The sequence below is a fragment of the Phodopus roborovskii genome, unplaced genomic scaffold, assembly GCF_943737965.1.
Source record: "Phodopus roborovskii unplaced genomic scaffold, PHOROB, whole genome shotgun sequence".
Classification (NCBI taxonomy): Eukaryota; Metazoa; Chordata; class Mammalia; order Rodentia; family Cricetidae; genus Phodopus; species Phodopus roborovskii.
Window position 1 is genome coordinate 11836653 of NW_026126636.1, and position 130848 is coordinate 11967500.

A 130848-nucleotide genomic window follows, 5' to 3' on the forward strand; every position below is an offset into this window, starting at 1 on the left:
GTGTCGTGCAAAGGATTCTGAGCTCCGGATCTGCGCGCCCGCCAGGCATGGAGCAGGTTCTCTAGCAGGACTGACCATGGTCTCTGCGCCATAGCAGCTCAAGATCGCCAGGTTGGAAAGACTTGATACGCCACGCCTGGAGTCCTGGTCACTCCCAACGTTCCCAGCCCCGGCACTCTCTGAATCCGACGCGGAGCAGCATCACTGTCTCGCATCCTCCTGAAGCCTCGACCACTCTATCTCTGAACGTCCTCTGAGGTGCCTTGGGGCGCCCCATCCCGCAGAAGCCACCATCTTGGGCCAGGGAGCACGACATTTCTTCCCTAGCCGGACCTTGTGCGGCGATGTGGGCGCGCACGAACGAACCCTTCAGCTCCTCTTGCACCACCACCAACTTCAATCCCAGCTCCAGGTTCCCGAACCACTGCATGGGAGCCGGGCAGGCACTCTGGCAGCCCCGCCGTGCCGGGAGGAGGGGGCGGTGCCGCCACTCTGCTCCCGCCCACAAAGTGTGCACCGTTTTATTGGCTGCCAGACCTGCCGCTCTAACTCTCCTCACCACGATTGGTTATCTGCTACACTACAGGAGGAGTCTCGTAGTGCTCCTCCTCCGAGCAGGGCGGAGGGGAGGAAGAGGAGGAGGAGGGAGAGGAGGGGGGGCGGGACACAAAAAAACCAGCAAGATTTTTTTTTTTTTTGCATTTAATTAAAAAAAAATTTTTTTTTTTGCATACCCGAGGGGCGCTCCCCGGAGCGGGGCGCGGGGCCGGGCCGCGCGGGGCCGCTTCGTTGCAAGGGCGGCGGCGGGCCCGGGCGCAGCGGAGCCGGGCCCCGCCATGCGATCAGGCACTGCGCTGACCGGCCCGGCCGGCCGGCCCCTTCTGGGTCCTCCCTGTGCAGCCCGTGCGGGGCCGTCCCGGAGACCCCGCGCCGACGGCTGCTCAAACATCAGGGTGAGTTTCTCACAATGTAGCAATTTCTCTTTAAATCTCTTAACTCTCTCTACCTGCGAGTCGGGGCTGTGACAGGGCGCAAAAGCGAGGGGGGGAGTGGGGCTCGGCGGCGAGGGTGTGTGTGTTGGGGGGGGAGAGCCGGAGCTGGGGCCGAACCCACTCCCCCCCGACACTCCACACTCAGCCCCCCAACCGGGGCGCAGCGCCCGCTGCCGCTGCTCAGACTGGATTTCTTTGCTTTTTTTTTTTCTTTTTCTTTTTTGGTGATCGGCGCCCACCACTACCCGCGCACCCCCATCCCAGGTCTCTCCCGCCACCGCCGCCGCCCCGATCTTGCAGGGATCTCCCCCTTGATTGCGCCCCGATCTCAAACCTTGCGCCCCGCTTTCCTCTCCGGGATACAATGCAACGGAGGAGAGGGGCGAGCGCGAACATCTCATGGGGGGGAGGGGCGGGGACCCCCACCCGCCTTGGGGACCCCCTCCCCTCCTCGTGCTCCCCGCCTTTTCTGGGGAGAGGCGAAGGCCATAGAGAGACAGCTGGATCCATCTCCTCCCCCTCCTGTCGCGCGTCCCATGCGCCCCCCTCCCCAAGTCCCTCTTGGGGGTGCCTGGGAGAAGCGGGGGTCCTCTGCAGGCTTGTAGGGAGCGATGAACTGGGATGCGGGCCACAGGGTCTCCCCCTCTCCATCGCCCCTAAACAATGAGAGTTGACTTGATCCCCTACCCCAGTCAGGGAGCTAGGGGACCCCCGCCCCCTCAGCTGTCTGGTCTCGCAGGAGGCCTGTTTCTGGGGATCAAAGGAAGAGGAAAGGGGAGCCTCCATGCCTGTCACCTCCTGGGATTTGGGGTTGCCCCTGAGCTCCAACTCCGTGGGCCTGGGAATGGGACGCACCAGGCCCAACCCGGGCACCGCGCTCCGGGTGGTGACCTTTAGACAAAGGCTGTCCTTTCCCCGGGGTGATCCTGGCCAGGTCCCTGAGGAGGGCGGCCAGGCCGTGGGCTCGGAGGGAGAGGAATGGGATGGATGGATGGATGGATGGGTGGATGGATGGGTGGATGTGTGGATGGATGGATGGGTGGGTGGGTGGATGGGTAGGTGGAAGAAGAGGAGGGAGGAGGAGGCTTGGGACCATCTGGTTTTCTCATCGCCTTTAGCTACCCCTCGGTTGCTTCCCCGGCTCCTGTCACCGGCAGCCGCGGGGAGACAAGGGACCAAGGAGCTGCCCAGCCAGGCCTTGGGCCTCCGCCAGCCGGAGGACCCGGTGACGAACCGCGGGAGGGCGCGGGCTCCGGCGCCCGCGGTGATTGGAAGGCATAGTGGCTCCTTCCTCTCCGCGCCCCTTTGTTTTGCTTTGTGGTTCGGAGCAGCTGAACGTCCCTGGAGGTGGGGTCAGAGGCTGCCGGGTCAGCTCTCCAGAGGAAGTCTTGGTGACAAGAGTCCTCCGAGGTCCCTGCCTGTGTGCTTGCATTTGGTACCCCACCCCAAGTCTTAAACCTTCATCCCCTTTTGTTGCTCCTCTACCAACATAGTGTAAGAACAATCTGGGGGAGTGTGTGGAGAACACCAAAGACTCCGTCCCGGCTGGAAGTCAAGAGATCTCTGGCACACAGCCTCTCCCCACACCTGCGTGCTAGGTCAGCTCTGACCCCAACCCCCAAGATGAGGAAACAAGGGAAACCACGCTTTGAGACTACCCCTTTCCTTGGCCCCATGGGACTTATCGGTTGTTTACCTCCGGTACCCTGCCTTCCTCTGTAGCTCCCCCACCTCTCAGAAGCCGGAAATAACCACTCTTTACCCCGGATTGGCTACTGCTAAATGCAGTCTACTCTGGCTACAGTCTGAGGAATGAGTGAGTACGGTTGAGTGTTTCCATTTTCCAGGCAGACTCACTGAGGCCCAGGGTGGTTGCGAGACTAGGTTAAGGTCACACGGTGCAGGTCACTCCGAGCACCAGCTCACAGCACCCTAGAGTTACCCAGCCCTCGTTCAGACCCAATTGGCTCTCTCTTAGCACTTTGTCCTTCTAATTTAAGTGGACCTGGGTTTACAGAAGGATCTGCCAGATGTTTTACCCGGAAAGCTGGTTTGGCAGAAAAGGGTGAGGGTCCAGCTTAATGGATCATTTCACCTCTGTCTAGTGTGTGTGGGTACAGGGGTAACCCCAGTCTAGCTGGATAATGGCTGGCTGGCTTGGCATCAGTTGGGACCTACCTCCCCTGTTACCTACCACTTCATCCGATCGATCGGGACTTGGTTTGATTGCTGTCACTGATTGTTTGACTGGGGCTGCTGTAGTGATGTCTGCTTCTCTGGCCTGGGGACCCTTGTGGTGTTTTGATGCAGCTGAGCGAGAACTTGCATCTCAGGCTATCCCTAACCTTAGGCAGGCAGGTGTGTAACCTGCCCCTCAGTCATCTCCTCCCGGTACACTGAAAAATGAAAGTTCTTTGAGCTGACCTGGAGGGAGGGGAAGGTGTAGCTAAAAGTGTGATTTCTACTTAACCTCAGTTTAGGATAGGGTGGCCTGGGGGTGTGGTGGAGGCTTGAGTAGAGAGTGTGAATAGAATTAAGCCCAGTGCTCTCATTCCAGCGCTGGGGTGTGCTCACTAGAGTAGAGTGCCGCCGAGCCCCAGCTTCCCCAGTGGCCGAGGTGATAGAGGTGATGGCCTTTGTACTGGAAGGTAAACTGAGGCCAGGGTTTGTGCTCCATGGCCAAGTTGTGTTGGCAGGCCTCGAGGGCCAGTGATGAGAAGGTTCTTCATGCAGCGTAAGGATCGGTTTTAGGGGTGTTGACAGGCCCACACTCCCCGTTGATCTCTTCCCTTAAGGATGACAGAACTTTAGGATGTGAGGATATGGGGTGGGCACACTAGGAGGAGAGGGGCTTTTGGGAACACTGACTTCTGAGAATCAGTGTGTCCTGAAAAGAGGTGCCCACTTGGGGAAGATGGGAGGAACTTTGGTAACCTTCCTGGGGATGTGGAGTGGGGCTCTGCCTTTGCCTACAGAAGGATCAGGAGTCAGTATCAAGCCTTTGGCTCACCTGGGAAGATAGGAGGAAGGAGGTTCTATGTGGGGTTCTCTAGCCCTAAGGCCAGATACCAGCCAGCCTTCCAGGAGGATCTCCCCCCTCCTCATTCCCCCCAGGCTTCCTTGACTCCTAGTCTCAAGAATGCAGAGCACTGCTTGGGGGGGGGTGTTAATTGGAAACAGGAAAACATGGCATTCCTTCGAAAGAGCCTGGAGCCTGCGCTGGAAGCAGCCAGGCCTGCCATTTCCCTTCTCCCACCCTGCAGGGCAGGAGCTCCGGTCCTGGTCTCCTCCCCTGTCTCTTAGCGATGCAGCCCCAGGCATGGCCTTGTACTTGTACCTGTCCCTCTCCCCAGCAGGGTCAACCCCCGCTTCACCCTCTCTTGGCTGGGTTTTTGTCCCTGGCTTTGAAGGATACGCCATACCATAGCTTCAAGAAGGTCGGGAAGTGCTGAGTTGAGTGGTCCCCACGGATTCCCCATCCACCCCAGCTTCTTCTCTGCCTGTGGCAGTCCCTGTTGACTGGCCCCAATTGACTAAAGCCTTTGTGTGTCCAGGACAGGCAGAGCCCCCCCCCCCCAGGAGACAGCCTGAGCTTTCTGAAGGCATTTCTAGTTTTGGGACTATGAGTTGTGTGTATTCCTGGGGTCTGGCTGGTGGCTGGGGAGGCAGAGAGTGCCTTTATTTCTTCTATTGTTTTTAGTTAAACTTGCTTGAGGGGTTTGCTGTTAGGGGTTAGGCCCTACCTTCAGTGCTGATGCTGGAACCCAGGTCAGCAGGAGATTGGCGGGGCTCCCTGCTGCAGGGTTTGATTAGTTCTGTCTGGGTGGCCTAAGAAACTCCAAGGGGGAAGTTTTAAGCTGGTTTATTCTCTCTTTTCTCCCTACCTCTGATTTTTGTGTGTTTGTTTTGGTTTTGGTTTTACTTTTGTTTATTTATATGCGAGCAAGGGCGTGCACTTGTTGAGGTTTTAGGGACAACTTATAGGACTCTGGTCTCTCCTTTTCCCTTGTTGTGCCCAGAGATTGAACTCTGTCTACTCTGGGCATGGTGGCAGTCACCTTTACCCTCTGAGACACCGCATTAGCACCCCTCTCCCCTTTAAGACACAGGTTACACTTAGCCCAGGCTAGCTCTGAGAGTGCCCCTGAACTCCTCACCCTCCGACCTCTACCTCCAAGTGACTGAAAGTCTTATCACATTACATTCATTTTCTTCTCCTGCCTTCCATCTTTCCCCTAGCCTCCTCCCCAGGGGCAACTCCTCGGCTCAAAGGCTGTGTGTGCGTTTGCCCCCTGAGAAACTAATTTTGTACAGCTGGCCCCACATTCTCCCATGGTCCTGCCCTTTGCCTATTTCTACCTTGTTTAACACCTTCCGTGTGGCTGTTCAGGGTTTTTTTTTTAAGCTCTGTGGTATTCTACTGGCTAGACAAACTTCATTCCCTGTGATGTTGTGGATATATTACCGTGTATTGCGAGCCTGCAGGATCATGGCCTGGTAGCTCCCAGAGGCTTCCAGGATGCTGTACATAAGGAAATCATTCTCCAGTCTGGATTTTTTTTTCCCCGAGACAGGCTTTCTCTGTGTAACAGCCCTAGCTGTCCTAGAACTTGCTCTGTAGATCAGGCTGGCCTCAAATTCACAGAGATTCTCCTGCCTCTGCCTCCCAAATGCTGGGATTAAAAGCGTGTGCCACCACCGACCAGCCCATCCTGGATGTTCTTAACCAACCTATCTGCTGAGCTGCCTTTACAGGCATCATGTTATTTGCATGCCATGATATCCTTGCTTCATTCCTCTGCTCATGGCCTACATCACATGGGTAATTGTGCAGGGCAGGACCTTGGGTCTGAATTTCATTTGGCAACTTGCTGGCCAAATGGGCCTTGTTGGCTCTGTGCCTGTCTTTTCCCCTCCATGAAACGCAGGGCCAGCCTTAACCGGTAGTTGTGAGGGAATGCACCTCTGGTGAAGTTCATGAGTCACTGTGTCTGGGGTCTGTTCATGTCAGCCAATTCTTTTTCCAAGCAGCCTTTTCAACCCTGCTGGGCTGAGAATTCCTAATGGACAGGCACAGAACAGGATGCTAGATTTCTCTACCCAGTGTCTCATTGCATGCTAGTAAGCCACACCTCTAGCCCCTCACTGGGGGATTCTAGGCAGGTAGATGCTCTACCACTGAGCCACATCTTTTATTTTAGATTTTGTTGCCTACATAGTCCGAACATGTTTTTAAAAAAAAACATTTACTTGAATGTATGTGTCTGTCTATGGTTATATGTATATGGAGTTCAGAGGGCAGCTTCACCTTCTACCTTGTTGCAAGTCAAGTCTCTCTTACTTACTGTTTGCCCTTGCCCTGGTACTCCAGACTAGGAAGCCCAAAAGCTTAGGGGAAGGTTCCTGTATCTGTGTCTGACTCAGAGAGGGAATGCTGGCATTGCAGATGCTCGCCACTTTGCAATGAGTTCAGGTTGTCAGGCTTGCACGGCCATCTCCTAGGTCCCATGGCTTTTTATTTTTGCTTTACTTTGTATGTGCATGTAGGAGCACTATGTGGTGTGTGTGTGTGTGTGTGTGTGTGTGTGTGTCTGTCTGTCTGTCTGTCTGTCTGCATGTGCAGGTACAGAAGCCAGAGGGAGATACCAGGTGTCTTGCTCTATCACTCTCCTCCCTTAATTCTTTTGAGCCAAGGACCCTCAGCTTGGAAGAAGTTGGCAGCCAGCAGCCGCTTTGCTTTGTCTCCATCCCCTGCCTTCAGTGCTGGGGCTATAGTCTTTCATTGCCCGTATCTGGCTTTTTAACCCAGTTCTGGGGCTTTGCACTCAGGTCCTCACGCTTGCACAGAGAGCATCCTGACTCGATGAGTCGCCTCCGCAGTTGCAGTTTTGCGTATTTGTTTGTTTATTTATTTATTTGTTTGTATTGTGTGGGGGGGGGTGCAGGAGTGTATGGAGGCCAGAGGACCACTTGAGGGGGTCAGGTCTCTCCTACCGTGTGGGACCTGGTGATCAGATTCAGGTCATCACAGGTTTGGCAGCATGTGTTTTTGTGGTTGTTATTTTGGTTTGGTTTTTGTTTTTTTCACACAGGGGTTCTCTGTGTCGCCTTGGCTGTCCTGGAACTCGCTCTGTAGACCAGGCTGGCCTTGACTTCACAGAGATCCGCCTGCCTGGGATTAAAGGTGTGTGCCACCACCTCCCGGCAGGATTTTTTAATTTTCTGCACAGGGTGTCACTATGTAGCTTTGGCTGGCCTGGAACTCGCTCTGTAGACCAGGCTGATCTCAAACTCACAGAAGTCTGCCTCCTGAGTACTATGATTAAAGGCATGCGCGCTGACTGGAGGAAAAATGTTTTGCCAGGCTGACAGTGGGTTTATTAGTGGTGCTTGCTTCTTTAAAATGTTTTAAAATTACATTTATTTATGTAAAGGTCAGAAATATTGCAAGGAGTCAGTTCTTCCCTCCTACCGTGTGGGTTCTGGGGATAGAACTCAGGCCATCATGGTGGCATGTGCTCTTACCCACTGAGCCATCTCAACAGGCCCGGTATTAGCACCAAGCATGATGGTCACGTATCATCCAGCCTCAGTTGCCTTTGGGTATCAGAATTGCCCCTTCCTTGGATGGCTGTGGAGCTTGAATGGCTGAATTGCAGGAGGCCTCCAGCGTAAGCCTCAACTCTGAAGGAGACTCCCTGGCTCACTTTGTTATAATTGTTTTCACACTTTGATTTTTTTTTTAAATTTATTTTTAAATTACATATACGTGGGAGGTAGTAGGAGTCGTGCACCCGAGTGCAGTGCCCAGGAGGTCAGAGGTAGCAGATCCTCTGGAGCTGCAGCCAATCGTGAGCCAGCTGACGATGAGAATGGTGAACTTGAGTCTTCTGGTATTTTTCTTTTGGTTTTTCAAGACAGGGTTTCTCTGTGTAGCCCTGACTGATCTGGAACTCATTCTATAAAATCCAGACTGGCTTCGAACTCAGATCTACCTGCCTCTGCCTCCCAAGTGCTGGGATTAAAAGCGTGTGCCGCCGCCACCACCTGGCTCATACAGTACACCTTCACCCTCTGAGCCATCTCTCCAGTCTGAATTTTTACTTTCGGTTAGGGACTTCAGAGCAGCATGCCTGCCCTGAAGTTCCCGGGACACCCCTCTTCTGACCCCGCTTGGTCTGTTAACCCTCCTTTTCACTGGGGTGTTTCTATTGACATACCAGTGATATCATATCCAAGCACGCGTTGTTATTCGTTGTATTGTTTCTGGGGTCCAGACCCCGCTTCGCCTTCTCCAGGGGATGCCCTGTGCTTTGAGGGCAAGGCATTGAGCCCATTTCTCAGGTGGGGGAATCAGATCCACAAGGCCATGTGGGTTTTGGCTTGCTTATCCATTCTGAGTTCTCCATTTTTGCGACGTAGGTGATTTCTCTGTCTTGATCATATCGTACCTCGCCCCTTGGTACTCTGATTGCCTGGAATTTGGGGGACTCACATTGAATGCATGGGGTATGGGGTACAGGTTCTGATGTTGTAGGAGGAAACTGTTCCCATTTGCTGGTGATCTGGGCCCGAAATATCAGCTATTTGGGAGATTGAGGCAAGAGAATCCTGAGTTTAAGTCCTGCCAAGGGATACAGAGGAAGTTCAAGGTCAGCCTGAGACATTTCATGGGACTGTTAAAAATAAGAGAGCTGGGTGGTGGTGGCACACACCTTTAATCCCAGGACTCTGGAGGCAGAGGCAGGCGGATCTCTGAGTTCAAAGCCAGCCTGGTCTACAGAGCTAGTTCCAGGACAGTTAGGGTTGTTACACAGAGAAACCCTGTCTCATAAAACCAATAAATACAAAATAATATTAAAAATATAAAGAGGGCCCTGGGTTAGACTATTAATAATAGAGTTTCTAGAATGCCCCATTGAGAGGCTGGAGCTGTGACCCAGAAGCATGGTAAAGCCCTGGTTTTAATCTATTGTACCATATACACTCCAAAATATATACATTAAAAAAAGAGATGCCTTTTAAAGGCGGAGATGCCTTTAATCCCAGGCAGAGGCAGGCAGGCTGATCTCTGAGTTGAAAGCCAGCCTGGTCTACAGAGCTAGTTCTAGAACATCTAGGACTATTACACAGACAAACCCTGTCTCAAAAAAAAAAAAAAAAAAGAGAGAGAGAGAGAGAGAGAGAGAGAGATTGTTCTCATGGAGGGGGAGGGGGAGAAATGGGCTATAGCCTCTGTGTAATGAATATGTCCCTGGTGTGGCCAGGCCAAGTGCCTGGGATTTAGACTGGCTCTGCCCCTTCTGACGCTCTGGCTGGGTGGCAGGGCTGGGTAGGGAACCAGAAGTGTGGGAATAAGACTCGCTTCCCTTGAGGACCCCATTGGTAGCCGCAGTCCTGTGTGGCAAGTGTTCTGCATGTGCCAGGCTCCGCGTCAGCATTGAGAGTGAAGTGTGTTGGTCACAGCTGGTGGAAGTACTCTGGAGATGGGGTGGGGGGCAGAGCTGCTCTTTCTGTGGTTTGATTGGACCAGAGAAATAAAAGGTTGATGAGTCTGGGCACACGCACGGACACACAGGGACACGGGAACACACTCCGGCCTGACTCAGCTGCTTTCCCCTTCCTGTTGGTGGTATTGTCTGTCTCTCTGCTTGGAGGGGAGTCATGGTTCTTGGGTGACCCTTCCCTGGTCTCCTTTGTCCTGAGCAGGCTCTGGGGCCCACTGAGCTGAGAGACTTGTCTAAGGCTGTGGGACCATTGCTAATGACCCTAGGGACTTTGACGCAGCTCATGGGGAGGGTACCCTTCCAGGGTACCTGAAGGTGAGGGTCTCCTAGTGTGGGAACTTCTGCAGCTTGTCTGTCCATATGCCTTCCACAAATTGGGTCTAACCAAACCAATACACTGGACCTGGGGTACGCGTGGTGTCTCGAATGCCTGGCGTAGGGGAGAGAGGTCCCTTCAGGGGGCTTGGTAGGACCTAAGGTGCCTCATAATGGCCCCTCTGCTTCATGGGTTCAGTTAGTCAAGTTGAGCAAGAGAGGCGTGTACAGTGTAGTAAGATGCGTTGAAGCCGAGCATGATGGGTTGGTACATATCTGTCATCCATCGCTTGGGAGGCTGAAGTAGGAGGATCCCACAGAGCAAGACTGCCTCAGAACAAACACACACCCTTAAAAAAATCCCAGTGTAGTGACCCATGAGTGAATTTGTGCCCTTGGTAGGTGGAGGCAGGAAGACCAAGAGTTCAAGGCCATCCGCTGCCACGTAGCAAATGTGAAGCCAGCTTGGGGTACCGAAGACACTGCCTTACAAAATAAAACAAATGTGAACAAGCACGACTGGGTGAAAGGTACCTACCTCCAGGGTTTGGAGAGATGGTCCCGTGTTTCCTGTTATAGTGGTTCTACACAAGCAGGTGGATCTGTGTTGGAATCCCAGCATCCAACACCCACATCAAAGGCTAGGCTTGGCCCTCATGTGTCAGTTACCTTAGCACAGGGCAGAGGGAGGGAGGGCCTTACTGGCTGCCAGCTTAGCTCCAGGTTCAATGAGAGACCCTGCCTCAAAAGAATAAGGCGGAGGGTCATAAATAAGGCACTTCACATTCTTCTCTGGCCTCTGGGTACCCACCCCCAACACGTACACCAACATGCGTATCCACACGTACCAGGGAAGGATGTGGTTCAGTTGGTAGAATGCTTGCCTAGTGTGCACAGAACTCCCTAACATCTGAAACAGAGTGTGGCCACGAATGCTTGTCATCCCGATGCTTGGGAGATGGAGGAGGCAGGAGGATCAGAAGTTCAAGATTATTGTGAACTGTGTAGAAAAAGTTTGTGTCCAGCCTGGACCCTTCCCCATCTTTAGAGAAATAACATTCTCGTAATCTCTGGTAGATTGTTTAAATTGCTCCATCTTACAGTTTTATTATTATTATTATTATTATTAGTGTGTGTGTGTGTGTGTATATATACACCACAGCAGACATGACATATATATACACACACACACACACACACACACACACACACACACACACACATACATATATATATCCATCCATCCATCAGTATCAGTAGTGTCTGAACATCCTCCAGAGGTATCTTGGACTTTTTTCCCTCAGGTAATGAAGGAGTGCTATGAATCATTTCTCACCCAGGTGTAATTTACATACAATAAACTACACAGAGTCCACCCTGTCTTTTGACAAGTCTTGGCCAGCACATGCCCCAGTGTAAGTCACACCTCATCAAGACAGCACATTCCTGACCCCACCCAGCTAGCACCCTCCCAGCATCTGTCGCTGGTGTCTGGAATCCCGGCTCCTGGGCCACGGCGGCCACCAGCATTTCACACTTGTGGGTTGCCACCTGTTGAGTGCTATCCTTGAGTGTGTGTAGAGACAGGGTCTCATGTATGTAGCACAGGATAGCTTCTAGTTAGCAACCGAGCGAAGGCTGACCCTGAAGTCCTATTCCTCCTGCTTCTTCCATGATTACGGGCAGGCATCACCACACGGGGCTGTCCTTCAGGTCGAATGCCTTCATTGTGTGTATGACATGAGTTAGTATGTGTATGGGCGTGCACTTTCCAAGGCACATGTGTTTATGGGATTCAGGACAACCTGGGGTGCCCATCCTTGCCTTCCACCTGGTTTGAGGCAGGGTTTCTTGTTTTGCCAAGCTATCGGGCTCATGAGCACTCAGGGATTGTTGTGTTTCAGCCTCCCATCTCACCATAGGATCAGACATGTGTTGCTGTGCCCAGCCTTTGCTTGGCACCTGGGGCTTTGAACTTAGATCCTCATACTTGCTCAGCAAGCACGTTAGTTCCTAGGCCATTTACTCAAGTCCCCAGGGTGAGCATCTTTCACTCAGTCTCAGTCTTTGTAGATCCGCTGTGCACAGGTCAGGGCTGTGTAGTTTGTAGTTAGTGCACTGCTCATGCCTCTGTGTGGAGGCCAGAAGTCAACAGCAGATGGCTTCTCAAGAACGCTACCGTTTTTTCCCTTTACATTTTACACAATTTAGTGTGTGTGTATTTAAATATATATAAGTGTGTATTTATGTATGTACATATATACATACATGTATGTATGTATGTATGTATGTGTATGTATGTGGATGGATGATAATACATCCCCTCAGCCTTCCCTGTCACTCTCAGCTGCTCTAGCCACATCAGCGTGCGTTCGTCTCTCGCTGTCCCTGCAGATGGCTTTTGCATGGAGATTTTGCTGGGTCTGAAGGCTGTGTCCCTGTGTTCTCCTCCTCCAGTGTTGCCTTTCACGTGTCACACATGTGCTGTTTGTCGTCTGTTGCTTTTCTCTGTCCCATGTTCTATGAGCCACAGACATGGCTTGGCCTAGTGGTAGAGCATTTTTCTCTCCATTTTTTTTTTTTTTTTAAAAAGAAAAAAAATCTTTTGCTGCCTGGCACCAGGGGCACACGCCTTTAATCCCAGCACTCGGGAGGCAGAGGCAGGAGGATCTCTGTGAGTTCGAGACCAGCCTGGTCTACAAGAGCGAGTCCCAGGACAGCTTCCAAAGCTACGGAGAAACCCTGTCTTGAAAAACAAAAACAAAAACATTTTGTTACATTTATTTATCGGTTTGTGTATATGAGGAGGGAGTACATGCCATGACATATGAGTGAGGTCAGAGGACAACTCGAGCTCGTTTCTTTCTTGCTGTGTGGTCTTGGGGTTTGAACTCAGGTCCTTGTGCTTAGCTGCAAGCACCTTTCACTTGCCTAGCCATCTTGCCTTCTAGTAGAGCATAGTTTTAGATGGAAGATGTCCCGAGTACATCCCCAACACTGAGGTGGTGGTTAGGTTATGGGTGGGAGTGAGGAAAGGTAGTTGAAAAAAATGTACAGGCTAGACTCCCAAGTTACTCCTGGCTAGCTGTCTGTTCCAGAGGCAGAGAGCTGACTTCTCCAAATTGCTGCCTGAGTTAAGATTTGCTGCTACTTTTTTTTTTTTTTTTTTTTTTTTTTTAAAGACAGGGTTTCTCTGTGCAACAGCCCTAGCTGTCCTGGAACTCACTCTGTAGACCAGGCTGGTTTCGAACTCAGAGATCACAGTTCCTCTGCCTCCAGGATGCTGGGATTCAAGGTGTGCTTGCCACCTCCCAGCTGATTTGCTATTGCTTAATTCTGGCCCATTCTGAGGCATCTGTCTTCCTGGCCTGTGGAGTGTGGTCCCCTAGAGTGCTGTGAGCCAGAACTTTGCCTCCCAGTCAGGAGAGGGAGGTCTGGGATCCATGTTCCCACACCGGGTTGGGCAGAGGTTTCCATCTGGGGTGTGCATCCTGGCAAGCTTCTTGAAGTAGAGTGTTCTCTGTAGGCACTGGACACAGTGGCTAACAGTAAGAAGTTGCTCTGAGCCTAAGGTGTTTGGTCAAAGCCACCTGCAGTTTCCCAGGGGTGTGTGGGCCTAAGATGATAGGACTGGATGTGAGTGTTGTGGTTTTGCGGATGGAAAGGGTGTCAGAGAGAATGTCTAGCATGAGCCGAGGTCGCAGGTCTGAGCAGGTGGTAGGTGGAGATGTGGAATGAGGGGCAGCCATTTCACGAGAAAGCTCAGACACCCCTGGGTTGGCAGAGGGAGGTCCCAAAGAATGAACTCACAGGACTGAGAACCAAGCCATCTACCCTGTGCTGTGTGCTTGTAGGGAGGAGAGTCTCGCCCAGGTGTGAAGGTCAGTGTCTCCTCCTGAAGAAAGTCGGGGTTTCCAGCCATGTCTTAGCTTAGAGGCACTAAGGTCAGGTTCCCTGGGTTAGGGAGGGAACCCAGCCTGAACCACCTGTTAGGCGCCTAGAGGGGTGGAAGGGTAGACCTGTGGGGAGGATAGGGAGTTCAAGGCCATCCCCAATATTCATAGCAAGCTCCCCCTGGGTCCTGTGAACCCATCTCAAAAAAAAAGTCGTGGAGTGGGTAACGAGATGGTTCTATAAAAGATGCTAAGCTGGGGCTCTGGTGGTGCACACCTTCCATCCAATCACTCCCGGAGGCAAGGGCACGCAGATCTCTGAGTTCAAGGCCAGCCTGATCTACAGACCGAGTTCCAAAATAGGCACCAAAGCTACACAAACAGCTGGGCATTGGAGGCAGAGGCAGGTGGATCTCTGTGAGTTAAAGGCCAGCCTGGTCTACAGAGCAAGTGCCAGGCAGGGTTCAAAGCCACAGAGAAACAAACAAACACAAAGATGCTTGCTGCCAACCCTGACTACATAAGTTCGGCTCATGGGATCTACATGTTAGGAGAGAACGAGCCCGCCACTCCACTGGTTGTCCTCCGACCTCCACATACACACCACTTTGTACATGCACTCACATATACAAACAAATGTAAAAGGGGGGGGGGGAGAAGGAATGGATGATGGATGCCTGTGTGGAGAAAGGGCGAGTGAAGGCAGCTATAAAACTGGAAAAATCAAAGCATTTTTGCCATTTTGCCTGGAACATTTATGGTTCCAGGATCTCTGAGGTGGAAAGTCCTGTCCTTCCTTCCAAAGTCCTTGTGACCTGGCTCCTTGCCATGACCTTATCTCCCACCCTTTTTATCTGCTTTCCCCATACTCAGGCTTCCGGATCCTTCTCTCATCTGTCTTTTCTGGGCTGTGCCTGGAGTCCTTTCTCCACGCTCCACCACTGGCTCCCAAGCAGGTGTCTACCCAGAGCCCCCATCCCTGTTGGCGAAGGAGTCAGGACCTAACGCGTAATCAATCTGAAGTCCATATTTGCTTGTTAGAAGAGGCTCCACCCAACTTTCACGCGGGTAATGGGGTGTAGAGGACACCCGGTTTCTAAGAATGTGATGGTGGAATGTTCTGGAAGAGGCCTGGAGTGTGTGTGGCTGAGCTTAGCTTCCTCCCAGGTTGGGAGGGCTGATGTTTATGTGGCTGCTGAGGCCCCTAGGGACTAAGAATGAGGGGACTGAGGCTATCCTAGTGGTAGAAAACACTTAGGAAGTCTTCCTGCCTGGCCTGAGCCAGGGACCTTTGCTTCTTCTATAATATAAGCACATGCTGATGATTCTTGGGTCTTCATATTCCCCTTAGGGGTCCCCTAGAGGCCACAGACCTTTCCCTAGAAAAACACACCGATAACTGTGTACCCTCCAGTGTTTTTCTTCTGAGACAGGCTCTCACTGTGTAGCCCGGGCTGGTCTGGCACTCGCTAGGCTGACCTCTGCCTCCCGCCTGCTGGGGATAAAGGCATGCACTACCATCCCTGGCCCAATTTGGAGAAAGGATTAGGGGTTCCTTTCAGTGGATTTCAGGGCTTATTTTTGAGACGGGCTCATGCAGCCTAGCTCTCGAACTCACAATACAGCCAAAGATGACCTTGAATTCCTGAACCTCCCACTCCCAGATATACCAACCACCATGCCCAGTTTATGCTGTGCTGGGATTTGAACCCAGGTCTTTGTGCATGCTAGACAAGCATCCTACCAACTGAGTGCCAGCCCTATCTAAGGGCTTTATCTGAACTCTAGTTTCTAGATTGTGATGATCTGTGTTGCCTCACATGGCCTGCCTGTGCTCTGGGATAGACTTTTTTTTTTAATTGTGCTGAGTTTAGGAGTTTGGCTCAGGAGTAGCCTATTTCATGATTTCACAGAGGAAGAAACTGAGGCATGGAGATACTCACTGCCTTGCATAGCTTCATCATCGTCGTCATCATCATCATCAACACACACACACACACACACTTTTTGCCGGGTCTTTTATTCACAAGCCGTGAGGCCTCTTGGTTCTAGAGTCCAAGACCAGAAAGCCCAAAGCCTCTTTGGAAAATAGCTGACTCCCTCCCTTATCCCCTGCTTGCCCCTGAGCCATGACTGATGCATCTCAGAGTTTCCTTTCCCTTTCCCTTAATGACTTTGTTAACAACCCTGGTCACCAGCTTCCTGGAGTCTCTAGGTGTATGTGAGAGCACCTCCTTGTACTCAGGGCTGGTAATAAACTGATGTGTACAGAGCAAGAGCCCTCTCCTCCCAGCCTCAGCTTCCCCACCAGCTGGAGAGACCTACTGCCTTCTTCCGGCTGGTCAGAGAGATGACATCCTAGGTCACCAAAGGTCTATGCTCTCAGTAACTGGTGTTGTAGATATTTCTAAATTCAGCCCCTGGCCTCCCTGTATAGTGGCTGTTGACATTAAGGACAGCCAAGGCGATTCAGGAGCATCTGCCCAGTGAGCTGGGGTAGGGATGAAGAAGAGTTTTTGAATGAGTGCGGATCCACGTCGCCGGGGTGGGTGGAGGGGTGGCCTGTGGAATTCAGTTCCAATGACATAAGGCCCCCACTCTTTCCCCCAGCTGTTCTCGCTTTACTGTCGGTGAGGGTTTGTGACTTGAGGTTGTACCTCCCGTGGAACAGATGAGGTTGGGCTGTAGCCTGGTGGCCTGAAACTGTCAAGGGCTCACAAACGCCTTGAAGATCCTGGTAGCATATACATGGGCTCTGATCCACTGCGGGCAGGTCTCGGACAGACAGACTTCCTTTCTTTCTCTCCTCCTCCTTTATGGGAAGGTTTATTAGCAAAGGTTTGTTAGCTTACAGTTCACCACCAGGGTGGAGGGAGTATAGTGGTGGCCAGTCACGTTGTATGCAGAGTGAGGAAGCAGATGAGCGAAGGTGGGTGCTTGTCTCTTCTCCACATTCGGTTCAGGACTCCCAGCCTGTGGCACACGGTGCCCCCCCCCCCCACGTTAAAGGTGGATCTTCCCACCTCATTTAACCCAGTCTGGGAACTCTCACAGTCTCGCCCTGAGGCTTGTAATTCTAGATGCTGTCAAGCTGACAATCACTGTCAGTCACCACAAGTTTGCTCTTTGTCAACTCGACACCCAAAGATACCAATTAAAAAACAGATTTTTCTCTTACTCACTTGTATTGCTTTTCTTGAGGGGGTCGCTCATGCCGTAGCGCAGTGTGGAGGTCAGAGGAAAACTTGCAGGGGTCAATTTTCTTTCTCGTGTGTGTGTGTGTGTGTGTGTGTGTGTGTGTGTGTGTGTGTGTGTGTGTTTTGTTTTGAGACAGGATTTTTCTGCGTAGCTCTGGCTGTCCTGGAACTCCCTCTGTAGACCAGGCTGGCCTTAAACTAAGAGACCCACCTGCCTCCGCCTCCTGAGTGCTGGGATCAAGGGCGTGCGCCACCACTGCCGGGCTTGCTTTTAATTTTTTGAGATAAGGTGTTGTTTGCCCTGAAATCCCTGGCTGAAGTGATTCTCATGTGTCTACCTCCTGGGGCTACAGGCGTGAATACCATACCAGGCTGTGTTTACTATACTTTTTTTATGTGGTTGCATTTAACTCTTCTGTCTTGCTATTTCTCTTCTACATATCTCCTCTGTTCACCCCCCTACCCCGCCGCAAGTTCCATTCCCACACTTTTCTGCCTCCGATAGATTTGACTATTTTGTTTCTGCTAGGGATCAGACTTAGGGCTTCTAGCATATTAGGTAGCTCTAGCCCCTCACTGGGGGGGTTCTAGGCAGGGACTCTACCACTGAGCCACACCCTCACGCCCTGGGGGATTCTAGGCAGGGGCTCTACCACTGAGCAGACACCCCACCCTCACCCCCAGGGGATTCTAGGCAGGGGCTCTATTGCTGATTTACATCTCTATTCCCTGAATTAAGGCAAGAGCTTAGTGACAGGCCCTGCCTCTAGCCCTTTAGGTGTCCTGAGCTGATGAGCAGCTTTGTTGGTCTGGTTTCCATTCCGTGTTTTTGGCCAGGACATGGCTCTGAATCTGAGTGAGCTGGGATCCTGGGGGTGCGTGATGGTTAGAGCCTGGGAGTGACCTGACCTGACATCTCCTTTCCATCCCTGTACCTCATACCTCTTATGCAAGAATGTTTCCTGGGAGAGGCAGAGGCAGCGTGGCCTTATACACAGGGAGGCTTGCCAAGTTGCATTCCTCTGTGGGCTTCGCCATTCTTGTCCCTCGAACACATAACCAGAGCTATCGAGTGGCCAGTTGGTGCCAGGCCTGTGCTAGACTTTGGTGGACACTGGCCAATAGCAGCCTGGGGCTGGCGGGTTGGTTCTCGAGCCTCGACTGCGATGGTTGAAAAGAGGAAGAGCTGGGTGGGTGTTGCAAGAGAGGATTCTGGAATTGTAGCCAAATGCTGTAGGTTGTACCAGTGTTCCCAGCACTGAGGACACCGGGCCACTGGGACCTCCAGGGGTTCCAAGCCAGCCTTGGCTATAGTGTGTGTGTGTGGGGGGGGGGAGAAACAGATCCGTCTGTCCAACTCAGAACCCGTTGGCTAGCATACTGGGCGATGAACAAAAGACCCCCTTCTAGTAGCAGGGACCACAGCCCACATCTCAGCTCAAGCAGCCCAGGGAAGGTAGCGGCGAGCCCGAGCCGCTGAGGTGACTCACTGGGCCCCAGGGACCTGCCCTGGAGGCAGGATGTGTGTCCACTCTTTTCCTGAGCTCCGTGTGAATATTCATACGTCTGGCTGAAAGTATTAGAGTCTGACTGTTGGGTAACCCCAGAGCTGACCATGGGGATGCTGTCGGAGAACTTGAAAAGCTACCTTTTGAGAGACATGCGTTGCCAGGAAGGCTTTGATTGGCCCTTGTTCTGTTTGAAATTGCTTTCACCGTTTTATTTTACTCTGTGCAAGTGTGCCCGTGCATGCGTGTGTACATGTGGGCGTGTTCTAAGCCATGAGGAAGGCAGAGGACAACTTGCAGGAGTCAATGCCTTCCACCAGGCAGGTCACAGGGATCCATCTCCGGTTTCCAGGCTCAACTGTAAGCATCTTTACTCAATGAGCCCTCGAACTGGCTGGTTTTTTGTTTGTTTGTTTTCTGAGACAGGGACTCATGCAGTCCAGGCTGGCTTTTAATTTGCTGTGTAGCTGAGGAAGACCTTGAATTTCCGATAATCCTGACTGTTTCTACCAGCCTTTCCAAGTGCTGGGATTACAGCCATCTGCCACCACACCCAGTTTATATGATGCTGGAGACAGAACCCTGAACTCGGCAAGCCCTGTACCAACTGAGCCACAGCCACAGGACTTTGATTTCTTGTTTGTAGGTTTTTTTTTTTTTTTTTTTTTTTTTTTTTTTTTAAATTGGGGTGGATGGGGGGGGGGAAGTAAGGAGAACAAGATTCCTCTGTGTAACCCAGGCAGACCTGGAACTCTCTGTAACTGAGAAGGCTTGAACTTTTGACCTTCCTGCCTGCACTACCCCAGTGTTGGGACCACAGCTGTGGGCCGCCACCATGCTAGGCAACCTTGGGAGCTTTTAAAGGTTAACGTGCATGTTATTTATATGTGGCTGAATCTCGCTTATGTACCCGAGGTCGTGTGTGCTGCAAACCCCACTTGTGTCTTTAGGTCTTGACCGGTTACTTCTTGGTTCCCCGGATTCTGGCCAGATCCGGCATGAGCAGTGATAGGGTTTAGAAACTTGCCCTCTGAGGGCTCAGAGCTTGAGGCTAGCTTGTGAGCTCAGCCTCCCTGCTGCTTGGGGAGGAAAGGGAAGCTCCTGGTTGGGCTGGATCAGGGCCTGCCCTTCACATACCAAGTGCCATGGGCAAGTCACGTGAGCCACATAGTTTGGCGGGAAGCTAGGAGGCCAGGCCTGTAAAGGGATCCTGGAGGGACAGCCATGTTCTCCCTAGTGGACTAGTTCCACTTAGCTGACTCTTTGGTAGGTTGCTGATATTCTCACCGAACAGGCTCAGTTTGGACCTCATGTCCTTACTCCCAGAAGTCCACAAAACCCAAACTAAGGAAACGGGCCATTCCCCATGAGGTCATCCTGTCAGTTATCAGAGGCTCCGCCCTGGGCGTTACTGGTACGAGCCTGGCCTGGCTCAGTGCACTGGCCGGTCCCTGGCTTGTTCTCTATCCTGGTCAGTCCTCGCTCATTCCTTTCGAGCCCCTCAGGCCTCCTTCCTCTAAACAGACCAAGTCCTACCCCCAGAGCTTCTGTTCGTCCCCACCCTCCCCATCTTCCTCCCTCCTTCCTCAACCAAGACTGGAGGTAGTACCACTTCATTTATCTGCATCTTTCGTCTAGGCTGGAGTGCACTGTTCAGGCCGGCCTCAAGTTCACAGCTGTCCTCCTCCTGCCTCAGGCTCTGTCCCGGTTATCAACCTATTTAAAACTGTTGGTTTCTGACTTTTCCCTGGAGGCATTTCCTTCTTAACTCTGCTTGTTTGTTTGTTTTTTGGGACAGGGTTTCTCTGTGTAGCTCTGGTTGTCCTTGGAACTCACTCTGTAGACCAGGCTGGCCTTGAACTCACAGAGATCCGCCTGCCTCTGCCTCCGCCTCCTGGAGGGCTGGGATTATAGGCGTGTGCCACCACATCCTGGACTTTTTCCTTTTTAACTCTTAACAGTTTTTGGAATGCCATCTACTCTTATGTTTATATTGATTTTTACATAATTATGAGTAATAGAAATATTTGAATAATTTGGTGTAGCATGTCACATGTAGTTTTACACTTACAGATATAAATTAGTTGATAAAAATCAAATATAAGTATGTAATATAATATTTTATAGTGTTGCTTTCTGTCCTCTCTCAACCTGCCTTTAAAGAAAAATGTAAATCACGTATGGTGGGAACATGCATAGAATCCCAGCACTTGGGAGGTGGAGACATGAGACCCTGTTCCAAAAAGGAAATAGAAGGGAGCCTGAAGAGATGGCATAGTGGTTAGGAACACCCATGTTGGTGGCTTAAATGCCTGCACCTCCAGCTCCAGGGGACCCAGCCTCTCTAGCCTTTTCCAGGACCTACACTCACGTGCACATACCACCCCACAGCGGACTCATCAGTTAAAATAAAGCTTTCTGAAAACAAAGAGCCAGGTGTGGTGGCACACGCCTTTAATCCCAGCATCCTGGAGGCAAAGGCAGGCGGATCTCTGTGAGTTTAGGGCCAGCCAGTCTACTTGGTGAATTCTCCAACAAATATACAAACAAACAAAACAGATCAGCAGAGGGCTCAGTGGAAAAGGATGCTTGCTACCAAACCTGGCCCCCTGAGTTTGATCCGTGCACCCCACGCGGCAAAAAGAGAACTGGCTCTGGCAAACTGACCTTTGGCCTCCACAGATGCCCTACTCTGCGGCACAGGTACCCATGTGTGTACAGACACAGACTGACAAAATTAATGTAATTTTTAAAACTGACGTGAGTTTAAAAAATCCCGGATAGGCTAGGACTGGTGGTACACACTTTTAATCCCAGCTGTCAGGGACAGGCAGATCTCTTGCAAGTTCAAGGGCAGCCGAGGCTGTGTGGTGAGACCCTGTCTCAAATGTCAGCCTGGTGGATAGGTGTAAACTCTAAATGAACAGGGGTCTTTGTTGTATTCCAGGCTGTCCCCTCAGCTTCTAGACTGGGCCTAGGGTCTTAATTGACTCAGTGCTTAATTGACCAACATATGAATGTTGACTACAAAAATGTCTTTATAGACATTTATTTATTTGAATTATTTTGTGTGGGCGCGTGTATCAAGTGTAAGAGTCAGGGGTGGAACTCTGGTCGTCAGGCTTGGTAGCAAGCACCTTTGCCCAGGTGAGCCTGACTATTGATTGAGCAAAGAACTTGGGAGATGAAGGAAAGTGTGTGTGTTGGGAATACAGGGGAGAGTTAGAAACATCAGAGGAAAGGCCCAGAGCTCAAAACTGGCTAGCTCCAGGATCAACTGTCTAAATGTGTTGTGTGTGTGTGTGTGTGTGTGTCTGAAACCACTTCCCTTGTGCACATCCTGTGTGACCTGGAGTTACCAGCTTACCCTCTCTGGTCCTCACGACCTCAAATCTGTAAGAAGAAGCGTGGGAAAGAAGCGGTTGCGTGGCTAATTGACACGAGCTTGGTAAACTGCTATTGTTGTTTCCTGGGGTGAAGGTGAGGGTTCTTGTGAGCTATAGGCCCTCCTATAGCTGGAAAGGTACCCAGTTTAAGGGTGGCCTGAAAAGATCAGTTAAAAGCTGGGTGTGGTAGCTTAGACCTATGATCCCGGCACTCAGGAGACTCAGGCAGGTAGATCAGGAGTTCCAGGCCAGCCTGGGCTACATAGTGAGACCCTGTGCTAAAAACAAGACAAAAAAAAAAAAAAAAAAAGTGGTTGAAGTGTCTATCTTGGTACCTTGTTGGTGGCCATGGTGGTTGATAAACGGGATGGGACACACTAGCCTGGATTGTGGAATGGAATGGAGGCTGGAAATGTGAAACACTGGGTTAGGGTAGGGTGCTTGCCCAGCATACAGGAAGTCCTGGGTTTGATCCAGCATGACATAATGCTACACATGCCTGTTTGTTTGTTTGTTTTTGTTTTCCAAGATTGTGTGTGTTTGTGTGTTTGTGTAGCCTTGGCTGTCTTAGAACTAGCTCTGTAGACCAGGCTGGCTTTGAATTTAAAGATCTGCCTGCTTCTGACTCAGGACAGAGGGGTGTGTGCACTTGCATGCCTGTCTGTCTCTCTTTCTTTCTCTCTCTCTCTCTGTCTCGTTCTCTCTGTCTCCCCCCCCCCCATTCTTTTCATTTGTTTAGCTGATGGTCTGTGCTCACCGCCTTCATTTCAGGAGGTCTCGGAGGTTAGAGCCTGCAGCTTGGCAAACAGAGAAAGGAGCAGAAATAGGAGAACATTGGACAGTAGATAGAAGTAACTTGTTGATAATGCCATCTCAGTGCTCTGTGGTCGGGACTGCAGTGGAAGCTTGCAGAGGGTACTGGGGCAGCCCTGAAGGTCAAACACAGAACTCAGCCCACTGTTCCCAGGACAGGCTCTGCCTTCTCCCAGCCCACACTGCTGGGCTGACTTCATTCCCATTCTAACCCCTGCCACAGTGGAGCCCTTGAGACCATTTCTGCCTCAGGGTCTTTGCACTGTGACCCCTCAGCCTGGGGTACTTTCTCCCACTAGCTCCCGGGTCTCTGCTTCAAGGTCACCATCGCCAAGCTTGCTGTGACCACCATGTTTAAAACTCATTCACTCACACACACACACGCATGCACGCACGCACGCACGACCTGCAGAAATACAGTAATAAATAACAGGCTGGCCTGATGGTAGAACCTTTAATCCCAGCACTCAGGAAGCAGAGGTAGGTGGGTGTCTGTGAGTTCAAGGCCAGCCTGGTCTATACAGTGAGTTCCAGCCAGATGGGGCTCCATGTTGAGACTTGTAAAGAAATTGGGGGAGAAGAGAGGAATGGATGTCAAGGGATGCCTCCCGACCCCTCTGTTCCCCTCCCCACTCCTAGGTTGAACATGAGAGCCTTCTGTGTGCTACACATGTGTATTACCACCGAGCCACGCCCCAGCCCCTCACTGGGGGATTCTAGGCAGGGGCTCCACCACCGAGCCACACCCCAGCCCCTCACTGGGGGATTCTAGGCAGGGGCTCCACCACCGAGCCACACCCCAGCCCCTCACTGGGGGATTCTAGGCAGGGGCTCTACCACTGAGCCACGCCCCAGCCCCTCACTGGGGGATTCTAGGCAGGGGCTCCACCACTGAGCCACGCCCCAGCCCCTCATTGGGGGATTCTAGGCAGGGCTCCACCACCGAGCCACACCCCAGCCCCTCACTGGGGGATTCTAGGCAGGGGCTCTACCACTGAGATATACCTCAGTTCCCACTGGAGGACTCTAGACTGTACCTACCACTGAACTATATCATAATTACCACTGCTATAATTTTGAAAAATCTTTGTATTTTAAGGTAATGGCTCATTAAATTGTCCAGACTAGATTTGACTTATTCTGTAGTCCAGAGAGGCCTTGAACTCTAACCTTTTTAAAATTTAATTTAATTAAAATTTGTTAATTGTATTTTTATTTATTTTGTGTGTGTGTGTGTGTGTTCGTGTGGAGGACAGGGTGCTTCATTTGAGAGTTGGTTTCTGTTGTTGGGATGTATACCCCAGGCTTGCTCGCGGGAGTTTCAGGCTGATTCTGTCTCTGCATCTCATTTTAGGAGTCTCTGGGATTACAGATATGTGCCTATTAAATATATTTTATTTTTTGTGTATGAATGTTATGCCTGCATGGATATCTGTTTGCCACATGTGTGCCCGTGGAGGTCAGAAGAGGGCACTGGATTCTTTGTAACTGGAGTTAGAGGTGGTCGTGAGCTGCCCTATGGATGCTGGGAATTAAACTTTGATCCTCTCTGTGCAAGAGCAGCCCATGCTCTCAACTACTGAGCTGGTATCTCCAGCCTCCGTATGTGCCTTTTAAACGATGGGCTAGAACTTAGGTCGTTAAGTTTGCCTCCCCAACTACCTCCACATCCCATAGAATTTACTGTTTATTTGTTTGTTTCGTTTTTTGGGGGCAGCCCTAAGTGTCCTGGAACTAGCTCTTGTAGACCAGGCTGGCCTCAAACTCTGCCTCTGCCTCCCAAGTGCTGGGATTAAAGGCGTGGGCCACCAACACCCGAATTACTTTATTTTTTATTGACTTATCTTCTTTGGTGTGTTCTCTGAATTGTGCAGAGGCAGGTGTGTCCTCCCCCCTGCCCCACCCCCATCCCCTGCATCCTGTGGCTTCTGGTTGGTCCTGTTTTAGGTTTTGGGGGTGAGGTTGGGGCTGGGAGACCTGTGCCCATCAGTTGGCTCGCTTGTTCAGAAGGAAGACGGGTCCAAGAAGAAGGCTACTTCAGGGGTGCATCCAGGCCTGGAGATCATATGCCTCTGACTCCAGTGATGGGGTAGGGTGTGGCCTGTGGCCGGAGGATATGAGCCAAGGGTGTGTGTAGCCTAGAGACTTGGGATGAAACCAAAACAGACAAACAAACAAAGGAATCTAAAACAAAACCATAACATCAGAAAATGTGCCCTCTTTCCTGCTTCTCAAATACCTCTTCATTAGTCCTGGTGGCAAAGGAGACTTCAATGTGCAGTGTAGTAAACCTCTTTGACCCATCACTTTACTGGCAAATGCCAATTGCAGTGAATCATAGGTCTGGTTCAAGGCCTCTGGCTTCTGGTATGCCATTGTTGCTGGATCCTCACCAGAATTCCTTAGGGACTTCCTGTGTCTCCCATGGGTCTTGGACATCTTGTGGGTATCATTCATTCCATAGGACCGAGCTGGAGTGACCATGGCCATATTTCTCATTTCTTCTCCTGTAAAATTTTACTGTTTCTACAGCAGCATCTCATACAGCTGAGGCTGGCATTGAACTTAGATAGGCAAGGATGACTTTGAACTCAGCCCCCTGAGTGCTGGAATTATGGGCCTGGTCCTTCATGTCTAGTTGATGCCATGCCGTGGATGGATGGAACCTGTTGCTTTGTGAGTGTCAGGCAAGCTTTCTCCCAAATGAGCTACACCCCCAGCCCCCTCACTTAAAACGGTATTTAGTTTATGTTGTTTTTGAAGTAGGGTCTCATTCTGAATTTAGGTTTGCCCAAGATAACAATCATCTCTCCTAGCTTTAAGTTTGTATTTTTTTTTAAAAAAAATATTATTATTTGGGGCAGAGTTTCATTGTATAATAATTCTGGCTGCCCTGGACTCAATCTGTAGGCCAGGCTGGCCTCGAACTCACAGAGATCCACCTGCCTCTGCCTCCTGGGTGCTGGGATTAAGGGTGTGCGCCACCACTGCCCATCTTAATTTTTAAAAATTACTTTTATTTCATGCCTGTAATTCCACCAGCACTTAGGAGACAGAGGCAGGAAGATCACCCTAGCTAGGTTCAAGGCTAGCCTGCTCTATATAAAAATTTGCAGGCCAGCCAGGATAAAAACAAAACAAGAAAAAAGAAACCCTGGCCCAAAGTGTTACCGAGACACAGTTCACCTACTGTAAGATACCATGTGTGTGGAACACACAGTTATGTGGCTTCCTCTCCATTTGTGTCCACAAACATCCTGTTCTGTAGTTCTAGAGTCCTTTCATTACTCCAAAGGGAAACCCTAGACCCACCCAGTGCTTACTGTCTGCTCCTCCCACCCCCCATCCCTGGCAGCCATGCATCTCCATTCTGTCTTCTATCTCCGGTTTTGCCTCCTCTGAATACTTCAGATAAATAACGTGATGTGATAGGCAGTCATTCAGGCAATGTCATGTGGTCAGGGTCCAGCTGTGTTAAGTCACAAATCATTTGGTGGCCAAATAGCAGTCCTTCATGAGTTGGGTTATCTGGAGTTTTTGTCTCTCAGTGGAGGAGATTCTGGCTGCTTCTGTGTTGGTTTTTCAGGAATAGTGCTTCCGGGAACGTTTATGTGTTATTGCGCGCGCGCGTGTGTGTGTGTGTGTGTGTGTGTGTGTGTGTGTTTTCCGTGTCTCATGGGAGTGGAGACTGGGAAGATGACGTTAGAGCAAAGATGTTTGAGGAGATGAAGGAGCATGCCCCGTGTATTCAAACAGGAAGGCAGTCAGTCCTGCAGTAGGGAGGGTTGACAGGAGCTGCCCTGTGGATAATCAGAACTGACAGGGCTGGGATTCAAATTGGGCATTCCTGTCTTGGATCCTTGTGTATGAAGACCAAAGGGCAACCTTAGGTGTCTTACTCAATTGTTTTCTGCCTTATTTATTTAAAAAAAAAAAAAAAATTGGGTGGGATAGGAGTGGGGTTGTGGTGGTTCACACCTTTAATTTCAGAGCTTGGGAACCAGGGTCTCTCTATATTCCTGGCTGACCTGGAAATCTCTATGTAGACCAGGATGGCTTAGAACTCAGAGATTTGCCTGCCTCTAACTCCCCAATGCTGTGATAAAGGCATGAACTGTCGTGCCCAACAACTATATTTTATATATGTGTGAGTGTGTATATGTTTGTGGAATGTGTGATGTGGGGTAGTTGTGGTTTAATGTGTGTGGGTGTTTGTGATGTGTGTGTATGTGTGAGGGTGGTTGGGTGGTTTGATGTGATGTGCTGTGTGTATATGTGTGTGGTTTAATGTGTCACGTGTGAGTGTATATGCATGTGCCATGCCTGAGGATGAAGGTCAGAGGACATTTTATGGGAGTTGATTGATTCTCCCCTTCTACCAAATGGGTACGGAGCTAGAACTCAGGTCATCAATCATGCATGGCAGCAAGTACTTTTATCCACTGAACCATATCCCCAGTCCCTGGAGACTAAGTGTCCAGAACCTTCCTCAGAAGGTGTTTGTAGGATGGACCAAGGAACTGAGCACAGAGAAGGGAGGGCATTCACTCCAGGTTACACAGTCAGGAAACATAAGGCAAAGTTAAACCCAGGGCACGTGGCCCCACAAACCTATGCATGATTGTGTTTATCTAGAAAAGTAGGGAACGATTATCTCCATCTTCCCCGGCGAAGCTGTTGACTGTATCTCGTACTGAGTGAAAAACCAATCCTGTTGTCTATGTGTTAGTTCTCACCCAGCTTTTTTTTCTAGATTTTGGATGTGGTTTTGAGACAGGGTCTCATGTGGCCCAGACTGGCTTTGAGTTCCTCATCTTCCAAGTACAGGCGTGTGCCACCACACTGTGAATGCTGGTTGTCCTGGTTGTGTGTGTGTGTGTGTGTGCGTGTGCGTGCGCGAGCAGGCTTGCCTGCCCAAAGATTGCAGGGCTTGCATTGATGCCCCTGGAGCTGGAGTTACAGGCTTTTATGCGCTGCCATGTGGCTGTTGGAGCCAAACTTGGGTCCTTTGGGGGAATATCAGTGCATACGCTGAGCCATCTCCACCTCCCTACTTTCTTTTCTATTTTATTTTTTATGGTGAAAAGTAGATTCAGAGATAGGCTGGGCAGGTAAAGGTGTCTGCCACCAGGATTCACCAGAATTCATAGCCTGAGTTCCACTCTGTAAGATTCCACAGAGTGGAAAGAGGGAAGTGGTCCCACAAGTTGTTCGCTGACCTCCATACCCCAATTCCCCACAACACGAAATAAGTAAATGACTGTAATGGAGAACTTTTTACAGAAGTAAATTCAGGCAGAGTTAATTTGCCCTGGCAGTTACACAGTAACTCTGCATGGTTGCTTGTTGTGACAGCGTTTAATTGAGATGCAATTTGCATGCCTTCGGATACAGAGCCCTTTCAACAGAAAGAAACTCATGTCCCTTAGCTAGCCACCTCCCTATTCTCTATCCTGATGACCCCTGAAATAAAACCAGGGCCTTCTGCATGCTAGACAGGTGTTCTACCACTGAGCCACACCCCAGCTCCTCCCTGGGGGATTCTAGGCAAGGGCTCTACCATTGAGCTACACCCCCACCCCCTGACTGGGGGATTCTAGGCAGGGGCTCCACTACTGAGCCACGTTGTCACGTGCATCAGATGTTCCTTCCTATGTGTGGGAGAATAATGCTGCATTGTCTAGATCGACCGTGCATCATGTGACCCGCTCATCAGTTAGTTGATAGATGCTTGAGTGGGTTCTACCTTTGAGTTTCACAAATCTGGCTATGAGTGTGTCTTGAGTTCCTACATGAGCGTTTATGTAAATACCGACGGGACATCTGGTTCAGAGGCCAGCTCAACGTTACCTTACTCAACAACTAACTACCAGGTGACTCCCCAGTGGCCGACCAGCTTACATTCCCCCTGGCCATGAATGGAAACTCAACTCACTGGCCTTTTGATTATTCATGCCTTCTCCTGTTGGAGGGCATGTGGATCACATGCTGTTCAGAACATTCTGGGATGTACTGTAGGGTCCACATCATCCCTTCTATCGAAAGGGTGGTATTAACATCAGCAGTATCTACCTGCCTGGTCCTGTACAGCCTTCTCGAATCTTCTTCAGAGATGAACATGGTCTGCCACTCAGCTCCCAAGTAAACCACACACGGAAGCTTATTCTTAATTATGAGTGTCTGGCCTTAGCTTGGCTTGTTTCTAGCCAGCTTTTCTTATCTTAAATTAACCCATCTACCTTTCCCCGCTGGGCTTTTGTCTTTCTTATTTCTGTATACTTACTTTCCTTCGTATTCCAACGCTGGGTAGCTGGCCCCTAGTATTCTCCTCTCCTTGTTCTATCTTCTCATCTTGTTTCTCCTTCTATTTATTCTCTCTGCCCTCCAGCCCTGCCTATCCTTGCTCCTGTCTCACTATTGGCCATTCGGCTCTCTGTTAGGACTACCAGGTGTTTTAGACAGGCAACGAATCACAGCTTCACAGATGCAGCATAGACACAAACCACACACCTTAAAATGGTATTCTTCCACAGGTAGACATGGAGTCCCTGCTTGCTCAATGGTACTGCCCCCTACTTGGTATTTTTGTACACTTTTCACTTAACAAATGACTCTGTTTACTTGAGGTTAAGACTGGTAGGTATTCTGGGCTGACCTGAAGCTTGCTCTGTAGTGGCTGATGACCTTGAACTTCTGATCCTTCTGCTTCTACCTTCTAAGTGCTGGGATCTCCCCAGCCTGGTGATGGTACTTGGGAAGCTCTGCTGGAAATGTCTGTACGTCGGTCTCCTGAGATGGTGTCCAGGGCCAGGAAGAAGGGGCGGGCACGTAAGGAGCTGCCATCCCAGCAGGCTCCTACAGACACGCTCTGTTTTTGTGTTGACCTGGTTGCCCGTTGCTTGGGTCCCTCAATTGTTTTCCAGTGCCTGGTGGCCCTAGCTGGCTCTGCTGACCCACCTTCACCGTTGGTGACTTGATCTGAAGCCTGGTATCACTGTCTTCCCAGACGGTGTCTCTGACCCACCCTGTGACCTCTCACCTTCATCCTGCCAGTAGTTGACCAGCCCCTGTTGGGTCCCCTGGCAAGGTGTGGCGCTGACCGTCTCCCAGAGATGTCCCATGATCCAGTCCCGGTCATTTTGGGTCAGGCGCCTCTTACGTTCAGCACCATCTGTGGTCACACTGAGCATGCATAGCCTTCCCTCATCCAGCTAGTGTTTACACAAAATGCCCAAAGCAGGCATACTGTCTGGGAGTCCCTCCCAGGGGGAGCAGGAGCTCAGATAAATCATGTTTACGGCGTGTCCGCTGCTCTTGAAAGAAGGCAGATCGGGAGGAGGGAGGGCTGTCTGGTAAGAAGAAGGCTTGCCAGTCTAGATGCAGTTGATCTGAGCCACTACCCTGGTGACAATTGGGAAAGGGGAGGAAGGCCGAAGGAGGAGCAGTCACGTGCAAAGGTCCTGTGACAGCCAGGGAAACTGAACGAGCCAGTAAGGCTGGTGGGGGGTGGGGGACGGGAGAGAGGGGACCAGGCAGACTGTGCAGAACTGGTCGCTAAGTAAGAAGGTGAGGGTTTACGCTGAATTGAGGAAGGGTGCCGCTGGCTGACAGACCGGAGCCAGCCTGGGTGCCGCCTGTGCCTTGGGCGTAAGAATGAGGTGGCAGAGGAGTGTGCTCATCATGGCTGTGCTCCTTCGGGAGGACAGTGGCTTCGGTCCTGGGAGCTATGGGGGAGGGGGCACCTGAGCCCTTGGAGGGCAGCTCAATGCAGGGGGAAGCCGCCAGTCAGATCCTGTTAGTGCCAGAGTTCTACAGACTGAGGGGCAGCTTTTCTCTTTTTTCTGAGCTGGAGATGAAACCCAGGACCCTGGATATGTCAGACAAGTACTTTGTCACTGAGCCACGCCCCCAGCCCCTCACTGGGGGATTCTAGGCAGGGGCTCTACCACTGAGCCACAAACCCAGCCATTGGTTTTCTGAAAGAGGCTTTCCCTATGTAAACCAGGCTGGCCTTGAACTCCCCATCCTCCTCATTCTTCCAACTTCTAGGGTTACTGGGGTTACAGGCCCAAGCCACACCTGCCACCACACACACACACTTTTTCGTGGCAGGGTTTCTCTGGGTAGTCCTGGCTATCCTGGAACTCGATTTGCTGGGATTAAAGGCATTTTCCACTACTGCCTGGCTTGTGTATTTTTTCTTATTCCTGGAAACCATCCAGGACACCGCTTACGTTTATTTAGTCACCGTCCTTGACTCACCCAGCACCTGTATTTGATGACTCTGGCGACTTTGAGGAGCATCCCTTGGGGATTTGTAGAACGGGCCCTGTGGGAATATCTGGTGTTTATCTTCTCACTAGATGGGATGACCTATGGGGTTTGGAGAGGCAGACACACACAGGTCAAGGGCCCGTTCATTACATCATACCAAAGATATGTGGTCCAGGGCCTGGGGATGGGACTCAGCTGGAGTGATGAGCTCCTAGCATGCGTAATACCCTGAGTTCAATTTCTAGTGTTTACAAAGCAAAGAATCTATTTTCACTTGTGTATGTGTGTGCGTGTATACGTGCATGCATGTGTGTGCTTGTATGTGTTCATGTGTAACTCTGTGACGTCCACTGTTGCCTCCAAAACCTGGGTGAAAAACTCAGTTGATCAGACCTTTGTGGCAAGTGTTGTAATCCACAAAGCCATCTTGGCAGTCCTAATTCTTTGATTGTGTGTGTGTGTGTGTGTGTGTGTGTGTGTGTGCTGTTTTGGACCCTGTGTTATTTTTTAAAATGAAATTTTTACTTTAATTTTTAAAAATTTTGTGTGTGCTAGTGTTTTGCCTGCATATGTATCTATGTGAAGGTGTCTGATGGATTCTTTTAATTTTATTTAATTTTATATAACAAAGTCCAATTAAATGAAAACAAACATTTATACACAATATTTGGGAATTTGGGCGTCGTTCTTTCCAAGCTACTTCCTGCTGGTAAGGGGCGCTGTCTTGGGGGGATTTGAAGAAGATTCAGATAGCCTGGCTGTAGTCTGTAGGGCTGTTTTGTCCAGCTGTTTTGAATGTAGGATCAGCTTGTACTCTGTTTCAGGCGGTCTGGCGTGATCAAACCTCATTAGTCTGGAAGGAATCCACATCTTTTCATTTTCTGTGGAAACAAAAATAGAAATCCTTTTCCCCAGTAACTTGTCCTTCAACTTAAATTTTGGAGTCAAAGCATTTTTTTAATTTAATTTATTGTTTTACATGTCGATCCCAGTTCCCTCGTCTGATGGATTTTTAAAAAAGATTTGTTTTTATTTATTTTATGAGTGAGTGTTTTGCATATATATGTGTGTATACACACACACACACACACACACACACACACACACACGTGTGTATCTTGTTCGTGCCTGGCGCTCATGGAGGTTAGAATAGGGCATCATATTCCCTGCACCTGCTGGTGAGCCGAACCTATGGGTGCTCTGAAAGAGCAGCCGGTGCTCCTGACTGCTAACGTCCAGCCCCGTAATGACTTTTTAAATTAACTTCAGGAGTCCAACAATGACACCGAATACATGTCTTACACCTTCTCTTACCCCGCCCTTTCCATGCTCCCATCCTTCCCCTCCTGATCCCCCTGCTTCATTTCACAAGTAAATCCTTAAATGGAGGCTCTACCTATGAGAGACTACACGAAATGTTTTCTTTCTGCCCACATCGCTTCCCTTTCCCTTGCGTCTTCTCTTTAAACCAGTCCTCCCCCTCTGATGCCTTCTTGAGGCTTTAATTAACGTTGACAACTATGACATGGAAGTCGCCGGAACGGAAACACTCAAAACCAGCGCTCGGGAACTCGTGGAGGAGTTTCATCCCTGAGTCTTAAGATAATGGAATTAGGAGGATGGAGGCTTAATCCAGCTGTTGAGAGGTGATTAGATGAGATCGGGAGCCCAGGCACGAGCCCTCCTCTCCCTGCAGCTTGTGCTGCGGCTGCATAAGGAAGCAGAAACTGCGCTTGGGGACTGTAATCTCTGCACTGGGGAGAAGGCTGGAAGCTCAGAGTTCGAGACCAGCCGGAGCTGCATGAGCCCCGACTCTGGAAGGGGGGTAGGACAGGAATGTAGCTCAGTTGGTAGTTTGCCTAGTGTGCAGGACCCTCTCCAAAACCATGTTCTTCAGTGTTACAGCGCCAGCACTGCTCTGGGCTAAATCAGTCTACTTTTTTCCTCTACAGTAACCCGCCTGAGGTATTTCATTATGGTAACAAGAATCTGACTAATACAAGCCATCAGGTATAGCAGCGTCATTTTCTTAACGTCAGTACTGGTGCCTTTCCCAGTACAGGGAAGCAGTACCTTGTTTCCCTTTCTGCTGGCCACATTCCGCGGGGCATTAATTCATATGTTTATTATGTGCTAAAATGAATTCGTTTGACATTTGGGGTTTGGGGATGAAGAGAAACTGGAAGTCTTATTAATGGAAAGGAACACAGAGCCCAGGTCATGAGCCTGGTAGGTACGCCTGCTCACTGTGAGGTCTATGTGATTTCTTGGCGGTGAGAACTGGAGACTTGGATTAGATGGAGGTGAGGGTAGAAAATGAATAGGGCCTAGGACTATGGCTCAGTGGTAGAGCCCCTGCCCAGGATCCCCCAGTGAGGCGCTGGGGGGTGTGGCTTAGGTATAGAGACTCCGACTAGTACATCCAAGGCTCTGGCCATCTTCAGTACAAGCACTGATAAAAATCTTTGCTAGTATGCGCACAGGAGCACACGTTTTAAATAGTGCAATGTTGAGCAACCCCTCCAGCAGATCCAGCTGTTTCAGTGTTAACTAAAAATCAAAAAGATGTTTGAGTCTCTTTCCTTGCCCCTGGTCACTTCCCAGCTCCCGGGTAGCTAATCAGTGTGCGCAATGGCCTGCCCTTCCTTCCCACAGCTCTTTACACATACAAAGCGTTGAAAATGTGTATTCTTCTGCCTCCTCTACCCTATCCCCATTTTTTTTTTTTTGAGATTTATTTTTACTTTTAATTATATGTGCACATGTGTGTGTGGTGGGAGTGTGCCAGGGGTGGCCAGAAGGGTGTGTTTCTTCCCCTGGAGCTGTAATTATGGGAAGTTGTGAGCGCTGAATGTGTCTGCTGGGAAGTGAGCTGGGGTGTTCTGTAAGTGCAACAAGCGCTGTTAACTGTTGCCTCTTCGCAACTTAAACACAACAAGAAGGAAGTTTAGCGTCACATTTATTTGTTTGTTTATTGCGTGAGTGTAGCGGTGTGGGGTACCCATATTGGACGTCAGAGCTCAGCTGGCTGGAGTCCACCAGGGAGTGTGGGGCGGGGGGCGGGAGGCACTTGCCAGGAAGCCTGATCAGCTGAGCTTCATCCTGAGAGCTGCCTCCTGCATGCACATTGTCCCCTGACTTCCATGTGCTACACACACCCACCCTCTTCTTCCAAATAAATGTAATCAAATAGATAAAAGTTGCGGTCATGCATTCACAGAGGAGTGTAACTACAGCCACAGTTGCTTTGAGGACAGAAGGTCCTGTGGCTGTGAGCGCCCTACCCCCGTATCAACAGGGCTCCTGCTTCTGTGTCTGGACCCAGCTGACCTGGACACTTCATCCTCGTGCCGTGCCCAGCTGGCCTCTGGGTTTAGCTTCGGGTCTGCTTCCTGTTTTCTGGTCCCTGTATCAGGACCCATTTGCTTCTTATGGCTGCATGCCCCTTTATGTGGATCTCCTTTGGGCTTGAGCCGTCTGCTGATTGGTCCTGAGCTATTTGCACCTATGACTCCGATGAACCAGGTGCTGCAGACATGTGAACACATTTTTATGTGGACATAGCGCTCTCTCTCTCTCTCTCTCTCTCTCTCTCTCTCTCTCAGGGCTTCTCTGTATAACTTTGGAACTAACCCTGTAGACCAGGCTGGCCTTGAACTCACAGAGATCTGTCTGTCTCTGCCACTCCAGTGCTGGAGTTAAAGGCGTGCACCACCATCACCTGGCTATAGGGTTTCTAATTTGGAGACAGTGTCTTGCTATGTATGTAGTTCAGGCTGGCTTCAAACTCACTTCATAGATCAAGTTGGCCTTGAAATCTGTGATTCTTCTGCCTCAGCGTAAGTAGCTTTACTTAGATTACTACAGGCCTGTGTTACCACACCTGGCTTCACAAACTAGCCATGTTTGGTTCAATATTTGAGCGAAAAGATGCACAGCCTTTTATAGCATAGCTTGGTGGTTGTTGCCAATGTTATCCGTGTAAGCATCATGAAGGCTGGATTCAGAGCATCTGCATCAGTTTAGAAGGCTCCCCGAGGGCCCTTGATTGTCCATCTTCCCTCCTCTCCTGTGAGACTGGCATATCTCTGGTTCCCCCTCCCCCCCCAGTTCTAGAGATTGCCACAAATGGGCTTGGCACAGAGTGTCATGTCTGATAGTTCTTTCTTTGTGTCAGTTTACTTCAGGTCCATCCATCAGGGTTGCTTCCTGTGGCAAAATTGCATTCCCTCATTGACAGAGCAACATCCCATCCCATTCCTGAGCTTGGTGCTAGGATCAGAGATAGGCAATTTTCAGAGTTGTAGCTTTTTTGTTTACTGGCTAGGCAGGGGCTCTACCACTGACTCATGCCCCTAGCTCCTCACTGGGGGATTCTAGGCAGGGGCTCTACCACTGAGCCATGCCCCCAGCCCCTCACTGGGGGATTCTAGGCAGGGGCTCTACCACTGAGCAACACCCCCAGCCCCTCACAGGGGGATTCTAGGCAAGTCCTAATAGACTTCTTTTTTGTATGAATTAGGAAAAGAGACTACTTTTTTCTGGTGATTGTCATCATGTCTAAGCACAACTTTCTAAACTGTGTGCAACTGTACACAAGAGGACACACACCAGTAAAGATGAGGACTTTAATTAGCAAAAGGTAGCTGGGTTTGGAGGCTGTAATCCTATAATCCTAACCCCTGAGAAAGGGGAGCCAGGAGGCTCATGGGCTACAAAATGAAGCCCTGTCTCTACAGATAAATAATTACATAGATGTTTGGAGGAGGCAGCCCTTGAGGAATTATTCAACCCAGTGATCTTTTTGTTAATTACATTTTTAAAATGTACTATTTGTAGGGAGGGCTGGTGAATGCCATAGTACTTGTGGAACAGCGTAAGACAGCTCCTTTGGCCATGTATGTTCTGAGGATCAAAGTCAGGTCATCCGGCTTTCAGGCAAGCCCCTTCACATCCTGAGCTGTCTCGCCAGCCCTAAATCAGCCCAGCCTCTCTCCTTACAGCGCATCTTCTGGTGGGTTCTTCAGCCTTTGCGTTGTGCCATAGCTCCAGTCCATGTCAACTCAGTTCCAGGCAGAAACAGAATGAAAGCAAGTTCCTTTGTTTACTAGGAGAACTTGTTTGGTGACTTCCGCTGTCTTACAGACGCCAAGCCTGTACACTTGTTTATTGTGTGGTGCCATGGCTACCATGGCTTCAGGAGGGGAAGCTGGGAGTGATCATAAAGGACTGGGATGCCCCCAGCTTATTTATGCCTCAGTATGTGACCCAGAGCGCGCGCGCACACACGCACGCGCACACACACACACGCGCGCGCACGCACACAGACACACACACACACAGACACAGACAGACACACACGCGCGCACACACACGTGCGCGCACGCACGCGCACACGCACGCACACACACACGCGCACGCACACAGACACAGACAGACACACACACAGACACACGCACACACACGCGCACACGCACGCACACAGACACAGACAGACACACACACAGACACACGCACACACACGCGCACACGCACGCACACAGACACAGACAGACACGCACACACAGACACACACACGTGACCGAGTGTGCTCTCAAGTTTTCCATTCTGTTGTGAGCTCTGTACTGGTTTTATTATATTTTGTGGGGGTTTTTTCCCCCCTGAGGGAGAAGTTGTCTTTCTTCCCTTCTTTTTTTGAGGAGGAGTTGGAACAAGGTCTACTTACTGTAGCCCAGTCTGGCCTCCTCAAACCAGTCATTCTCCTGCCTCACCCCCCCCCCCCAGAGTGCTGGGATTACAGGTGTGCCACACCCGTTTATTCCGATTGTTTTAAACCAGTCCCTGGCCCAAGCCTGCTGCTCTGGTTTCCCAACCCTCAGAGGTGTGACTGTGGCTTCAGAAAGGTCTTTGTTTGTGGAGCTGGCGGGCGGGCCATCCGCAGAGCAGCAGCCAGGCTCGAGTCAGAGAAAGTGAGGAGTGATGGGTGCTGGTGATGGGAAGCAGCAGGTGGGCTCAGCACCCCGGACGCTGCCACACCTCCATTCTGTGGGCTCCTTTTCATGCCTTGCAGGGAATGTAAGGGTGGCTAACGTCATTCTGGGAAATGGACAGTAGTAGTCTCTTGAGTTTACTGGAGCCTTTGAATTCCAGATCCTGCTAGCTGGCTGGCTCCCCTGCGGCTCCCAATGACTTCGCAAAACTCTGGTTACATTCGGAGTGGAGGAGGGATCCTCAGGGAGTTTTGGAAGGACACCCTGTAACTGCTCTTCTCCGGGACTGCATGGAGTTGGCAGGCCTGGTGGGGAAGAATCAGGGATTCAGAGTCATCGGGTCTGAGTTCAAGTTCGGGCCCCACTGTGTGGCTGGGAGCTCAGTGTCTTCACTCTCTCTTTACTGGAAAGCATGACTCTGTTGTTCCTCTGCCACGGTCACTCAGTGGGGACAGGGTTAGTATTAGGCCTGATGCCCAGGATGTCCATGCTTGGGCAGTGGGAGCTCAATGGTGTATCCGTCAGCTTTGGTTGAAAGAGGTACAGTACCAGGTGAGACCCGTGGAGAGCCGCAGTGATCAGTGAGTCCCCCGGTGTCTGCAATTAGGGTGGCAAAGATTCAGCCGCTTGTGTGTATCCTCATCATGGGTTGGCTGTGGCTTTGTCCTATGTCCTGAGACCGAGGCAGAGCCATGGCAGTGTGGCTTCCATCTGGGTCACCCAACTCACACGCTATGCATGCAGGTGTGGCCCAGGTCTAGAGGCCTGTCTTCCAGACCAGGGCGTGCTGCCATTTGGGGTCAGCGCCTCCGCATGTGTGCGTTGTCGTATGGTTCCGTTACTTTTGTTTTGAGAGGTCTTGAGCGTGCGGACTGATCTGGAAAGGGCCGTCCCTGAGTGAGAACCGCTGGCCATGCCCCTCTCCCCGCCACAGCCACAGACCTCTGGGGCATCTTTATTTACCTCTCCCTACGTAAAGGAAGTACTTCATGCGTGCCCTTTTCTTTAGGCTGCCCCCGAACAATGGGCTTCTTTAACTCCTACTGTTCATTCACTATCCATTCTCTACACTCATCCAGCCTCCCTCTGCCACCACAGCCTCAGATTCAGGGGTCTCAGGCAGGGAGCAGGTGACATCCCCTGCCCTTGCAAGGCCCACTTATGACAGGGACACAGTGAATGGGAATCAGGTCATCAGACATGGGCTAATTGATACCAGTGTGTAAAGGCGGGTAGTAATGAATTAACCAGACCGGCTAGAATAATTGATGGTGTTTTATCGGGGAAAGAACTTACACAGAAAACAAGCGATTGACTATCACGACGATCCTGCTCCAAGGATGCAGGCCCTGCCTTCCAGATGCTCTCTGAGACCTGAAGGGGACCCTGACTTCCAGTCCTCTCCCTTCGGTCATGTCGGCACCTGGAACTACGCCCGCCCAAAGGGCGTGGCAACTGTTACAGGTGCTCAGGCAAATGTGGGTTTTATTTTGACCCAATGCCCCCCCAGGGGTTATTGCATTTTAAAAATTCATTTTAGTTTTACATTTTATGTGTATGAACTTTTTGCCTGAGTGCGTGTCGTGCTCTCGGAAGACGGCCTGGGATTCCAGACGCTGGTCAGCTGTGATGTGGGTGCTGGGAATTGAACCTTGGTCTTTTGGAAGAGCAGTCGATGCTCTTAACCACTGGGCCGTCTCTCCAGCCTCATTTTGATTTTCTGTATATGAGATGTACAGGCCCTCGTGCAGCCTAAGATGGCCTCCCTGTGTGTCTGAGGGTACGCTTGAGATTCTGGTCCCCTTGCCACCTGTGTGTTGGGCACTCCAGGCGTGCGCCACCATGCCCTGCTCCTGTACCCCTTCTCATCTTCCCAACCTCAAGGTCCGTCTCTGACAGTGGATCTCTGCCTGCCTAATGCTGCGACCCTTTAGTACAGTTCCTCGTGTGACCTTGGTGACCACCCCAAATCATAAATTACTTTTGTTACTACTTCGTAACTGTAATTTTGCTACTGTTACGGACCGTAATGTAAATATTTTTGGAGTCAATAAGGGTCTGCTAAAGGGGTCGTGACCCATATAAGGTTGAGAAACGCCGATCTGTGTGATCACTTTAGAGTTTCCTGGATGCCCCATTGTACAAATACACGGGACAGTTAATTTATCCATCCACGACCGCTCAGACATCTTCCAGTGAAATGCTGTGGGAAACGCTGTGGTGGTCTCTGGTGTGCAGATCCCTCTTTAAGACGTTTGATTCTTTTGCACACGTGCCCAGAAGTTAGAGTGCTTGGTGCTAGTGCTATTTTTAATGTTCTGCGGAACTGCCAAACCCTGCTCCACAGCAGCCAACGGGGTTGCACTCCTGCCAGCACTGAGCAAGGGCTCTGGTTTCTCACAGCCCTGCCAACACTAGCTACTTCCCAGTTTCGTCGCGGTAGCCAGCCGCTCTGAGGGGTGTGGGGCCTTGTCTCCTTGGGACTTGGAGTGCATTTCCCCTGATGATGAGTCATGCTGGGCATCCTTTTGTGTGTGATTGGCTGCTTGTATATTTTCTGTGGAGATCAAACTCAGGATCCTTGTGCATCCTAGGCAGGGGCTCTACCACTGAGCCACGCCCCCAGCCCCTCACTGGGGGATTCTAGGCAGGGGCTCTACCACTGAGCCACACCCCAGCCCCTCACTGGGGGATTCTAGGCAGGGGCTCTACCACTGAGCCACGCCCCCAGCCCCTCACTGGGGAACCATCTCTCTCCCTTTCTCTATAGCCCTCTCTTGTTCTCCCTGTCATTCATTCTGTGTGTTTGCAGGCTAGAGGACAACCTCTAGAGTCATCCTCCTTTGAGATAGTCTCTCACCGAACTTGTCTGTCACCAATATGTGAAGCCGCCTGGCCAGCAAGCCCCAGAGAAAAGCTCCGATGTGACATATGTGTGCCACCACACCCAGTTTTGCTTTGTTTTTTTTTTTTTTCCCCCAAGATAGTGTTTCCCTGTGTAACAGTCCTGGCTGTCTTAGAACTCGCTTTATAGACCAGGCTGGCCTCAGACTCACGGAGATCCGCCTGCCTCTGCTTCCCGAGTGTGCGCCTCCGCCGCCACCCCGTGGCTACGTGCAGATTTTTAAGTGAGGTAGGTGCTAGTGGCCAGATTCAGGGCCTCCGGTGTGCAGAGCCTCACTTTCCCAGAATGAGCCGTCTTCACAGCTTGCCTTCCTTCCTTCCTTCCTTCCTTCCTTCCTTCCTTCCTTCCTTCCTTCCTAAACATGACTATTGCAAAGACAGATGGCAGCTCACACCTTTAATCCCAGCACTCGGGAGGCAGAGGCAGGTGGATCTCCGTGAGTTTCAGGACATCCGGAGCTACATAGTGAGACCCTGTCTCGAATAAAACAAAAATAATCAAAGCAAAGCCAAACCAAAAGCATGACAACTGCAAAGGAAACCCAAGAATAGAGCATTCAACGTAGCTCTTGGGGTCATGATCGTCATTGGAACCTGATAAAGACAGGTCAGCCTGGGAAACATAGCAAGGTCATGCACAGTGGTACATTCTTACACTCACAGCACTTAGGAGGCAGAGGCGGAGGACTGCCAGTAGTTTGGGACCCCTATCTTTCACATAGAGATTCCACTTTACAAAGGCAGAACCAGGTTTGGAGGTGCATGCCTTGAATGCCAGCATTCAGGAGCCTGAACGAGGCAGGGGCAGGTGGGTGTCTGTGAGGTGGAGGGCCCCGTGGTCTATAGAGTGAGCTTGGGATACCGGGGATAACAAAATGAGATCATGTCTCAGTCCAACAATGACAACAACAACAAAAAGCCAGCCCGAGGTGGTGTACAACTTTAATCCCAGTACCCGGGAGGTGGAGGCAGGCAGATTTCTGGGTTCGAGGCCAGCCTGCTCTGCAGAGTGAGTTCCAGGACAGCCAGGGCTACACAGAGAAACCCTGTCTTGAAACACAACAAAGCAAAACAAAATAATTAGAAACAAACAGAAAGTAAGGGTGGCAAAACGACATAGCAGGTAAAGGTACCACCGAGACTGGCGACCCGGGTTTGATACCTGGTCCTGCAGGTTGTCCTGTTACCTCCACACGTGCTGTGAACACACACACACACACACACACACACACCAATCAAATAAGTGTAAAGACAACAAAACAAACTGTTCCCACATAGTACTCAGGACTCAATTCCTCCAGGGGTCCCCTTTGGAGACAGTTGTTTGAAGAGCTGGGGCCAATCAAAAGGCAGGGGCAGTGTCATAGGTCTTGGATGGGTGCTTGACAGGTTCTGTGTAAATCTTCCACACTTCATTTCTTAAGCAGGTGGGCATAGACTCAAAGGGAACTCGGCCAGAGATGTTGCCTTAACATTCTTGCCATGGTAGCTCCAGTCTCAGAAGTCACAGAGAGAAGACTCATGTCACACGACAGCTTGTGGGCATCGGTTTGCTCCTTCCGCCGTGTGGCTTCCCTGTGCCTGAATTCAGGTCATTAGGCTTGGCAGCAAGTGCCTTTACCAGCTCGGCCATCTCCACTATGGTTTTGCTTCTTGAGACAAAGTCTTGCTATGTTGCCCGGGCTGGCCTCAAACACAATCCTTCTGCCTCTGCATTCCAGGAGATGGGATCACAGGTGTGGACCACTGTGTCTGTCTGAGTATCTGGGCTTTTTGTTTTCTGATGATTTCCTGGTTTGAAGTGTCTCCTGGATACTAGTGCAGTTTGTCATTTGTAAGCTGAAGAGGCTACAGGGTGTCTTGTGAAGAGAGTGGATGTGTGAGGTGAGCTCCATTGGTGACTTCAGTGAGGGACTCCAGGACATCTGAGATAAAGAAAATATCTTTGCAAGGCTGTGCCAGGATGTGTTAACATATGCTTTTAAATTCCACTTGGGAGGCAGAGGCAGGAGGGTCTCTCTGTGAGTACATGGCCAGGGTTGTCTACAGAGTGAGTTCCAGAACAGCCAGGGCTACACAGAGAAACCATGTCTTGAAAAACAAAACAGCCAGGTGATGGTGGCACTCGCCTTTAATCCCAGCACTCGGGAGGAAGACAGGTGGATCTCTGGGAGTTCCAGGCAAGCATGGTCTACAGAGCTGGTTCCAGGACAGGCTCCAAAAAAAAAAAAAAAAGAAAAAGAAAAAGAAAAAAGAAAAAAGAAAGAAAGAAATCAAAGCTGTGTAACATGTGGGAAATAAGGTTCACTGGGACACAGTATAGGTTGAACAATGTTTATTCAGGGAGACATCACTTACACCAGAATCAGATGACCACCACGGGTTCCCGATCCAAGGATGCCACCCGGATGCTCTGCACATCCCGACCAGGAAGCAAGAGAGGGAGCTGGGGTCTGGGGCCCCAGACCTAGAGTCCGCACAGGTCACGTGTGCACGGCTGCCAATGGGCTGGGCGTGGTCAGTGCAAAAGGTGTGGGTGGGATGATATGTCACGACAGCCACGTGTTGAGTGGCCAATAGAGCAAGTTGTGATCACAGGCCTGCAGGAACCCTTTATCCTCCAGGACATGTAAGCCATGTTTCAATGAGTGTTGTGGCTGCTTAATACATTACACCTGTTTCAGATAATAAGATCTGGCCATAGGGCCATAGCGGGTAGTACACACCTTTAATCTCCATCCTTGGGAGATTAAATTCTAGGCCAGCTAGGGCTGCATAGTAAGAGCCTGTCTTTCTCCCCCCCCCCCAAAAAAAAAGAAGGTTGACTCTAGAAGGTAGGGGTGTAACATCTCAGCGATAGAGCCCCTGCCTAGACTCCCCCACTGAGGGGTTGGGGGTGTGGCTCGGTGGTAACCCTATCGCCTACTTCAAACATAATTATCTGGGTTCAGTTACCTGTACAAAAAAGTAAAGAGCCAGAATTGGCTATTGTATATTAAACTAAAATGTCAGTAAATGTTTTGGTATAGTGTTATGTAGTGGTGTGTATGTAGACATACTGTAGATCTTGTTTTTCTAATAGTGTGTGAGTTTGCTTTGTGTAACTAAATAGCGGATTCCCCCCTTCCTTCTCCTGTCTCTTTGCCCTGCTCCCCCACCCCATTTTTTTTCCCCGAGGCAGGGTTTCTCTGTGTAGCTTTGGAGCCTGTCCTGGAACTTGGGTTGACCTCAAACTCACAGAGGTCCGCCTGCCTCTGCCTGGGATTAAAGGCATGTGCCATCACCGCCCAGCCCCCAGCTCCCTTTTTAAAACTCAATAGCAGGTCTGTAAATCCTGGTACTTGAGGCTGAGGTGGAGGGATTCTCTAGTTCCCAGGTCCGCCTGGGCTGTATGTTCAGGCTGTGGGAAGTAAGTTAGTTGATCATGGTTCTTAGTTGTAATTCAAACACTTAGTAGCAGTGTTTTTCCTTCTTTAAATTTTTGAGACAGAATCTTCCTGTGTAGCCCAGGCTTACCCACAACTCTCCAACCTTGCCTCGGCCTCCCCAGTGCCAGGGTTATAAGTACCAGCTACCCATTGTCTTCCCAGCCTCCCTTTCTCTCAGGTCCAGATTCTTCCCTTCCTCCCACAGCCCGCCTCTGTCCCTCATCTTCTACCTGCTCATGACCGTCCTCACTCACAGCTTCTCTTTTCTTTCCACAGCTGGCCCCACAAAGGACGCTGTCGAAGTCCCCAGCCCGGGGCCCTGCATAGACCTGGAGTGGCCATCCCATCCTCCCCTTCATGATTCGTTCATAGCACAGGTAACCAGGGGAGACCCCCTCCCCCCCCCCCAGTTCACTCTTGAAGAAGCCGTTATTCTTTGGGGTACTTGAGGGGCCACTGTCATCTGACTTGTAGAACTTTGTTTAGTGACCTCAGTCCCTCCTCTCCAGCCTGCATCCCCATGTACAGCTGTAGGAAGGATGTTCCGCAAGCTTCACTTCTCCCTCATACTCTGTACCCAGACAATGTGAGTGTAACTTATGGTTGAGCCCCTATGTAGAATCCCCCAGTGAGGGGCTGGGGGCGTGGCTCAGTGGTAGAGCCCCTGCAGAGCACCCATGAGGCCCTGCAGTGACCACAAAAGAAGAGAAAGACCAGGAAGATACTTGAGTTAGTAAAGCAGTTTCCTTTGTCCTGAGCTGTAAGTTCCCACAGCTTGGGGGCTATGGTCCTCTCATTGTGTCTAGTCCATGTTACTGGACGGGAAGGACCAACATGGGGACAGTAGAAAAATGCACTAGGAGGAGGGAAGGCCGTGTGGGTGTGTTTGCCCAGATGTGTCTAAGGGTGAGTGCATGGGAGTTTAAACAGATAGTGGGTACAGACGATGCTCTGATCAGTGTACCTCTAATAAGAATCTGCATGGGTGTTTGGAAGGAAGGGGACAGACGCTTAGAAAGTCAGATGCAGACTGGAGAGGTAGCTCAGCTGGTAAAGAGCCAATGAGGACCTAAATTTGATTCCTAGAACCCATATGAAGAGCAGGGCATGGAATCCCAGCACGGGGGAGGCGGGCACCATGGGATACCCTGGGGTTTGCTAGCTGGCCAGCCTAGCCTAATTGGTGAGCTCCAGGCCAATGAGAGACCCTGTCTCAAAAAGATGAACAGCGTGGGATGAATAGCTGGGAGGAGGGCCCTTTGGAGGAATGTTGGTAATTAAGGGCAGAGGGAGGATGTTGGATGCTCTGAAGAAAGGGGTGGCTGATTGCAAGGCAGGAATGCTCTGTGGTGGGAGGCTGGTGGGAAAATGTAGACAGCATCCGGTCCTTTTGGGGTGCAGTGGGCAAAGCAGTCTCTCCCTCCTCCCCCCCGAGAGGCTGACCACGCTAAGCTTTGTCCTGGGCTCTGACAGTGCTAGCCAGCACTGGGTACCAGATGGTTCAAGACAAACCTTAGCCGTCCGCATCCTCATCATTCAGCCATGGGGCCAGCCCTACACTGCCACCGCTCTGGCTTAGCCCCATGTCCCCCCACTTCCTTTCTGATGCCTCAGTCTCCACCCTCCCCCATCACCTACCCTTTGCTTCAGATCCACACTGCATAGGTCTCCAGGCTTCACCCTGTCACCTCCATCCACCCTGGTCCTATCACCTCGTTCTGTTAGGACAGACCCCTGCCACACCATCTGGACCAGTGGGTGGGAAGTGCATAGGCTCAGGGGCGTGCAGAGGCCAGGCTGCAGAATTCAAGCTGGAGCCTGTCTGGTGTGAGCCACAGTCATCCTGTGATGGGGGCTTGGGGGGGGGGGGGTCCGAGAAGATCCTGAGAGAGAAGTTCAGGTTCCTTTGGTTTTGAGACAGGGTCGCACCCATACAGGCCCGGCTGCTCTAGGACTCAGACATCCTCCCAAGGGCTGGGGTCAAAGGCACGTGCCACTTTACACCCAGCGAGTTTGGGGTTTTGACTCTGTGAGACTTGAAGGTTATAAAGTAGAATGGCAGATTTGATCTGCGCCCTGGAGGTTGGCAGCAGGCCTGTTCCCTGTGGTTCACACATGTGTAGCATGCTTACAGGAAAGATGGAGAGTAGCCATTTAGGAGCCTCTAACTCCTCACCCCTAAAGTGGGGGTGCTGTGGTTTGTTTAGTTAAACCTATATGCAATGCTTAGTATAAGGCCTGTGAACCATCAGAGACCTCTTAGTCTCAACTGATGCCCTGTCAGGTGGGGGTGGGGGGTGGGGTTGGGGTGGATGTGAGGACCAGAGGGTTAAGAACCCTGCTCCATCCCTGGTCAGGATTTCTTTTTTTGGTTTGTTTTTGTTTTTTTGACACAGGGTTTCTCTGTGTATCATTGGCTATACTGGAACTCACTCTGTAGACCAGGCTGGCCTTGAACTCACAGAGACCCGTCTGCCTCTGCCTCCCAAGTGTGCCACCACACCCGGCTCCCTGGTCAGGATTTCTGTGTGGGAGGGGGCCTGGGAGGTGAGTCTTCTACCCCTCCATCTAGCTCTGTGCACTCCAGGAACAGCTGCTCTGGCCCTCCCCTCCAGGCGCACCTCCCCCCCCCACCCCACCCCAAGGGGCAGCTGGACAGACTGCCTCAATCTAATCATGTCTCCCTCACCCTCTTCCCACACCTGCCCCATCTAGTGGAAATGGATGATGAGGATGGGAGATGCTTACTAGACGTGATTTGGTGAGTAACGGGCTCCCCCCACCCACCCATGCCCGTCTCCCACACCCCTGCCCTCCCTCCACTCCTCAGCCTAGCTCCTTAAGGTCTCTTTTCCCTCTCTCTCTCTCGCAGTGACCCTCAGGCCCTCAATGACTTCTTGCATGGATCCGAAAAGGTAAGTGCCAGCGGCAGGGAGGGTCATTGGCTGGGCATGGGGGCTGGAGGACTGGGAGGAGAGCCAGGTCCCCTGAGACAGTTACGTCGGTCCAGCCCTGTCCTCTTGCTGATGCTGTCTTCATTTATCTTCCCAGTTAACTGAATAAGCCAGTCACCCAAAAAAAGCAAACTACCTCAACGTGCTTTTAACATGGAGACGATGCCATATTGGATACACTTATTTAATTAAAACATGTTATATTAAAAAAAAAAAAAAAAGTCTGGGTTCACGCCTTTAATCCCAGCATTCAGGAGGCAGACACAGGTACAGATCTCTGTGAGTTTGAGGCCAGCCTGGTCTACATAGTGAGCTCCAGGACAGCCAGGGGTACACAAAGAAACCCTGTCTCTAAATAAACAAATAGATAAGTAAATAAATACAAGTAAATAGAAGTTATTCGCTAGTAAAGGGTTTTTTTTTTAAATATATGCAGAAAATGACTAGAAAGAAATAAGAAGAGGTGTTGGAGAGATGGCTCTACTCTATGGATAAGATAGCGTATGGTTAAGTATGAGGACCGGAGTTCAAATCCCCGGTACCCATGTAAGAAGCCAGGCATGGCCATGTGCCCCTGTTACTCCATTTCTTTGGGGAGAAGGTAGAGACAGAATGGTCGCTGGGGGTTGTTGATCGCCAGCTTAGCTCCAGATTCAATGAGAGGCCCTGTCTGAGGGAAACAGAGCAGAGTAGTGAAGAGTAAGACATCCACCCATGTGTGTGCAGCACACACATATACAATATTAAAATCATTAAAGAAAAACAAAGTCTGGGATTGGAGGGATGGCTGTTAGGCAGGCAGTGGTAGCAGGGGCAGGAGTATCTCTGGGGGCCAGCCTGGTCTACAGAGTGAGTTCCAGGACAGCCAGGGCTACAGAGAAACCCTGTCTCCATCAAACAAAAAAAGAATGCTAGCTGCTCTTCCAGAGGATCCAAGTTCAATTCCTAGCACCCATAGTCAGCTCACAACCATCTGTAACTCCAGTTCCAGGGGACCCAACACACCCTGGGCCTCTGAAGGCACCAGGCATGCATGTGGTGTACAGACATGCATGCTGGCAAAACAGCCACGGGCATAAAATGATTTATGTTTTTAAATGAAAGAAAGCAAAGGCCATCTGTAACTGGTATAGTCAGACAGAGTCACTAAGGAAATGACATTAAAAGTGACCACAGTGCTCTAGCAGTAGTAAAATCGAGAGGTGGTAAATTTGTGGAACAGGCTCAGACTGAGGCAGAACTACTATGGGATGGCACTAAATTGGTTAGACTTAGGTGATTTTATTTTTGTTTTGTTTATTTTGAGGCAGGGTCTCTCTATGTAGTCCTGGCTGCCTAGAACTTGCTGATGTAGATCAGGTTGGCCTTGAACTCAGAGGGCGTTGGGATTAAAGTCATGTGCCACCCCACGATACTGATTATTTATTCTGAACCTGACAGCAGTTTTGGGGACTTGGATTTGATTTGTGTCCCAGAGACTAGTGCTATCTGGGAAAATGTGATAAATGGTGATTTAGTACGTATTTGTTAAGCTTTTGCAGTTTGTCATCTGGGTCAGGAGTCTGCTGGGTGGTCCTGGCTCAGGGATATCCCCCCCCCCCCAGGGTCACAGCAGTCTGTGTGGAGCAGGGGCTGTAGGCATGTAGGGCTTGTCTGGGTGCAGCACATATACCTATCCTGACTCTCTTCTGTGGCCACTGCCAAGGGGCCCTATGTCTCCCATGGGTGTCTCTCTCACGCTATTCAAATTTCCTCTGGCTGTGGCAGCTGGCTTCCCTTGTCACAAGCAACCTGTGATAGAGAGCCAGGAGGAAGCCACATACCTCTTATGACCTAAGTCTCCTAAGTCACACAGATAGGGAGGAGCTGATAAGGGCTGAGGGTGACTCGGTTGGTAGGGTGCCTGCCTAGCTTGTAAGGGGCTCTGAGTTCAGTTCCCTGCACCACACAAAGTGAGGCATGATGGCGTACACCTGTAATCCCAGCACCGGGGAGGTAGAGGCAAGAGGCCAGAAGTCGAAGGCTAGTTTTAACTACCAGCAGGTTTGAAGTCCATGAGGAAGGACAGAGAAAGGGGACAATAACTGCAGTGTTCATTCTGATGGGAGATGTAAACGCTGCCTCTTAAAGGAGGAACATCGTGCTGAGCCCTCGGGAGTACCGTGGGATAGTAGCTTGGACCTCAGCATATGCAGTAGAGGGAGCCCAGGCATGGTGGTGCATGCCTTGAACTACAGCACTCGGGAGGAGGGCAGACGGAGCTCTCTTACCTCTGGCAGGCTCAGTTCAGCTGCCAAGATGCCCCAGGACTCGGCAGGTCCAGTCCCCCAAGAGGCAGGTACACAACTATGTGTTAGTTAGATACTACGTTGGAGACGTGGGGGGGGGGGGGGGTTAGTGAAAAGCGTTGGGCAGGTGGCGTTGCCACAGCCCCCGGAAGATGTGTTACCAGGAGGACTGTGAGCTCTACTCGGGCACAGGTTGGGTGCAAACCAAGAGGCCAAAGTCCCAAGATCAAGGCAGGCACGCCAGAAGGGTGGAGTCTTAGCGGCCAGGCTGGGGTAGTGCCTCGGGTGTGAGTGTGAGTCTCGCCCCCACACACCCCTCTCCTGTCTCAAACCCAAATTGATTTCTGCTCTAGAGTCTGGTCCTGCCCTGTACACGTTTGACCGAGGGTTGTGTGTGTGGGGGGGGTCATCTCATTGCAGCTGGATAGCGATGACCTCCTGGACGCCCCAGTGGAGGCCCAAAGTGCCTTCTATGAAGGTCCTGGGGTAAGTGCTGGCCAGTGGTCTGCTCCCACGCTGCTGAGAAGGAGGGAGAGGCAGAGGCTGGGTATGCCCTGGGTGTGTGTGGGGGTGGGGTGGGGTGGGTGGTGTTCAGGAGCTAAGCTGTCTCACCACCCTGGCCGTAGAGAGGCGCAGAGGCCGGCTCTGGTGCTTTTGGTAGATACCATGTGACTCTGGGGGAAGTGCTTCTCCCCTACATAAGGCTGTATGTACTCTGAAAGTGAATATCGGAAGTGCAGAGAGCCTGTACTGTGAGCTTGACTATGCCAGCCCTTAATTGCCTCTGTGTGTGCAGAGTTCACATGTTCACACATGTGGAGGCCAGAGGTCAGCTGTGGGTACTGTCACTTGTCAGGAGCCATCAAGCTTGTTTTAGAAGGGTTTCTACTGCTCTGGAACTTGCCAAGGCTGGCTGGCTGGCTGGCTGAAGTCCGCCTGTCTCTACCTCCCCACCATGGAGTTTACTGACGCCTGTAATTTTTTTTATTATGTTTTATGATTTTTATGTGTGAACATTTTACCTGCATGATTGTACATCATGTACAGTGCCCGTGGAGTCCGGAAGACAGTGTTGGATCTCCAGGAACTGGAGTTATATACAGATGGCTGTAAGCCACCATGTGGGTGCTTGGGATGGAACCCTGGTCCTCTCCAAAAGCAGCCAGTGCTCTTAACTGCTTAGGTGTCTTTCCGTCCCCATCTGCTTTTTAGTTTTTCGAGACAGAGTTTCCCTGTAGCTCTGTAGTAGACCAGGCTGGCCTGGAACTCACAGAGATCCGCCTGCCTCTGCCTCCTGGGTGCTGGGATTAAAGGTGTGCTCCATCAGCTTTCTGTGTGTGTATGGCTTAGGGGAGTGGAGTTCTGGCTAGAGCGCCAGCTATGAGGCAAGCCCTTTCCAGGCTGAGCCATCTCCCTGGTGTTTTCCCCTTTCCCTATGCCACCGTTCAGCTCCTGCCCCTCCTCATATTTCCCTGGTCCCTGCCATTGTAACTGTCATTCTTTCAACATGTTACTTTATGACTAATCTTCCTTTAGTTTTACATCAACCATGACATCGTATTCTAAATAACCTTTCATAATAATTTGATCAAGTTTAGAAAAACAACTTGGGGTCCACAGACCCAGTTACAATGGTGGCCCCTCTGTCCTTACTAAGTCCTTTATTGAAATTTCGGTATTTTGGTTTTCTGAGACAAGGTCTCATGTAGTCCCGAACAGCCAGAAACTCACTGGGTAGCTGAGGATGGCCTTCAATTTCTAATGCTTCTGCCACTACCCTCGGGTGTTGGGATTATGGTCTTACACCACCACCTCTTCAAGTCTGTGCTGGGAACTGAACCCAGGTTCATTCTCTCTAGGCAGGTACTCTACCAACTGAGCCTTGTGCCCAGCCCCAACTCTGAATCTTTCTCTCATCTAGTCAAAATCTGAGGAGTTGACATGCCTCAAGCCTGTATATTTTCTGTGGTACTGGACTACACGCATACTGAGCAGTGTTAGCCACTGGTCACGGACCCAGGGAGCATGGCGCCAGCCCAGCCCCCCACCCCACCCCCCACCCCCAGGCAGCAGTAGCTGTGCTTGTGGTCAGTCTTCCCCCCAACCCTGCTGCCTCACAGTGAATTCTGGAGCCAGAGAAGTTTTGTATGTGTCATATATGACGTCACATGCTTGCCTTCTTATGACAAGCCCTGGGGGTGGCTGGATCATTATGCAATGTATTATCCAGAACTCCCAGCAAAGTTTGCTCTTACAAAAATTAAAAAACAAAACAAGAAAGAAAAACCAAAACAAAACCAGGCAGGTGTGAGGTGTGGTAGTACTTGCCTAGGGTGCCAGCGCTTGGGAGACAGAAACAAGAGGATGTGGAGTTCAAAGTCATCCGTGGAGTCTGAAAAGATGGCCCTGTGGTTAAGAGCATTGCAGAGAACCTGAGTTCAATTCCCAGCAGCCACATGGTGGCTTATAACTGTCGGTAACTCCAGTTCCAGGGAGTTCAACTTTCTTCTGACCTCTGTAGACACCAGGCACATATGTGTTGTACAAACAAACATATGCATAGGCACACACGTACACATACAATAATTATAGAAAAAGTCATCTTTAGCTCTGGAACAAACTCAAGGCCAGCCTAGGCAACATGATGAGTTCTTAATTTCATATATTTCTCCCTTTTATTTGGTGTGTGTGTGTGTGTGTGTGTGTGTGTGTAGGCTTGTGCATCAGTACACACATGTACACGTGAGTTTACCACAGCATGTGTGTGGAGGTCACAGGTCATCTGTCATCTTGTGGGATCCAGGGATGGATCTCAGGCTGTCGAGCCCACATGTAATTGCCTCTATCTCATCTGCCCAATTGACTGTTTAAGGGGGGAAAAAAAATGCAGGAAACTCTCTGAGTTCAAGGCTACCCTGGTGATCTGTATAGTGAGTTCCAGGTCAGCCAGGGTTACATAATCAGACTTTGTCTTTTGAAAAAAAGGGAACATATTTTCTGTATTAATATGGTATATGTGTGTGAGAGACACCTTCATGCATGCAAAGGACAGATTGAAAGGGTCACTTGCCCCTTTCCACACTGGGAACGGGGGGCCGGAACTCGGGTCATCGGGATTGTGAGGTGAACGCTTTTGCCCACTGAACAATCTGGCTTACGTCCATCCCCAATATTTTTCTTACCTTCTACTGCTGGGTGCAGAGGGGGAAATTGGGGTCAGATTAAGCAAACTGCAGGTTGCATAGTCAAGCCCACAGCCAAGCCAGGGTTTGATCTGCGTCCAGCCAGCCACTTTCAGATAGAAAAATCAATGGATTGTAGTGGCCTTTGACACCGGGTGTCCCTTTGGTGACCTTAGCTCTTGCCTTCTTCTCTTGACTGCCCTCCAGCTTCATGTGCAGGAAGCTTCCAGCAACCACCTAAACCCGGAGCCCAGCCAGCCTGCCCCAAGCGTGGACCTGGACTTCCTGGAAGATGATATCTTGGGCTCCCCTGCTGCGGGAGGAGGTGGAGGGGGCGGTGGGGGCCCAGAGCAGCCCTGTGACATTCTCCAGCAGAGTCTCCAGGAAGCCAACATCACAGAACAGACCCTGGAGGCTGAGGCTGAACTGGACCTGGGCCCCTTCCAGCTGCCCACCCTGCAGCCCGCTGACAATGGGGCTGGTGCTACAGGAGCCACGGGAGCCGCTACCGTGACCGCGGGACCCCAGGCTCTCTTCCCGGGCGGTGCAGACCTGCTGGGACTGCAAGCTCCACCTACTGTACTGACCCACCAGGCCCTGGTGCCACCCCAGGATGTGGTCAACAAGGCCCTGAGCGTTCAGCCCTTCCTGCAACCTGTGGGCCTGGGCAATGTGACCCTTCAGCCCATTCCGGGCCTCCAGAGCCTCCCCAATGGCAGCCCTGGGTCTGCCACAGCAGCCACCTTGGGTCTGGCACCTATTCAAGTGGTGGGCCAGCCCGTCATGGCCCTTAACCCACCCACCTCCCAGCTCTTGGCAAAGCAGGTGCCTGTCAGTGGCTACTTGGCCTCCGCAGCCGGGCCCTCAGAACCAGTAACGCTGGCATCTGCTGGTGTGTCCCCCCAGGGGGCCGGCCTGGTCATCCAGAAAAATCTGCCAGCTGCAGTGACCACCACTTTAAATGGGAACTCCGTATTTGCCGGGACAGGGGCCGCCACTGCAGCGGTCAGTGGGACAGCCTCGGGACAGCCGCTGGCGGTGGCCTCAGGCCTTGGCACGTCACCGCTGGTACAAGCACCCAATGTGATTTTACACAGAACCCCCACGCCCATCCAGCCCAAGCCTGCAGGGGTGCTACCCAAACTCTACCAGCTGACACCCAAGCCCTTCACCCCCACAGGGGCAACTCTCACCATCCAGGGCGAACCGGGGACCCTGCCGCAGCAGCCTAAGGGTCCCCAGAACCTGACTTTCATGGCCGCCGGCAAAGCTGGCCAGAATGTGGTGCTATCTGGCTTCCCCGCACCGGCCTTGCAGGCGAACGTATTCAAGCAGCCACCCGTCACCACCACGGGGACAGCGCCGCCGCAGCCCCCCGGGGCCCTCAGCAAGCCCATGAGCGTCCACCTCCTCAATCAAGGCAGCAGTATTGTGATCCCAGCCCAGCACATGCTTCCTGGCCAGAACCAGTTTCTGCTGCCCGGCACCCAGGCTGTTCAACTCCCCCAATCACTCTCTGCCCTGCCTGCCAACGTGGGTGGCCAGATCCTCACAGCCACAGCACCCCATACAGGTGGACAGCTCATTGCCAACCCGATCCTCACCAACCAGAACCTGACAGGTCCACTGAGTCTAGGCCCTGTGCTGGCACCCCACTCCGGGGCACACAGCGCCGCCGCGCACATCCTCTCTGCGGCCCCCATCCAGGTGGGCCAGCCTGCCCTCTTCCAGATGCCCGTTTCGTTGGCCACCGGCAGCCTGCCGACCCAGAGCCAGCCAGCCCCCACCGGCCCCACCGCCACCACCGTCCTCCAGGGTGTCACCCTGCCCCCCAGTGCTGTGGCCATGCTCAACGCCCCTGACGGGCTGGTGCAGCCCACCACCCCAGCTGCTACCACTGGGGAGGCCACGCCTGTCCTGGCAGTTCAGTCTGCTACCCAGGTGCCCCCTGCCGTCACCACACCACTGCCCCTGGGTCTCCAACAGCCGCCGACACAGCAGCCTCCACAGGCCCCTACTCCACAGGCGGCCACCCAGCCTCAGGCCACCCCTCCTCAGGCCAGCCCGGAGAAGATAGTCCTGGGGCAGCCGCCCCCTGCGGCCACCGCGGCCATCCTCACTCAGGATTCCCTCCAGATGTTCCTGCCCCAGGTATGGGGGAGCGTTGAGGGAGGAGGGAAAGGGGTTGCGTGGCGAATCACTGAGCCGAGGCGGCTAGTGGAGGCTCTCGGGGATGTCTGCAAGGTTGCCTGAGAGATGAGACTGACTGACACGGGGGACGTGCGTGGTGAGCTGACAGGCAGGAGAGCGGCTCGGGGAGGGAGTATGTGAGACATGGGCGGATGGAACGCACGACGGTGGGCAAGAGTTTTTGGGGTCTGCCTGCCTTGCGCCTCTCATCTGCGGTCCCCCATGAGATTGAGTGGGGGTGGCAGGCTCATGGGAGCCCGCGGCCTCTTGGCGGGGCTTCTGACCCTGTGTGGGTGGCCCCTTGCAGGAGAGGAGCCAGCAGCCCCTCTCTACAGAGGGTCCCCACCTCTCGGTGCCTGCCTCGGTCATAGTGAGCGCCCCGCCTCCTGCCCAAGACCCAGCCCTGGCCACACCCGTGACCAAAGGAGCTGGCCTCGGCGCTCAGACTCCCGACAGCCAGGCTTCCCCAGCTCCGGCTCCCCAGGTAGATGCACCCTGGCAGCCCGGCCCCCTCCTCCCACGGCTCCCTGCTCTGCCCTGCCTGCCTCTTGTCCGCTGCCTTGGGAAACACGCTGCCCTCTGTTCTTTGCTCTCATGTTCCCTGAATGTCTCACGGCCACAGCCACAGTGCACATTTGAGACCAGGGCCAGCCCAGGGAGAGTGGCTTTAGGTGGGCACACAAGTCACGGAGGGTTGGGAAGTAACCTCTTCCTGTGTGGGGTACCACAACTCCTTTACATTTCAGAACATACTAAAGTCAGACATGATGGCGCCTGTCGGTAACGGGTACTCAGGAGGGTCGTTGTTCACAGTCGTTCTCGCTTACCTAGAGAGTGTGAAGCCAGCCTGGGCCGCATGAGACCCCGTCTCAACAACAGCCAGGAGAAATGTAGTGAAATCCTCAGCCCCTCCTGAACAGAGCTCTTGAGCGGCCTTTCATTGTGGACACGAGCATGACCACACGTGAACACACCATCTCCCACTTTTATAAAATGCAATAGTGTGCTGTGCCTAGGTTCACCCTCATAGCTGCTGTTTAAACTTGACCTTGGCAGCTGTGTAGTAGACCATTGTGTGGATGCGTTATTTCTTTAGCCAGTCCCTGTTGGCGGGTTTCTGAGGAACAAGGCCACAGATAACAGCTGTATAGGTGGCATTTTGCAGGATACATTGTTTTGTGATCTGGGTTTGAACTGAGAGTTTTGTGTTTTCAAGGCAGGTGTTCTCCCACTGAGCCATACCCTCAGCCCCTCACTGGGGGATTCTAGGCAGGGGCTCTACCACTGAGCCACGCCCCCAGCCCCTCATTGGTGGTTCTAGGCAAGCTTGTACTCTGAGATACATCACAAGCCCTTTGAACATTTTTATTTTGAGAGAGTATTGCTAAATTGCCCAGTGTAATCCTTTCATTTGTCCTTCTGCCTCAGAATCTGAAGTCACTGGGCATACAACTCTATTCTGCCACACCTAACTTAGAATAAGTTTTTTAAACTGAGTTCCCTGGAATGTAAATGTGTATGGCTTTATATTGTAATGATATCTTAAGGCCGCCTTCTGTGGACTGTCCGTTGGTTTTAGCTTTGCCAGGAGTATAATGTGCATTTGTTTTTTTCCCTCACTAGTGTATTGAGATTACAGTGTCTTGTACTAATTTTTAAGTTGTCTTTATTTTCATTGTCAATGAAGTCGGGCAAGGTTTTATGCATTTAAGAGCTATTTACTCTATGAAATTGTTTATATTCTTTGCTGTTTTTACCTGTTGGTTCCTGGTCAGTTTCTTGTTGATTTGTGGATACTCTTTACATGTGAGGAAACTAAGCCGTTGACCTCATGTGAACCATAAGCATATGAGACGTTAAGGCAGGCTGCCTTTTATTCCAGAGAGGCCGATCTCAAACTTGTTTTAAAAAAGAAGGGCCAGAGGAGGGGTGGGAGGGAGTTGGAACAGATCATTTATTAGCAAGTGGTTGGTGGCAAAGTCAGTGTGGACTTGGTCTTGAATAGCCGTGGTTTTACATGCAGAATGCCTGCAGAAGACACTTGAACATGTTTCTTCTGTCTCGATCGGGGTGGGGAGGAGGGCTTAGGTAGATTCAGTGAGCTAGTGTGTCCTCCACACATAGTCGGAGCTTGCTTGGGTCTGTTGTAGTCAGGATCTCCAGCTGTTGTAGATGTGTGTATCTGTTTATGGAAATGTGCACTCAGAGGCCAGAGGTGTCAGACTCCCTGGAGCTGGAGTTACAGGCTGTTGTGACCCACCTGACGTGGGTGCTGGGAACAGAACCCGAGTCCTGGAAGAGTGACAGGTGCTCTTAACCACCAAGCCAGCTCTCCAGTTCTGCCCGTTTATACATTTTTGTTTGTTTTTGTTTTATCGTATGTGTATGGTGCTCCATCTGCATGAACACTGCAGGCCAGGAGAGGGCATCAGATCCCACTGTAGATGGCCGTGAGCCATCACGTGGTCGCTGGGAATTGAACTCAAGACCTCTGGAAGAGTAGGCAGTGCTCTTAACTGCTGAGCCATCTCTGCAGCCCCTCTTTTACAGTTTTAAAATGCTGGCCACACCCATGAATGTCCCTAGCAGGCAGTGTATATAATTGACAAGTCATGGTCTGAGGGGATTATGGAGTGTGGGGGAGGGAAGAGCCCTAGCATCTTCCACCCCTCTTCTGGACCCTTCCATCTTAGGGAAGATTATTTCTCTGTGCAGCTACTGTATAGAGTGAGGACACGTGTATAAACTCATGCATGCTGTGGTTTGTTTTGTTTTGTCTGTTTTGATTTTGATTTTGAAGACAGGGTTTCTCTATGTAGCCCTGGCTATCCTGGAACTCACTCCGTAGACCAGGCTGGCCTTGAACTCAGAGATCCACCTGCCTCTGCCTCCCAAGTGCTGGGATTAAAGGTGTGCGCTACTGCTGCCCGGTGTGTGTGCCAGATCTGACCAACACTGAGACAGCTCTTAACCAAAAGGAGCCAGGTAGCTGGTGTGGTAGCTCATACTTACAAGCCTGCCTACCCCTTGGGAATCAGAAACAAGAAGACCCAGAGGTTCAAGGTTATCTGAGTGAGTTCCAGGTCAGCGTGCAGGCCATGACATGCCTTGAATCCCAGGACCTAGAAGGCAGAGGCTGGCAGAGTTCTGAGTTCGAGACACTCTGATTTGCCTAATGAGTTCCAGGCCAGCCTGGGCCTTAAACCAAGAACTAAGAAAAGTGTCAGGCAAGGCTGCAGTCATGTAAAGGCTTGCTGAGACTGGTGAATCTGCCTCGCAGCTCAGTCTGTGTGGGCGTCCGAAGAGACAGGTCACAACAAGCCATGGTTGGCTTCCCCACGGTGGTAAGTACTGGGTGGGAGTAGAAACTGCTGTGTGGCTTCGTCTTGGAAGTGAAATAGGATCACTTTGGGGGAATTCCTGGCCATAGACACTAATCCTGGGTTGATGAGGGTGGAGCTTCAATATAGGGAGATGGGATGGCTAGGGAGTGTCTTAGAGACTGTTAGCGATTTTTTTTTTTAATGGGTACAGGTATTTTGCCTGTGTGTATGTATGCCCACCACTTGTATGCCTGTTGCCCACAGAGGCCAGAAGAGGGTGTCAGATCCCCTAGAAATAAAGGCGGTTGTGAGCTGCCGTGGGGGTGTTGGGAACCAAACACTAGTCCTAGGTTGTGCATGTTACCCTGGACTCCTGAGATGTTAGTACAGCATGACAGCCCTGGGGAGGAATTTTCTCCTCAGCCATTGTATCAGTCTGACGTGGTGTACTTCTATAACTGAAGCAGTCTGGAGCCTGCGGCAGGAATATTGCTGGGTGTTTGAGGCTACTCTGAGTTAACACGTGAGGCTTCAAAAACCAAGCAAAGTAAAACAAAAAAGGCCCACTTGTTTTGTACAAGCTATAACTTTGTACCGCTGTTGTGCTGTTAGCAAAGCTAGCTAGCAAATCTGGTGTACACACACCAGACTGCTGCTTGACTCAGTTTGGTACTCCAGTTTATGTGTTTTAAATTTAATCTTAAATGTACTTTGCGTGTATATACATTTATGTACTAGCGTATGTGTCCCAGAGGCGTGAACTGGTCTGTCGTCCACCCAGCCATCTCTGCCCCCCCCCAATCTCATAAACCGGTTTAAACTTGCTCAGCTCTATAGTCTTGTTTCACTTAGCTCTCCCACGCCCCCGTGTGGCCACTACTGGAAGGGCATTTAGGGTAATGGAAAGGGCTGGTTTTTCTTAGGCATCAGGACACTAGTATGCTTTCATTACACTGGGTTATACTCTGGTTTGCCTACTGTAAATTTGGCCACAGTAGATATCCGTGTGAGCAAGTACTGGGATCATCTTTCAAGATGTTTTCATTTTGAGCCAGGCGGTAGTGGCGCACACCTTTGATCCTAGCACTGCAGAGGGAGTTCCAGGACAGCCAGGATTGTTGCACAAAGAAACCCTGTCTCAAATAACAAACAAAATAAGTGTTTGCCTACGTGTATGTCCGTCTCCACCATGTGTGTCCTTGGTACCTGGTGCCGCGCGCGTGCGCGTGCGTGTGAGTGCGTGTGCGTGTGCGAGTGTGTGTGTGTGTGTGTGTGTGTGTGTGTGTGTTTATAGACACTGTTGAACCCCTGGAACTGGAGTAAAAGGATCTTTGTGAGCCACCATGTGAGTAATGAGACCTGACCTGGGTCCTCTGGAAAAGCATCCTGTGCTCTCAGGTGCTGAGCCATCTCTCTAGCCCTGCTTTTACTTTTTGAAAAATGTTTGGTTGATGGTGGTACATACCTTTAATCCCAGCACTCAGGAAGCAGAGGCAGGTAGATCTCTGAGTTCGAGGCCAGCCTGGTCTATAAAATGAGTTCTAGGACTACCAGGGCTACACAGAGAAACCCATCTCAGAAAAAAACAAAAGAAATTCAAGTGAAACATTGTATTATTTGTGGAATGATGAGTAAACCAATCAAAAATATCCCTAAAGGGAGTTCACAGACATCTGTGACTCCAGTTCCAGGGGATTCAGTGTGCTCTCTTCTAGCCTCTGTGGGCCAGACATACATACAGGTAAAGCACCTATGTACATTTAAAAAAAAAAAAAAAACCTTTAAAGGACATTAGCACAGCTCTGCTCTGCCTTGCAGATAGATCTTCTCCACCCCCCTAAGTTAAAGGTTTGTTTTGTTTAGCTAAGGATGACCTTGAACTCCTGATCCTCCTGCCTCGAGCTCCCAAGTGCTTGAGCTACTGTGCCAGGTTGATGTGGTCCTGGGGATGGAATCCAAGTCTTGGCGTATAGTAGACAGACGTACTGCCGTTTGTGGCACTGTTGGACGGTCCCTTTCACTGTGGCAGGCCCAGAGCAGCTGTTACTCTGCCCCGTTTGGAGCTGGCAGCACTGTAGGTGTGGCGAGGCCGGTTGTTGGTCTGGTTTGTTTTGGGTGTATTTTGCTTCTTAGTCTCCTAAGGTAGAGCTAAGCTTGGGGGAGGGGTTGCTTGGGGGAAGGGTTGCTCAAAGTGTCCCAGCCTTTGAGGCCAGATGTGTGGAAGAGAAACACCACACTAAGCTGCAGTGTAGAGCAAGGGTTCTCGGCATGTGGGTCACGACCCCTTCGGGGGTTGAAGGATACTAACACATTTTAGATTATACGATTCATAGCAGTAGCAAAATTGCAGTTGTGATGTAGTAACAGAAATAATTTTGTGGTTGGAGGTCTGCCACATCATGACTGGCTATATTAAAGGGATTCAGCATTAGGAAGGTTGAAAACCACTGAGGGAGAGTGGTTTTCTTGGGTCTGTGTGTGTGTGTGTGTGTGTGTGTGTGTGTGTGTGTGTACCCATGTGCATGCCACAGACCATGTGTGCAGGGCAGAGGGCCACCGTGTGGGTTCTGGGGATCGAACTCGGGTCATCAGACTTGGCAGCAAGTCTCTAGCTTCTGAGCCATCTTGCCAGCCCAGTGTCCCAGGAGGCAGGGTGGGAGCTACTCGAGAACCTAACAGTTCAAGCCCCACCTCTCCTTGGTGGCAGAGTCCCCTACAGCCGTCATGAAGTCAATGTGAGCGCAGGCCATACTGTGAGACATCCCATTAGCCAAAAGTAGTGGCTAGGTCATTGTTCAAGGTCGGAGTGCCAGCCAAGTCTTGGGTCCACAGCTGGCACTCACTGACTCCATGGTGTGGGCTGTGGTCGTGACTTGAGGATGACAGCAGAACTGTGACTGAGGGATGAAGGACAGAACGGCGGTGCAGGATGCAGGCTGAGGGTTTGGCCGCAGGCTACAACTACCACACACGTATACAAAGTGGACATGGGCGCTGAGACAGGCAACAAAACCCAGGACCCAGCAACGGTGCCCCGAACACCACCCACACACCCATTTCCCACGGCTGGCCACTTCCTGTCGCCCTCTTCTCCTCGCTCCTGGGTCACGAAGGCACGCGTCCCGAGTGGCGTCCATGTAATGTCGTGCAGGCAGCTGCTCCCTGTGCTGTGGTACTCCCCAGCGTCCCTGCTGCTGCTTCCTCTGCTGCTGCGACCCCCCCCCCACACCCTGCAGGGCTTGCGTTTGTCTGCTGCTGTTGCTGCTGCTGCTGGGTGGGGGGGTGCACAGGGGAGATGGGGGTAGAATAGGGTGGGGGACATGTGGCGACAGGGTTGTGGGTGGGAGAGAGGGTGCAGGGATGCGGGTGAGCTGGGTCCTGCCTCAGACTGGACTGGGGTGGGCAGGGAATGGAGCCTTTGGGTGGTTGAGGTCTTCTGGGTGAAGGATGGCTGGGGTTACAGGGTCTTGGGAAAGTGGAAGCCAAGACCAATCTGAGCCTGTCTCTGCCTCTCTACCCCTTTCCTACACAGATCCCCGCAGCTGCCCCACTGAAGGCCCCTGGCCCTGCCTCCTCCCCATCACTACCTCACCAGGCCACCCTGGGAGACAGTCCCCACATGCCCTCCCCACACCCTGCCAGGCCCCCTTCCCGCCCACCCTCAAGACCCCACTCCCGCCCTCCATCCCAGCCGCAGAGCCTGACCTGCCCACCCTTGGAGCCCACCCTGCACCCCTGCCCTCCACCCCAGGGCCCCCCAACAATACCTGGTATCTTTGTCATCCAGAATCAATTGAGCGCCCCACCACCCGCTGGAACCCCAGCGCCCACGGCCCCAGGCCCACCCCAGCCCCCTCTGCGACCCCCATCCCAGCCCCCTGAGGGCCCACTGCCCCCAGCCCCCCACCTGCCTCCTGCCTCCACCCCCTCTACCACAGCCGCCTCCTCGGAGCCTTCCACCAGGTTGCCAGTCCCCACACCCCCTGACTTCCAGCTCCAGTTCCCACAGGGCCAGGGGCCCCATAAGTCCCCCACTCCGCCACCAGCCCTGCACATGGTCCCTGAGCCCACAGCACCCCCTCCGCCACCACCTCGGACCTTCCAGATGGTAACCGCCCCCTTTCCGGCACTGCCCCAGCCAAAAGCACTTCTGGAAAGATTCCACCAGGTAACCATCAGTAGGGACACCTAACCTAACTTCCCCACCCACCGCCTGCCCACTATGTGTCCATGTGCATCTGGCCCCTCCCACTGTGACCCACGCCTCACCCCTCAACCATCTACCTTCTCCAGGTGCCATCTGGGATTATCCTCCAGAATAAGGCTGGAGGCACCGCCACCGCCCCACAGACATCCACCACCCTGGGGCCCCTCTCCAGTCCTACTGCCTCTGTGCTAGTCACCGGACAGGCGCCCCCTGGGACTCCTGCCTCCTCCAGCCATGCCCCAGCCTCCACGCCTATGGCCACCACAGGTACGGAGAGGAGCCTGCCTAGGCAAAGGGGTGGGGCTGACCACCAGAGCCCAACAGGTAGGAGGAGGAGGACAGAATGCCCAGGCCTGGGGCATTGGAAGAGCTGTGGGATGGGAGGGGTACTCACAAGGGAGGAAGGGCCTTCATGCTGGTGAGCCCTGAGTCCTCTCCCACTCCCCTGCTCTACCCTAGGCCTCCCTCCTCTACTTCCTGCCGAAAGCAAAGCTTTTGCCAGCAACCTTCCAACCCTGAGTGTGGCCAAAGCTGCTGCGTCTGGGCCAGGGAAGCCCCCGGCACTGCAGGTAAGGAACCTCCTAGCAAGTAGGGTTCAAAGAGTGAGCTGGCAAGAGATGACCCTTCCGGGTCACAGTTCATCGTTACGGGGAAACCAGGGTGGAGACCATGGAGGAATGCTCCTTCCTGGCTCACTCGCTGGCTTGATCCTTTGCTTGGCTTATTTTCTTGCTAGGCTAGGACCTTACAAAGCTCAGAACCACCTGCCTGGGAAACAGTGCCGCCCACAGGAGGCAACAGTTGAGGCTTCTCTTAGGTGACCCTAGGCTATGTCAAGTGGATAGTTAAGGCGCATCACACCGTGCCTGGCTCATCCCACCAGGTTTCTCTTGATGGGCAGGGATGCTGTAGTCCAGGGCCAGCCCCCTTTACCGCCATCTGTGTGCTTGGCTAGAGAGGGGGCGTAGACGGAGGAGACCCACGAAAAGTCTCCCTCCTAGCAGCGCCTGTCACTCAACCTTTGACCCTTCCACAGTATGACAGCAAGATGTGTAGCCTGAAGAAACAGCCCCTACTGCAACCCAGCAAAGAAGCCTGGTGAGTGGCAGCCACCTGCCCCCAGCACTCCACAAGGTCCCAGCTCCAGATGGCCAATTGTGTGCCTTCCCTCCTGTCTTCAGTCCCCCCGCTGCCGCCGAGGGGGTGTTGGAAGCAGGGCTTAGGAGGGGGGACATTGGCAGGAGCTGCCGTGCACTGGGCCCTGGGTTCCATCTACAGTTTGACGCCAGGGCTGTTCCCTTGTCAGAGGTGGGGAGAGCCGGGAAGAAAGTGATTGGGTGAACAGAAGCCAGGGGTGTCCGGATGGGCCAGGGGAGACGGGGAACAATGTTTTGAGCGAGTCGGGTAAATTGAATGGGTGGTAAGATGGCTGCCTGTTGGGTGAGGGCAGCCAAGCTCTTTGAGGACTAGGAGGCGTACTGGTCCTTCTCCTCCTCCCACCAAGTCGAGATCACAACAAATCCGGTGAGAGATCTGCACGAAGGTGCCAGAGGGCTAGTCTTCAAGTCTGGTGGGGGACACGGTCATGTGATGGGGAAACCCAGCCTACTGTAATGGGGGTTCCTTAGAAAACCACAACTGTGAAGTAGAGCAGGCATTTCAAGCCTAGCACCCTCCTAGGCAGCCCAACCACCCCTTCACTTTCTTAGGCCAGAGGCGCTGGAGAGGTCCTGCCCCCTGGTGGCTGGAGACGGAACAGCATGGACCTTAAGGTTCCTGCCTTGGATGCTCTAAGCAGGCGTGCCCCCTCACTTTCCCAGGCTTCTCTTAACTCTTCTGTCACCTGTTAACTTTGGTCCGTGGCCAGGGGAGCCATGTGACAAGTGGAACTCGGGGAGCCAGGTTGGCGCCACCCTCCTCTGCAGTCTTGAGTTTATAGCCTGGGGCTGAGGTCCAGGATCAGTTTCTCTGGCCCTCACCTCCAGCTCTGTATGTGGTCTAACCCCACCCCCAGCTTCCTGGAGCATCTGCACAAACATCAGGGCTCCGTCCTGCATCCCGATTACAAGACAGCCTTCCCCTCCTTCGAGGACGCCCTCCACCGCCTCCTGCCCTACCACGTGTACCAGGGTGCCCTCCCCTCCCCCAACGATTACCACAAAGGTGAGGCTTTCCCCCCGCTTCTCCCGTGTCCCCAAGTGCGCTCGGCTCAGCCCAGCCCTCGGTGTTTAGGCCGCGGGGCATAGAGTAGGGTGAGCATCGCGCTCTTGGCCATAGGCGCCCGTGCCATTTACTCATCCCCCAACCCGTTTCCCACCCGGTGTGGCTTGTCTTCCTCCAGTGGATGAAGAATTTGAGACTGTCTCCACGCAGCTGCTCAAACGCACCCAGGCCATGCTCAATAAATACCGGCTTTTGCTTCTGGAAGAGTCCCGGGTAGGATTCTCAGGCTGCTTGGGCCCCTCCCCTTCTGTGAACTGCGCTTGCCCCATTCTGGACAGGGTTGGGGTTCTCCCCTTAGCCTGGAGGGAGGGACATGGTCTGAGCCTGAACAATCACATCCTGCCAATATCGTCTCTTCCCCCAACATGTTCCCCCATGTGTCCTTTATATCACCCCACCACAGAGAGTCAGTCCTTCTGCGGAGATGGTTATGATCGACCGAATGTTCATTCAGGAAGAGAAGACCACCCTTGCCTTGGATAAGCAGCTCGCCAAGGAGAAACCTGGTGAGAGGGGAGGGTGGGACATCCACCAGCTGTCATGCACCTTGCTGCTGAGATTCCCAGTGAGCAGCCTGAGTGGTGGTGCACCAGGGAGGCAGAGGCAGGAGGAGCCCTGTGAGTTTGAGTACAGCCTAGTCTTAAAAAAAAACGAAATCAAGGATTGTATGTCAAGTGGCTTTACCTTTCTTTGCCACCAGGTGGCACACGATCTCCCTCATGCGGCCATACTACAAAACCCTGCTTTTCCAAAATCGTCCTTAAGCCTTCTCCCACATTCAAGAACCATTATTCTCTTGGGGGAGGGGGGACCATCATTCTGCTTCCCCCTACTCAAGCCCTGGGCCTTTTTACACACTCACAGGAGTCAGGACACTAGTATATAATCTTTCTGAATCCTTTGGGGTATGGTATGTTCTGGAGCTTTCTGCCTTTAAGAAGGAGATGTGATACCTACATGTGTCTTATGAGTGTCCCTAGTAGGTCTGGGAAGGACTCTCTGATCACACACAAGAATTTCTGTAACAAGTCTGATGGGCAATATGGGATAAGTCGAATCTATAAGCAACCAGCCAGGGACTGTGGGTGTGCACTACAGGGAGCATAACCTAGCACATCAGAAAACAAGGAAATAACCTTGGAGCATTTGTTTTCTTTATTTCTGAAGTGCTAGTGTTTAAACTCGGGACTGGGAGCATGCTAGGCTAGGGCTGTACTGCTGAGCCACGCCCCCACCCCCTCACTGGGGGATTCTAGGCAGGAGGTCTACTGCTGAGCCACGCCCCAATCCTGTTTTGTTTTTAGCTCCCAAGCTTGCCTTTGTTTCTTTGTACTCCAGATCCTCTTGCCTCAGCCTCCCTAGTAGCCAGAGTGACAGATGTAGGCCTCTACACTCTCCCTGGGACTGCATTTTCTGTTTTAAATTCTTACTGTTTGTTTCACACACATGTAACCCAGGTAGGGCCGTGATGAAGGGATGAAGGAAGCCTGCAGAGAGGGATGACCCAAGGTTCTACTCTGTCTAGTTCGCCACCTTCCTAACGCTGCAACCCTTTAATACCTTCCTCACGTGGGGGTGACCCCCAACCATAAAATTATTTCCACTGCTATTTCATATCTGTAATTTTGCTACTGTTAAGTGCCATAATGTAGATATCTGATATGCAGGATAGCCGATATACTATGCGACCCCTGTGAAAGGTTTGTCTGGCTCCTAAAGGGGTCACAACCCACAGGTTGAGAACCACTGGTCTAGACTCCGCTGTGGACCAGAAGGTATGATACTCAGTGTACAAATACCTCTCTCAGCAACTAACCCTGAGGGTTTTCTGTCTCAACTCCACAGACGAGTATGTGTCTTCCTCCCGCTCCCTCGGCTTCCCTGTCCCAGTGTCTTCCGAGGGTCACCGGCTCCCCAGCCATGGCCCATCATCCTCATCTTCCACATCCGGAACCTCTGCCCAGCCCCCTCCTCACCTGCCCACCAAGCTAGTGATCCGGCACGGCGGGGCTGGCGGCTCCCCTTCGGTGACCTGGGCCAGAGCATCATCTTCCTTGTCATCAACATCTTCATCCTCATCCTCATCCTCTGCTGCCTCATCCCTGGACGCAGATGAGGATGGCCCCATGCCCTCCCGCAACCGGCCACCCATCAAGACCTATGAGGCCCGCAGCCGCATCGGCCTCAAGCTTAAGATCAAGCAGGAGGCGGGGCTCAGCAAGGTGGTACACAACACGGCACTGGACCCTGTGCACCAGCCTTTGCCCGCAACCGCACCTGCAAAAGGGGCAGAGCCCCCTCCACGCCCGGCTCCGCCCCCACTCCCGCCTGCCGCGCAGGCGCAGATGAATGGCACTCTAGACCATCCTCCGCCCACAGCACGCAAACCCACAGTGCCTGCACCCTGCCCACGCCTACCATTGCGCAAGACCTACCGTGAGAACATGGGTGACCCAGGTGCTGCCGAGGGTGCACAGGGAAGGCCGCGGGGTACAAACAGCCCGACCCCACTGCCTGCCAAGGTGGACGAGGCCACCAGTGGGCTGATCCGCGAGCTGGCTGCGGTGGAGGACGAACTATATCAGCGTGTTCTGAAGGGCGGCCCACCACCCCCAGAAACCCCAGCCTCCACCACCAGCCAGGGTCCCACCGAATCCAGCTGGGAAGCACCCGTGCTACCCCCGGCCAAACGACGCAAGTCCCAGTCCCCTGATGTGGACCAGGCCAGCTTCTCTAGTGACAGCCCGCAGGACGATACGCTCACTGAGCATTTGCAGAGCGCCATCGACAGCATCCTTAACCTGCAGCAGGCCCCTGGCCGGACACCCGCAGCCCCATACCCCCATTCAGGGCCCACACCTGGCACCCCCACATCTCCAGTGCCCCTGCACAGGCCAGACGCCTTTCCACCTTCCAGTCACAACGGTGGCCTCGGTGCCAGGACGTTGAACAGATAACACTGGGCTGCTCCTGCGGCCCCTGTCAGGTACCCCCAGCCCCACCTCCAGGGGAAGCAGCCTGGCAGCCGACCTCCACCTCTAAGGGGACACTAAACCAGTTCCCCTGACAATTCTTGCCTAAGTTATTTGAGTCACAGAGGCCTCCCCACCCTCCTGCTTCCACGTTGGCTAGAGTTGGGATGGGGCGTGGGCTTTCTAGGGACGGTGGGGGGCTGTGATGTACGATGTTGCCCTGGCACAGGACAGGCCAGGGGATAAGATTGAGTGTTTCCCATGACTGGGCTACTGGGTTGATGAACTGGTAACACCTGAATTCCAGGCCTTGTCTGATTGGTTTCATGGATCACTGTCCGGGGCGCTCAGAGCTGTGAGAGACCTTCAGACAGGCTCGGTTCTCTTCCCATCGTCCACAGAGCCTGGAAAATTAGGAAGCAAGGACTCAAGCCGGTGTCCCAGAGTACCTGCGTCCCATCCATAATGTGCACACGCCTGAGTCATTCTGTGTGTGTACATGCACGAGAGAGTAAGAGAGATTCCCAACACCTCCATCCCTCCAGAGGAACAAGACACAAGTCTTCCTCCTCCCAAGCCGTCTTCCCTGTATTATTCTTGCCTCCAGCCCATCACGCCACGTTTTGAAATCTTGGAGACAAAACTAGTACTGTAAGATAAAGATTTTTTTTTGTACTGTATTTATTGTGTATAACGATTTTTTAAAGGGAGAATTCTGTACATCTAGAACTCTTGTAAATTAAAAGCCGATCCTTTTTTTTTTTTTTTTTTTTTTTTTTAAACTGTACTCAGGCCCCCTCCGGCCCCTGTTGCTTTTGGGTGTTTTATTTTGGGAATGGTGTTGGTGGGTTGGGACCAAGCCAACAGAGAGGAATTTCATATGTCCGTTGAGTATCCACTGGGTCCTAGGCCATATTCTGAGCCCTGTGGGGCCCGTGCAATGGCTCAATAGACGCAGCACTTTCCGGGACTCAGAATCTGATCGCTGGGACTCCACGTGAGAAGGAAAGAACTGGCTCCCTCACGTTGTCCCCTGACCGCTACATATGTGCACTGGCATACATGCCCACACACAAATAAATGTAAGGGGTTTTGTTTTTTTTTTTTTGTTTGTTTGTTTGTTTTGTTTTGGTTTTGTTAATTAGAAGGTAGCCCCTGAAACCAATACTGTCTGTTCTTACTATACCCAGATTTACTTGGAAATGCTCTGAACCATTGCCCTGGGGAACATGTGGGATTGAGACTCCAGCAGTCCAGTCCAGGATCATCAGTGTTCTCAGTCATCCATGAAGCACCTTGGTTTTAGACAGTTTGCTGTTCAGACATTTATGGGGCTGCAGAGATGGCCCCATGATTAAGAGTGCTTAATGCCCTTGCAGAGGACCGGCTTTGGTTCCCAGCACCTGTGTGGTTGCTCACAACTGCCTGTAACTCCAGTCCCAGACGCCCTCCTCTGGTCTGCCTGGGCTCCTGCACACATGTACACATCCATGCACAGACACATAAATAAACAAATCTTGAAGGCATTTAGGGGTGTGGTGGTACATGCCTGTGATCCCAGCACTTGGGAGGTGGGAACAGGAGACTCAGAAGTTCAAGGTTATCCTCAATTACTTGGGGAGACCAAGGTCAGCCTGGCCTAAACAAGACCCTGTCTCAAAGCACAAGTAAATAAGGGTTGGAGAGATGGCTCAGCAGCTAAAAAGCACTGGCTGCTCTTGCTTGCAGAGGACCTGAGTTTGATTCCCAGCACCCACTTGGTGGCCATCTGTTCGCTCCAGTCCCAGGGCATCTGACACCTTCTGGCCTCTGAGGGTCCTGCATGCACATGGTGCATAAATACATAGGTAGGCCAGACCTATGCAATAAAATAAGTCTTTGAAGAATTTAAATACATAAAAATTGGAAAAAAAAAAAACCCAACCCTGATTAGTATTCAGGAGGCCCAGGGTTCTGTCCCCAGCATCTCATAAACTGGACATGGTGGTACACCCCATAATCTCGGAACTCTGGACAGAGGCAAGAGGATCGAAAGTTTAAGGTCACCCTCTGCTACATAGTGGGTTCTAGTCTAGCTTGGGCTGTGTGAAACCCTGTTTCAAAAAGAAAAGAAAAAGCAAAACAAGGAAATGAAAAGAAAGGCTGCAGACATGAATTTTGGATGAAAGTTATTAGTGTGCAAACAAAGACCTGAGATCTGCTCCCCAGAATTCACATAAAAGCCAAATGTTACCTCAAAACTTTCCTTATTCCATCACAAAGGCGCACAGGCTGGGAAATTGATAAAAGAGGACATGTGCCTTCCTCTGGCTTCTGCACATGCCCATAGGCACCTGCGTGCGTGCGCTTGTACATACATGCATGAACCATATAAAAAATAATAACAGCAATACTGGGCACTGGGTGACAACAGTGAGCCAATTAGATGGTGGCACTTGTGGTCGATGCCTGGCATTGTGGGCTTGCTATGTATGGTAGCATGTGCCTGTACTCCCAGTGTGTGGGGATTGAGGCAGGATTATTAAGGCTAATTTGGGCTACTTAGGGAAGCCATATTTTATTGTATTTTTGAGATAGCGTTTCTCTGTGTAGCACCGGCTGTCCTGAAGCTCTAGACAGGGCTGGCTTTGAAATCACAGATCTGCCTCCCGAGTGCTGGGGTTAAAGGCATGAATGTGCCATTGCTGCCTGGCTAGGAGACCCTACTTCAGAAGGTCAAAATAAAATAAGCCATGTGATGTATAATAATGCAATATGAACCAGTCTGAGAATACAAGCATACTCCACTATGCTGCGTGTATCCTGTGCTGGGGATGGAACCCAGGGCTCCATGAATCCTAGATGGGCACTCTACCAACTAAGCCACACGTACTCACGTTTTTTGTTTGTTTGTTTGTTCTGATTTTATTTATTTATTTATTTATTTACTTACTTATTTGTTGCTAGTTTTCAACAAAGTCTCACTATCAGGCTGGCTTCAAACTCATAAGAGATCCGCCTGCCTCTGCCTCCTGAATGATGGGGTTAAAAGTGTGTACCGCCATACCATGCCCATACACTTAGATTTTAAAATTACTGTTGTTACAGTCATTAAGACAGGATCCCGCCAGATAGTCCAGCCTGGCTTCAGTCTTACATCCGCCTGGGGCTCGCTAGTGTTGGAAAATATAGGCATGCACCGCTATGACAGGATACATTATTGGTATAACCTGCTGCAGCCTCTGTCTACTCATTTGCTAAGAGACAGTCTGGGGAGGGAGCCAAAACCTGGGGGACCAGGCTCAGCTCGAACCAAGGACTGCACGCGCTAGCCCGTGCATGTCTTCACAGTATCCGCCAGGGGGCGCCCGAGGCGGACACGGGCTGAGATGGGGGCCGGACCCGCCCTGCCGGGCGCTCCTCCCGCGCAGCCCCACCCGGCTCACTCTGCTGCGGACGGGACAGAGCTCAGACAGCCTGCTCTGCGCTCTCCGGGTCCCTGGTGAGTGCTCCCCAGACCCCAGCCCTTACCTCCGCTCCCCTGTAACAGTCTGTGTCCTGTCCTTCCTTCCCAGTCCCTCCTAGTTCCCACACTCTTCCTCCAGGACCCTCCAACTGCTCCATTCTCCCCGAGTCCCCCCAACCTCCTCACGGCTCCCCAGCCTCTCCTAGCCCTTCTGTCTCCAGTGGGGCCTCTACCCCGCCCCCAGGTCCCCCAGTCCCTCCCTAGCTTTCCTCACCCTCGAAGACCCCCTCTTTGAAGTGGCCCTTCTACCCTCCACACCCATTTCTGCCCTCCTTCGTCTTTCCTGCCACCCAAGAGCCCTCTCCTGAGCCCCAACTGCATAGACCCTTGGGCCACCCCTAACGGTACTTTCTGAGCTGTCCTGCCTGGGTCCTGCCTGGGTCCTCTTTCAGTGTCGCTTTCACAGGTCTTGCCTCTGTTACCTCTCTATTTTCTTTCCATTCTTTCCTTTTTCTTTGTGTCACTATGATTTTTTTTGGGGGGGGGTTAGTGTTTTGATTTCCCGGGATTTTTTTTTTTTAATGCTTAAATTGTCCCATGTTTGAGCCAGATGCAAGATGTAGGAAGCAGAGGCAGGAAGATCTCTGAATCTGAGGCCAGCCTGGTGTACATAGTTCCAGGCCGGCCAAAGCTACACAGTGAGAACCTGGGTTTTATTTTTTGCTGGGGGCTGGGGGGGGGGCGACTGGAGAGATGGCTCAGACTCAGAGGTTAAGAGCACTAGCTGCTCTTCCAGAGGATCCAGCTTCGCTCCCCAATACCATCTGTTACCAGCCCAGAGGGTCCAACACTCTCTTCTGGCCTCCAAGGGCACTCCACGATATATGGTACTCTTTGCATGCCTAGAAAACACTCATACACATAAAATAAAGAAATGGTTTTTTAACAAAAAACGAAGGGGAAAATTGTCTCATCTCTGGCTAATGGGAGCCCCTTCTGGCTGGGTGCTGTGGCCCTGGGGGTCTTTGAGCTGGTCCAGACTGGGTCGCTCCTTCCCAGCCCCAGCCCTAGCCATGGGACAACTGTTTCTCCAGGGAGCCCTCCATTCCTTCTGTGAGGAATGACATTTAGGGACTTTAGTCTGACCAAAGGCTGGTTCTTTGAGGTCGCTCAAATAATAAAGCATCTACTTACAGAGTAAGGGAAGAGACTATTATCCACAACCGGGAGAGACACCCCAGACTCCACAAAAGGCTCTTGAGGGTATTGGGGATGTACAGAGATCACAGTCTGGTTTTAGGGGTGCTCACTGCTTCAGGGTCCGTGATGCATTTTTTTCTCTCTCTCTAACTGCACCCTTAAGAGGTGTGGTGGGACACAGGCTCTGAGAACCCATTTCCTGGATTCAAGTCCCAGCTGGAGTGCTTTCTACCTCAACAATCCTGTGCAAGCTATCTCTATCCTCCCAAGGCTCGACTTCCTCCATAGGACTGTGTGGGTAGGAGTGAGGCTGTAGCATGCTTGAAGCCTTGGGCTCTGGATAAAACTGGGCGTGCCCACGTGTATCTGTAATCTCAGTGCTAGGGGAGGTAGAGTCAGGGAGATCAGAAGTTTGAGATCATCCTCAGCTACATAGTGAGTTCAGGTCCATCAGGGAATACACGAGACACGGTCTAAAAAAGAGAAGCCTTGAAGTAGGGATAATGATAGACCCAACTGTAGAGCCCCTGTCTAGAATCCCCCAGTGAGGGGTGAGGGGCGTGGCTCAGTGGTAGAGCCCCTGCCTAGAATCCCCAAGTGAGGGGCTGGGGGCGTGGCTCAGTGGTAGAGCCCCTGCCTAGAATCCCCCAGTGAGGGGCTCAAGTATGTAACTTAGCAGTATTGTGTTGGTCTAGCATGCTCAAGGTTCTGGGTTCCATTCTAGCATCACACCCCAAACATTAACTGTCCCAGTGTCTAGCTTATACTTATCATGTTTCTCGTGTCCAAGGCTTCTCATGAGCTGGGTGCACCAAGTTAGCCTCTGCAGCCTCATTTCTCATCCTTCTGGTTTTGTGTCCCCGTCAGACAGTTCTCAGCTCCCAGCACCCAAGACCCTTTGATGCCTTGGGCCTTTGCACACATCATCCTCTGCCCAAGACCTTTGTCGTGGCTGTCCTCCATGAAGAAGCTCAAAAGCCGCCCTTGCCCTGACCCTTGTTGACCCTGTGATCAGTTTCCCATGCCTGCCCCCCATGCCTGGAATTTTGCAGGTATAATTAACCGTTGGGTGCCCAGATCCTCAGCTGGGGTGGCAACTGGCCTCCATGGCTCCTTTCTTGGGCACCTGCAAGATGTAGTGAAAATACGTCCAACGATGGATGTGTGATGAATGGATTTGGGAAAGAGTTTCTTTGGGTGTGGCTCTTTTGAGATAGGGTCTTACACCTTGCCCAGGCCTGCTTGGAACTGATTTTCCTGCCTCGGCTTCCCAAGCTGGTATTAAGGGACCGATTCATCCATATCCAGCTCAGGGATGCATTTGCCCACCCCCAGCCCCCAAGCAGTTTCCTTCCTTTCCCTTGCTTTCCTTCAGTTTTCTGTCCCACTTCTTGAACCATACCACTGTTAGTCTCCAGACTACACCTCTCCCTCTTCCCATCACTGGGTTCCGTTGCTCCGGGTCCATCCGTCTCTAGCCATTCCTTATTGGCCTCCCATTATGTCTCCTTGTCCTCCTGCAGGTAAACTCTCCACCCAGCAAGCTCCTTGGTTGACCCTGTAGGCGTCGAAGTCACCATGTTCAGCTGGTTGAAGAAGGGCGGAGCTCGGGGCCAGCAACCTGAGGCCATCCACACTGTGACCTCATCCCTCAAGGAGTTGTACCGCACAAAACTTTTGCCCCTGGAGGAGCATTACCGCTTCGGGGCTTTCCATTCACCAGCCCTCGAAGATGCCGACTTCGACGGCAAACCTATGGTGCTGGTGGCCGGCCAGTATAGCACGGGCAAAACCAGCTTCATCCAGTACCTTCTGGAGCAGGAGGTCCCCGGCTCCCGTGTGGGTCCAGAGCCCACTACCGACTGCTTCGTGGCTGTCATGCACGGCGAGACAGAGGGCACCGTGCCCGGCAACGCTCTCGTTGTGGACCCGGAGAAGCCCTTCCGCAAACTTAATCCTTTTGGAAACACGTTCCTCAACAGGTGTGGCAGCTGCCAGCCAGGAGGGGGGCGCGAGGGACATCCTCTGTCCCGGAATGTTTCTGTTCATCTCAGCTCTGATTCTCATCTTTCTGCCTACTTCTTTCCCTCCGTCTGCTACTTTCCCTATGGGAGCCGGGGTCCCAATTGTGCCTCCGCTGCTGAATGCTGGGCAGCCTTGGTCGAGAGATTTAACCCCTCTCTGCCTCTCATATTCGTCTGGAAAATGAAGGTAACCCAGGGTCACAGCGGTGAGTCGGCATATCCCCAGACACAGATCTGGATTTGTATAGATCTCATGTTCCCTCTGAGCTTCCTTCTTTCTAGGACTTCTGCCCTCTGCACCTGCCTCTCTCTCTGTGGTACCCTTGGTGCCCCTCCTTTTCTCTTTCTGCCCTTCTTTACATTGACCCCTGACCTCCTTTCTCCACCCGCCCCCAGGTTTATGTGTGCCCAGCTCCCCAACCAGGTCCTGGAGAGCATCAGTATCATCGACACACCGGGTATCCTGTCTGGTGCCAAACAGAGAGTGAGCCGCGGTGAGTGTGTGTGTGTGTGTGTGTGTGTGTGTGTGTGTGTGTGCGTGTGCGCGTGCGCGTGCGCGTGCGCGCACAGGCCTATGGAGGAAACCTGAAAGCCGGCGGTGAGTGTGTGTGTGTGTGTGTGTGTGTGTGTGTGTGTGTGCGCGTGCGCGTGCGCGCACGGGCCTATGGAGGAAACCTGAAAGCCGGTGTGAGGGAGGAGGCTGGGCCCGGGCTCCAGGGTCTTCAGGAGATGAGCCAGACCTGCATCTCTAGCATTAACAGAGGAGGCTGGGGTCTCCTTCGAATGCCCCTCTGTGGGCAAATGGAGACAGAGGAGGCTGTCATTCCATTCCTTCTACTGGTGCTGGGGGTGGGGTGGGGGTGGGGAGGGCAGGGTAGGCACGGGTGAACACGTGAGCAAGCAGGAGCCACATGTCTGGGCGGGCTAGGAGGATGGAAAAGGAGAGATGAAGAGGGCCAGAGACTGGGGGTGGGGGACAGGAGCTGCTTAGAGAGTCCCAGGAAGAGACAGGACTGGGCAGGGAGGCCCTGGGCTCCATGCTTGCTCCTCTGAGCTCCTGGCTTGGAGGCTGGGCCACAGATGGGGCTGAGGAGAATCTGGGTGGGGGCCAAGGCCGGGGCCTGGAATTTATAAACAGCTGTGCAGGGGGAGCGGCGGGGGGTAAATTCCAGCAGGGCCTCCAGTGAGCCTGTCCCTTCCCACCCTGCCCAGCCTGTGAGCCCCACTCCTACCCTAGGCCCCTCCCTAACATCTCCCCCACCCTGGCATCCGGGCCCACAGGCTCAGTGTCTGTCCCTGCCACCACCCCCATCTCTAGGCCTGGGCCAGAGAATTGGGGCAAAGGAGGCAACAGTGTGGGGCAGAGGGGACCCAAGACCGGGCAGAAGGCGGGGCCAGGGCAGAGCTCTGGCTCCCAAAGTGCCAGTCCCCCTGGCCGCTGTCCAGCAGAGCAGCCCCGAGGGAGAAACACAGGAGGCAGCTGCAGAAGTGGCAGCTGGAGGTGGAGGAGCAGGGGGAGGAGGAATTCCTGGTGTGCCTAACCCATGGGCTGGGCCTAAATGATGGAGGGAGCCCAGAGCCCCAGCTTCCGCAGGAGATGATGAGGGGGGTGGGGATGGGGATCCCCTTCCTCTGGCCCTGGAGACATAGGAGGTGGACCCTGTCGGTCCAGGGGGACTTGCGGGGTGGGGAGAACTGGTCAATCCCCGGGAAGTATGGAACGTCTGCGGTGGGGTGTGCCCACGGGTGTGACATGGAGGTCATGACTCTGAAGTTGTATTAATTGACCGAAGTGTGCAAGTGGCTGGCTCCGTGGGGCTGTGTAACTCAAATTGCGACTAGTTGTGATTTTATGTGATTCTGAGAGGTGTGGCACAGGACAACATGGAGGGATCTTGTGAGGTTGTTTTATTGCAGTATTGGTGCCTTACACATAGTAGGCAAGCATGCCATGTCCCCCGCCCCTCGATGGAGGATTCTAGGCAGGGGCTCCACCGCTGAGCCACGCCCCCAGCCCCTCACTGGGGGATTCTAGGCAGGGGCTCTACCACTGAGCCACGCCCCCAGCTCTTGTGTGTGACTCTATGCAGGTGTGTGTGTGTGTGTCTATTTGACTGTGCATCTTGAGAGGTGCATCATTACGAGAGAGGGCTTGTGTGGCAGGGCACATCTGTCGTCCCAGTGCTGGGAAGGCTGAGGCAGGAGGATTGTGACCAGTTGGAGGCCAGCCTGGACGTCACAGTAATGTCTGCCACACAAACCTCTATGGGGAAGTGTGTACTGATTCCTGAATCTGTGATGCCATGTGGGCTCCAGGCACCTTTATGACCATGGGTGGCATGCACATCTGTGCAGCTGTATGTTTCTGGGAGCCTGGGTCTGGCTGCAGGAGGCTCTAGTGCATCCAGCTGTTTGGAGGTGGGTGTGCAAATCTGAGTGTGCATTGACATAGGTGTGGCTGTCTGGAGATGCTTGCCCTGATGTGATTGTTACCTTCATTGTCTCATTAGCACACCTCCAGACTGGGCTCTGATAATCTTTTTTCCTTGCTTTTTTTTTTTTTTTTTTTTTACAGAGTCTTTGCTCTGTAATTGAGGCTGGTCTGGAACTCACTCTATATTCCAAATGGGCCCCCAGCAATCTTCCTGCCTCAGCTGCTCTCATACTGAGATGACCGGCATGCACCAGCACACCAGGCCTCCTTCCCTGAAACTGTAATGGCTTACCTCCATGCCTCAGTTTCCCACCTGCAAATAGGGAGAAAACCCTAGGAACTTCTGAGAAGGGTTACGTTAGCTGCAAAGAGCAAATAGTGCCTGGGTGATGGCTAACCAGGAATGTTTTCCTTGGGTGGACATCTTGTCTCTCTGCCACGTCTCCATTCCCACACTGACTCAACCTCCCTGCCTCCCTCTCCCCTCCCTCTTTCCATCCCCCCCCTTCCTTCTCAAGCCCCATGAGACAGACTTTCCAAATCCAGGCCAGGGTGTATGTAGATGCTAGGGAGGGAGGAGAGGCCTAACTGCTGCCCCTGCAGTGACCTAGGCCTTTCCTTCCCCCAGAACAGCATCCCTGCCCCTTCCCCTCCCATCAGCAAGGAGCAGGCTGCCTCCTGGGCCCACGTTGGGGTGAGGGTGCTGGGTGAACAGGCGGCTACAGCTGCTGAGGTGACCTCTGTCCTGCTGCTTTGTGCCTGCACTGCTTATGGGTCTCAGTTTCCTCCGATGGACAACGGGGACATAAATTGCCTGCCTACTGGTGTTCTGTGAGATAGATGAGTCGGTTATACCCCTGAACTCAAGTCAGGACATCAGTGATGGCCCCTTATCCTGGCAGCTGCTGGTTCTAAAACCCCTCCTCCGAAAAGTTCTCCTTGATCTATACTTAGGCCAGGTCAGGCAACCCCACCCCCTGACTCTTTATGGTTTCCAGGACACCCACATTCTAACTTGACTACTGTGGGGACACATTTGTCCCCAAACTGTAAGGACAGAGCTGAGGTTGCCTCAGCCTGCTCCTGCATGGAGCAGGAAGGTAAAGATGAGTCCTGAGTCAGCCCTGTGTGTCTGGTGGCCCATGGCTAACATTTGTCCAACATTTGTTCTGCTCCTGGCACCTTGTTTTATTCTCTAATAATTTTCTAGGGGTATAGTTGTCAGGAGCTACTCTACCCCTTCGTGGGCACAATGATACACACCCATCTTCAGCTTTTTTCATAGATGAGCTCAGTTGTCAACCTTTAGTTTGTCTGTCTATGAGACAGGACCAATTGTGATTGTTGTTTTTTTAATAATTTTTTTTTTTTTTTTTTTTTTGGGACAGGCAAGTTCAGAAGTTTAAGCTACTTCCTAATATCACACAGTACATGGGGACAGGGCAGGGATTCCTGATTGCCAGCCAGGTCAGGGGTGGGTGGGTCTTACAGTCTTCTCAGCTCTCCAAAGCTCTCCAGAGCTTTCCTCAATAAAGATGAGAAAAGGAATGTCTTGAAAAAGTAAGAAAGAAAAAAGAAAAAAAAAAAAAAGAAAGAAACAAAGAAAGACACATATACACAGTGACATACACAGACACATAGACATAAACACACACACACACACACACACTAGCAGTTTGACCTCTTGTCACTCAATTGCTGGCACATACAAGTCCCTGGGAAGGTCCCTGGTGACAGGGGCACATTCAGTGCTGGGAGTGGGCTCATAATTACTAGGGGCCACTTTAAGACCATTTTATGAGTTTCCTTTGAGGCAGGGTCTCAGTATGTAGCCCTGGCTGTCCTGGAACTCACTGCGTAGACCAGACTGGCTGAGTGCTGGGATCCAAGGTGTACAACGCCATCTCCTGCCACTTTAGGATCTTTGAAAACTCTGCAGGTGCTAGAGTGATGGCTCTCGATGGTCAGGCGCGCGTGCTGTTCATGCAGCGGACCCTCGTTCATTTCTCAATGGTTCACAACCACCTACCATTCCAGCTGCAGGGCATCCGTGTGACACTCTATTCTGGCCTCTTCAGGTGCCCCCACACACATTAAGTGACAAAAACAAATGTTTTAGGTATGAATAAAAATCGTGTGCATATGTGTGCAAGTGTGAATGTGTTCAGGGAACGTAGGTGCTCAAGGAGGCCAGAAGAGGACGTTGGAACCTTCTCCCCTGGAACTGGAGTTACAGCAGGGTGTAAGCCACCTGCTGTGGGAGCTGCATTCAACTGAGAACTGGGGTCTTCTGGGGGAGCGGTGTGCTCTTTTAACCCACCTCTCCAGCTCCCAACTTTAGCATTTGAAAGTATTGTTACTACGTTTTATGGGTGTAGGAGGGTCCATGAGTGGAGGTCAGAGGAAAACTGCAGGCCCACCTCAGGTCGTTGGGCATGGTGGCTGCACCTTTACACTCTGAACCATCCCAGAAGCCCCACGCTTCAGGATTTTTTTAACTGCCAAAAAATATATCTATGTCAAAACAAATCCCTAATGTCTGCCTAAGGAATGAATGAATGAATGAATGAATGAATGTGGGAGCCAGGAGGGTGGAGGGGTGGAGGGTGGGGTGGTAAAAAGGGGAGAGGGAGGCATGGTTGCTTCATCACCAGGAAACCAGATAGCTTGAGGGTCTGGCTGGCGCAAAATCTGGGTCCTGAAAAGTGGCAGTTATACACGTAGAGGCTCCGAGATATTTGGCATACATAGGAATTGCATAGTTAGCGATCTGACCATTTGTGCCATCCAGTGTCAGCTCAAAAGAATGGTTGCTGATGTGTGGGGTGTGAGAATGTGACTTCTTGTGGCCCTTGTTCTCTGCCTGCTGCAGGCTATGACTTCCCAGCTGTCCTGCGCTGGTTTGCCGAGCGCGTGGACCTCATCATCCTGCTCTTTGACGCCCACAAGCTGGAGATTTCCGATGAGTTCTCAGAGGCCATCGGTGCCTTGCGGGGCCACGAGGACAAGATCCGCGTGGTACTCAACAAGGCGGACATGGTGGAGACGCAGCAGCTGATGCGTGTCTACGGGGCGCTCATGTGGGCGCTGGGCAAAGTGGTGGGCACGCCCGAGGTCCTGCGCGTCTACATCGGCTCCTTCTGGTCCCAGCCGCTCCTTGTGCCGGACAACAGGCATCTCTTCGAGCTGGAGGAACAAGACCTCTTCCGTGATATCCAAGGTCTACCGCGCCACGCGGCGTTGCGCAAGCTCAATGACCTAGTGAAGAGAGCACGGCTGGTGCGGGTGAGCAGGGCAGGCTGAGGGCCGGGAGGACTTGGGGAAGTTGAGGGAGGATTGAAAGGGAGATCAGGAGATGGAAAGAAGTCAAGAGGCTGCTGGAGGACTGAAGGAGGCTAGGGAGGACTTAGGGGAACTGGGGAGGACTTCGGGAGGCTGTGGAGAATTGATGGAGTCACAGGAGGCCTAAGTTGGGGAGGCCTTGAAGATGTGGGACAACCTTTTCTTTCTTCTCTACTTGTGCAGTTAGCTAGGCACCACCTAGCTAGCTCCCAGGTTAGTTAATTGTCCTGATGGGTTGGTCTGGTGCAGCGTGGAATGCAGGAGGGAGTCCTGTGCGGAGGGTCCCTTTTCCACCATTGCCCTGGGTTCATATTTCCCTGTCTGTCTAGTCTATCGCCAACCTCTTCTTCCTCCTTCCATCACACTGAACAAAAGCTGAGGTCTCTCGGTGGCTGTCTTGGTTACTTTTCTATAGCCGTGAAGGGACACCATAACCGAGGCGACTTATAAAGTTATTGGGGCTCATGGTTCCAGAGGGTTAGAGTCCATGACCATCATGGTGGGGAGTGGAGCCTCAGGCAGCAGGCAGGCAGGCAGGCAGGCAGGCAGGCAGGCAGGCAGGCAGGCAGGGTGCTGCAGCAATAGCTGAGAGCTTTTGCCAGCACAAGGCACCAAGAGAGCAAACTTCCTAGTGTGGCCCTCAAAACCCACCCTCTTAATCTATGGTTCTATAAACTGGGGAATCAAGTAGTCAAATATATGAGCCTTTGAGAGTCTTTCTCATTCAGTCAACCACCGTTGCTCACTCCTTCCCTGCCTGCCCACCTCCCACTTCCTGTCCATCAACCATCGCCATCGCACTGCATGCTGGCCCTCAGTCCTACTTCAGGGCCTTTGTGCTCACTGTTTGCTCTTCCTGGCAACCTTCCCTTCCCCTGACTGTCCATGTAGCTCACTCAAATGTCACCTTCTCAGGAAGCTCGCTCTCTCTCTCTCTCTCTCTCTCTCTCTCTCTCTCTGGTTTTTCAAGACAGGGTTTCTCTGTGTAGCCCTAGCTGACCTGGAACTCACTTTGTAGACCAGGCTGGCCTTGAACTCACAGAGATCTGTCTGCCTCTGCCTCCTGAGGGCTGGGATTAAAGGCGAGCGCCACCACCATCTCCACAGGTGCCTGTCTCTTAATGAGCATTCCTACTTCAGATGTACCTCTACCCTGTTGTGACCCCTTCAGTGTCCTCACCTCGTGCAAGCCTGTCAGAGGCCCCCTGTTTACTGTCTCTGTACTCAAGCTCTGCAGAACCTGGCATCTTAGAATTCCTTCATCGAGTGTCCCTAGCTCCTGGGACTGAATTGCTCTGTAAATATTTATGGAATGAATGAACGTCAGCTTGAACAAAGTCACCTCTGTGCCTAGCCTTCTGCTGGGGCATGCTGGGGATGCAGCAATGGCCAAGGCTTTATTCTTGCTTTTCCCAGTGGGGCTCTAGGTCTGAATGCTCCGGGGCAGACTTAGGACACGCCCTTTGTGTGTGTGTGTGTGTGTGTGTGTGTGTGTGTGTGTGTGTGAGACAGACCCATTCCACAGCTGTCATAGCCAAGCAAGGTCTAGTCTCAGGGGTGGAGTCAGGAGGAGAATATGGTGAGAATGAGGATTGCTTTGTTTTAAGGGCACCAGGGAGACAGGGAAAGGTTTGGAGCAGGATGACAGGGTTGCACTTCTAGAGAGCGGATTCAGGTTTAGGAAGGACTGAGGGGGCTGGAGGACACAGCGTGTTTCAGGCTGCGCCTCAGAGAGGAAGAGGAGGGCAAGCAAGGGCTTTGCTTTCAGAGCCAGAGATGGAATGGAACATTCACAGGGGAGGCCGCCAGGGTGGAGGAAGGCAGGAAGCTGGCAGAAGAGGCCACGAAGGTTCTAGGTGGTAGAGGCATCCAAGGTGTGGTTTAAAGGAGCTGGAGAGGAGTGAATCACCACTTCCAAACCCACCGCAGGAATTCTCTTTAGAAGGGAGTACCGGGTACCCAAGGCATCTATTCCAGGCCAGGGCTGCCCTTTAGTCAGCGTGTCCCCATCAAACTCTTCCTTTCCCAGTTCTCTTCTCTTGTTCATACTCTTTTCTAGTCTTCTCTTTCTATCCACCCCTCCCTCTCTCTTTCTCAGTACCCCCTGGCTCACCCGCAGTCCTCGCCGGGAAGCAGAAGCCAAACCTGGGCCTCTGCCGCACAGAGACCAAGGGGCCGGGCCGGACACCTGGCGCCCTAGCCAGGCTGGAGGTGGCTCCGGAAACCCGGGACAAACCCCGGAGTCCGACCTGCTCCCCGGCCCAGCCCAAGCAGTACCCTTATCTCTTCCTGCCACCTTCCCATATTTCCTCTCTGGAAAAGCCATCAGTGCTCCCGCCTGCCTCGGCGGGACCCGCCCCCAGCCATGGTCCTCCCAGACCACGCCCCTCTTCATTGGGCCACTCCCCTGGAGTAGCGAAAGAGCCACGCCTCTCCCATTGCCCGCCCTCTCAGGCAATACCTCTTCACATTGGTCGGTTCCCCTATGTCACGCCCCTCTTCATTGACCCACGGGCACAGCCAGCCACAGTTGACTCTCCCAAACAGGCCACACCCTCCCAATCTTCACGCTACGCCCATCCGTATTTGACCTCTCAGGTCAAAAGCCTCCCCATTAACTCACTCTAGGAGGCTACACCTCCTTCCCACTGGGTCATTCTCACTGGCTAAATCCCTACAGGCCCTCCCTGGCAGGCACCCATCCTCCCTAGTGACCAGCTATCTCAAATCCTATCTTCCCCATTGGCCTGCCTTTCTCTGCAAACCCTGCTGCTCTTCCTTAGTGAGTTTTCTCTGTTGGACCATGAATCTTCTCTACTGACGCCCGGTAGAGATCACACTTTCGTCCTGATCACACCCCTACTCTGATTAGCCTCTCAGAACCGTAGGCTGGGCTTCCCTCTGCTCCTGCAAGCTCATGCTTAGTTTCCCAGTGCCCAGGATCCTCATCTTCAGGGTTGTCTCTGACCAAACTTCATTATGCCAGCCCACTTCGTGGCACATCCTCGCCCACACACCCCTCACAATGACCCAGACACACTTGGTCCAGTCACCAATAACAGCACGCACGTTTTTAACCTCCCTTGAATGCTCTCCTCCGGCGGCTTGAGGCTGTTAAGGACTGTCAGAAAATGTATTTGATGCTAGCCTTATAAAAGGCCAAGGAGCTGCTCCTTATGGATTCTCCATAACGCACCCCATTAGCTCAGTTTCGTATCTGTACAAGGCAGGGTATGGACCGACTGTTCTGGATCTGCCCTTTGCTGGAAGTGTAAGCCACTGGAAGGGGTGATTCTAGAAGGCTGTAATGCTCGTGGCTGGGATCGGGGAAGAGTTGATTCTTTCATAACTCTTGGTGCTTGTTTTATTGTGTGTGAGCAGGATGTAATTCCGTGCATCCATCCGCATGCCACATTCTATATAGTGAAGCCAGAAGACAGCGTAGGTCAGGTCCCTCCTTCCACCACGTGGCTCCCAGGCACCCAGCTCAGGGTTGGCGGCAAATGCCTTTACCCCTGCCCATCCCCAGCCTCATTTTATCTTCATCTGAATATGAATATTCAATGCTGGAGCTGCCTACGATCAGCAGGCATGCCTGGAGTCATCATTCTGCCCTCCTCATTTATTTCTCAATAACTCATGAGAAGGTGGCTCAAAGGTTCTCAAGTTCAGTGGTTTATCCCACAACAATTTCCTGAGTGACACTGTGCATACTGTCCCGGGACTGTGGACAGAGGAAACAGACAAGGCCTGACCTGGCAGAGCTTGTAGTTTGAAGGAAGGAAACAGAATGGTCAGATAAAATAATGATGAATCCAGTTCAGCTGTGAAGGAGGCAGAAGGGCCGGAGATAGGCAGATGGCAGTGATAATGACAGTTGGTTTTCACAGTCAGTGGGGGAGATGTGGGACAGAGCTCCCAGTAGAGAGCACAGTCACATGCAAAGGCCCTGGGTCGGGGGGTGGGGGGCGAAAGGTTGGTGTGCTGGTCACTGAGGAACGCTGGTAAGCAGCATATGGAGGGGAGAGATGGGACAGTGTGTGGGTGAAGCTGCGGGAGGGCGGTGGGGCTCTTGAGAATTGTCCAGGGGGTGACTGGAGGGATGCTCAGCAGTTAAGAGTTCTAGCTGTTCTTCCAGAGGATCCAGGTTTGGTTCCCAGCACCCATGTGACTGCTTACAACCATCTCTAACGCTAGTCCCAGTGAATCTGATGCCTCTTCAGGTCTCTGTGGGCACTGTACACACACGGTGCTCAGACACAAAACACCCAGACACATTTAAAAGATTTTAAATGCAAACAACAAATGGAGGTCTTTCTAACCTCAGCCATTTGGGAGGTGGAGGCAGGGGGATTGCTAGTTTGAGTCCAGCTGGACTACGTAAGAAGCCAAAGTGTCCAGTTTCTGGTTTCCGTGGGGTGGACAGAGGGAGCTTGGACATCCCTTTGTGGAGCTAGGCACAGCTAAGGGCAACTCACTCTGGGCTAAGCCCGAGTGCCTTGGAGGGCATCAGGCTGTGAAGCCCGGTAGGAATGTGACAGGAGATAGGCAAGTCCCAGATCTGGGCTGGTATTTGGGTGAGGCCAGCTTGCAGGAGCTTAAAGCTGGGAGTGGCTGAGATGGGTTTAGCAGAGAGGGGAGCTTAGGTTGAACCCCACTAGATGGGACAGTGGGGTTCACCTGCCTGTAACATATTAGAGAAGGGGGTACCAGCCAGGCATAGGGGCTTACAGCTGCAATCTCAGTATTAAAGAGGCTGACGCAGGAGGATGGCTGTGAGTTTGAATCCAGCCTGGGGTATACAGTGCAATCTTCCCAGCACTCGGGAGGCAGAGGCAGGTGGATCTCTGTGAGTTCAGACCAGCCTGCTCTGCAAGAGCGAGTTCCAGTAAAGGCTCCAAAACTACAGAGAAACCCTGTCTGTCTCAAAAAAAGAAAATAAAGAAAAGCCTGCATAGTGACTCACACTTGCCACCCCAGCATCCCAGTACTCAGGACGGGGAGGCAGGAAGACCAGGTGTTCCCAGGCCCTGCCCAGTGCCACCCACCCCCCCATCCCCATCTCCTCCTGGTGACTGCTGCAGGCTTAGATGCGAATGCCCTTCTACAGGTACACGCTTACATCATCAGCTACCTGAAGAAAGAGATGCCTTCGGTGTTCGGGAAGGAAAACAAAAAGAAGCAGCTGATCCTCAAGTTGCCTGTCATCTTCGCAAAGATCCAGCTCGAGCACCACATCTCCCCTGGGGACTTTCCTGACTGCCAGAAGATGCAGGTGTGTGTGTGTGTGTGTGTGTGTGTGTGTGTGTGTGTGTGTGTGTGTGTCTGCTCCAGACAGGGTGGCAGGGTGTTGGTGAGAGGCACCTGTGGGTCCCAAGAGCAAGCCTGGGAGGCTGGAGGACTGGGTGGCGTTTCCATCCAGGGGAACCCGGCTTTATGAGTTAGGGTAACGGAGTGGGAAGAAAACCCATAATAGTTAACATGGAAGTTGGTTTCTTTCCCTTTAGGGGCCTAGATATACTCAGGGTGGAAGGACAACTTGGTGCTTAGGAAGTCAGGAGCCTGCTATGTTTCTATTTCCCATGCTTGTCCATGGTGTTAATGGCTGCAGGAACTCCAATCATTGTGTCTGCCTCCCAGCCAACAAGAAGGTGGGGGTGGGTGGGTACTGGGCGGATGGGGATGGCTCAGAGCTTAAGAGCACTGACTGCCCTTGCAGGGGGCCTGGGTTCCTTTCCTTGCACCCACATGGCAGCTCACAACCATCTATAAGCCCTGGCTTCCTGGAATTCACTCTGTAGACCAGGCTGATCTCAAACTCACAGAGATCCACCTGCCTCTGCCTCCCGAGTGCTGGGACTAAATGTGTGGGTCACCATCACCTGGCCAAAATAAATCTAAAGCATAAATACATAAGTAAATAAGGGACAAAGATAGGACAGTGGCTGCATATCTGCAGTCCAGAGGCTGATCCAGGGGATTGCTGTGAGTTTAGGCCAGCATAAGCTACGCAGTTAGTCCCAGAGTAGACTAGACTGTCACATACCGGGAGATGGCAGCAGCCCCTTCCCATGTATAGGCCCAGGATTGCCAGTGTTGGGGAAAGTACTAGGTTAGATGGGACCACATGGGCTGGATGCAGAGGCCTGGAGGTGGGCAGGGCAGGGCTGACCAAGCAAAAATGGGCACAGGTCATGCCCACAAAGGCAGAAACTAACTAGCCCCTGCTAGCCTCCTACCCCGGTCTTAAGGTCAAACTTGAGGCTGTTAACTGAGCCTGTTCATACAGACCTGTTGTCCCAGTTACTCTAGAAGCTGAGGCAGAAACATGACAAGTTGAAGGCCAGTATTAAAGGCACCTTATAGGCACCATGTCTCAAACAGTAAAAACGTAAGTGAAAGAGCCTTGGTGGTACATGCTTGTGATACCACTTGTAAAGTGAAGGCAGGAAGATCAGAACGTCGAGGCCATCCTTTCTTTTTTGTTTGCTTTTAGAGACAGGATTTCTTTGTGTAGCCTTAGCCTCACAGAGATCCTAGGCCATCCTTTCTTACAGTGAGTTAGAGGATAGACTGAGTTACACGAGACCCGTTGGCTCAAAGTGGGGGGAAAAGGTAAAACAGGATTGGGCTCATTAGTGATAGAGTACCTGCCTGGAATACCCCAGTGAGGGTTTGAGGGTGTGGTTCAATGATAGAGCCCCTGTCTAGAATCCCCCAGTGAGGGGCTTGGGTGTGGCTCAATGATAGAGCCCCTGTCTAGAATCCCCCAGTGAGGGGCTGGAGCGTGGCTCAGTGGTAGAGCCCCTGTCTAGAATCCCCCAGTGAGGGGCTGGGGGCGTGGTTCAGTGATAGAGCTCCTGCCTAGAATTCCCAGTTAGGAACTGTGGGCGTGGCATGGCGATGATGCCCCCTGACTTCTCGGCTTCTCTGTTCCTTCTTCCAGGAGCTGTTGATGGCACATGACTTCACCAAGTTCCACTCGCTGAAGCCTAAGCTGTTGGAGGCTCTGGACGAGATGCTGACACGGGACATTGCCAAGCTCATGCCGCTGCTTCGGCAGGAGGAGCTGGAGAGTGTTGAGGCTGGTGTGCAGGGCGGTGCGTTTGAGGGCACCCACATGGGCCCCTTTGTGGAGCGGGGCCCTGATGAGGCACTGGAGGATGGTGAGGAGGGCTCAGAAGACGATGCCGAGTGGGTGGTGACCAAGGACAAGTCCAAATACGATGAAATCTTCTACAACTTGGCGCCTGCTGACGGCAAGCTGAGTGGTTCTAAGGCCAAAACCTGGATGGTAGGCACCAAGCTTCCCAACTCCGTGCTGGGGAGGATCTGGAAGCTGAGCGACGTCGACCGAGACGGCATGCTGGATGATGAGGAGTTCGCCCTGGCCAGCCACCTCATCGAGGCCAAGCTCGAGGGCCACGGGCTGCCCACCAACCTGCCCCGCCGCCTGGTGCCACCTTCCAAGCGACGCCAGAAGGGCTCTGCTGAGTGAGACAGCCGCGATTGCTGGCCCTCCCTCCCACTTTGCCCTGCTGTGGCTCCCCAGCTCCAGTTGGCTACACGGCTACACGCAGATCCCTGCTCTGGCCCACTCACCCTGCCTGCCCACCCTGCCTGGCTGTAAGGACTTGGGGGGTGTCGCTACTCCTCCACAGCATTCAGTCTAAGCATTTACAGAGGACCAGGGGGAGGGACCAAACCTTATCTGTCCCGGCCTTCACACCTCCACGCTCACATACACAAGGGCTTATCATAGGGAAACACACGGGCATCCATCCATTATTCATATATAGCCCCTTTCCCCTTTACTTTTTGAAACAGTGTCTCAGATAACCCAGGTTACCCTTGAACTTCCTATGCAGCTGAGGATGGCCTGCATATTTCATCTCCCTGGTTTATGCAGTGCTGGGATGTGAACCCAGGGCCTTCTGCATGCGAGGCAAGCACTCTATCAACTGAGCTACGTCCACGGCCCCACCCAGATATTTATTGAGCACTTACTGCATGCTGGGCCCTCGTGGAAACTGACTCTCAGGAGTGTGGCTTCTGCACAGTCACACAAACACCGACACCAGCAAGACCCCTTGTCCCCTTTTTATAGGTTAAGCAGCTACTTTCATTCAGCCATGCTAGGGTTCCCTACTCCATTATGTCTACAGGTCACAGGACCACTGGGGGCTCAGAGGGGGACACCTGACCTCCTCTTTCCTCATAAGGAACCCTCCTTCTTTTACTCTCCTTCCCACAAATCCTTGAATTCTGACCACACCCTTTTCACAAAGATTCTTCAGCAGACAGAAAAACTCCAAGCTTCCATCCTGTGCCCAGTGCCCCTAATACCCTCAGCATTACGCAGGGGTTGGGGGCCATGGTAGTGGCCTCGCTCTACCTTTAGGTCATATTTAAATAGATTCCCCACCAAAGACAGAGGCCCGGGGGGGGGGGGTTGACAGGCGCTTTGCGGAAGCCCAGGTTTTCACAGATATTCTGGGAGATTGGAAATTCTTGGTGCTATAGCCTTTCCTCCACCCTAAATGGACCCCGGCGCCTTGTCTCTACCACCCCTGGTGGGACCATGAAGATGGGGGGCAGCTGGAAGGGGCTGGAAACCCAAAAGTGTCCCCTACAGGGCCAATAAAGCCAAGGCTGCTGCTTATGTCTATGTCAGGCTATCTTGGGGCAGGAGACCCCTAGGGAAGAGACGCCTGGGGGACCATTCTAGCTCACAGGGGCGGTGCAGCCTGTGACTCAACACTGAGCTGACTCAGTCTCGGGCTGGGGGCCAGCCCTGCATATTTTCCGAAGAAAAGTTACTCAGGGCCCTCCCCATCCCCGGGACATCCCTCCCTCCCGCCTCCTGCCTCAGGGCCTGGGAACTCAGTCCTGGGCGTGGACCAGTGCCAGACTGGGTACAGCGTCCCCTTCTCCCCTTCGTCCCCAAAGCGCCCTCCAGTGCGCATTGACACAACGCGAATGCACTAGAGCAGATCCCGTAGCCCCGATATCACCGGGTCTTGGGGGAGGAGGGATTAGTGTCCGAGTGTACAAGACACACTCCTGGCCCATACCCACTTCGTCCGGAACATGCTGGCCTAGAGAGCCTCTCGCCCACGCAAGTCCTGCTCTGCGGCCAGGGACGCCCTCTGGCGTAGTCTGGCGGGAAGATGGCTAGTGACTCAGTCCAGGCCATCAATCACCTCAACACCCTGTGCAAGGACTGAGCTGAGTTCTGCTGTGTGACCCTGGAGCGACGTGTTCCCTCCTCCCCTTGCCTTTTTCCTTTAAAGAATCTGGTATAGTGGTCCTTTGTAATCCCAGCACAACGGCAGCAGGCCAGCCTGAGACTGTTTTTTTTTTTTTTTTTTTTTTTTTTTTTTTTTGGGGGGGGTGGAAAAGGTTGGATGTGCTGCCTGCACTGCATGTGCTCTGGTTTCTACTCTCAGCACAATGGGGCAGGTGTGTGTGGGGGGGTGGGGGACTGCGGAGGAGGGGCGTGGAAGGAAAGCAAAAACCTTTGTAGACCTCTTTGGATGACTACTACTTCCCAGGGGCCCCTTGGGGATGTGATGGGGTGTGGGTGGAGGCAGTGGCAGCTCGCACTCAGATGCTAGGCACCACCTTACATGCTTTATGTTTCACACGTATTAACTTTTATCTTCAGGATAACAACATTATTACTCCTGTTTTACAGCCAAGAAAACTAAGGCATTGTATAGTACTATGCCCAAGAGCAGGGATTCTGAGTCTCTCTCTCCCCTAAGCCCGTGAATAATGCAAGGAACTAACACTGCTTGAACATCACATTCCGTGTGTTCAGCTCAGACCTTCCTAAAGGTCTTCGATTTCCAATATGCTAGGATTGGAACTTTAAATTTTTTTTACTTTTTACTTTCATTAATGTATATGCTTGTTTTCATGCATGCATGCATGCACACTTTTCGTGTGTGAATCCCAAAGAGCTGAAGATACAGGCAGTTGTGAGCCGCCGTATGGGTCTTGGGAATTGAACCAGGGCCTTGTGGAAGAGGAGCCAGTGCTTTTAACAGCTGACTCATCTCTCCAGGCCACATACTCAGGTCCTGACTGACTGCCCAGAAAGTCCTTTTACCCATTAAGCCATCTCCCCAGCCCTTGTTTTTCTTCTTTTCAGGAAGTCTCTCTAAGTTACTCATTCTGCAGTACGGGATGGCCCTGAACATGTGATCCTCCTGCCTTGGCTTCTCTTGAATAGACAGGGCTAGAATAACGAACACAATCCAACTTTTAAGTGTGTATTTCAGCGAACATGCCACAGCACGCCCTGTGAAAGGCATATAAACAACCTGCTTGCAGAAGTTTGCTCTTTGCTTCCATCATATGGGTCCAGGGGATACATCTAAGGTCACCAGACTTGGTAGCAACAGTCTTTATCTACTGAGTCATCTTGGCAGCCCCATGCCCAGCATATTCTTTAATAAACACAAGTTAAGGGAAAAATGACCCGACTCCACCCTTATGGCAGTTACTGTTTGGAAAGGAGAGGTGTCCCTCAGTGGTGTAGGGTCTGACCAGTTGCCTCTGATCTAGTGACTAACCCTTCATTCATCTCATGCAAAAAAAAAAAAAAAAAAAAAAAAAAAAAAACCAAAAAACAAAAAACCCTAATAAACCCAGTGTGTCACAAAGGCATGTAAGGAGAGGCAAAATGTACGTGAGAAGGCCATGGGAAGTGAAAATGGCCCAGGCATGTTTGGACTTTGTCAAATTAAAAACAAGTAGTTTGGGGCTGGAGAGATGGCTCAGTGGCTGAGGGCATTGGCTGCTCTTCCACAGGACCTGGGCTCATCAATTCCCAGCACCCACATGCCAACTCACAACTGTCTGTAATTCCAATGCACAGAAGGTAAAAATAAACTAAAAAGCATTTTTAAAAAGTAGTTTGAGCAAAATTTCAGGACGCCGGGAAAGATATATCACTCAGAATGAGAACCAGGAATCTACACGACTGTTATCGTGAAAGTTCCACCCACGTCTTCCTCCAAACTCCACTGGGTCTCAGAGAGCCCGCCAAATGACGACCCCTCCCCAGAGATGCTCAAAGCCACTCCCACAGGGTATTTAAACTGCCCCCCCCCCAGAAAACAGACTCGTGGTTTCTCCGGTCCCGTCTCCGCTCTGTGGGGCTGGAAGGCCATCTGGGAGCGCTGTATCCATGAACCGTGGGCTTTTAAAATTCAGTTTGACTTGGTCTGATTTGGATCGCTGCATGGGTGGAGAGGCCTATCGGGGTGTGTAAACTTTTCGGTAAGCCACTGCACCAGTCGGAAACTGCAGGTCCCAGTGCAAACAAAGGAGCATGGTATGGCGGCAGAGGGTCAGTAATTCAACGTCATCTCCTATGACATGAAGAGTTCTTAGCTTTGCAGAACTATATGTGCTCCGCCTTTTTCTAGAAAAATTGTGGCAGGAGAGAGGGCTCAGCGGTTGAGAGCACCCACTGCTCTTGCAGAGGACCAGGGTTCAATTCCCAGCACCCACATGGCAGCTCACAACCGGAATTTTAAGATCTGATACCCTCACACAGCCATACATGCAGGCAGAACACCAGAGCACATAAAATAAAGATAAATGATTTTTTTTTTTTTTTAATTAAAAGAGAAGGAAGGAGAAAAAAAAAAGCCTGGAGGAAAAACTATCCTTTACCAAGATGGCCCTCCCTCACCTCCCTGAACTACTGCCCTTTACCAAGATGGCCGCAACAGGAAGTGCGTCACGCCGCGCGTCTTAGTGCGTTGCGCACACTCCAAACCGGATATGTGCGCGTGAGCGGCCAAGCTCTTCCTTTAAGAAGATGGCGGCGGGAAGCGGCGGCGGCGGCGGCGGGAAGCGCGGCGCGAAGAGCCATGCGGACTCTGGCTTCTTGGGGCTGCGACCCACCTCGGTGGACCCCGCTCAGAGGCGGCGGCGGCGCGGCCCCCGGAACAAGAAGCGCGGCTGGAGAAGGCTGGCTGAGGAGCCGCTGGGGCTAGAGGTGGACCAGTTCCTGGAAGACGTGCGGCTGCAGGAGCGCACGACCGGGTGCGTGGGGGCGGGACTTCCGCAGCCGGGCACTTCCGGGGTCTCGGGGGTCCAGGACGTGTCAGCACCGGCTGCAACAAATAAGTATACAGAAATCCCAGTAGAGTTTAAGTTTATTTAGTTTTTATTTTTTATTTCTTTTTAATTTTTGAAGCTTGGCCCCGCTAGGCAGTTCTGGATGTCCTGGCACTTAGTAATGTGGACATAGCAAGTGTATGCAAGCTGGCCCCGATGGCCTCCCGAGTGTGCTAGGGTTAAAATCTCCTGCCACCAGGTTTGGATTTCAAGTGAGTGGGGGATAGCACACGGGCATCCCAGCACTGTACGTTTTAAATCCTACCTTGTGTAACGTGAAAGCTCCAGATGTAGTCTGCAAGGACTCCGTGGTTTGAGGAGGTGTTGGACTGGACCAAAGAGGTAGGGCTCCGCCTTAAGAGTGTCTGTTGTCTCCCCGATATTGTTTTGGCTAAGGGTCTGCATTTTTATCCTGCAGTGGCTTGTTGGCCGAGGCCCCAAATGAAAAGCTCTTCTTCGTGGACACAGGGTCCAAGAAAAAAGGTAAGAAGTGCTTTTGTGACCTTGTGTGAGTTTCGCATCACATGGTGTCTATATTGATGATATAGTTTAAAAAGTCAGCATTTTAGGGGAATGTTGTGGCATGCACATACCTGTAGTTCCGGCTCTTGGGAGGGAGAGGCAGATGGCCTCTGTTTAAGACCAGCCTGGTCTACACAGCAAGGGCATGCTACCGAAAGAAAACCACCACCACCAACAAACAAAATAATTTTTGTTGCGACAGAGTCTCAACGTGTATACCAGAGTGGCCTCAGACTTAAGAGATCTGCTTGCTTCTGCCTCCTGAGTGCTGGGTATAAAGGTGTGCTCTACCACAAGAGTTTAGAAGGAACCAACTTAAATATTAAGGATTACCTTGAATAGATGGAGAGAAGGCTTCAGATCATCTTAAGAAAGGCAACCTTCTTGATTGTTTTTTCTCAATACTGGGGATGGAATCCAGGCCTCACACGTAGCGAGGCCGATATCACTGAGGTGTATTCCCCCCAGCCCTTTGTCCAAAAGAGCATGATGGTGAGTGTGGTAATCCACCCCTTTAATCCCAGCATTTGGGAGGCAGAAGGCAGGTGGCTCTCTGAGTTCAAGGGTAGCCTGGTCTACAGAGTGAGTTCCAGGACCGCCAGGGCTACACAGTGAGATCCTGACTCAAAACAAAGAGAACAAGAGGATTTGCTTCAGCCAGTAAGTGGGAAACATGTCTTGACAAGCCGGCTTTACCCCGTTAGAATGTGGGTTTGGGCCTGCAGAGACATGAAGACAAGGGCAGGTTAGGGATTGCTCTGATGAGTGATTGAGGTTTCCTCCAGTGTGGCACAAAACACTCCAGAGTGATTCAGCAGGAACTGAAACAAGCTGGTGCCTGGTCCAGCAGGCCAGCCAATCGATGGCTTTGCGGGGCAAGCTGGGGTTTTGGTAGCAAATGGGCACCTTAACATTCACACCACGAGCCAGAAGACCCTGTTAATGAAAACAGGACTTGGTTGACAAGGTCAGGAGAAGCCAGGGAAGCTGCTTGGGGGCACATGGACCTTTTTCCTTCCTAAATTTCCCCATTAGCATATAAAGAAATGGGTTTCGTTACACTTTTTAATGTCTCCATTTTACTTATTCTCATCTACTCCCGTCCCCTCTGTCCTCCCTATCTTCTCTAGCTGGTTCCCTTCTGACAGTGCCCTTCCGTTGTTTTCTCTGTGTAAAAATGTTTGTTAGATTTGTTTGTGTTTGCCTACATGTATGTGTGTGCCACATATGTGCATGGGGCCCCAGAGATCAAAGGAGAGCATTAGATCTGGATCTGGAGGTAAGGGGTGGTTGTGAGCCTCCACGGGAGAGCTGGGGACTGATACAAACGAACACACATATACCATCATGTGCAAACACTAAGTATGTGTAAGTGGTGAGCCATCTACTCTTTCCTGTCTCACAGTCTCCTTTCTAATTTTGTGACATATGTGGAGGTTGTTTTGTGTTTGTTTGCACAAGGTCTGAGTGTTCAGCCTCGTTGGCCTGGAACTTGCTGTGCAGACCAGGCAGGTCCTGAACTCACCAAAATCTGCCTATCTCTGTTGGAATTAAAGGTTCACCACCACACACTGGCCAATGCATGTAATTTTAAATCTAGGTTCTATGTATAAGGGAAAACATGGTGCTTATCTTTCTGAGTCTGGCTTATTTTTGCTTAACTTAGTGATTTCTAGGTTTTGTTTTTGTTTTGAAACGAGATCTCATTCTGTTCCTAGGCTAGCTAAATGGTTACTATGTAGCCTAGGCTGGCCTGGAACTCATATCCTCTTGCTTCAGCCTCCCAAGTGCTTGGATTACAGGTAGCAAACAGGCCAAGTTTTTGAGATAGGATTTCTCTGGCTGTCCTGGAACTCTCTTTGTGACCAGGCTGGATTCGAACTCACAGAGATCTGCCTGCCTCTGCGTCTCAAGTGCTGGGAGGAAAGGCTTGAGCTATCCCTGCCAGGCTCAAGTTACAGAGTTTTATCCCTGAAGAAAGTTAGCATTCAGTTTTTGTTTTTACATTTGTTCTGTGTGTTTTCATGCACACGCCGTACCACACATTTGGCAGAGGACAACATGTAGGATCCCTGTGGGATCCTGGGATTAAACTCAGGTTGTCAGGCTTGGTGTCAAGAGCCTTTGCCACTGAGCCACCTTGGAGTCCATCACTCAGGTTTTCTCGGCATCTTGCTGCTGCTGCTGCTGCTGTTGTTATTACTATTTGCAGTGCTGCATCCCATCCCCTGTTAATTTGTGAAATCAGGTTTTCTGTTTACCTCAGACTCAATCCTCCTGGGTCAGCCTCCTTAGTGTGCCCCGCAGGAGAATTCTTGCTTTTCCTGGTGGCCTTTGGGAGAGAAAGCCGAGTGCCCAGAGATGGCCATAGCCTGTCCCTCTTGAATCTCAGTGTCCTGGATGCCTTCCCTCTTCCCTATTAGTTCTGAGGTCCTTTCCTGCTGTGTCTCTGAGTCCCTCCAGATGGGTCTATGGGGACCTAGTCCCCATCACGAGGCCTGCCTCTTGCTGTCCTAGGCTGTGGGTGGGTCAGATCTGGGCCTCTGGGAACCTTGGGGTATGTGCTGGATAGCGTGGGTTGTAGGCTGTTTGACCCCAGTTGACCTGAAGCCAGGGATTGGTTTATGAAGTTGGGAAGGCCTGAGTTGAGGACTTTTCTCTGCTGCAGAACTGAACAAGAAGAGGACCTGGGTCCAGAAAAAGTCACAGCGTCTCCAGAAACCTCTACGGGTTGACCTTGCCCTTGAGAATCCTTCTAAGGTCCCTGTTCCCAAAGAGTGAGTGCCTCTGGCCCTGGGCCCGGAAGACTTGTGCAGAAAGGGGGGTGATGTAGACAGACTAAGGCACAGCTGGGTCTCTGGAGAGTGTCTTAGAGGATGCAGCCCTGGTACTACGTCAACAGGGTAGCCTGGACCAGGGGGCTGTTGGATTGGGAGGCTCCAGTGTGCAGGAGATACAGGCTTAGTGTCAGTCCTAGGAGAGGAGAGGCCAGGCTGCCCTGAGGTGGAGTGTGGGGAGGTGTGGGTGTGATGTTCTGGATGCTCAGATCCACCCACAGTAGTGGATGTGAGGTGTGTGTTGAGCCAGTTTACAAGGAGGCTACTCTGAGGTGAGCAGGAAAAAGGTTGCTGAGTCAGGAAGAGCCCAGCTGGAAGGGGCTGGCCACTGCTCAGCTGTCGCCTTACCAGATGCCACTCTCCCCTTACCCAGCGTCCTCGCACACCAGGTCCCCAATGCCAAGAAGCTCAGGAGAAAGGAGGAGCTATGGGAGAAACTGGCGAAGCAGGGTGAGCTTCCCAGGGAGGTGCGCAAGGCACAGGCCCGGCTTCTCAGTCCTCCTGCACCAAAGGCCAAACCCGGCCTCCAGGACATCATTGAGCGGCCCTTCTATGACCTCTGGAACCCAAACAGTGAGTGGTCATCATTTTCTCATTTGCAGATGGGCGGAACTGCCATGTGCAGTTGTCCATATTATACACTGTCCAGGGATGGCCTCCGGGGGCACGTGCTACCAGGGTTAGTGTGGCAGTCTTCCGACAGGGAGTCTGAAGTCCTCAGTGCCATCGTTGCCTGTTGTGGGGACCCCCCTCAGCCTTCAGTCTCCCCCACCCCCTTCGCAAACCCTCCTGGGTGGGGTTTGAGCCCACGGGGTCTGAGCATCCTCTTCCCTTGCCTGGATTTCATGTCAGTTTTCGTAGTGTGGAGGGACTGGAAGGGTCCCAGAGAAAGCACAAAGCACCTGCTCTCCTCTCCCCTCAGACCCTCTGGACAAGCCGCTGGCTGGTCAGGATGAGTTTTTTCTGGAGCAGACCAAGAAGAAAGGCGTGAGGGTAAGTTTGTGCAGGCAGGCAGCTCCCTGGGGGGGGGGGGGGTGTCTCCATCCTTGCCCCAGAGCCGCTCATCCTAGTGGCCTGTCCTAGCTCCCACGGCGACTCACCTTGGGAAGGTGACCTCATTTCAGTGCCTCCATCCCTTCCTCTAGCTGTAGGGTGTGGGTGACGGCCTGCTTAGGATGGCTGGGGAAGCGGGGGTAACAGAAGAAATGCCTGTAGACTGCGGGGTGCACAGCGCTGGCGCTGTGGGTTGGCGGTTGGTTTGTGGCCATCATCTTGAGCTCTGGACCCTGTCTTCTGGGAGAGGGTGCTGTGGAGTTCTCTGCACTGTTGGGCTGCTCCCTGTGGGGCTGGAGGAAACCTCATCCTTAATATCCATGTGCCGTGTGTCTCCAGGAAGCGAGATGTTGGGGGACAGGCTTCAGGGAGGCCAGGGGCCATCACTCCTGGGGCTAGAGACCTGGAGGAGCAAGCCAGCCATAGGCAGAGCAGGGCCGGAGACCCCTGCAGCCAAGGGTGTGTGTGGGAGGCAGAGTCCTAAGACAGTAGCTCCAGAACTCATGGGATCAGGTGTGGGGGAGTTTGGGCCACTAGGGGACCTCTCAGTGTAGGGCTTGTCCCAGGGAGGAGACTAGTTACGGGTAGGCAAGAAAGCTCGATGCAGAGGGCACTCTGGTCACCTGAGGCGCCATTGGAGGATCTTGAGTGGCCCTGGATTTTCTGTTCCTTGTGTCCTTTGGGGACTTTTGGACCACATGGGCACTAGAATTGTCACCAGTGGCTTGCTGTGGCAGACAGCAGACGGCCCATATCACAGCCAAAGGTAGCAGTGTGGTAGGGTTTGTAAGACCATCCAGACCCAGCTTGGCAGGTATGTTTGCAAATGCGGCCCCCTTCCCCTCAGTGGTCTCGTGACTTGTCCCAGGAGAGGCCTGCAAAGCCTTGTCTGGGAGTCAGGTGTGCCCTGTGCAGGGTTTGAGGTGCACACAGTAAGTGACGGGTCAGCCCTACCCTCCACCATGGCTCCTGGTCCTTTATGTTTCTATTGTGCACCCTGAGATGGGCCAGTGGGAAATGGGGGGGGGCTGTGTCCTTACACAGTGGAAGGCTGAGTGCAGACGAGAGTGCAGGGTGAAGCCTTCACATGCCAGCCGTCTTGAGGCCTGGCTCATCAGGCCCCGCCTCTCAATATTCTCACACTGGTCTTGAAGATTCGGGTAGGCATTTTCGGGAAACACTGACTGTTCAAGGCGTGGAGCTCATCCTCCCTGGTCTTGTCTTCCTCCAGCGGCCACCACGCCTCCACGTCAAGCCCTCCCAGCTGCCTGCAGTAGAGGTGATTCCTGCGGGAGCCTCCTACAACCCAACCTTTGAAGATCACCAGGTAGGTGTGCAGAGTCCTGGTTCCTGCCCGCCCTCCCCCGCAGTCCCTTCTCCCCTCAGCTCAGGCCCCACTTTGCTTCCCTCCCCGGGACTTGTCTGTTCGGGGACTACCACCTAACCAGAACCCAGCATGCTGTGAGGGCAAGACTGGCTCAGCTGTGTGCTGGTGTGTGGAGGGTGGAGCCCTGGGGGGGGGGGGGCGCTGTGAGGCCCAGACATAGGTAGGGTAGGGTCCTAACACTAGACTCTCCCCTCTCAACCCAGGCCCTGCTGCTAAAGGCCCACGAGGTGGAGGTGCAGCGTGAGAAGGAGGCAGAAAAGCTGGAGCGGCAGCTGGCCCTGCCCACCGCAGAGCAAGCCGCTACCCAGGTGAGCCCCATCCACCATTGGTCTCTACCTGTAACCCCACCCCCTCTAATCGCCATGCTCCCTAGGAGTCTGTGTTTCGGGAGATGTGCGAAGGCCTGCTGGAGGAGTCCGATGGCGAGGATGAGCCGGGCTGCATTGAGCGGCCGGCGGCTGATGATGGGGCCGATGAAACTTCGCCCGCTGGCCCTGCCGGTGTGGAGAAGAAGATGGAGAAGAAGACAGAGCAGCAGCGGCGGCGGGAGAAGGCCGCTCGCAAGCTGGTGAGCGCCCCCGCCCTGTGGGCCCGTGTTGCTCATGGGCCTCCCCGTTCAGCACCACCCTGCAGGCTGAGAGGTGCAGGGCCCTGGGACACCGCTGTCATGCGACCCGATAACCAGTGCCATGAGAAAGGAGGCCGTTGCTCTGTGGGCCCCGGGTGGGGAAGGCGCTAGGTTGAGTGAGCTCTTGCTCTGTTCTGTCCCCAGCGGGTACAGCAGGCTGCACTGCGGGCAGCCCGGCTTCAGCATCAGGAGCTCTTCAGGCTTCGTGGGATCAAGGCCCAGGTGGCCCGGAGGCTGGCAGAGCTGGCAAGGCGGAGGGAGCAGCGGCGCATGCGGCGACTGGCAGAGGCTGACAAGCCCCGCAGGCTGGGGCGGCTCAAGTGAGGCCTGGGCCAGGGTTGCAGGAACTGTGGGTCTCCAGGCTACGTCGTGGCCCCATGAGAGCCAACCGCCTGAGAGTCGTCTACCCTGTGTTCTGTAGGTACCAGGACCCTGACATTGATGTGCAGCTCAGCTCCGAGTTGTCTGGCTCTCTCAGGACGCTGAAGGTACTTCCCATGGGCTGGCAGGGTGCCGTGGGAACCCTGTGCCCAGTGATGATAACCATCCTTGCTCCCCGTGCCCTTCGGGGCTGTGGGCGACACCCTGGCTGCCCTGGGCTGGGCCAGTTGGGCCATTGCCTGGGGTCTGAGGGCACAGGGTGGTGGGGGGTGTTCTGGTCTTTTGTCACAGCCTAAATCACGTCACTCCTAGTGAGTCTCTGAAAGCTGTGCGTGCCTGGAGCCTGGCCTGGCCTGGCCTGGCCTGGCAATGGGGCTCCATTTTTGCAGTCCTAGGCCTAGCCAGGATGGCACGCATTGACCCCAGCACTGTCCCGGCCTGGCTTCCTTCTCCCTGGCCCTGCTAAGGTCTCTCTGTGCTCTGTCCCGCAGCCAGAAGGTAACATACTCCGAGACAGGTTCAAGAGCTTCCAGAAGAGAAATATGATCGAGCCCCGGGAACGAGCTAAGTAAGAACCTGCCACAGTGGGAAGAGTGGGGGGGGGGGGAGACCCTGATTGCTGAGGTAAGGGTCGCTCAGCCATGCTTGCCTCTTCTTCAGGTTCAAGCGAAAGTACAAAGTGAAGTTGGTGGAGAAGCGCTCCTTCCGCGAGTTGCAGTGAGTGAGGCCCTTCCGCGTGTGACTGACTGGCGTCCTGTGAGCCCGTCTTAAAGACTGCTCACCCCATAGTAGCCCTCCTTCCCTTTGAAAGCTGCCAGGTCCAGGGCCTTCCCAAACCCTGTGATTGGTCAACCAGTGGGGGTGGGGAAGGGGCCAGGAACCTAGATTGGGATGCAGAGGGTGCCCAAGGGGAACTGAAGTCCCAAACCAGAAGGGGCATCGAGTATGAAAGATTGGGGTGTGGCCCTCCACTCATCCACCTCAACTCTGCCCTCTGTCCTCAGGTTGTAGCTGTGCAGATGTTGGAGCCCCACCCCTCAATAAAGTACTGCGACCAGCCCAGGTGTCATGTAACTTTCTTCTTACAAGCTGCGTCTCCCCTCCTAAAGCCCACACACCCTATCTCTGCTTCTCCTCTGTGGCCCAGGACTTAGGTAGCACAGACCCTCTGTAGCAGAGCTTGCCATCAGTGCTGAGTGTGTGGAGACCACGACTCTACTGCTGCTCTACCCCTGAGCCACGCCTCAGCCCCTCACTGGGGGATTCTAGGCAGGGGCTCTACCACTGAGCCACACCCCCAGCCCCTCACTGGGGGATTCTAGGCAGGGGCTCTACCACTGAGCCACACCCCAGCCCCTCACTGGGGGATTCTAGGCAGGGGCTCTACCACTGAGCCACGCCCCAGCCCCTCACTGGGGGATTCTAGGCAGGGGCTCTACCACTGAGCCACGCCCCAGCCCCTCACTGGGGGATTCTAGGCGGGGCTCTACCCCTGAGCCACGCCCCCAGCCCCTCACTGGGGGATTCTAGGCAGGGGCTCCACCATTGAGCTACATTCTCATATTCACCTCCAGGAAGCTCTTGCTGTGAATCATCACGGTTTCCTCTTCAGTTCCCTGCGACCTTTGCTCAAGCTTCAGGCCTCACTGCAGTGTCCCTCGGTGTCCTATGTAAATTGCAGCCCTCTAAGCACTGTAGTACGGTCCCTTGTGGCATTTGTCACCCTTGGCATTCTGTTCATCTTCTAGCAACTTCCTTATTATTTTGTTTGTTTAGAGGAGTGTTAATGTAGTGTCACACTGTTGAACTGAGAGGCCCCCTGCCCTGGGAGGGCAGGCAAGTACTGCCATTCCTGCTGTTACATATAACAGATCATTGATCTCAACAGTATCCTCAGACCAGCAGGTCCTGTATCTGAATGTCAAACACTCGAGACAATGGAGCCGTAAGGGCCTGCCAAAGAAGAAAGCTAAATGACTTTAGTACCATGGGGATTCTTATCTTCCTCCCCTCGTGCCCTTTCCAACAAGTCCAGTGCAAATCCACACTTCTTATGGGATCACAGGGCTCCCTCTTCGTTTCCTGTTTATAAAAGGCCTTTGGCAAGGAACCGAGTTTACATCCTTAGAACCAAGTTTACATCCTTAAGGGGGGGGTGTGAAGCTGGAGAGGTGGCTTAGTCGTCGAGCGCTCGCTGCTTTTGCAGAGGACCTGGGTCCCCAACATGAATACAGTGCATTTTGATCATTTTCACCCTCACTCCTACGAACACTTGCATGACCTCGGTCTCTTGCTCTAGAGTGGAAGGGGTTTGGAACCAGTATGAAAATGTCAAGTGCACTGGGAAGTGTTGCTGCACACCTTTAATCCCAGCATTTAGGAGGCAGAGGCCAGCCTGGCCTACAAAGTGAGTGTCAGGAAGAAGATGCTCCAAAGCTACACAGAGAAACCCTGTCTCCCCCCCCCCCCAAAAAAAAAAAAAAAACAAAAAAGGAAACAACTGTCCTGTCCAGTGCCCCTGGCCTCCATCCGGGCCAGCCCTCAAAGGTGTCTCCCTCCACACTCCCACCTCCCCATGCCCGCATTCGGGAAACAGCACCATCCTGTGTCCTGGTATCTGCTGCCCACTGTGGTGTGGCGCCTTGAGGATGGTTGGAGGGAAAGAGGATCCAACCAGAACTTCCCAGTGCCCAAGGTCGCTAGAACTTTGAGTCTCCTTGAACTTGAGAGAACCCTGGAACTAGAGTTAGCCATAGTTTTCAAACATGGGTGCTGTAAATCGAACCTGGGTCCTCTTTAGGAGTAGCTAGTGCTCTGAACTGCTGAGGCATACGTTTGTTGTAACGTATTTTTCTTTAATGTTTGTGTGAGTTCTCATGGAAGCCAGACAGGGCCTTGGGATATACTGGAGGGAGACACAGGTAGTTGTAAGCCACTGACTACATTCCTCTAAGATCAGGACACTCTGAGCCACTAAACTATCTCTCCAGGGTCCCCACCTCTTTAAGTTAAGATGGGTCTGGAGTAGCCCAGGCTAGCCTCGAATTTCCCAGGTCACAGCAGAGAGCCTTGACCTGACCCTCCTAACTACCCTCGGAGCGCCAGGATTATGGACATACACTACCCTGCCTGGTTTTATGTAGCACGAGGTATTGAACCCAGGATTTCCCACATCCCAAGCAAGCACTCTGCCAACAGGCACAGCCCCAGCTCGGACACTGTCTTAAAAGGTTGGTTCAGTACAGGAAAAATCGGAAACGCTGGGAGAAAAACGACAATGAATTTGCTAGAACCCTGCTGCCCCTGAGACTTGGCAAGGAGTTTGTTGGTTGCACGCCAGAGTGGATGATCAGTCCCACCCAGCACCAGAACACAAAACCCCTGGCCCCTACACACTTCCTCCCATTCTCAGAATGCCAGGCCTTAAGCTTTCTCCCAGATTCCCCTGTTTCCTCACAGCCCCCAGGAGTGAGATCAGCATGAGGAAAGACTTTTTTTTTAAACCCCATTGTATCAGCAGCCAGCAAACAGGGCTGAAGAGAATGGGCCCAGTCCTAAAGCGCTTTTTGAAGGCAGGGTCTTCCAGCCACAAGGGCAGTATCCTCTACCGAACTGGAAATACAGAAAGGCACGTCACCTGCAGGAAGGAGGTCACACAGGTCCTTTGCAGCCTGGACTTTAGTTAACCAGGCTCCCTTCCTCCCACATTGCTTGCTCCTGATGGCAATGCCAGATGGGACAGGGGCCATTTACTGCTTGTGGGACACACGCATTTCCTGCAGTCTCACTGAGGTTCTCAAGTTCGCCTTGGAGGGCCAGGCTGCACACTTGGTGACCCGGTGACCAAGACCACCTCACTCAACCCACCCCAGTGGCCTTCCCTGGCCCTGAACTTCGTCCCCTAGACTCCCTGTCAGTGTGGACACCCTGCGCCAGAGGCCGGGACTTGAGACGCCTTAGATGCATAAAAAGTATGTGTTCCAACAACTGCCATTCCTGCCCCTCCTTCCCCTGCCATCTGTCCCCACCCACACATAAAGCACTGATTTCTAGTCTACAGAACATCCTTGGGGGGGGGGAGGACAGGAATAGCCTTCAGGACAGAGAACAGGCTTTATGGGGAACATGGGTGGAATCTGACCAGGATCTCTTATCCTGGAGAAATTGGTCCAAAGAAAGGTCATTAAAAAAAAAAAAAAAAAAAAAAAAAAAAGCCGGGTGTTGGTGGCACATGCCTTTAGTCCCAGCACCAGGGAGGCAGAAGCAGGCGGATCTCTGTGAGTTCGAGGCCAGCCTGGTCTACAGATCGAGTTCCAGGACAGGCACCAAAACAATATAGAGGAACCCTGTCTCGAAAAACCAAACTAAACCAAACAAACAAAGAGCAGCCACAAACAAAGTGACAAACATCCCTGGAAGAAAACGGTCTAAAGATTTGAACCAGCAGCGCAGAAAGACAACTAACCAGTATAGCCACAGGGAGAAATTCTTAGTCCTGGCTGCTCCAGGGTTTATAGAGACCTTCCTGCCTCCTGTGTGCTGGGATCGAAGGCATGCGCTGCCATGTCCTACCAGAAACAGTTCTTGACTTCTACGGCAAGCAGGCACAAACTAAAGAGGAAGACTTACGGCTACTTCTGAAGAAACAGGTGAGGATACCACCCTGCTGGAGAGAGTCACTGTAGTCTATGGTGACAACAAGCTAGCTGACGCCTGCAGTGTCTGCTAGAACTTGCCACTAAGGGACTGGGGCGTGGCTCAGTGGTGGAGCCCCTGCCTAGAATCCCCCAGTGAGGGGCTGGGGGCGTGGCTCAGTGGTGGAGCCCCTGCCTAGAATCCCCCAGTGAGGGGCTGGGGTGTGGCTCAGTGGTGGAGCTCCTGCCTAGAATCCCCCAGTGAGGGGCTGGGGTGTGGCTCAGTGGTAGAGCCCCTGCCTAGAATCCCCCAGTGAGGGGCTGGGGTGTGGCTCAGTGGTAGAGCCCCTGCCTAGAATCCCCCAGTGAGGGGCTGGGGGTGTGGCTCAGTGGTAGAGCCCCTGCCTAGAATCCCCCAGTGAGGGGCTGGGGCGTGGCTCAGTGGTGGAGCCCCTGCCTAGAATCCCCCAGTGAGGGGCTGGGGTGTGGCTCGATGGTAGATCCAGGTGCTGGGGATTGAAACTGGGTCCTCTGAAAGAGCAGCCTTCCATCATTTCAGCCTTGAATTACTTGTTTTGTTTCATGGTTTTAGAGGTTCAGTCAGTCCATCGCTGTGGGGAGAAGAGAATAGTTCACTCAAGGTGTCCCAGAAGCAGAGTGAGAGTAAAAGGAAGGAGCCAGGACAAGATGTACGCTGGTGACAGTTTCTCCAGCTGGACCCCACCCCCGCCTTTGGCCCATTGAGTCAGCAGTGATGCATCGAGCCAGAGCCCTGGGATCTAGTCTTCTCTGCACACCCCTCACAGACAGGCCCAGCAGTGTGCTGTGCTTGTTTTGCTTGCCACAGGCAGGTATATGGGTCAGAGGACACTTCTGCAGGAGCAGGTTCTGTTCTTCCACAGTGTGAGTTCCAGGGCAGCCAAGCACCCTTTCCCGCTGAGTCTTCTCACCAGCCTACCGTTTATATTAACATCATGAAATTAAAACTCTTGCAAGCTGGGCAGTGGTGGCGCATACCTTTGATCCCAGCACTTGTGAGGCAGAGGCAGGGGATCTCTGTGAGTTCGAGGCCAGCCTGTTCTGCAAGAGCTAGACAGCTTCCAAAGCCACATGACACACTAGTGGTCAAGTGTCTTAGGGTCCCATTAGACTGGGCTAATCCACAGAGGTGGAAGCTATGGATGAGGAGATGCCTCCTTCCACATTTCCTCCGGTCCCAACAAACACAGTCACTGACCCAGTTTCTCCTGTTTCTGCAGAGTTCACACTGGAGCACAAGGTGTAGTAAGAGTCAGAGTTTATTTTTAGCAGGAGAGAAATCGAAAGTATGTAGCCCAGAGCCACAGAGGACCAAGCAAGGCATCTGGACTCAGTAGTATTTTATTAGACCAGGACTTCCCTCTCATGGGACAGTTGAGGTGGTCTCCTTCCTGGTGTAGGCAGAGGCTTTTTTAGAAGCTTTCTTACCCACAGGCCAGCCTGTTACAGATGTGTTAGAGACAGGCATGTTATCTATACAAATGTTGCCATAGCGCTTGGGAGCTCATGGTCTAGCCTAGGCCACATAGCAAGACCCTATTTTTAATAATCAGTCTAATCAATCAGAGAGAGAAAGAGAGAGAGAGAGAGAGAGAGAGAGAGAGAGAGAGAAGAAAGATTATCAAGTGCTGGAAGACATTCTGGTTGAGGGGCTTAGGGGAAAGGGCCACCGTGTCTCGTGTATGGTGCTCCTGAGGGCCCTTTGGGACCCAGTGGGCGCCTGCCAGACCAGTGTGATGTTCTTCCCAGAATCCTGTCCTTTCTCTGATCAGTCTGATCAGCTTGGCTATCTCAGACCCCAGCTGATCTTCAGTGTTCCCGACCTTGCTTTGTTTTTTTTAAAGATTTTTTTGTTTCGTTTTTAAAATAACTGCATGTATGTCTGCATGACTGAAGAGGACATCAGAGAGAACATGGTATCGGATCCCATTATAGATGGTTGTGAGCCACCATATGGTTGCTGGGACTCCTGCTTTAAAAAAAAAAAAAAATAATAATGACTGGGCTTGGCGGCACATGTCTTTACTGTGAGGCAGACACTGGGATCGGTGAGTTCCAGAACAGCCAGTAGTATGGAGTGAGACTGTCTGAAATAAAAACCCGTATTATTCTCTCTCTCTCTTCATCCATCCATCATCTATTTATCTCTCTCTGTGTGTATTGTATATGGAACTGCACAGGCCAGAAAAGGGCCTCAGATTCCCCATAGCTGGAGTTACAGGGGGATTGTGAGCCTACTGACATGGTTGCTGGGTACAGAAATTCAGTTCTTCGAAAGAACAAGCACTCTCAGCCACGAAGCCGCCAATCCAGCTTCCGACCTTGCTGTTTGAACCTTAATAAAGGAGCTGGAGAGAAGGCTCAGTGGTTAAGAGCACAGGCTGCTCTTCTAGAGGACCTGAGTTCACTTCCCAGTACCTCATATTGTAACTCAGCCATCTGTAACTCCAGTCCGAGGGGACCCACTGCCCCCTGCTGGCCATCACTGGTACTGTATGCATGTGGTGCGCATGCAGGCAAAAATACACATAAAATAAAAATTATTTCAGAAATTAATTTCAGTTAAGAATAAAAAAGGGTGAGGGAGAGCCGGGTATGGTGGTACATGCCTTTAATCTCAGCACTTGGGAAGCAGAGCTAGGCAGATCTCTGTGAGTTCGAGGCTAGCCTGGTCTACAAGTAGAGTTTCGGGACAGCTAGCACTGTTACACAGAAATTTCAAAAACCAAAAACAGACAAAAACAAAAACAAAAAAAAAAGCAAGATTCCCTTGTGGCCTCAGCAGGGGAAGGAGGGAACTGGTGGTGGATGACATCGGAGGTAAGGGACCAGATCACGCAGAGATTGGTGGCCCTTCCTGAGGACCGCGCCAGTGGAGAGAGTGCAACTGTGGCCAGTATGACTGGTGCCCTCTAGTGGCTGTGTGAGGACCACGCTGTAGGAATGTAGGCTTTGTGGTTAATTATGCGTATGTGTGGACTGTGGCTGTGAGTGCAGGTTTCCCGCCTAGCAGAGATGTCAGAGACCCCTGGAGCTGGAGTTGCAGGCAGTTGTGAGAAGGGGTTCCGGGAAATGAATGAAGGTTCCCTAACCACTGAGCCACCCTTTCAGCCCTTCGGTTTTGTTTCTTTGAGACAGAGTTTCATTATGTAGCCCAGGCTAGCCTGGAGCTCACAGAGTTCTGCTTGTCTCTCTGCCTCTTGAGTGCTGGTATTAAAGATGTGTGCCACCATGCTCAGATTATGAGACCCTGTCTTTAAAAAAAAAAACAAAAAACAAACCCTCCCCAAAAAAAACTGGGTGCTGGTGGAAAACACCTTTAATCCCAGCACTCAAGAGGCAGAGGCAGGTGGATCTCTGTGAGTTCGAGGCCAGCCTGGTCTACAGAGTGAGTTCCAGGACAGAGTCCAAAGCCACAGAGAAACCCTGTCTCGAAAACAAAACAAAACAAAAAAAATAAATATAATGAAATAAATAGAAAATAGAGGACTAAATGTCTTTAGTAACATCTATTATATGACGTATGTATGTACTCATTGAGTATGCATGCATATGTGTGTATTTTTTGTGTTTATAGGTCAGAGGTCAATGTCAGGTGTCTTTCTCTGTTACTCTCCACCATACTGTTTTGCTTTTTGGTGGCGCTGGAGATTGAAACCAGGACCAGTTGCATGCTGGGCAAGTGCTCTGCATCTCAGTTACCCCTCCCTCCTTCCCCCCTCCCCCTCCCTCCTCCCTCCTCCCATCTGCTCCTCAGAGAGGGTGAGGCCTCCCCTAGGAAGTCTACTAAGTCTGTCCATCATCTCCTTGAGGCGGGACAAGGCACCTCCCCACCCCACACCCCTGTGTCTAGGCTGACAAGGCATCTCTCTATACAGCATGGGCTCCACTAAGTCAGTTGTGCATTAGAGTTAGATCTTGGGCCCACTGCCAGTGGCCTCATACATTGTCCCAGCCACACCATTGTCACCGATATTAAGGGAGCCTAGTTCAGTCTCAGGCAGGTTTCCCATTGTCACTATAGTCTCACTAGCTCGGGTCAGCTGATTCTGTGGGTTTCCCCATCATGGTCTTGACTCCTTTGTTCAAATTATCGCTCCTGCCTCACTTTAATTGTTGGTTAGTTGTGGATTTCTGCATCTGCTTCCATCTGTTTCTGGAAGAGAGTGCTAGCTTCTTGGGGGTGTGGGTTGTAGGCTGGGTATCTTTGGCTTTATGTCTGGTATCCACTTATGAGGGAGTATACTATATTTGTCTTTCTGGTGTTGGGTTACCTCACTTAGGACTGGTTCTGTCCATTTGCCTGAGACCCATCTTTTTTCAAGAGAGGGTCTCTCGTTGAACCTACAGTTCTAAGATTTGTCTAAGCTGGGTGGCCAGCCATCTCCAGGCTCTCTGCTTGTCTTGTCTCTCCAATGCTGAGTTTACAGGAACCACACCAAGCTTAGCTTTTGGGTCAGCACTTGGGGGTCGAACTCAGGACCCTCATGCACTTTACCCATTCAGTCGTGAGTCATCTCTCTAGCCCCTATGAACATGATTAGGAAGTTAAATTACTCAAAGGATATAAATTACCAATGACCAAGTTCAAAGATTAGGCAAAGGTTTTAAATTAAGTTTAAAAATAAATGAGCCATGGGCTGGAGAGATGGCACAGAAGCTAAGAGTACTGGCTGCTCTTCCAGAGGTCTTGAGTTCAATCCCCAGCAACCACATGGTGGCTCACAACCATCCATAATGAGATCTGGTGCCCCTTTCTGGCCTGCAGGCTGTATACTGTATAGATAATAAATCCTTTAAAAAATAAATGGGCCATTTATTTTATCTTAAAGAATTCCCTAGCTGGGAGGTGATGGCACACATCCTTTACTCTTAACCATTGAGCCGTCTCTTTAGCCTGCAATTCTTCTATAAGCCACGTGACCAGTGATGGCCAGTGACCAGCAGGACACGCGAGGCAAGGGGCAGAGTTTTCCCTCCAGTCCTGGGTGTAACCAGCCCTGCAGCTACCTTGATGTCTGATTTCAGGTCTCCAGGAACGTGAGATGAGGTGGCATGCTGGTGGTTTAAACCACTGGGGTTAAGGGACATTGTAAAGGAAAGTAAATGGGTCCAGCTGTGTTGTACACAAGGCAGACCTTCCAGAAGGAATTGTTTTCTCTCTGTGTTGCAGCTGATTCTTGGAAGAAAAATAGGAGTGGGGGCTGGCGGTGAGAGGGTTAAACCAGCATGTGCAAAGGCTCTGAGGCTGGAATGTGGATGAGGTCCCTTGCTAGAACCTCAGTGGTCCCTGCCACTGGGGCTTTGGGAAAAAGGGCCATAGGGTCATACAGGCCCAAGTACCATGGGATGGGGCATAGAAAGGTTTGGGGTGTTGTTCTAGGGATGTTGAGGACCACAGTAGAATGTGAGCTATGAAACATTCTCACCTATGTTCATTGTTCTCCAAGACTGGCTCCTTATTCCCTTCCAGTCTGTGATCACAGGTCCATGCTCTGCAGACAAAGAGGACGGGACCATGCACTTAGCCTGCCAGAGATGCCCAGTGAGGGCAGAGCAAGGCTTCTGGTTATCTTCATTAAGTTCTCCCAGGCACACACGCCGGATTCTGGCTCTAATTCTTCCCGGGAGTCCGAGTGCATGGACACACCATCCATCTTTTAGGGAAGTATAATTTTCTGATGGCTTTAGCCCCTCAGTCCTCCGTTGCCAGCTCACTCCCTCCCGTGAGGTCGAGTGGGAAATGAACGATTTGGATCTCATTCTTCCCTGAGAGAATCAAAGCCGCCACCTGCATGCAGGCTAGGGGGCCAGGTGGGAAGGGGACTGGCATTTCCTTATTAGGCACCTGGTTGGCTGTTGGTGATGTCCTCCAAAGAATGTCAGGTGAGAACTATCTCTCCTGGTGAGTCATACTTGGCAGGGGTGGTTGGGGATGGGTGGGGTGCATCCATAGGGTGTAGAGGACAAGGAAATACACAGTAACACCCTCCCTCCCTCCTTCCCTGTCTCGTCCCTCCCTCTCTCCCTCCCTCCCTTCGGTCCCCTTTGTAGACCAGGCTGTCCTGGAACTCACAGAGCTCCGCCTGCCTCTGGTATTAAAGGCATGAGCCGCCACCACCGCCCAGCTCAATACATAATTTCTCTGTAAATTTATATCTCCTACGGAGCAAATCTGCCCAGCTTCCTTTAGGGGAAACTGAGACTCATGAGTCCTAAACCCTTAAATCAGATTGTCCACTTTGATTTTTTGAGAAGATCTCTCTATGAAGACCCGTCAGCCCTGGAACTCTTATGTAGCTCAGACTGTCCTCGAACTCACAGAAAGAGATCTCTCGGCTACTGGGATTATAGGCAACACCTTTTTTTTTTTTTTTTTTTTTGTCTCCTTTTAGACAACTAGCCTATCTAGCCTATCTAGCAAGGATAGGTTCTTCAGTGTCCTCTCCCAAATGCTGGGATTTCAGGCTTGTGACTCTGCCTGCATTATATGTGACCCCGGGGAATCTAACCCAGGATTTCACACATGCTAGGAAAATACCAACTGAGCTACAGCCCAAGGCCCATTCCAGCACTTTCTATGTACCCTTCTGCTGGGAGACATCGGGAAGGCGCAAAAAAGGGGCTGTACGCTTGGGTCGGGCTGCCAGGCTGCGGTGAGACAGCTGGGCCTGTAGTGCACACCTAGCTTCACTTTTTTAAACCTAGGGGGTCCATCCACCCTGAATCAATCAGGGCTGGAGACCCACCCCAATCCCCCCGTCCCCCAGGATGGGGCGGAGGCGTCGTGTGCCTCAATTTCCCTGCGCAGCCCCTCCCAGCCACATTGTAACTGAACCGCAGACTCAACCTTTTCTCTGCTTGGAGCGGCTGCCCTGAGGTCTGAACCATTCTAGCACGGAGGGGAGACGTGGAGGGGCGCGCAGGGGACTGGTCCCAGAGACGCCGTCTTTGGAAACAAGCCGGGCATGTCAAGGGAAATGAATGAATTTCTGCGTGGGGGGTCGCGTCTGTGGCCACAGACCTTGCCGTGTCCCGACGCCTCGGTCCCCGCGCTACCCTGCTTCCCCCCGTGCGCGCTTGGTTTGATCCACTTCGCGAGGGCTTAGGGCTGTGCACCCGGCCCCACGCACAGACCTCGAGGTCCTCGTCGCTGGCGGATCGGTCCTCGCTCGGTGTGGGGATGCGATCTGCAGCAATGGCGCTCGCCGTTCGAGTCGTGTATTGGTGAGGCCCCGGCCCCCTCTTTCCCCGTTGCCGGCCCTTCCTTTGTGCCAGGGACCCCCTTCCCTGCTCCCCGTCTTTTGTGCCCTTCTCCGCTCCCCAGCCTTTCTACCAGGGCGTTGGCTGAGCACGGGGACTGCACCCCAGACCAGTTTTTAGGGAGAGACTTCCTAGTGGGTGGGACGGAAATAACGGCGCTTCAAGCCAGATGCCCCGCATCTGACGGCTGGGGCGTCTCACCCTGTGAAAGTGGAAACTGACTCAGCGCGGAGCGGAGGAGGGGAGGGGAAGGGTAGCATCGGGTTTCCCTGGGGAACCTTCGCCTCCCGACAGACCGTTTCCCTTCCCCCTCTCTGGGCAGCGCCGGGTGAGTAGAGAAGGTCACATGGAGGCTGCCCTGCCCGGTGTGGTGGTGGGTTGGCGCGTATCCGCATTGTAGTGCTAGTTACGGTTGCTCGGTTGCTCGCCTCTCCTGGTTAGGCCAGTCCTCAGTGTGTACCTGAAAAAAAACGGCGAACTGAGCCACCGAGTGGTGGTGCACACCTTCAGTTATACAGCACTCAGAGGCAGGTGGGTCCTTGTGAGTTCCCAGCCAGCATGGTCCGCTTCACCAGGCAGCCAGGGCTACATAGGGAGACGACCCCCCCCCCAAAAAAAAAAGAAAAAAAGAAAAAAAGAAAAAGGGGTCATGTGGGGTGGATGGTAGATGAGGATATAGTTCATCTAGAATGTGCCTGAAATGCACCAGGCCCTGGGATCTGCCCCTGGCAATTTAACGCCCTCTCCCCAACCAAAGCCATCTCTTTCCGGCCTTTGGGGAGTGGGTGCTGGTGAGTTAACCTACTCCCTTTCTGGCCCAGTTCCCCTTCTGTACTGTGAAGGGAGGTGGTGGTTACCCTGTTAGCAGCTGTGATTGTGCCCCTGCTAGAGGTGGGCATAGAAAGGCCATCCGTTTTCTCTCCGTGGCCTTTTTTTCGTTCGGCAGCTTACTCAGCCAGCATGCAGTAAGCGATTAATAAATGCCTGCTGGATGAATCCCCCACCTCTGCAGCCCTTTGAGGGAGGGATATTCTATCTCCATTTTACAGGGGAGGAAACCCAGGCTGGGAACGAAGCAGGGCTAGCTTGCAGTCCTAATCTGGGTTCTCAGGGGCTCCGATCAGTCCCCGATTTCCGGGATTCTTTCAAAAGCCGGCTTTGACGCATTGCCCCCATGAGGCCACTGCTCCAGAGCCCAGGCCTGAGATAGCCTGCAGTCTGGAAAGTTGGGGGCTGGGGGAGCTTGTGTTTCATACTGGGTGCTGGGGAGAGTTGGGATTCCTGAGTGACAGCCAGGCCGGGGTGTGGGTGGGTGGGTGGGATTCTACTGAGGCAGCTTTTGTCCCAGTTTCTTTCCTGATGTCATCTCCCTCCTACCGTCTCCCCCCCCCCCTTGTTTGGTGTCGACTTTCTCCGTCTCCATGTGATACCTGCACCTTCCCCCCCCCCCGGGGGCCATTGTCACCTCCTCCTCATCTGGATATCTCTGTATCTATTCCTGTGCCACCCTGTTACCTGCCTCGTTCGGGCAACCTGCTCCGTCCTGGGTCTGTGCTGCCCTGGTGGACTGCGACAACCCTGGATTCATCTGCCAGTGGAGCTTGAGGCTACAAGCCCAAGGTGAGTGAAGTCTCTCAGGAGAGTCTTGAAGTAGGTCGGCGTGGGTACACCATGGGGAGGATTTGCAGGGCCTGGCTGTGCCCCCAACAGGCTCCTCCCGTATCCTGTTTTCAGTATCTCCAGCTCAAGGAGAAGCTAGAACATGAGTTCCCCGGATGCCTGGACATCGTGAGTCTCGGATCGGGGACGGAATCACCCGGATCGCTTCCCTGTCATCTGGGACTGGGAGGCAGTGGGGATGGGTTAGGCCAGTCCTCCATGTCTTCACTCCCTCTGGGACATGGCGGGGAGGGTATCCCTGAGAGGACACGGCAGCCCCTTCTAACTCCTCCTTTCCTCAGTGTGGCGAGGGGACTCCCCAGGTCACCGGGTTCTTTGAAGTGACAGTAGCCGGGAAGTTGGTTCACTCCAAGAAGGTAAATCTGTGTCCTGTCTCATGGGGGGGGGGGGTCACATGGCTTGGGGCCTAGCACAACTCTCCCCTCCCTTCTCCACAGAGAGGTGACGGCTATGTAGATACAGAAAGCAAGTTTCGGAAACTGGTGACCGCCATCAAAGCTGCCCTGGCTCAGTGCCAGTGAGCCCTGGAGGCAGGGGTAAGGATGCTGGCTGCCGGGAGCAGGGTGCGGCCTTAGGGGTGTTTTTTCCTGTGTATGGACTCTCAAGAGTGGGGGATGTGGCCACATCCCAGGGGCCCCTGGAGCCAGGAGGGCTGGGAATCATACCTGAGGGGTGGCAGCATGGTGTTGTGTAAGTGACGAGGGCAAGGGGCTTGCCTTAAGTGGCCCTCTTGGTTCCGGAATGGAAGATGCTAAAGCGGGTGGTTGAGGATGTAGCTCAGTTGGTGGAGCGCTTGCCTACCACACAGGGAGCTCAGAGTTCCAGCTCCAGCACTCTGTAACTGGGGGAAGTGACTTAGCCCCCGGGGAAGGCAGGAATGAGACCTTTCAAGGCTGAGGCAGAATGATTGCCCATGACTTGCAAGCCAGCCTGGGCCTCATGAGACGATGTCTGAACAAAACAAAACAATGGAGTGGAGAGATGTTGTCATAGCGGTTTAGATCACTGGCTGATTTCAAGTGGACCTGGGTTCAGTTCCTGGTAGCGACAAGGTGGTTCATTATTACCCGTAACTCCAGTTCCAGAGAATCTGGTGCCCTCTTGTGGTTTCTGAGGGCACTGCACACATATGGTACACAGACATACACGCAGACAAACACTTTCGTACACACAAAGAAACAAAGTAAAAGAGTTGGCATTGTGGGGCAGGTCTGCGATCCCAACATTTTGCAGGTAGGGCAGGAAGATCAAGAGTTCAGGGTTGGTGGTGCACACCTTTAATTCCAGTACTCAGGAGGCAGAGGCACGTGGATCTCTGTGAGTTTGAGGCCAGCCTGGTCTACAGAGGGAGTTCTAGGACAGCCTCCAGAGCCACAGAGAAAGCCTGGCGGGGCGGCTGCCAGGGATGTGGAGATGGCTTGGGTTAGGGGCACTTGTTGCTTTTGCCAAGGGACCTAGGTTTGATCCCAGCACACGTGGTGGCTCACATTAGTTCCCAACTCCAGGCAATCTAATGTACTCTCCTGACTTCCATGGGCACCAAACACTCAGGTGCTTACAGGCAAAACACCAGCACATAAAATAAAATGAATAAATCTAACCATAGCTGCAAAACAGCCCTGGCCGTTGGGCCCTGGGCCACCACCGTTGTTCCTTTGGCAGAAAAATTTGTGATGCATTGGGTCATGTGGGGGTGCGGTCCAGGGAATACAGCCCTGTTCCCCATTCACAGCACACTCTCCGTTTGGTTTTATTTATCTATTTATTTTTGTTTTTTTTGAGGCAGTCAATAGCCCTGGCTGTCTTGTAACTTGATTTGTAAACCAGGCTAACCTTGAACTCTCTCTGTAGTGCTGGAGTTAAGGGTGTGAACGAACACTGCCTGGCTTTTTTGTTGTTGTTGTTGTTGTACTGGGAATTGAAAACTTTGCCACGTACATGCTAGGTAGGAGTACTATCACCAGGTCCCAACCCCCAGCCAGCCCCTCACTGGGGGATTCTAGGCTCTACCACTAAGTTACCTTTATTTTTCAGTTATTTATTTTGGTACTGGAGCCTGTCTGGAGCTCATTCTTGTAGACCAGGCTGGCCTCAAGCTCACAGAGATTCGCCTTCATTTGCCCCCGAGAGCTGGGATTAAAAGTGTGTGCCACCACTGCCAGGCTTTTGTTTGTTGCTTTTTGTCTTTTTGAGGCCACTCTGTCTGACTGGCTGGGCTGGCTTGAACTCAACAAGGAGCCTAGGCTTCGCTTTGAATTTTGTTTTCTTGCCAGTTGTTCCAGGTGTGCTCTATAAACTCCGCCTCCTCTGCAACCGGCTGGCTTAATCAGAGCAGTGCCCCAGTTTCTCACTCCATACCTGGCGGTGGTGGCGTGCACACACCCGCCTTTGATTCCAGCACCGGGAAGGATTGCCAGGACTGCGGGAATGTGCCAGTGCACCTGGCTTTGCTTTGCCTTTTAAACCCCCCTCCCCCCAGCCCTGCAAGCTGACTGTTCTGTCTCTGTCTGTCTGTCTGTCTCTCTCTCTCCAGTCCTGAGACCTCCTGGCAGCCGCCTTATGACAGGAAGGACTGAAATGTCTTGAAGACCTGTGGTCTTTCCTCGATGTTCCTGCGGCCACCAAGTCAGGCCAGAGAGTGCCTCTGTGAGGGCGTGTGCGTCCCAGCATCCCGGAGTCCACCCGTGCATGCCCATCTGCCCTCTTCCTCGCCTCTCCCTGAATTCCTCCATGTCTCCCATCCGTTTACCTGCCCTGGTTTCCCTTTTCCACCTCAGACTGCAAGAAGATAAGCAGCCATGTTGCCAACAGTTCCCAGTTGAATAAAAGTTAGATGAGGCAACTTAAGGGTGACATGGTTTATTCTGGTCACACTCCATCCAGCAGGTCACGTTGTATCTGCAATCTTGAAGCAGGGAGTTGGGGGTCCAGAAATGGCTCAGCAGGCCAAGGGGCTTGCTGCCAACAGCTGAGTTGCATCCTGGGACCCACGTGGTGGAGGGGAGAAGTAACCCCTGCAACTTGTCCTCTGACCTCCATTGCATACTTTGGCAAACACTCTGGAGAGTGCACACACACAAAGTAAAAATGTAATAAGCAGGGTGAACCTCATGCTCGGCTCTCACAGTTGAAGATCTCCTTCCAGGGCGTGGTTCCACTTAGAGTCAGCTGGAAAGCCATCTCTCAGTGGTAAGAGGACCCTGGGTTCAATTCCCAGTGCCCACATGGCGACCCACAGCCTTCTGTAACTCCATGTCTAGAGGATCTGATGCCCTCTTGTAGGGCACTAGGCACGCACAAGGTGTACACACACTCAGGCAAAACACCCATATATATATAGGATGGTAAAATTTTTTAAAGATGGTGATCCTTGCTTCCCACTCCAAACTCCCAGGAGATTCTTGACAACTGGCTGGCCTAGAACTTTCTGTGTTGTGAAGGACATTCTTGAAGTCGAATCCTCCCGCCTCCACCTCCTGAATGCTCAGACTTCAGGCATCTGTCAACATAACCCCCAGTATGTCGTTAATGTTGATGGCTACACAGTAATTCACCATTCATCTATTGTGACTGTGTGGGCGTGTTTGTTTAAGCGCCCATGTTCAGTTCTTTTGTGTACCAAGGCCTCGACTTGCTTGATCTGTAGTTCTTTCCTCCCACGGCAAAGGTCACGTGAGGACACTTGTATAATTTCCTTCTGAATTGAGGAACTTGGTCCTTCTGCTCACTAAGGTCAGGGGGACTGGAAAAGTTTAATCTTCGTGTCTAAAATGTCCCAGATCTCAATTATTTGGAGATACAAAACAGACAAAACAACAACAAAAACCAAAACCAACCAAACAAACAAAAAGATAGGGCAGATAGCTCGGGCGGTAAAAGTGCTTGCTGTAAATACAAGGTCCAGAGTTTGAGCCTTAGCGCCCTTGAAAAAAGCTAGTCATCATGGTGTGGCTGTGTACCTCTAACCCCAGAGCTGGCGAGGTGGAGCTCTCTGGAACCTGTGGGCCAACAGCTGCTGGGCCTAATGGTCTGAAGAAAAGGTGGGCTGCCAAGCTCAATGACATGAGTGCTGTTCCTGGAGCCCATATGGTGGAGAGAACATCACAAACTTTAGGCCAGCCTGGACTCCATGAGAAGTCACCTTTAAAAAGTAGAACACAAACCTGGCCGGTGGTGCCACACACTTAATCACAGGACTCGTGAGGCAGAGGCAGGCGGATCTCTGTGAGTTTGAGTCCAGCCTGGTCTACAGAGTGAGTTTCAGGACAGCCAGGGCTACACAGAGAAACCCTGTCTTGAAAAAAACCAACCAAACAAAAAGTACAGAGCCATCACTGCAGGTCTTCTGTCTCACCCCCCCCCCCCCCCAGTAAAAAAAAGTCTGGTAAGATGGTTTAGGGCTGCAAAGCCTGGTGACCTGTGTTCTGTCCCCAGAGTCAACAGCCAACATAAACGTGGAGAGAGCTGATGCCACAAAATTGTCTTCTGACCTCCATGTATGCCCTAGTTCCCCCAATGTGTGTGCCTCCCTCCCTCTCTTTGTCTCTCTCTCTCTCACACATGATAAGCAAATGAGGATTCTGTCCTCAGCACTGCCAAATCTAAGCAAAGAGCAAGACCAAGAGACTCTCTAGCCGTCTGTAGAATCTCTTCTTGTCTCTGAGCCTGTCCTAGGGTGGGTCCGGTCATATAAACATTTTACGAAAGCTGCCTGTCCCTACCCCCTTTCTTCGGTAGCCTCACACGCGTCTGCCTGCCGACACCAGACCTAATTCTGTCCTCCCCAATCCTTCGCTTCCTGCTGAGATTTAGAGGGTTGTCAAGTTTGCTAAATGGGACCGCCTGTGTTGAGAGCGCTAGGGGCCAGGATAGCCACTAGGGGGCAGCAGAGACTCTTCAGATCCTCAGGGAGACAGCATGGAGGGCCCTGGCCTCTTTGTGACCGCACAAAGGGACGTATGAAGAGTCAGAGCCTTAAAAGCAGCCAGCAGAGGGCCTACATGGGTCTGCACAGGGTTAGCTTTTGTTTGTTTTGTTGTTTGCTTTGTTTAGTTGAGACAGAGTTTATCTGAAGCTTTGGAGCTTGCTCTGTAGACCAGGCTAGCCTCCCAGCTTAGTGTTTTTATTACAGCACTCCTGAGCGCGAGAGCGAGTGGGTCCCTGATTCTTGTGCCAGCCCTAGGGAACGCTTCCTCCTGTTGGGTTGCTGTATCCAACTGCAATATGAGAGTTTTTTTTTTTTTTTTTTTTTAAAGCTTTATTATATTATATTTTATTTTGTCATGTTTGGTTACCTCTTAGAAGTCAGAAGACAGAAAAGGGAGTAGATTTTGAGGTAGAGGAGGTGGGAAATAGAGGGAAGGGAAGCTATACTCAGGGTATAATATATTCCTGCCACCCCAACCGTCCAGGGTTTCACTTTGTAGCCCTGACTGCCCTGGATCTCGCTGGCTCTGTAGACCAGGCTGGCCAGAACTCAGAAGTCTTCCTGCCTTTACCTCACAAGTGCTGGGATTAAAAGCGTGGGCCCTTACCACTGTGGGCTTCTGGGTTCTTTAACTATCTACCCTTGGTTGGCCTGGATTCAGAGATCCTACTGCCTCTCAGTCTTCCAGCGAGCTAGGGTTAAAGCTGTGGGCCAGTACTCTCAGCTGCCCCTGGAAAGGTTAAAAAACTAAGCTTGGCGTGGTGGCACATGCCTTTAATCCCAGCACTCGGGAGGCAGAGGCAGGTGGGCCTCTGTGAGTTCAAGGGCAGCCTGGTCTACACCGCGAGTTCCAGGACAGCCAGAGCCATACAGATAGAGTGTTTTAAACAAACAAACAAAAAATTGAAAAATAAACCCAAAACAAGCAAGGTGGGTGATACAAGCCTTTGTTCCCAGCACTTGGGAGGCAGAGGCAAAACAAGTTTGAGGCTAGCCTTGGCTACATGAGACATGTGTGTGTGTGTGTGTGTGTGTGTGTCACTCTGTAGCTCTGGCTGGCCTGAAACTTACTGATTTTTGCCTCCTTTATAATAAAATCTGTTTTTATACTTATGTGTTTGAGACAGGGTTTCTCTGTGTAGCCCTGGCTGCCCTGGAACTCCCTCTGTAGACCAGGCTGGCCTCGAACTCACAGAGATCCGCCTGTCTGTGCCTCCTGAGTGCTGGGATTAAAGGCGTGCACCACCACCCAGCTCTGCAGCACCTTCCTGGGAGCAGAAGAGATCCTGAGCCCGCTGGGAAGATGGAGGAAGGGCGTGGCTCGGGAAGGGCTGTCACACCATCTGTTACTGTGTCCCCGTGGCCCCTTTCAGTTGTCCGACCTGGCTGAGATTTCTGCAGACACTGGTGGTGCTCTAAGAGGATTGGGTTAGGTGATGAGTTGGGCTAGGTCAAGGCCGAGGATGCTACCTATCTATCGTCCAGCTAGAGGCTAATGAGAAAGGAGGAAGCCAGGAACGGGGCATCAGAATGGCTCAGGGAAGCCGAGTGTGAGGTTGCATGCCCGAACTCCCAGCACAGCAGAGGCCGAGGGAGCGTTGCCTTGAGTTCAGTTGTAGCCTGAGTTGCTTAACAGAACACCCCGCCCCACTTTCAGATGAATTTAACTTTACTGCTCCCTGCAGCGGCACCGCACACTTCCCTTCTACTCAAAGAGCACTTTTACAGGCTACAGTGGACTCGGGACCACAGAGGACCCTGGTGGTGGCAATGGCTTGAGCCAGAAGACGGGAGGACAGCCCCCAATTTATCACAATTAGCTCTTGGAGCAGAGTCCCGAGGGCAACTCCTCCGTCAGGGTCTAATGGGCAGCAGCTTTGCTTCCCGTCTTGCTCCATATTCCTTTAGCCTGATCCGGTCGATGCTGCTGAAGCAGGTGGCGTCCATGGGTTTGTAATCACCCACGACCGCTCATGCTCTCCAGGTTTTCGTTGTGCAGTGGGAGTCCTTCTACCCACTCCTGGGACCTAGCAGTACAGGGGCAGACAAATAAATACCCAGAAGCCTCTGTACGCTGTGAACCTGAGGCCCAGCCCGCTTGATTTTTCACCACCAAAGCCTGGTGAGAGTCGCCTATGCATACTTGAGCTGGGCAATCATCTCTTTGTGCGCTACTTAGGGCACAGTGAGGTAAGAAGGGCTGTTACTCTTTTCATGATTTGTATTTTATTTCTTATTAAACTAAGATTTTTTTTTTTTTTTACCTAAGACAGGGTTTCTCTGTAGCTTGGGAACCTTCCCTGAAACTTGCGCTGTAGACCAGGCTGGCTTCGAACTCAGAGACCCACCTGTCTCTGCCTCACACGTGCTGGGATTAAAGGCGTGCGCCACCAACAGCTGGCCTAAAATATTTTTAATAATGACCATGGTTTCCCTTCCCTCTTCTCCTCCCAGTCCCTCCCCCTACCGCCCCTCTCCTCCAGATCCACGCTTCCTCCCCCTTTCCCTTCAGAAAAAGGCAGGCCTTCCAGGTATATTAGCCAAACATGACATAGCAAGTTATAATAAAATTAAGCACATCCTACTAAGGCTAGGTGAGGCAACCTGTAGGAGGAAAAGGCAAGAATGACACTCTCTTAATCAGCCATAGTGGTGTCTGCCTGTAACCCCAGCACATGGGAGGCAATGGCCAACCTGGTCTACAGAGTGAGTTCCAGGGCTCACCGAGAAACCCTGGCTGGAAGGAAAAAAAAAAGTGGACTCCCCGCCCCCAATGCAAGGTCACCTAGCTGTATGAGACCCTTAAAAAAAAAAGTGTTGGGGGCCTGGTATTTTGGCTCAGCAGTTGAGTACTACTTATACAGAAGACTCAAATTCAGTTCCCAGGACCCTTATTAGGCAATTCACGAGGGCCTGTAATTTCAGCTCCAGGATCGCAGCACTGTCTTTTGAAGATACTTGTGTACACACACACACACACACACACACACGCCTCTAACAGCAGCATACACTCTGGAGAAAGGCAGGCACATCTCTGAACTCCAGGGCAGCCTGGTCTACAGAGACCCTCTCTCCCACTCAAAAGCAAAACCTCCCAATCTCCATTTGTCCCCTAAATCTCCTTGACAATGCATGCTTTTCTTTCTGTATTGTCCCTACCAGAGGACCCTTAATAAGCAGCCTAGTCACAGTGTATCTGCGCCCAACCCCCACAGCCCAAATCCCCACTAATGCGCCCTGTTTTGCTGAGGCCATGTGGCTTAAGAGGATTGAGTATTTGCTAAAGCAAACTAGGCTGGTAAAGAGAACCAACCAGCTGTGGAGACTTGGGCTAGGATAGCCACTCTGGGGAGTAGAGGAAGGGAGCAGAGAGGGACCAGAGAAACCAGGAACTCAGACTAGAACAGAGGCTGAGCCAGTGGAGAAAGGAAAACACTGGAAGTTCCTCTCTGACCTCCGAGATACTTGCTCTCTGCAAATTCGTACAGAACCAAGGGTCCCAGTTTTTGGTACTTCCCGAGACTTTAACTTAGAATGTTATGCTTCCACGTATGTGTGTGCACCCTGGGAAAGGCATGGGTTCAGTTGAGGATGGTTGTGAACCACCAACCATGTGGGTGCTGGGATCTGAACCCTGGTATTCAGCAAGAACAAGTGCTGAACAGTCTCCCCAGCTCAGAGCTCAGAGCTCTACATCCTGTTACGGAGATAGGGATGTGGGAAACAGCCATGTAGGGTTTTAATGAAAACAGCTCCTGGCTGGTGGTGGTACACACACCTTTAACTAACCCAGCACTCGGGAGGCAGAGGCAGGCGGATCTCTGACCAGCCTGGTCTACAGAGTGAGTCCCAGGACAGCCAGAGCTACAGGAGAAACCCTGTCTCTAAAAACAAAGCAACAAAGAAGAGGAAAAGTGGTTTTGAGCATTGGTTGCTCTTGCAGAGCACCTAGGTTTGATCCCCAGATCCCACGGGGCAGCTCACAGCCATCTGTAACTCAGATTTCCTGATCTGATGCCTCTCTCTCTCTCTCTCTCTCTCTCTCTCTCTCTACTTACTTATTCCAAGACAGGGTTTCTCTGTGGCTTTGGAGCCTGTCCTGGAACTAGCTCTTGTAGACCAGGCTGGCCTCGAACTCACAGAGATCCGCCTGCCTCTGCCTCTGCCTCCCCAGTGCTGGCACTAAAGGCGTGCGCCACCAATGCCCGGCTCTGATGTCTTCTTTTAGCCTCTACAGAAACTGCATGCACACTGCACGTTGTACACAAATACCAGGCATTTAAAAAAGGGGGCACGGAGAGCATAGTGGAGGCATGCGATTGGAAGCTTGCTATTTACTTTTCGGAGACAGGGTCCTACATTATAGCTCAGGCTGGCCTTGAACTCAAGTGATCTGCCTGCTTCTGCCAGAGTGCTGGGATTAAAGGCCATCACCACGGTCCTCCTCTTTTGGTAGTACCCTTAATCCCACCCACCCCAGGCTCAGATCTGAGACTCCAAGGACATCCACGGAGAGTGTGAGCTGGGCAGTGGGTGGAAAGTAGGGTCTCGGGTTGTAGGGACTTGAGAATCTGAGCCTCGAAGGAGGAAGTGGTGACATGACCAAGAAAATAAAAGAGAAACATCGGGCGTGCCAAAAACAAAAAGGGCCGCGGCCGTGTACAGCGCGGCCGTGTGCAGCCAATTCGCAAAAACAAAAAGGGCCGCGGCCGTGTGCAGCCAATTCGCTGCATGAACCGCACCCGGTGCATGCCCAAGGATGAGGCCATTAAGAAGTTCGTCATTCAGAACTTTGTAGAGGCCGCTGCTGTCAGGGACATATCTGAAGCAAGTGTCTTCGACGCTTATGTGCTTCCCAAACTGTATGTCAAGCTGCATTAATGTGTGAGCTGTGCTATTCATAGCAAAGTAGTCAGGAATCAATCTCGTGAAGCCTGGAAGGACCGAACATGCCCTCCAGCTGGTGCTGTGCCACAACCTCCACAGAAGTAAAAATCACCTTGGAAAAATAAAATGGGACTTATACTTTAAAAAAGAAAGAAAGAAAGAAAGAAAGAAACCTACAAGGCAGGAAAACAGAAACCAAAACACCAGCCCAAGATACTGCCCAATCTGCAATCCATTCTAGGCTATTAAAACCCTGGACCAGGCTATGGAATAAGGCCTGATTTTTTTTTTTTTTTAAAAAAAGCCATTTTTAATTTCTATGATTAGCTTTATTATCAGTCTACCATAGATGGGCACGAAAGCCCAGGATCCCCTCATCCCCCCCCCAAAGCAAGCTGAATAAATAACATTTAACAAAAAAGCCAATGATGCTAGGACCAGGTGGTGCATGAATTGCCCTCAAAGGAGTAAAAACAAAACCAAAAAAAAAAAAAAAAAAAGTCCCACAGGAATAGATAAAAAATCCCCAACAACGGAATCACAATACTTACCGCATAGCCTGGCATCTGGGAGGTTAAAGCTACAAGTCCCAGGCCAGAAACAAAACATTCCACAATATAAAATAAGAACTCCAAAAAAAAAAAAAAAAACCCTGCTGAGGTAGGAAGTTGTCATCCAGATGCCCGAGTGAGCTGAGAGCTTTGGTACCCTGGAGAGAGGCTGAGATTCTCACCCGTGCTTTGGTACCCTGGAGAGAGGCTGAGAGCTCACCATGCTTTGGTACCCTGGAGAGAGGCTGAGAGCTCACCATGCTTTGGTACCCTGGAGAGAGGCTGAGAGCTCACCATGCTTTGGTACCCTGGAGAGAGGCTGAGATTCTCACCCGTGCTTTGGTACCCTGGAGAGAGGCTGAGATTCTCACCCGTGCTTTGGTACCCTGGAGAGAGGCTGAGATTCTCACCCGTGCTTTGGTACCCTGGAGAGAGGCTGAGATTCTCACCCGTGCTTTGGTACCCTGGAGAGAGGCTGAGAGCTCACCATGCTTTGGTACCCTGGAGAGAGGCTGAGAGCTCACCATGCTTTGGTACCCTGGAGAGAGGCTGAGATTCTCACCCCGTGCTTTGGTACCCTGGAGAGAGGCTGAGATTCTCACCATGCTTTGGTACCCTGGAGAGAGGCTGAGATTCTCACCCGTGCTTTGGTACCCTGGAGAGAGGCTGAGATTCTCACCCGTGCTTTGGTACCCTGGAGAGAGGCTGAGATTCTCACCCGTGCTTTGGTACCCTGGAGAGAGGCTGAGAGCTCACCATGCTTTGGTACCCTGGAGAGAGGCTGAGATTCTCACCCGTGCTTTGGTACCCTGGAGAGAGGCTGAGATTCTCACCATGCTTTGGTACCCTGGAGAGAGGCTGAGATTCTCACCATGCTTTGGTACCCTGGAGAGAGGCTGAGATTCTCACCATGCTTTGGTACCCTGGAGAGAGGCTGAGAGCTCACCATGCTTTGGTACCCTGGAGAGAGGCTGAGATTCTCACCCGTGCTTTGGTACCCTGGAGAGAGGCTGAGGTTCTTCATGCTTCGGTACCCTGGAGAGAGGCTGAGATTCTTCACGGCTTGGACAGTTTCAGGGAGCCTGGGGTTGGTGTCTCAGGAGGTCTTGCCCAGTTGCCAAGGAGGGAGGAGCTGCCACTGCGTCCCTGTGACTCTACTTTACCTGTACCTTGGTCAGGTACACTTCACCTTGTTCGTCTGAAAGAGAATAAAGACATGGAGGCCAGAGTAGGCCCTTGGTCTCAGCTGGGAAAGTGGGCTAGACAAGTGGGTAGGGCTCTTGGCCAGGATGAGGCCAGGAAGGAGTGGGGAGAGCATTAAGGGTGGGTGGGGCCAGTTACCTGGGGACTCAGTAGGGTTTGAGGTTTGGTTCCATTTATTTTGTTAAGGGATGAGGTTGAGGGAAAATCCAGTCCTGGATGCTGTAGTCAAGACTGGCTGGGGGTCTCTTCTGGCTGGGTAGCCCAGGATGATCCTGAACCTCTGAATCTACCTCTGCCTCCCAAGTCTGCGTATTCCTTTATTCCCTGTGCAGCCCTGGCTGTCCTGGAACTCACTCTGGGGACCAGGCTGGCCTCGAACCCAGAGATCCCCCGCCTTTGCTGACTTTTTGTTTTCTTTTAGAAACAGCAGCCAAGACTAACTTTCAATTATATTATGTAGGCTAGCAAGGATGACCTTTGAACTCTTGGTACAGCAGTCTCCCCCATAGTACTGAGATGGTGGGCTTTCTAACAGTGGAAGGGCACATTTTTTTTTTTTTTTATAAGCCTTGGCTGACCTGGAACTTGTTATGTCTCCAAATTAGAGATCTGTCTGCCTCTAATAAGAAAGATGTGCTCACGCCTTTAATCCCAGCACTTGGGAGGCAGAGGCAGGTGGATTTCTGAGTTCCCACAGAGTTCTAGGACAGCCAAAGATACAGAGAAACTCTGTCTTGAACCCCCCCCCAAAAGATGTGGGGTCAGGCCATGGTGGCACAGGCCTTTAATCCCAGCGAGAAGTGTGGGCTTGGCTGGGTGGTTCCAGAGCTAGTTCTACAATAGTTCAGGCCACACACACACACACACACACACACACACACACACACACACACACTAAAAACAGGAATGCAGGGCACCCAGGGGAACCAGCTCTAATCCCCTCCCCACTCCTGGGGACTTGGAGAGTGCTATCCATCAGGCCTAGGGGAATCTGACCTTAATGTCTGTTTCTGTCAGTCTGAGTCTGCCAGCCAGGACCTGGCAAATCTCCTCGATGTTGGCTTCATAGCTTCTTAGCTCTTGTTGATCCCAGCAGGCTGAGAGGAGACAACAGGTCAGAGGAACCCTTTCTGCCCTTTCCAGGTGAGTGCTAAGTTGCTAGTCCCTAAAAGAGCTTGCTTTTAACATTAGTAACTTGAGTTTGATCTTGGGGACCCCAAGACAGGCCTCCTACCAAACAAACAGCACAGCACTTGGGAGGCAGAGCCAGGCAGATCTCTGTTGAGTTCAAGGCTAGCCTGACCTACAGAGTGAATTCCAGGGCAGGCTCCAAAGCTACAGAGGGACTGTGTGTGTGTGTGTGTGTGTGTGTGTGTGAGTGTGTGCATGTGAGTGTGTGTGTGTGTGTCTTGGGGAGCAAGTTGGTGGCATGTGGCACAAGACCTTGATCCCAAAGAGGAGGGATGATCTGAGTCTTTCCCGTCCGGGCTTCACTTTCTCACTGAGGATCCCAGAACCTCCCAGAACCACCCATGCTACCGAGGCCTGAGAAATGTTCCACCCCGACTCTTCATTTTCCAGCCCCAGGCATGTCCTGCTGATCTAGGCTTCTGCAGCCAGTACCCTGAAATGGGCAGAACACGTCTGTAATGCCAGCACAGGTGCCAGGTTGCTACCCAGGCTCCCTGACACTGCCCTCCTTCCCCTTAGTTGACTGGGTAGGATCTGGAGCCTTGCAAAGACCAAAGACCCAGGTGCTCGTTTCGTTTCTACGACCACCGCCTCACTCATTACAATCCCAAGCTTAGGTCCTATTTGAATGAGGCTGCACCTCTTCTGGGGGCCCAGATCTGGGAAGCTTGATTCCCAGGATCACATTCCTGCCCACCCTTCAGCATCCAAATAACATCCTGAGTGCCCAGGCTCTGCTTGGGGCCCACCTGTAGCCACTCCCACCCCTGATAGTCAGCCACATGCCCCCTACATCCTCCGAGGCATCGAGGCATTGCCTTGCAGGATTCTATGGTCTTCATCAAATAGCTACTTAATCAAAGGAACTGGGAAGAGCACTCAGCCTCGGCCCCACCCCCTCAAGCTCCTAAAGGCCAAGGATAGCACTGGTTTCGCTCGGGATCGGGATCGTAACAGGAGCTGCGCCTCCACGTAGCCCTTATCTTCATTCCTTTCTGAAGCTGAGTTCCTTTCCTCCAAGACTGGGGACCAAGCCAGAGTTCCATGTCCCTGGCTGCCACTCTCTCCACGCCATTGGGGCTGTTAATTTATAGTCACAGGGTTCCCCTTGGGTGTGTGGACTGGCCATTCACTGTATACCTGATATTCTATTCTACAATTAGGCAAATATTTGCCTTTCCCAATGTATTAATATAACACAAACTTCCACCCAACCCCAAGAATGTCACCTGCAGGCTGGGTATGGTGGAGTGCACCCTACTTCCATCATTATTTATCAATAAACTCAATCTACCACTCCCAGGTCTAAAACCAGAGACATGTTTGAGAAGCACCAGTAGGGAGAAAAAAAAATTAAGTAAAACACTCTTACTTATATACAGACTTGTCTCCAGCCCTTGGGAAATGGAGGCAAGATCAAGGTCATTTAGTTACACATTGAGTTGCTAGCTAGCCTGGGGTACAGGCAACCTTTTGGGGGGGGAGATGTTAAAAGAAATGGACACACAACCCCCAGCCCAGGAGAGGCAGATCATTGACCCTGTGGGGTGTGGCCCTGCAGGGTCTACCCTGGAGGCCTCAGAAACTCTCATTTGTCCAGTGCTATCAATCTTGGCATGCGGCTATTGAGGGATGGATCCCCCAAGTCTCTGGAAACCCTCCAGCGTTTTGGTGAGTTCAGTGAAGCCAGGAGGTTTGGACTACTGTTGGGAGTGGCCCCGTGGGAATACAAACTCTTTGGAAGGCAGAATTAGCAATAGTTCTTACAGCTGGATGAGGACTTAATGGGAATGAGCCGGTACCGACATCTGGGTGTCTGCCTGGGTGCCCTGTGTATCCAGGGTCTTGGGAACCACCGGACTTTGTGGTAAGCATAGGAAGAGGTGTTCTGGCGGGCAGTCAGCTTTATTAGAGGGTGCCATACCTCCTTCTCCAAGGAGTGCCAGATGAACCAACTCACAGAGAGGAAGGGCAAGGGGAAGATCATCTTGTGCTCCTTAGTCCCTGAGGTTTATATGTTGGGTGGGTGGCTGTGTGTGTGTGTGTGTGTGTGTGTGTGTGCGCGCGAGTACACATGTGCAGGGAACACTGCTCGATCCAGGACTTGAACGGAGGCCCCCTAAGGAATACTGAGGGGACAGAAAGGCAGGGCCTAGCAACGACCTGCTTGGTGGGTGGGGTGGGGAGGGAGCAGGCAGATCTGAGTTTGAGGCCAGCCTGGTCTACAGCGGTAGTCCCAGGACAGCCAGGGCTACAAGGAAAAACCTGTTAACACCCATCAACAAAGAAACTAAAACAAAGAAACAAACAAAAAGCCCACAAAAGAAAACTAAAACCAAACAAATTGATGAGTGTTCTAATAGTTCCAGGTTAAGACTGGAGCCTGAGCCCCAAACAGGCAGGTTTGGAGGGACCCCAAGAGACTCTAAACAGACTGGAGCCTGAGCCCCAAACAGACAGGTTTGGAGGGACCCCAAGAGACTCTAACCAGGCTGTTGCCACATCGGCTTCCCCACCCTCAACCTCGAACTTTACAGGAGTCAAATCACCATGTGCTCGAATCCGCTAATGATCACACACAGACTCCCCCCCCAACTGCAATGCGAAAGCCTCACTCTCTACAAGGCCGGGTCAGCTCTGGGGGCCATATGGGTTCTGCAAGACTCAAGCCTCTGAATTGCATGCATCCTTGCCCATCCAGTAGCATCCGGACACAGATTCCTGAGGACCCAGACTCACACAGAGAATACAGAGCTGCTCTCATCTCGTCGGTAGCTCACTTCAGGTGGTCTGAGAGCAAGGGTTTTGGAGCCCTGGAACTAGTCCACACTGGTCTTGAACTCACAGATATCCGCCTGCCTCTACCTCCTGAATGCTGGGATTAAAAGCGAGCACCATCCAACCTCTGCCCCACACCTGTCCCGTTCCCACCATCAGGGGCAGGACCTTACTGGGTTCTAAGTTCCTCAATGAGGAGCTATTGCTGCCCCTGGGTGCTTAGAGCTGTAAACTGAGCCTTGGCTTCGCCCTCTAAATCCTGCAGCCCAGAGTTGACGCGGGCTCCACCCAGAGTCTCCTTTGCAATAAATGGCCCCAGCCAGCCAGATGCCCAGGTGTTCATCCTCATTTCTTCTTGAAGCTGGATGGCCCTTCCCTATGGCCAGGGACCAGTCTAGTGTCTCAGGCTGCCTAATCCAGTGTCTCAGGCTGCCTAATCCATGTGCCCGCATTATCCAGCAGCAACCTCTAGGGTTTCCCCTAGGTTCCTGAGCAGGAGGGCTCAGGTGACCAACCAGCTTGATGATGACTTGCTTTCTGGTAGGGTTTGTTCCAAAGCCTAGGGCTAAGGGATGTTCAATGGACAGCTGCTGACGAGTCCTCGAGTGGGTAAACCAGCTTTTTCATTTTTTGTTATTTTGTTTGAGACGATCTCATGTTGCCCAGAGTAGGTTGGACCCTCCCAAATGCTGGGATTATAGATCGTTTCTGGGTGCTTTCCACAAACTGGTGGCAAGTCTCCATTGCCAAAGACAACACCTCCAAACTCATTGAACATGAAGGTGCTAAGCTGGAGCCTCCTATGTTCTAGCGTCTCTGGTATAGTCTCTGTGCACTACTACCAAAAGAGATAAACACCAATCCAGTCACAAACCGTTTGATCTACAGTGGTGTCCTTTCTGAAGGCTATGCTGGGGTAATGGTGTCACAAAGTTTGTGGGAATAACCACACATCTGATTGGACTTAAGGCCCTCTCCATGAGAAGGAACCCATGCTTGAGATAGTGAAGTACCTGAGACAAGACAGCCCAGGAACCCAGGGTAAAACCAAATACTACTGTTAAAAAAGGGGGGGGGGGCGAAATGACTTCTAATGACATTCTGCTATACTGATACTTCAGTGCCCTGCTTCTGCAGGAGATGGGGGCAAACACAAAGACTCACAGCCAGATTTTGCAGAGAGTCAAAGTTCTTTGAACACTCAGGCCCAAGGGCGGTGTCTCTATCAAATCCTTCCCGTTAGGGGTCAGGAAACCCCGAGGTACTGTGAAACAATCAACGTAAAGCTCATGTGCTCTCACAGATGCTGAGGTAGCATGCACAGGGCCTGTGTGGGTCTGCACCAAGTAAAAACTATTTAATTTTTCTTTTTTATTTTTCTTTCTTTCTTTCTTTTTTCTTTTTTGATACAGGGTTTCTCTGTGTAGCTTTTCAGCCTGTCCTGGAACTCACTTTATAGACTAGGCTGGTCTCAAACTCACAGAGATCCGCCTGCCTCTGCCTCCTGAGTGGTGGGACTAAAGGCGTGCATCACCACTGCCCGGCTTTTTAAAATGTGTAGTCCAGGCTGGCCTTGAACTCGTGATCCTCTTGCCTCTGCTTCCTTCAGCATGCGCCACCACAACCGGCTATTTAATTTTCTGTGTGTTGGTGTTTGGCCTATGTGCATGTCTATGTGAAGGAATGAGATCCATGGATCTCCTGGAACTGGAGTTACAGACAATAGCAAGCTGCCATGTGGATGCTGGGGATTGAACCCTGGTCCTCACGAAGAGCAGCCAGTGCTCTTAACTGCTGAATCATTTCTCTAGCCACTTCTAATGAGAGACAGAAAGGGTGTGGATCCAGACAGAAGGGGAGGTTGGGAGGGGATTGGGAGAAGCAGAGTGAGGGGAAACTGTAATTAGGATGTATTATGTGGGGGAAAAAATCTATTTTCAATAAAAGTTAAAAAAAAAAATAAGGACTGGAGAGGCAGAGGCAGGTAGATCTCTATATATTCAAGACTAGCCTGGTCTATATAGGTACACTTAAGTGAGCCAGGGCTACATAAGTGAATAAGTGAGACTTGTCTCAAAAACAAAACAAAGCAAAAACAAAAACAAACAAACAAACAAAAAACCACACACACACACACACACACAAAGAGAAAGGGGGAAATGTTTGGAAGTTTGATTCCCTTTCCCCCAAAATGGCGGCAACAACAACAACGAAAGCCTATCTAATCAACCAGGCCAGAAGAATGTGTTTCCAGAAATCTCCAAGGTCCTGGGCATATCTGTGGGGGGGTCTGTCCGTGGGTGGGACAAGGCCAAGAAAGTCTAGGCAGGAGTTCCAGGAAAGAGGAATTCTCAGCAGTCACCTGCTCCTCCTCCATGCTTCCCAACATCTCCCCCCCCAGCCTCCAGAGCCTCCACAGAGGCCCCCCCCCCCCCGACTCTGCCACAGCCTGCTTCGCTCCTAATCGCTAACCCTCCAGTGTGTCCCATTGAACACACGTGCCAGGGCCAGCTAGCTAGCTCAGCAGGTAAAGGTGCTTGCCACCAAGCTTGGCCACCTGTGCCCCATCCCTGTGGTGGGAGAATAGAACTGACTTCTATCTTTTTTTTTATTAATTTATTCTTATCTTTTTTAATTAATTTATTCTTTACATTTCAATCCCAGTTTCTCCTCCCTCCTGTCCTTTCCCTATGGAGAGGGTAAGGCCTCCTTCCCCCTATCCCTATGGAGAGGGTAAGGCTGCCCCTAGGAAGTCTACTAAGTCTGTCCTATCATTCTCATTGAGGCGGGACAAGGCACCTCTCCACCCCCACACCCCTGTGTCTAGGCTGACAAGCTATCTCTCCATACAGCATGGGCTCCACTAAGTCAGTTGTGCATTAGAGTTAGATCTTGGGCCCACTGCCGGTGGCCTCATACATTGTCCCAACCACACCATTGTCACCTCTCTTCAGGGACTCTATGCAGGACTCTATTCAGGGACTCAGTCTTATGCAGGTTCCCCATCTGTCAGACCTGAGTCAGTGATCTCTGGCTAGCTCAGGTCAGCTGATTCTGTGGGTTTCCCCATCATGGTCTTGACTCCTTTGTTTATATTATCTCTCCTCCCTCACTTCGATTGTACTCCAGGAGCTCAGCCCATTGGTTAGTTGTGGATTTCTGCATCTGCTTCCATCTGTTTCTGGAAGAGGGTTCTAGCTTCTCTGGGGTTATGGATTGTAGGCTGGGTATCTTTTGCTTTATATCTGGTATCCACTTATGAGTGAGTACATAGTATATTTGTCTTTCTGGTTTTGGGTTACCTTACTTATACAGGTTGTCTTTTGACGTCCAAAGGAACATCATAGTTTCCCCAAGTAAACAAGCAGATGGTGTAGTCAATCAAAACTCACACGTGTCATGAATTCTTAATTTTGGATGAGAAGACAGCCCCTATAGAAAAGGGGCACATTTTAAAAAATTGGCATCCAGAGCTAAGATGACTCCGGAGGTCAAGTTAAGGAAACTCTCTTTTTTTGTGATTTTTCAAAACAGGGATTCTCTGTGTATCTTTGGAGCCTGTCCTGGAACTCGCTCTCTGTAGACCAGGCTGGCCTCGAACTTACAGAGATCCATCCACCTCTATCTCCGACTGCTGGGATTTAAGCTAGCACCATCACTGCCCTAAACACTTCTTTCCCCCCAACAACATAGAGATTGAATGTAGGGCCTTGCTTATGCCAGGTCTTTTAGTTACAGCCTTCTATTAACATTTTTCA

The 130848-nt window shown here is 52.0% G+C and overlaps 4 protein-coding genes and 1 non-coding gene across 10 annotated transcripts; all 5 read left to right on the forward strand.

The window, feature by feature from the left end:
• The first annotated feature begins 804 nt into the window (after positions 1–804).
• On the forward strand, positions 805–67640 carry Bicra (BRD4 interacting chromatin remodeling complex associated protein). Of its 5 annotated transcripts, none has more exons than XM_051206908.1 (15): positions 805–953; positions 43484–43584; positions 45923–45968; positions 46080–46122; positions 48870–48935; positions 51839–53782; positions 54129–54305; positions 60677–61312; positions 61438–61618; positions 61811–61920; positions 62388–62449; positions 63366–63514; positions 63693–63787; positions 63978–64080; positions 65420–67640. In XM_051206908.1, the coding sequence occupies exons 3-15, from the start codon at positions 45928–45930 to the stop codon at positions 66529–66531; spliced, it is 4719 nt and encodes a 1572-aa protein (XP_051062865.1). In that variant the 5' UTR covers positions 805–953; positions 43484–43584; positions 45923–45927; the 3' UTR covers positions 66532–67640. The 5 variants fall into 5 exon arrangements, with proteins under 5 accessions (XP_051062865.1, XP_051062869.1, XP_051062868.1 ...); XM_051206910.1 differs by lacking the exon at positions 805–953 and adding an exon at positions 2559–2808; XM_051206912.1 differs by lacking the exon at positions 60677–61312.
• A 5075-nt stretch (positions 67641–72715) lies between these two features.
• On the forward strand, positions 72716–86863 carry Ehd2 (EH domain containing 2). The gene is made up of 5 exons (XM_051207851.1): positions 72716–73173; positions 73612–73709; positions 78522–78934; positions 84102–84266; positions 85938–86863. Exons 1-5 carry the CDS (start codon positions 72770–72772, stop codon positions 86487–86489), a joined length of 1632 nt encoding a protein of 543 aa, XP_051063808.1. The 5' UTR covers positions 72716–72769; the 3' UTR covers positions 86490–86863.
• A 3949-nt stretch (positions 86864–90812) lies between these two features.
• Positions 90813–98994, forward strand: Nop53 (NOP53 ribosome biogenesis factor). 2 transcript variants are annotated; one of them, XM_051207148.1, is made up of 13 exons: positions 90813–91054; positions 91548–91612; positions 94320–94428; positions 94862–95061; positions 95411–95481; positions 96773–96868; positions 97132–97236; positions 97302–97496; positions 97701–97876; positions 97978–98044; positions 98429–98505; positions 98598–98654; positions 98942–98994. In XM_051207148.1, the coding sequence occupies exons 1-13, from the start codon at positions 90828–90830 to the stop codon at positions 98946–98948; spliced, it is 1452 nt and encodes a 483-aa protein (XP_051063105.1). In that variant the 5' UTR covers positions 90813–90827; the 3' UTR covers positions 98949–98994. The 2 variants fall into 2 exon arrangements, with proteins under 2 accessions (XP_051063105.1, XP_051063106.1); XM_051207149.1 differs by lacking the exon at positions 98942–98994 and having other exon boundaries at positions 98598–98658.
• On the forward strand, positions 98084–98192 carry LOC127239060 (small nucleolar RNA SNORD23). The gene has a single exon (XR_007835960.1). It is a non-coding gene; the product is annotated as a small nucleolar RNA SNORD23 (small nucleolar RNA).
• Positions 98995–109762: 10768 nt separating the features above from the next.
• Selenow (selenoprotein W) lies at positions 109763–114400 on the forward strand. The gene is made up of 6 exons (XM_051207457.1): positions 109763–109837; positions 111469–111493; positions 111608–111661; positions 111835–111909; positions 111991–112089; positions 114087–114400. The coding sequence occupies exons 1-5, from the start codon at positions 109794–109796 to the stop codon at positions 112072–112074; spliced, it is 282 nt and encodes a 93-aa protein (XP_051063414.1). The 5' UTR covers positions 109763–109793; the 3' UTR covers positions 112075–112089; positions 114087–114400.
• The last annotated feature ends 16448 nt before the right edge of the window (positions 114401–130848 follow it).

Excerpts from the sequence above, each read along its gene's own strand:
- Nop53 (XM_051207148.1), top strand. The coding sequence starts at position 90,828 with ATGGCGGCGGGAAGCGGCGGCGGCGGCGGCGGGAAGCGCGGCGCGAAG. Across the intron at positions 94,429-94,861 it reads AAGGTCCCTGTTCCCAAAGA|CGTCCTCGCACACCAGGTCC; the intron begins GTGAGTGCCTCT and ends CCCCTTACCCAG. Across the intron at positions 95,062-95,410 it reads TGACCTCTGGAACCCAAACA|ACCCTCTGGACAAGCCGCTG; the intron begins GTGAGTGGTCAT and ends CTCTCCCCTCAG.
- Ehd2 (XM_051207851.1), top strand. The coding sequence starts at position 72,770 with ATGTTCAGCTGGTTGAAGAAGGGCGGAGCTCGGGGCCAGCAACCTGAG. Across the intron at positions 73,710-78,521 it reads CAAACAGAGAGTGAGCCGCG|GCTATGACTTCCCAGCTGTC; the intron begins GTGAGTGTGTGT and ends TGCCTGCTGCAG. Across the intron at positions 78,935-84,101 it reads AGAGAGCACGGCTGGTGCGG|GTACACGCTTACATCATCAG; the intron begins GTGAGCAGGGCA and ends GCCCTTCTACAG.
- Bicra (XM_051206908.1), top strand. The coding sequence starts at position 45,928 with ATGGATGATGAGGATGGGAGATGCTTACTAGACGTGATTTG. Across the intron at positions 62,450-63,365 it reads CAACCCAGCAAAGAAGCCTG|CTTCCTGGAGCATCTGCACA; the intron begins GTGAGTGGCAGC and ends CCCCACCCCCAG. Across the intron at positions 63,788-63,977 it reads TGCTTCTGGAAGAGTCCCGG|AGAGTCAGTCCTTCTGCGGA; the intron begins GTAGGATTCTCA and ends ACCCCACCACAG.